This window comes from Athene cunicularia, assembly GCF_003259725.1.
Source record: "Athene cunicularia isolate RWA chromosome 1 unlocalized genomic scaffold, athCun1 chr1_part1, whole genome shotgun sequence".
NCBI classification, from domain to species: domain Eukaryota; kingdom Metazoa; phylum Chordata; class Aves; order Strigiformes; family Strigidae; genus Athene; species Athene cunicularia.
In genome coordinates, this window is record NW_020799091.1 from 94,336,852 (window position 1) to 94,479,229 (window position 142,378).

General features: G+C 41.9%; 4 protein-coding genes across 8 annotated transcripts in view; 2 read left to right on the forward strand and 2 right to left on the reverse strand.

Moving 5' to 3' along the window:
• Positions 1-9,751: 9,751 nt before the first annotated feature.
• UBASH3A (ubiquitin associated and SH3 domain containing A) lies at positions 9,752-31,876 on the reverse strand. Of its 2 annotated transcripts, none has more exons than XM_026849945.1 (14): positions 31,764-31,876; positions 28,312-28,365; positions 26,550-26,736; positions 24,346-24,544; positions 23,484-23,653; positions 22,388-22,596; positions 21,423-21,549; positions 19,355-19,454; positions 17,827-17,949; positions 16,935-17,027; positions 15,992-16,136; positions 12,069-12,181; positions 11,462-11,568; positions 9,752-10,580 (listed from the first exon to the last, which is right to left on the reverse strand). In XM_026849945.1, exons 1-14 carry the CDS (start codon positions 31,874-31,876, stop codon positions 10,443-10,445), a joined length of 1,878 nt encoding a protein of 625 aa, XP_026705746.1. In that variant the 3' UTR covers positions 9,752-10,442. The 2 variants fall into 2 exon arrangements, with proteins under 2 accessions (XP_026705746.1, XP_026705737.1); XM_026849936.1 differs by having other exon boundaries at positions 12,075-12,181; positions 19,355-19,463.
• A 1,663-nt stretch (positions 31,877-33,539) lies between these two features.
• On the forward strand, positions 33,540-70,817 carry TMPRSS3 (transmembrane serine protease 3). Of its 4 annotated transcripts, none has more exons than XR_003399403.1 (14): positions 33,540-33,667; positions 35,106-35,250; positions 37,228-37,338; positions 38,217-38,333; positions 40,126-40,249; positions 41,293-41,418; positions 42,168-42,211; positions 42,976-43,141; positions 44,658-44,827; positions 46,497-46,592; positions 47,732-47,874; positions 49,436-49,588; positions 52,498-54,691; positions 70,806-70,817. XR_003399403.1 is itself a non-coding variant. In XM_026858411.1 (13 exons), the coding sequence occupies exons 1-13, from the start codon at positions 33,650-33,652 to the stop codon at positions 52,516-52,518; spliced, it is 1,434 nt and encodes a 477-aa protein (XP_026714212.1). In that variant the 5' UTR covers positions 33,540-33,649; the 3' UTR covers positions 52,519-55,584. The 4 variants fall into 4 exon arrangements, 2 of the variants coding, with proteins under 2 accessions (XP_026714212.1, XP_026714228.1); XR_003399404.1 differs by lacking the exon at positions 70,806-70,817 and adding an exon at positions 55,127-55,584 and having other exon boundaries at positions 52,498-54,349; XM_026858411.1 differs by lacking the exon at positions 70,806-70,817 and having other exon boundaries at positions 52,498-55,584.
• Positions 70,818-78,891: 8,074 nt separating this feature from the next.
• Positions 78,892-82,587, forward strand: LOC113478914 (trefoil factor 1-like). The gene is made up of 4 exons (XM_026846447.1): positions 78,892-78,983; positions 79,976-80,122; positions 81,700-81,849; positions 82,580-82,587. Exons 1-4 carry the CDS (start codon positions 78,902-78,904, stop codon positions 82,585-82,587), a joined length of 387 nt encoding a protein of 128 aa, XP_026702248.1. The 5' UTR covers positions 78,892-78,901.
• Positions 82,588-96,111: 13,524 nt separating this feature from the next.
• Positions 96,112-142,378, reverse strand: part of ABCG1 (ATP binding cassette subfamily G member 1) — a 54,982-nt gene continuing 8,715 nt past the window's right edge. Inside the window, exons 3-15 of the mRNA XM_026863240.1 lie at positions 115,485-115,602; positions 114,634-114,766; positions 113,154-113,204; positions 109,328-109,473; positions 108,546-108,669; positions 107,370-107,484; positions 106,531-106,679; positions 106,246-106,347; positions 103,644-103,812; positions 102,806-102,906; positions 102,190-102,348; positions 100,666-100,784; positions 96,112-99,262 (exon numbers count right to left, since the gene is read on the reverse strand). Of these exons, the coding sequence (XP_026719041.1) occupies positions 99,034-99,262; positions 100,666-100,784; positions 102,190-102,348; positions 102,806-102,906; positions 103,644-103,812; positions 106,246-106,347; positions 106,531-106,679; positions 107,370-107,484; positions 108,546-108,669; positions 109,328-109,473; positions 113,154-113,204; positions 114,634-114,766; positions 115,485-115,602 (1,715 nt within the window). The 3' untranslated portion in view covers positions 96,112-99,033. The remainder of the gene's footprint in view (positions 99,263-100,665; positions 100,785-102,189; positions 102,349-102,805; positions 102,907-103,643; positions 103,813-106,245; positions 106,348-106,530; positions 106,680-107,369; positions 107,485-108,545; positions 108,670-109,327; positions 109,474-113,153; positions 113,205-114,633; positions 114,767-115,484; positions 115,603-142,378) is intronic.

The window sequence follows — 142,378 nt, forward strand, 5'->3', positions numbered from 1 at the left end:
TTCCAGTGCTATCTCTGTATCCCCTGTCACTAGACCACTGATTACAGGCCTACATTTTCCTTGCCTTTTTTTTTTTTTTTTTTTTTTTTTTTCTTGTAGCTGTAGAAGCTATTCTTGTTGCCCTAAATGGGCCAGTTTGGACTGAAACTGAATTTTGCTTTCCTAACACACAGGTGCACTGTTTTAAAATTCTTTCTTTGTAGTCTGTTTTTGCTCCCACTTTCTGTATACTGCTTTTGTGTGTGTGTGTGTGTGTGTGTTGCAGCTCAGTCCCAGATTTCTTGTTAACCATGTGGCCTTCCTTAAGCTGTTTAAAGGAGACTGTCAACTGATCAGGGTGAGAAAGTGGATCTGTAACAAATTCCCAATGCTATGCCATACTGAACACTCTCACTGACCCACAAGCTCTCAACCAGCATGCTGTCCATAGTATAAAAGAGCTCCATGCATTCAAGCTACTTCTTCACATAAAGGAAAACTCTCCTTGTTTTCCCTTTCTGTCTTTACTAAGCCCTTCGTTCATTGGAGAGCTCCACTTGTGTGAGCTGTTCCATCATGTTTCAGTTTTTCCAGGGATGTCACAGTTCTGCGTGTGCACTCAGAGCAGTTCCTAGCTCCTCCTTTTTGTTTCCCTGGATCCATTTGTTTATATATACTCAAGGTATATGTCCTTGGACACACAGCACCTGAATCACTACACACCTCACAGGGGAGGAACCCATCACCCCCAGCCCCATGAGAGGCTTGGACACCAGGATGTTGTGCCTGTCACCACTGACATGCCAAGGGTACTTTTTTTCACTGGTGCTGGAAATCAGGCTCAGTAGAGCATCAACACTGGTTTTGCACAGTCCCACGCTGTTTGGAGGAGAGTGTCTGCCTTTCCCCAGCACAAACACAAATTTCCAAAAGCTCTGCTTGTTATATTCCCATCTCCCAGCTGAATAAGCATCCCTACACAGCAGACAAGCAGTCCAGCACTCCCTAATCAGCAGTTAACTACTGAACATACAGCTCCTTTTAAATCAAGAACCTGTCAATCAGGAAGCAGCCAGCAGGAGACAACAGCTGCAGAAGGCCCCTAGAAGCTACCAGAATCAAATGACATTATATAAATAGTAAGTTAAAAGTACAGAGCAAGGCAGAGCTGCACAAAGTTTTGTACATGCACTAAATGCCACAGACAGATATTTTCTCCTCTTCTGCAGGTGAATAAAGCTGCTCTGAAACAATTTTTCCTGATAATATGTAAGAAATACATTAATTATTAACATATGTATCTGTCTGACTTTACTTGACTCTCATACTGTGGAAATGTTGGTGCAAATATTGATGAGCCTGGAGCCTGAGGTAGAGAGTTGCCAGCTAGTAGCAGTTTGGTTTTGGAGTAAAATGACTGGGTTTGGCCCAGTTGGGATAAGGGATGTTGTACTGATATTGCTGAAACAGGACTCACATTTTCTTATTATTCACCTCAGAGAAGGAAATCTATACTAAAATTTTAGGTTTTGGAAAAAGACAGAAAACGTTTTAACAAATTCATTTTTTCTACAAGTCACAATTTCAGCAAAGGAATGTCAGAAGTTTGAAAGTCAGTCATAAAAATGGATTAACAGAAAGTAAAGGAAACTAGTCATATGAAATAAATCGTCTGTTACTTCTTCTCTGCAATTTTTCTTCTATCAGAAATGTCATAGTGAGAAAATTCCCATGCAATCTTTCCCCTCCTATCTAGGTGGCATTCTGTCTGCAGTTTCTTGTCACTTCAGTGAACACTTTTAGACGTGGTTATCTTTTCTTGGTTTTGCTTTCTTTGGCAGAGAAGTGCTGCATTTCCATTATTAGTGTAGCTAGATCAAAACAAACTTGGCTTGCTAATGTTGGGGTTTTTTTTTGTCTTTTTATAAAATACTAAAAATAATTTGTTTACTTGCTAGTTTTAATATATTCTACTGCAAATTTGAGAAATAGCTGCACAACATATTTCCCAACTCACTTGCATTTTAAAGTAATCTTCAGGTCAAACTGAGTTCATTTCTGGATAATTTATAATACCTTTTCCCCTGCAGTACTGTGCTGTTTATTAGTTCATGAGTGACCTCCAGTGGTACACCTGCAAGAAAAAAAAAAAAAAAAAAAAAAAAAACTGGAATGTAACAAAGGAACACTAAGAACACCTGGAAGTCTCTCATGTGTTACAAAGTGCTCCTGAGAAGATGTCTTGCTCCCGTTGGAGATCACCAGTGCTTTTCTTGGGGGAGACATTTTATTTCACTGTATTTTCCAGAAATACCTTAAGGATAATTTGGAAACTACTTAATAGTGTTTCCTTTATTCCTATCTTGAAGAGGGAGGAACACCTGCCAAAACTTGTTGCACAAAGGTGTGCTAAGCCTCTCTCAATCCTTCTGCCTCTTTTCAGTAACGAAGAAAGACAATGTTAGATAGTACTAGGGCAGTAATTTTCCAGACCTCTTCCTAAAGGTAAAAAAATGTGCTGAATGCAAGGGTATGATGTTGGACTTAGGGCTTTGAAGCTTTCCCTCCAGCTGTTCATCCTTAGATTATCACTCTGGTGTCCAAATTACTTACTTCAAAAATGGTATTTTTTGAAAATACCAGACCATTTTAACCTATGCATCTAATATTGGTTTAGGTGCCCAGCTTTTTGCCTTTAAATCATAGAATCATAGGATTACTTGGGTTGGAAGGGACCTTTAAAGATCTTCTCATCCAACCTGCCTGCCATGGGCAGGGACATCTTTCAGTAGATCAGGTTGCTCAAAGTCCTGTCCAACCTGACTGCAGTATATCAGTGACATGTAAGTCATTATGAGTTTGAGGTTAATTTTCTCCCACATATAAAGCTGTGTATGAAAAAAAAGTGGTGCTGAGAGTATCTATGCTACATGTTTTAGAAAAGCATCATATGTGACTTGCAGAGCTACTTCTTACCCAGAGATGGGACTCTTTCCACTGTTGACATGGAAGCTGGTCACAAGACTTCATTGGAACTAAATGAGGCACTTGGGGGGGGTTCTCTCTTCTCATACCATTCTTCTCATACCAAGGTCTTGGAGTGCACCTATTTCCACCTGAAAATGCAAATTAAACCTCTCCAGAGAGATGTCCATTTTACATTCACAGATGTTAAGGCAAACACCTGTTTGAGCTTTGCATAAACCACCTGAGACCCCAGCACATGTGTAGTGTAGTTTTGCAACAACAGCATTATGTAAATATAGTAGACAGGCATAAAGGTGGAGACTTCTTGGAAAAAGTATGAATATTCATGTATTTGAGGTATATAAAGGATAAACATTTATTTTAGTGTGTTCATGTTAGGAGGAATGATCCTCCATGCACCTGGAGCCAAATAAAGAATGCCTGCCTTCTGAAACCTCAAACTAGGTCTTAGAGGGTTCTTTTGTGACTTTTGTGACTTTTACCAAATTAGAAATAATGTCAGAAATCAAATGTTAGTGGAAGAAAACAGGTTAAGGAGACATGAAATTTCTTTTATAATTGATTCGACAACTTCCCCACATGTATACCTGCTATGGTTTAACTCCAGTAGGTGGCTAAGCCCCACACAATGGGATCGTGAACAGAAATGAGCAGATTCTCCTTCCTTCAGCTTTTATTGCTGAGCACAGCATCCTATGGTCTGGGATATTCCTTTGGTCAGTTGGGTCCAGCTATCCCAGCTGTGTCTCCTCTGAACTTCTTACACACCTCCAGACTATTTGCTGACAGGGTAGGGTCAGAAGCAGAAATGGCCTTGATGCTGTACAATCACTGTTCAGCAATAGCTAAAACATCCCTGTGTTATCAACACTGTTTTGGTCACAAATCCAAAACAAAACACCCTGCAAGATACTATGAAGAAAATTAACTCCATCCCAGCCAAAACCAGTACAGTATCTCAAAAAGTGACATCCCTTGAAAAGGTCTTTGGTAACCTGCCTTGTTCAGCCTTGTAGGCCCAGCAAAGAAGTTATTTGTAATCTGCTTCTCTAAGAGACGTAAGGGACGTGACTAGACTCTGTAAAGGTATGCAGCCCTCACATCCCTGTGTTAACTCTTACATTCATCCAACACAGTGAAGTGCTTTACAGGTTCAGGATCCCAAAGTTGTAGCCACGCTGGCACAATGCTGTGCCTGAGCTAACAGGCACCATGAGTAACTAAGGTAAAAAACACCAGTGCTGCTCTGTGCCGAGAGCATCTCTCCAGGTGTGGCACGAACACAAAGACCTCTGCATGAAGTGCTGCTGAGCTGTGAGGGCAAGTGAAGTGAGAAACTACAGGGCAGATGCAGGTGTCTGTGCATTTGAACCCTGAAGAAAAACACAAAGGACCACAGAGTCTGAAGTTTTGTTGTGTGCATGAAGTGGGTAACAAAGCCATAAAAGAGATTTACATGTGCGTTCCTTAGTCTTCTGCCTGGAGTACACAGCTTGGTTCCATTCCTGCAGGCAATGTGACTCAAAGTTTGTGACTCATTTACCAACCCACACAATCACAGCGGTTTTCACTGACAGAGGTATCTCCACAAACGACTCTTTAGAGTTTTTTTAAATAGCACACTTGTTGTCATGTGCTGGAGCAGTTTCTGAACCATCCTCAAGTACAGTGATGTACCAGCTGATTTTAAACTGAGCACAACAGCACATAGTAAATTAACAAATTCCCAGTACAAGTTCTGTGAGACCACAAAACCCTATTTCTTAAATACATCTAGCTTGCAATTCTTTGTAAAGGCTGATTCTTGACCAAGATTCTTTTGAATAACTTGGTACTAGGTAAAAGGTTATACTTCACATAGGGGTATTTTTCCATTCTGTTGATTATTTATTCAGTTTTCTAGCCCCCAGGTGGCAAAGGAAACCTGGCAGAACACCTGGGAAATTATATCTTACTATCAGACAAATTTAGGGCCAACTGACAGAAAATAAGGTCATTGTATTTTAAATGTGTTCTGTCAAAATTGGATTAATGAATTTTCATAAGCAGATTTGCAACAGAAGTTCCTGCTGTGAATTAGAAAGCATACATGTATTAGAAGCATCTCTATTTGCTCTCCACATCCCACCCCTAACAGTATCTGGACATCAAAATGCTACAGATTTAGGGCCTGGCTTTCAAAACACTTAACCACAAAAACAGTTCCAGTAAGGAGGCACTTTCAGGTGGGTCAAGTTAAATGCTTTTAACAATATGGTTTATTTTTATTCTTTGCATTTGTAGAGGTAGGAGATGCTGCCTCCTGAGTAACCTCACCAAGAACTCAGGAAGCTCAGGGAGATCCCATTTGGAGATTTTGCACAGTTTTTCTCCAGGTTTTTCTTTTAACTAGGTGTTAGAATCAAGAACCCCAAAGTGCTCTCCAGACCTTTTGTGATCTCCGTTAAAAAATGGACCGCCAAATTCAATGGTTCAATAACTCCTTCCTATTCACCATAGTACAATCTTTCATTTGTTCAAAGCTTTCCTGTTCTACTCAAGTTCAAAGGGTCATGAACATTTTAATTCTTAATCACCCATTAAAGAAAGCACTAAAACGTCAAGACTAGACCCATACATACTTCTGAACTCACAATAAACAGCTGCATACAGTCTTTTCAAAACATTTTCTTCTGTTTCAGAGTATTTCAATGACAAAGCTCTTAGGAGACAGTCAAAAATCTCAACTGCTTTAATCCCTGCCTGATGATTTAAAATTGTGCAAAGTGAACAGAAATAAGTACTGTTCTGAGTCAGTAGACTTTCACATTCACCTTGCACCAGTATCAATGCTGGCACAAGGAAAAACTTCGGAAAAATCAGGACCAAAACATTCATAGCATTTTTTTCAGAAATACTTTTCAGAAGAACTGGACTCAGGCATCTCTCCAAGCAGTCCTGCCTAAAAGTAGTCCCAAACATTATTATAAATTTCTATGTTACTATTCTTTTAAAGTCTACGGAAGGAGCATTCTTGTTCAATAAAATGCTGCTTCTCCTCCCCATCCCTCAATCACACCAGATCTTATTTAGTCATGTAAATCTGAGGTTGTGTTTTCCCACAAGGTGTCACCACAGATTAACTTCACTGTAGGTCTTCATCAAAAGAATTTATATTTTAAGTTCTTCAGATATAAACAAAACATTCAAATTCTCTCGGTAGTACTAAAATCTTATATTGAAGTACATAACTTTGTAATGAAATAGCTCCAATTAAGGAAAATTGCAATGGAGTAAAGCAATGTCTATTTTTTGAAGTCACATAAAAAAATCAAGAAACTGGAAAAGAATTTCCTATTTCTTTTGGTTGCTACAAAAACAAATCCAAAGCTTCGCAGGACATTTTCTTCATTTCACCTGTGTTCAGCAATTAGTTTCATATTATGAACACACCACATTAGGAATTTTCTCTGTCTTCTAAGCACTAGATTTGACAACTAAGAATCCTTATACATTAAAGATATAATTTTAGCTCTGATCCTAAAAAGTGTTCTTTAGAGGTGAACCTGTGCTCATGTGGGGTCCCAGGAAAGCCAGAAATCTTTCAAGTCCTTCTGAGTAAAAGCGTTTGTCCTTGCCCTTTTGTTATTAAGACTGAGATACAATTTCAACGGCTTGCTATTTCTGCTGCCTCTTCTTTCTGTCCAGTTGATTTAGATGGTAGAAATACCAAAGTCTTTATAAGTTAAAGACAGTATTTTGCAACTAAGCATTTGTCCTCATCTGCTTAGCTGTGCATTGTCTGGATTAGGAACCACCACAAGTGAAATATTTAAGTTCCCTTTTTCCTGCATGCCCTGAAGTTTAATTCATTGCATTCACCAAAGTAAAATTAATTGGAGTGCATCTGTATTAAAAAAAAAAAAATCGTAGTGGGATTTTGGTTCAAGTGTCTTAGCAGTCTGCCTTTAAGTATATTTAGTTTGCAAATAGTGTTGTTCATGCTTTGTGGGTATTTGATTAGATGCTAGGATTGGGTGAACCTGTTGAATCTTTCTCCCATGCTCCCACCTGTAAGAAAATTCCTACCAGAGAGAGAGGTACTTTCCCCAGCGGTGTCCTTCTCCCCTCTCAACACCTGCCTCAAGGGCAGCCTGCATGCACTCATTTCAGATAGGAACTTGATGGACAATAACAGGATTAGAGTGCTGTAAACTGGCTTTTAGTAACATTATTAGTGTATGTAGTAGAAGTATAGTCTACAGTAGAAGTATTTCATTGCTATGTTGTACACAGTGGCAGCAGCGTAGGAAAGCTGTTCAAAGAAAGGAGATAATGCTGTTCTTACAGGTTACTTTTCACAACAGACCGACCCCAACAATAATTCTGATGCCATGGCGTGAAGGGAGGGATGCCATTTGGTATTTTATTTTGGTGTTTAAAAAAAAAAGATCCAGATTCTCAACCCAAACTGGTATTTGCAGCACAATCTAGGATTAATATATAAGAGCATTATGGGAAAAACCTACACATTATTTCTAAAAAGACAGAGAAAAGTTTCTCATGAAAAAACTTGAAATTTTATGTCACTAATTCTTTAAAAATGACCAGTCTTTTAAGTGGCTGGAACAAACTCCTGTTCTTGAAGGAAGTTTCCTTTTCCTCTTTCTTGCCAGTAAGTGCCAACTCCATACCCTGCAGGCAGGTGTGTCATGTAAGGAGTAGAGCACAAGACTCACCTGCCTCTCCTTATCTGTCTCTGGCTCCATCCCCAGGTGGGTAGTGTGCCATCATCACACCCCGGTCTCACAGGGTGTGTTCAGAGCAGCAGGCATTTTCCCTTCCTGCATGAACCTGGAGCACCACTGTTGCTCCCACCCATCCTTATCCTCACCTGGGCTTTTGATTTGCTCCAACCAACCTCCGTGCCTGGGCCACCAACCTCCATTTATGCAATACAGTTGCATAGATATGTGCCCCGTGTCTTACCGGCATTTCTTCTCACGTAGAGATGAGGGATCAGTCCCAAGGCTAGGGCAACTCAAAAGGCTGAAAGCAGATAGACTGAAACCTGGGACACAGACTGCAAAAGCTGTCTCAAAAGGCAACATTTCAAAGGTGAGGGACAGTGGTAGCATGGACCATAACAAGTACAGCTGCTACCAGGTATTAAAACAGAGCCAGGTCCCTATCCAGAGGCTGTATTTCTAGCAGAAGGTTGATACAGATACACATACTAATGTCCATGCAACCCTGGTACTTCACACCCCCAAGCCCTGGTCAGGGTTGGGACCATCTCTCACATGGGGGTTTGATTGAGCCTGGGGCAACAGATTCTCAGATGACACCTGTCCAATGGTTGAAATTGCTAGATGAAATCAGAGCAAGTCACACCAAACCCAACAACTTTTATGGAGAGGAAAGCCCTATGGGAACACGGTGAGGTAGGAGCTGACTTCTCTGCAAGCGCTGAGTTTGAACGTCCTGGGACTGACTGGAGATGTGCCATGCCCAGGGCTAGGTCCTTGTCCATCCCCTTTGTCCTGCTGTCCCCATTTCCCCCTCCATTTTCACCTGGACAGGTTCCTTGGTGAGGAAACAGGGTGTCCAAAGGGGCTGTTTTTCACCAACAGAAGGTTGAGCTTGCCCCTGCGGCAGGGCTGAGCCGAGTCCAAGGGAGGAGACAGTGTGGTGAGAGACCCTTCTGGTTGCTGTTAGCACAGCTGACCACAAGACAGACATGTTGCTACCTCCCTCATCACCTTGTTCATTCCCTACGTGTTGTTTTCTTGTGCCTTTTCTCAGCTAGACCTCTAACTCACAGCCCTCCCTGAAGACCACAGAAGGGCCTTGCCGCTGCCTTCAGGGCTCAGTGCAAAATCATCCCTCACCACAACTGCCCCTGTCAGCTGACAACAAGTGTGTGACAGGGTGAAATACGGAGGAGTAACCAAGCCACAGTCTTAGTGCTGCAGTGGCGTCCTACTGCCCTGGAGCAAGAGGCACTTGGGGTTTTTACCTTTTCCTGGGGCTGCATCCATAGCCACCCATCTCATGCGCTTGAGCTGCAACCAGTGAGGTAGTTGTATGCCCTTCCTTGCATTGCTTGCTAGCTAAAGAGCACCTGTCTTCACCCTGGGGCATTTGATTTTCACTTTAAAATTACAGTGCTGTCAGAAAAATAAGAGCTCAAGGAACTTCACCAGAGCTGGAAAGTCAGTATGAAACATTTCAGGTGCAAGGCCAAGATATGAAATCTCCACACGCACAGATAATGGCGCTTGTCACCTCTCAACCCTAAAGCCTGAATGTTGGAGGGGTTCTACTACACGTCCTGATGGCTAATGGCGTACATGCAGAGATGTGTCAAGCAGGAGCAGGGAGATGAAGAATGAAAATGAATATGAAAATGTTTTTAGTCATGCTAAGAGAGAAAGAGAATCTCCCATTTTTTCCTTTTATTGAAAGAAACACTTGTGCTTTCCCAGAGTTAGTTATCTGAGACGATAACTAGAAAGGAAAATTAGAAAGGAAAACAGACTGTGGAACAGTATGTTCCTGTTTGTACATAAAATTTTAGGGCTACATTCCCTCAATTAAACAAATCACCGAGAGAAGAACTACAGAGACCTTTTGGGCGACCCATCTGGTAGGTGTATCACCATTTATACAATTTGGCACGGAACAGCACAAAGCAAAGCTGTTGTCCTGCAACTGCCATCTCAGGAAGTGTTCAGCAGTTAGAACTGCTCACATCACAGTTTTGTCACTAGTACAGTACAGTACAGTACTAGTACCATAACAAAGGGTATCCTTCTTTGTCCCAGCAATAGTAAATCAATCAGTTCAGTTTTCTTCAAAAAGGAATAATTTAGTCTCTTTTTCAATGTGGATCACTCAGGAATTACTGAATGGGGAGCTGTTGTGATAGTAAATGGAACCCCTTTGTAGAAGAGGTAAATAAATAGTCAGTGTGGTATTTGCTCTTGCGGAACTGATGGAGTAAACAGGAAACCCAGTGGCTTTAAGTAGAGCTGGTCTCCTTGGGTAGGAAATGGATTTTTTTCAGTCCCAGTTTCTCTGCTTGTCTGAAAATATCCGAGTGCATTAAAAAAAGCAATTCTTACTGGATATATTTTGGTCTTGGAAAATGTAACATTGTCTACTTTAGTGCCTTTAGCAGTGGAATTTATAATCAGGCAGTTTGGTATTTATTAAATGTTGGTGCTCTCAGACAAGTTTAAAAGGTACTTTCTTCTCCACCAGAAGAGTTACTTCTCACTTGCACGTCAGTTCCTAGGTTCCTTCTTCTCAGCCACTGAAATAAAAACAAAATTCAGGCACCAAACCAAACATCAAGTGTTTTTCTGTGCTTTGGCAACTCAGAGAGGGTACTTCCCAATCTCTGTAAGTCTTCTGGATGAATCACTGGACTGTGGTAAACCAAAACCTGTCTTTGGCTCATTTTTGACAACTGCAAAGGCAGAGGCAGCCTTCTAATCTTCCACGATACCGTATCTCCAGTTAAATGCTGCATTTGCTCCATGAGTTAACGTCTTCACTGGTGGGTTGACCATCTGCCATTTGTTCTCCTCTTTCAGCTCTTCACAGAAACACATGCCCAGTGAAGGGATCTAGAAAAGAAGTTACCAGCAGAGTTACTAGCAGGGTCATTGCTTTGACATGAAAGAGGAGGCTTTGCTACAGAAGAGAGCAGACCCTGAGACTGTTCCAGGAGGAGAGACAAGGACATTTTGCCACTTCTGAAATGAACTAAAAAGCAGACTGGAGTCCTGTGGGGTGAAAGCTGAACTTGTGTCATCACCCCACATTCAGACTTGGGTTTGATGATCAAAATAATTCAGTCCTTGTTATCTATTGACTGAATTCTCTGGTTGGTCATACAAAAGCAGATGGTAAGGAAAATCCGAGTGAAGAATTCTGACACTGGTGATAATACACAAATAAAGTAAACAAAAAGCCTTGGAGACCAAGTCTCAAGCACAGGCCTCACTTGTGAAGCTGGCAAGAAAACCCTTCTCCACTTCATTCTATAGCTGAGCACCAAAGTTGTGAACTTACAGTGTCTCAAAAAACCCCACAGCTTCTTAAAGAGTGACTCATGGAATGTAGCTGCAGGTTACACTCACAACACCACGGGGAGGAGAGGGAGGGCTCTTAGCCCTGTTTATAAAGGAAGGAGGCTAGGTTCAGATGGAGAGGTTTCCTAATGTGACTCTTGTGTGTAGGTGTTACCTGGCATTGACTTTCCAGGAGAGTTGGATGAAAACCTTCTCCAAAGACTTAGCTGCTAGTCACATACTGTTCACTGGGAGAAAATCCTCTTGACCTCCAGTACTTTGCTAAAACTACATGAGATTCCCTTTGTAATGAGAAAGCTAATGTAATTAGTATTGGCATGCAGTTACACACGTGTCACCATGTAAGCAAGCTCCTTACTGAACATATAATAAAACAAAAAAAGCTTCCGTCTGAAAAAAAAAAATCTTCTTACCTTTCGTACCACCTGGGCAAAGTCGCTGCTGTCTCTGGCAGGGAGCCCTAGCAGAGGTCGGGTGAAAGATGCCAAGGAAGAGCCATGGCCCACAATGAGGATGACACCTGATACACCAGAAAAAACAAATAAAAGCAGTAAGGGTGCTGCAGCACTGTCAGGTTACCCATCAGCAGATAGGTATGGTGCTTTTTTGGGGCTGTTCATCTTTGCAGACCTCTATGATAATGTGGCAGGGTGTATTGTGCTGATCAGAAAGTGTGGTGTGTTGTAGGCATGCCAGTTAGTGAGAGAAAGTATTTGCTAGGAAAAGAAAAAAACGCTTTCCAGAAAACTGTGTTATCTTATGCTGAGCTACATCCCAATGCAGAAAGACCCAGCAAAGAGTATACTCTTGTGCTTTAGTACTCTACTGTCTTCTGTTCAATTTTTCATTTTTATCCCATTAATTGCATGTCTTTTCATTTAGCGTAGCCCAGGACAAGGACTAAGAGTCTACCTTAAGCTCTATGTGATACCAACAACTCATGTTAAATGTGTTTCTGTTGACAAATCTCTGCCAGTTCCTGCTACTGAACGTGTCTGTCAATATAAGAAGATTTGAAACCTTTACCTTTGCTGGGGCAAGCATTGATGATCTTTTTTATAACCACAGAGCTTCTGCTTATATATTCTTCATAACTTTCCGATGGTACCAGAGAAGAGAGTGGGAAGTTACCCCTGACAATAAAATCACAAATATATATTAATCTAGATGAATACTGGGACATTGTTAGCACTGTTGAATGACTATACCAGAGAAAAGACACTTGGTTAAAAGGATATAGGTTTATCTGCTGACTTGGCTAACATACTGCTACCTCAGCTTGCATGGAGCATTAGCTTCCCCTCCAGTAATTTCCATTAAATCTTATGGCTAAATCTCATAGCTCATAAAACACCAGATACAGGGAAAATCATGCTTTAATAAAACTTGTAGTTTACAGTGGAGATTATTTAAAGTAGGATTCATGTCTACAAAAAGCGTAAGGTTTGAGCAATTCTGTGGGCAAGGATCACTTCCCAGCAATGGACTGCAGGCTTGCGGAGCCACCCATCTCTAGCAATGCTGAGTGAGTTCAAACCAAGACAAGCCAGTGATGATGTGAATGCTTTCAATGCCTCAGTGTTAGTCTCCTTAATAAACAAAGCAAATCAAAACCATCAACAAATGAGGCATATCTGCATTAGCTGGACAAATGGATAGTGAAGACTTTCACTCCTAGAGTTAAAAAAAAAGTGTTTCCCGGGACATTAATCACAATGCACCACTCCTAAGTATCTGAGCACTTCTACCGAGACCAGGCATTCTTATTTCTTTTATATCCTGGGGTACTTCTGGCACTGAATAAATATTTCCCAAAAATGTAAGAGTCAGACCTTTGAACTGCTGCAAATCAGGGGACCCCCACAGGACTGGTAGGGCTTGGTTTGATGGACACCATGCACCCTTGACAGATCCGTTCCAAGGCTCCGCAGGAGCTTCCAGTACGCCAGCTCTGTCCAGCCCCGGGAGGCAGCAGGGAAGAGTCTGCAGGGCCCTGTTGTGCAGTGGCCAGCAGTGATAAGTGTAGGTGGCTGGGAACACCACGTTCTGGATGATGGGAGGCCCTGACAGCCTTCCCAGAGCAAGATAGGCAGCAGGACCACAGTCATTTGCTGCCTCTCAACGGGCTCCTGCTTTTGATATCTGCCCACATAGCTGATGCCTGAATCAGGGCTTCTTGGCAACAGAATAAAAAGTCCCCAAACTCACTTCCAATTTTTCATGTCATCTTCTCAATCTGTCTTCTCCAGGAATGGGAAGTGTTTACTGCTGCAGCTGGCAAACAGCCATTTGTCGTGATAAATACAGGGTGTTAACTTTTTTTTTCTACAAACAACTGCCCCCCTTGCCCCAGTGATTGTTTCCTTATTCAGTGAATAGGAAAAAGTGAAATTAGATTAATATATTGTTGTAAGTTATGGTATCACAGTGTACTTTCATGGGTGAGTCCTCAGTACATTATGTCAGCACAAATGGCAGAAGTAGTGAAAGGCTCATGCTGGATCATTAATCATAGCTAATAGTAATGCTGGCTAGATTGGACAGGTCTAGACTGGGGTACTCAAAACCAGTCTGCCTTTGGCAGAGCTGCAATTTTTTAAAAATGTGCTGTTCTGTTGGCACCTCAGTCCCTTCAGTATTAACCCTGTTATCTACCTACCAGTATTAACCAGCCATCTTGCAGCAAACTGAGCATCCCCAACACTGGTCTGGGTGGTTTCCAGGCTAAATAGCAACAAGAGTGCTCAGCCCAGGCTAAGGTCTCGGTGGTAGTGCTGTCTCCAGTGTGAGTGTTACAGGGCAAGTGAGATGAGGACCAACAAATGAAAATCCAGAGAGGAGCAGTGAACAGGGGTCCAGAAAGCACAGGCTGTGTGGGAGGATGGAAAGAGTTCAGCTCAGATGAAAGGCTGAAGAAGGACATGATAACAGTCTGCAAAATGCTGTTGTGAAGAGGAAAGAAAGGGTCTGTCCTCCATGCAAAGTATGAAAAGGGAAGAAATAAACAGATTATACTGAGACTGACAGTCTTTAACAGCAGGAACAGCAAAGGCAGAGTTTATCCTGCTTTGGGACAGGGAGCGCCTGCCAACCTTCTGTGAGAATGCGAGAGAAGAGAGAGGCAGAGTTAATCTCACCCAACCGTAGCTGCCTACAACTCAAGTGTCTGTCTAGGTCAATGGATGCAAGCCCCTTCAGAAAGCAATTCATGCTATCTTAAGTATCTAACATAGGCTAAAATGGAAAATCTGTCTTGGGAGTCCCCCTTTTTCCACCAACAAGAAGGATGCTAGCTAACCATCACAGCTAAGGCACCCAGCTCTTAGATATCTGGCCTTGGATGCAGCGACCTCAAGGTGATTACATCTCAGCACACAAAGCATGGGCAGCAAATGTTTCAGCACCACTCATGTTGTCTCTTAGTGGCACTGGAAGCAGGAGACTTTGGGTCAGGTCCACTGCTAACAGGGAATGCTGAGGGATTTAACCCAGTTGAAGATTGTCATTTGCAGTGGGTGAATACGGTAAAAACATCCCCTAGGACCTGAGGATTTTGAACCCCACACGTGATGGGAAGAAACTGGCATCGCATGTGCAAGTTTTTTGCCTGGATCTGAGTGAGCTGTGAGGGGTCTGACCTCTGCAGTTAATGTTGCTGCAGAGCTTCCCCTCTGAACTTCCCACTGCTTTGCATTTGCATACAAGTGATTTTGTACCAAAAAAAGCTAAGAAAAACAGTCTGTAAGTGATAAAACACACCAGAAAGCACTATGATCCAAGGAAATGAAGGATTTTATTCCTTCATGAAGTTTCAAATGAAGACACTTTCTTGGCTGTAAGAAATGCATTAAGAAATGAGAAATTTCCTTTCCTCCTTTCTTGTATATGTGGGAAACCCCATAGACACTCACTTTTATTAGCTGAGTAATTTCCTGGATCTAGCTGTGCACTTCTAACACAAGAGCAGCCTGGTTTGTGAGCGAGATGAGGAGCTAGATTGAATTGGAGGCTTATCATTTCCTGCCCTGCTGTGGTTTGCAAGCACTCAGAAAAGGCATCACCCCACCCCAAGCTGTGTGGGCCCCAAAAAGTCCTTGCTGAACACAGTATTAATCTTTGAGCAACTCAGAACCAAACGATTCCCCTCCCCAACAAAATCTGGCACAAACACAACTAGTAAAACACTGTTATCCTGCCTGCTCCCAAAACCAGGACGGTTGGCTTGTGTAGGGCTCACCTCTCTCTCCCCAGACCCCAGACCCTGTGTGGCTCTGCCCCAGGGTGCATGGGGGTGATCCCTTGCTTTCCCTTTCTCTTGTGGCTGTTGCCTCGGTGACACAAGCCAGTGACGTTTCAGGCATGGAGCTGTGCTCCCTGCCACCTCCCAGCCTGTGCTCACCTTCTGCCATGGGGCAGACTTCTTGCTGCTGCCCTGCTGACCCTCAGCAAAGGGCTTGCTAACATTTTCTAGGGTCACATTTCTTTGTCACTGAAAACCAGCGTGACAGGTTATTCTTCACATTTGTAAAGTGTGCTTCACATAAGGCAAAGGTAAAAGCAAACCTCCTTGTACCTGAGACTAGTGCCTGTAATGCCTGCTTGTGCATGACGAACCACGGGCCTGAGCCAGCAGATCTGAAGGCAACACCAAAGCAGTGCTGGTCCCGTACAAGTGTCAGATGTTTGTGCATGTGCTGGTGCGCCCACGTGCTACATCACACACATTGCCAAGGGTACATGTGTGCCTCTGTGTCAGAGCAGCAAAGTTGACTTTTGCCACGACAGCTGACAGCATAACTTATTTTGGGATCATGCAGACTTGAATTTGATCAGAATCACCCACTTTTTGCAATGCTCGTAATGGGTTATGACATATAAAAAGACGAGGAGATACCTCGGGGGGGAAAAAAAAATACTTCAACAGCTAGATACAGAGCAGTTACCTGTAACTTGTATCTATTTTGTAAGATGCCTCTACTAGTTCTGTCACAGTCATGAAGCTGGGAATTACTTTGCTTGCTTCCCACTTGGTCCATTCAAACAGTCCTGGTTCCACTCTGATTCTGACTTTTTGATCTAATTTAAGTCCTGCAAGAACAAGAAATATTGCTTAGGATGAGAAAGGTACACTCGAAGTGTTACATTCAGGCTACACATTCTGCCTTCTTTGCTGTAGTACTTTTGTTAATGAAAATGAATTACTTATTGTTAAGCAAAAGAGGATCGTGTTGATTAAATGAAGCCACCATCATCTTCTTGTTTGACTAATGTTGAGGCACTACAAATTATTACATTATTTTTTTATTATTATCATCATCATTATCATTATTATTTCTGGAGCTCTCTTGTGATGATCTGCAAGGTACAGAAGAAAATAGAATAAAAGATCTCAGTAATGCTGCAATCTGAATAAACTTTAGACAGGAACTGGTTTACCATTTTTATATAGCATTTTGCTCAGTGGTCCTTGGTGGGGCAACAAATTGTCCTACAGTGTTAGAAATGGAATTCTCTCTCCTGTCAAAAGACACATTATTTTGTTGATTATTCTCAAGAGAGGTTACTAAGTGGCACTAGTTCCCTGAAGAAATTCACTGCCTTCATAATTTTGACGTAAACATGGTAATAAACTGTGAACCTCTAGGAAGGGACAGGAGAGGAAGAAAGGAAGGTTAATGGGATCACACTCTGCAGACTGTACACATGTCAGCAGATTTATTACTGTCTGTATTACCAGCTACACAAAACCACCTTTTCTTCCCTGCTTAAATATAACCACAAATAACCACAAAGTCGTACATCTTAATTACTCGTCTCAGAGACCACAGAAGTTTGACGAAGACATTTCACCATGGCAAAAGCACCTGGCCGGTTTTGCTGCCTTACCCTGCAGTAGGTGTTGAGCTGTCTGTATGCAGCGGAGTGCGGGTGACGAGTACACGTAGCTGACTGTCACCTCCTGGTCCAGCAGAGCTTCCCCTGGACAGGAACAGCAAAGTGAGTCGTTCTTACATAAACTGCAATAGATGAGAAACTACTGCAAAATACTTTCTACAAAGAACAGCTTGGAGCTTTTCTGTTTCATCAGTGAGGGGTAGATGAATTGACATCCCATTTCTATCCTTTTTTTTTCCACTGTCAGCTGACGGAGCTCACTAGAAAGCTTATTCCAGTTGCAAATTTAATGTGAGAGTTGGAAAGGTAATTTCAGAAGAGTCACTCCAGATCTGCAAACAGCAGTTAGGCATTTGGCTGTCTGCATGTATAGTGAATCACCAGAGATATTTGCATCAGACTTGCATAGTCACGGTCAGCCGTGCTTGCTCAGGGAGCAGAAACAACTTCATCTGGTGAGTGAATTGAGTTGACTAACCCATACCGCCAGCCGCCAGGTACTTGTGCTGAGGTGACCACACTCTGCTGACCGTGAAGCTGCTTCCTGTGTCCAGTCCCTTCACTCCTCACTGCTCACTCAGTGACAACTGCATAAGGCATTAGTGCCTTGCAGACGAGCAGCGGGGCACAGGTAGTGTTGCAGCTTCTTTCTTTTAACTTCCTTTGATAGGAAGTTGCAGAATGGGTCTCAAAGTTGAACAACCAGCCCCACTCTCTATTTTACTATTTAATAACATCTTGCAGTGGTTGCCAGTAGAGAAGGGGTACCACAATGAGTACTGCTAAGAAGTTGTTTTGCTGCAAAGCCAGTATGAGCTTTTGCAGATGATGAAAGCCCGCTTCCAAAACCCTTACATTTGCAGTAGAACATTATCCAGCTTACCTATAAGCCTTGACTGGAAAATACCACAGCAAGATAAAGGAGGATCGTATTCAAAATGCTTCATGCTGTCTTTCCGCTTCGGCAGGGTGGAAGGGAAGTTCAGATCTGCTCTGTAGTATCTTCCTGAAACAAGGTGGGACAGTTTGCTGCAGCACGAGGGAGGCAGCAGCTGAATGTACAGGCATTTCATTATAATGGCTTTGTTTCTTCTGAATCGTTTGATGACTGGTTCTGAAAACTCAGCCCAGAGTGACATCTCGATCGACAAATGAAACAGGTCAAGGCCTGTTCTCTGGCCACAACGGCAAGTGATGAAGCAGAGCACCTGCCCAAGGAGCTAGTCTCTCTTCCCTCCACCTACAAACACCCACACTGTCTGTCCACTAGTGACTGACTAGTTCTCTCCCCAAACCTCGCCTGGAAACCATGTGAGTGAGGGGGAGCTGCCTTCAGCCGAGACCATGCCAAGGAGACAGCTAATAACTAAGTAATTTGCAGGATCATGGAACAATGCCTGAACTCATATGCCTACAGGATTATTTTAGTACTACAGACATAGTCAGTGCCTCACTGATGGAAAAACCTGGTGACTACTATTACTTTAAAGAGATCACATTTTAAGATCACAACACTGGCTTGTGAAATCAAGTCCTAACAAAATAGCACCTCTTCTGCAAGCTCTCAAGGAGCAGATGGAGGGCAGGAGGAGGAGAGGACAGGAAATCATGAAAATTCAGCTTTGTGTGGCTCAAATGAAGCAAAAATACACTCCATATTGTTATTCTTTTACCATTGCCAAAATGACAAAACCCAACATTTCCATTGAAGAAAAATGAAACCAATGAATTGATTATGCAGCCAGAAGGTACCACCGTCATTACCTAGTGTGAATTTCTCATACTTAATATAGGAGATCAACAGCATAACAATGGGGACTTTTAGCATAAAGCTCTCTCTTCTGAACTCCCATCTTCCTCTTCTCCTCCTTTCTCTTGAGACATATTTCCCTGTTCTGGGTCAGTACTCTTCACTCCAAAACATTATTTTTTTTGAGAGAGCCAAGAAATTCAGCTTTTCATTTTGGTCAGTTCTGACATCTCATTTCCATCATGGTTTGTTCTTGATCTTCTTCCCCAGGTTTGGCTAGTGACATGCCATGAATCTGGCCAACAGACCATGATTCTGACTCAAGCACAGAAAGGTGGAGGAGCCTGAGAGTTACCACCTTGTGTAGTGAGCAGTAGAGATTTTATGTTTTATATATCCATCAGTGAGACACACATCCATCAGTATCACAAGAGCTTTGCTTGTTCTGCAGAGTTTATTCACATAAACATGAAGGACTTTAGGACATTATGGACTGATTACCTGCAGGTCAAAGCAATGCTGTATCTGTCTTGCAAATGTTACTCACTTGTTTGTGTCAGTGTTTACATTTACATGTAGGAGACTGTATCTCTTGTACCCATAACTGGAGTTAATTGTTTTTGGTTCTGATTTGCTCAGATCCTCCGATTATCTTACTCACCATCTGCAGTCAAGCACTGTTGAAGCCAAGATTTGCCAAAGACCTGATCAACTCTTTCCCCATGGCGCATCACCAGCACACCTCTTCGCGGGGTGACATTCTGAGACAGATGTATAAAAAGGGTTTTTCATTACAATAATATATATAGACTGCATGAAAACTCTGCATTCCTGGATGCTGCCTGATGGAGGAAGGAGAAGCAGACCAGTCCTGGGAGGTTGGATAAAAGGCACAAAGGGGGAGAGAAAGAAGTTGCTATAATAGATACCTACCTTTAGGACAATAGTAAGCCTGACTGGCTCTCAACTGAAGGCAAATGAAGCAGATTGCTGATGTCCATGGGTACAGATTAGGTTTTAACTCTGTGTTTACACTAGTGAAAGGCAATGCTGATAACAGATCTTTTAATTCCAGTGTGGGAAGGAATTATAATTTTAATACATATCATATGGCTGATATCAACAAAAGAGTGAAACTAGCTAAGATTTAACTGGTAATGCTTTTTTCTACACCAGGACTAACACCAATATTGCCTTTTTTTTTTTTTTTTTTCCTAATGAAAACACCACTTTTACATTTTCATAACTGTGTGTCCAAGTCAACAGTGAACTCAGATCTCCTCCGAGGCCACTTTTTAACTCAGACTGCATGGAATTACAAGTAAGTTCTAAGTAGTTTGGGGTTAGTATACAATGCATGTTAAATACAGATGAGAAGATAAGGAAGAACAGGTCAAAGGCTTTAAAGCTTTTTCAACAGTAACCCATCGCAGTGTTACTGTTGTAGCACTGAGGTTAGCGATGTGTATCTTCAGCAGCAGAGAAGTGAATTCTGAAGAAGTGGTACGAAATTGATATTCATGTATTCTGCTAAGCACTATTGCATTTCTGCTATGAAGCACAAATCAACCGACACAAAATCAGAGTGTAAAAGTAAGGTTTTGTGGTCTTGCTCTTCTGCTTGGGAGGAACCCAGAGGCCAGGGAAACTCTAGACTGGAGACATGCACATCTGTAAAATGTGCTCCTCAGGTGAAGCAGTCGCTCTGCCACAGATCTGAGCTAGATAAGAGAAGCCAAGAACAATCAAGAGCCAGTGAAAGGATGTGTGACTTGCGCAGAATTTTCTGTCATACACACAGTGTCTTGGGAGGCCGCAGGATGGAAGTTCCCTGAAGGTGCCCTCAAGGTTTCTCTGATGGTAACACAGATGAACACAGGTTTATTCCCCAGCACAGCGAGAAGAGAGGCCATATGGCCAGCAAGCCCTAAGGGGATTCTGCAGCGTGTCAGTATGCCAGAAAGGACCGTCTTGGCATTCCTGACAGTCAGAGCCAATAAGGCAGTGCAAGTGCAAATGTTCTGTAGGTGAAAAAAGAGTCCTCATTTGTTTTGCTCTTCCTACCAGAAAACCAGTGGAAAACCTGGCCAAAAAAAATTGATACATAATGATTTTGAAACTAGAAAAAACATCTAATCCCATCAGTGTTGCTAACCTTTCCAGATAGTTGCTCTCTTGCTGCAGTTCTATGTAGTTATTTGCATTAGCTATGTATCTAAACATGCAAATGAAGAGGAAACATTTAAATATGCTAACATCTGGGACCATGTAAACCACTAGGGTGGCATCTGTAGAATCAGGACATAAAAGTAACAGTGAACAATGAGCCTCATTCTGTTCTAATTGCTCTGTTACAAACCCATATGAAAGTCAAGGGAAGCTGTGCCTGCATCTCACATGTCAGACTTGTCACCATACCTCTGCACATATTGCCCTGTAAGGCTGTGAACAGAGAAACCTGAGCAGAGAACTCATATATTGTGCTATTATGACAGAAATTACAGGAGTTTTATGAAAGAAGGCAAGACTAATATACATCATAGACTTTACAAAATATTTATGACGTTACACCATACAGTATGAGCATATGAGTGTGCGTATATATATGTGCATTGCAACACAACATGAAAAAGGAACATACTATTAAATTTACTATTAAATGCTTTTAATTAATAATGTAACTTGCACAAGCATATGGCATAGATAAGAAATGGAAAAAAGCCAGTTACCTGAAGAGAAAGTACATTGGTTATGCCCCTTGACATACTACGATTATGGACTTCTCCATTCAGCTTTACACCAGGTTCATTTTCAGTTTGGGTGAAGAATCTTGAAGCTGTTACAAAGACATATTCCCTGTAGAAAAAGCAGAAGCAACACACACACAAACTTATGGGCAAACACGCAAATAGAAGGGATTTTTAAGTCATGATTTTGTCTACAGGCATGTTCAAGTGAGGATTCATGTTCTATTCAATATTTTTTGCACACCTGCAAACCACTTTATCACTTTTCTCTTGATTTAGAATATGCCCAGTAAAAATGAGGTTAAAATATTATGAACTGATGGCATATATTGGGTGTAACACTGCTGAAGTGTGACCTTCAAGCAGGAGATACTACCTGGTTGCCTCCTCTCTGAGGTCTCAGCAAGAAGTGCACCTCCACTTCCCTACAGCTCTAATCTAGAAGTACCATCCGCCTCTCTGTCAGCTGCAGAGCAAAGTGCAGGAAGCCAGACAGATGCCTGCTGATACAGAGTAAATCAACAACACGAGGGTGGGCCTAAGGTGGTGGAGTAACCTTTGTGTGGTTTCATTTCAAGTAAACTTTGTAAGCTCTTGAAATGAGAAGAAAGAGAAAGCAGTGAGCTGAGCTGAAGACTCAGCCTGTCTGGCAGAACATGGTCTTTCAAAATTAATTTGGATATTCAGGTTGCTGAAGAGCAAATAGGGGTCATTCTTTGAGCAGCTGATATAATGAACTCTGGATGTCTGTGGGTGTGTGTCCTACCGCTTTTCTTTCAGAAATCTCACCATCCCACCCAGACTCCCAGGACCACCTTCACCTATGCCCACGCCACCTCCAGCTCCCACCTGGCAGCCCACAGCTCATGGTGAGGAGGAAATCTGCCACAGCTCCCCAGCAGGAATAGCGGCTGACATAAAGCAACATCCATGAAACCCCAACTTACCTGTGCTTAACCCACGTGTCTGACTCATTGGCCCTCTCAGTGTAGTTTTCAGGAAGAAAACCCCTGCAGCCGGTCCGATGGGAGGTCCCTATCACCCAGCCTTCACTCACGTCAGACTGCTGCGTCGGGTCAACGTAGATGAAGTCCCCAGTGTTGATCATGAGTTCATCGATGTTCTGGGGCTTGTACTGGAAGAGGGCCCTCAGTGTCTGGGGGGAACACACAGCAGGGTCAGGCTACTGCCCAGAGCATGCTTCTGCATGTACCGCAGCAGTTCAGGGGATGCTCATTCGACTCGCTACTGGACATACTGACTGGTACTGTTTTCCACTTTGCAACATGCTCTTTAATGGCACTTCAACAAAGAAAAAGGAAGATGCTACTGCATTTGCAGTATGTGTAAAAATAAGCACTTGTTTTTCATTAACATAATTTTCCCCCCAACTAGTACAGACTTATTAGAAAGCAAATATAGCAAAAGCATTATCAGTTATTTTTGTGATTGATTACTTGCAGGTCTCCTGAATATGACCAAAATCCAGTATGAGACTTATGACAAAGCGATGTACTGATCTGACTAAAAAGTATTGATCATCCCATAATTTAAATTTGAAAATGAGAACTGGAAAAATGTGAACTAGTTTTAACTAAGAATCTGTTAAGCAGAAAATCATCAGAGAGAACTGTGCCTTGATCACAGATATTTAATCTGTGCAGTTTCCATCATGTCTGGAACAATCGAGAAAACTAATTTTGCTGAATGGAATTTTACTGCAAAGCTGTGACCGACAAATCCTAGTAAATATTTAAGAGTCATCATTTTCTGTATCTTTTATTTTCTCATGTCATGGTAAGATTATTTTTTCCTGCTGGAGTTTGGAATTAGACCTTGCTGACATGCAGGTCAAGCATAAAGGTATCTTCTACTGATTCATGAGTACAAGTTTTCAGTCAAAAGAGGTACTTGAAATAACCATGTTTTTTGAAAGACTGTACTGTGCATGCACTGATTTTCTTAATGAAAAAAAAGGCAAGATGATTGTAGCAAAGCATCTGCCTCTGGGTTTAGGAAATTAAGCAAATCTGATGACAGTACCTGGTAATGTACAAAACGCATGTCCCGTGAGTAGAGGGCAGCTACCCACTGGCAGGTCTCCCCTGGGTTAATACATTTGGCCAATTCTTCCAAAGTCTTTTGATGATGAGGATAAAACTTGTGAGCCAAGGTAAGGTGGAGTTGCTTTAGGCAGGGCTTCACATGGCAATCTAGGAATAAAACAACCATGTCACAACATAGAAGTAAAGGTCATTTAAAGCTCTTCTTATTTTATCCTTACATGCTTTGCATGATGAAAGAAATATCACAGTAATTTGTAGTAGAATAGATCATAGTTTTGCTGAATAATGGTTTTGCAGAATGTCACGGGTTTAATCACACCAAAATAATTCACAAATCTGGACTGGATTTGCTCCCTGGTTCCATCTGGGAGAAAAAAATGAACAGGATTTGAATTCCTCTCCTAGTCTAAGATCTATTGAACTTGTTTTTCTCAGATGAAGCTATGCTGAGTCTGTGTCCTGTCAGTCTCCACTGGTGATGCAGTTTCCCTTGGATGTCACTGGAATGGGAATTAAGACCTGTTTCTCAGGGATGAAGTCACCAAGGGAATGGAGGTCTAGGAATAGGGAGTATTATATCCTTGCCCATCTTGGATATCCCAATTGATGGCCTATCAAGTTACACAGCCAACCATTTCAGCTTCTAGACAAAAGTACTGTGTCTTCAAAGTCTAAAACATGCTCCCCTAGCCACATTATTTTCAAATCCGTAAGAAGAAAGGGTGCTTGCTGGCAGTAAGACATGAGTTAAGTTTCCCTGGAAGACAGGGGAGATGTTTTTTGTACCATGACTAAGCATTTGTTCTATGACCACCGATTTTCCCTGATGTTGGTCCTACCTGCCAGGGCTGAAGCTTCTGATGAGAATGCCAGAGCAAACTCTTTGAGTATATTTGCGTGGCTGTCACCAACGAAGAAGCCAAGGTAGCTGGTGGATGTGTGTAGTGATAGGGAAATGGATGGCGGAAAGCACTGTGAGAACCTGTCACCGATTCTCTTTAAGGTGTCATACAATAATTCCACTTTCTGATCTTCACACTGAAAGAAAACAGAGGAGGAGCAGACTTTACCCACTGGCTCAACAGCCACTGTGGTAGCCTGTCTTATACAGTAATACCAGAAAACAGTGTGGGCATTAGACTTCCTGAGAAAGACAACACACCTACAAACTTGCCTGAAATTCCTGGTATAAAAATCAGTAATATTGGGCTGTTTGATCAGCACAGTATCTCGTGCTAGAATAGGAGATGAAGCCTTCTATCAGGAGGTGTATCTAGCCTGGGTAAGAAAGAACCAAAAGATTTTACCATCTGACAAGTGTGCAGTAACCTGTCTGAAACAAGTCAGAGATCATGATTTCCCTCTTCAATTCTAAGTAAGAATTAGTGTTATTACTATCCCAAAGTCCTTAGCTGAAAACACTCTTGCTAAAACTTCAAGATCTCGGATGCTGAGCAACATACCTAGCAAAATTCATCAGACATCTTTGTCATTATGATCCTTAATGCTCTAATCACAGCAAATTAGAGGATTGTACAGAGCCACGCTTCTACAAAAAAAAATGGCAATTAAGAAAATTTAAGAAGTGAAGAGACAAAGACTGAATTTGTGCTATCCAGCCAAAGACAGGGACATTAACAGTGCTCCGTTTCTGGGCTGGTTTATTCTCCTCCACAGAGCTATTTGTTCCGTTCAGCCTTTACACTGCATGAAGCTGCTAAAGAGGAAGAGCAGAAGAGAAGAAAGGAGCTCCTCCTGCTTAGACTGTCTTTCTCTTTTGAGCATTTCTCAGGCCACAGGGAGGAGGGATGCACCAAGGGGGCATTGGGCAGACTGGGTTGTGGCAGGACCGGGTCAGGTGGGATCCTACAACAGGGCAGGTGCCATGTAGCAGGTTCCTCTGAGGCCAACGAGCCCAGGAGCTGCAAAAGACGTGGGGAGCCAGGAAAGAGGAGAGGGTTGGATCAGGAGAAGGAGGTGGGAGCCAGGTCAGTGAGTCCTGCTTTCTGCCTGTGAAGTGCCCAGGTCAGATCTTGCTGGCAGCTGGGAGCAGTAGCACCAGAAGATGCATTTATCCCTGGAAATATGCTACCTGAAATGGGACTGAGATACGCAAGGTGAGAGTTGCAATTCAGTTGTCTCTTCCAGGGACAGGCCTTTAAACTTGACACCTTTCAAGAGCATGGCATTCATTATTAACTAATGATTTTGGTTCTGCAGAATTATGATTAATGGCCATGGGGTACTAGTCAATATTTTGCAACAAAATACTCTTATTTTCACTGTCTATACTTAGTGTCATGGTTTAGCATAAAAGTATGATTAACAGCATAACTTCTGTCCAACTACTCTAGCTCATGTCTGTTTCAGCACATCTCAGCCATCATGTGCCACACCATCAACATGCAAAAACTGGATTCTAGGTGGCTCCAGATTTTTCCAGACCACTGACTCTTTGGTGGTCTTTGCTGATACTAGCATATTCACCTATGTGGGAGAAGCAGCTCTTCTGGAAAGTTCTCTAGAGGGTTACCCAGCATTCAGAAGGCCACCAAAGTTGTCTACATCCTATGATAACACTGTCACTGCTGCACAGCTGGCTGAAGACAGCCACTGCTGCCCTGGCCAGGGAGGTTTAACATCTTAGATTGATGCAGCAAAGGGCACAGTCTCTGAAGCCTGCTGATAGATGCATGTGGAGAGCAGTGCTTCCTGCTGACAGGCCTATGTGCAGCCTGAACCGCACAGGGTTGCTCTAGATGGATGCTAGGCATGTATCACTCAGCTACCCTGAAGCATTTCACACTGGCCCCAGCATCCAATTTTTAGGTGTGCTGAGGTCTAAGGTGGGTAGATAAAGTGGGTGGTGGGAAGAAAGCCCCTGGTGCCTACACAGGGGCTGAACACTCAAATATTAAACAAGCAGGCCTGGACATGAGTCATGTCAGCTTGATCACCAAGAAGTTCTGGTTTAAGACAATGGCAGGCGGCCCAGTTTCACCAGTAATTGATATTTGACCCTTGCACATCTTTTGTTCCTTACCGTGAAGAAATCACAGAGAGTGATGTGTGGAAAATTCTCATGGGCTCTGTTCTTCCCGCACTGGTGCTTGCTCGCCTTCCAAAACTCTTGCAGGTGGTTATGCAAACGGCCGGTGGGACACAAGTAAAGAGCATACTCTTGAGGGATTGGGTCTTCCAAAGAGGGATCATTGCAGTGGGAGTGCAGCCTGAAATCAAGAGCAGATCACAAAGAGCAAGTGTTTGCACCGCTTACTCTTGTTTCCTGTGGTTGAAGGCATCCATAGTAGAGACCAGAAAAAGGAAATACAAGGTTGTTATTTTCTTATAAATGAAAAGCTAAAATAAGAGGTCCTTACAAATTTTCTCTCTGAAGTACTAACTAATGGAGAATGAAGTTTTTTTCTGCTTAATTTTTGTGTACTTTACATTTTATTATGTGCCTTCACTTCCTTCAATGTCTGAAAATGAAACACAACAAAAAAAAAGTGGTTTTTTAGTGTTTTTTGGGTTATTTTAACCCCTTTTTCATGACTCAGAACAGAGGAATGGAGGAGGAAAAAGAAGCAATGTGTAGAAAATGTTAAAGAATGACAAAACGAATAACTGAAGATCACAAAAATACGCAGAAAGAGCTAGACTTTATATTCAGCTGTAATAACACAAGACAAACCAGAAAATGCACAAGCAAAGATCAGAAATTTGTATCCCATGTGATGATATCCTTCACCACCTTCTTCACATGCTGTATGTTTGGCTTTGCAGCTGTTGGATAGGGACTGATTGTTGTAAAGTGTGGTAACATCCCTGACAAAAAATTGTTTGGGAAGAACATGCCATTCTCAAATGTGTCCTCAGACTTTTCACCAAAAAAAAAAAAAAAAAAGCGCAATCAAATTAAGGGGGGAAAAAAAGCACAATGCAACTCAGAAAGTGCAAGGAAAGATTGGATTTAATTTGAAGGTGGATTAAAGCAAAAAAAAATCAATTATCAACATGTGAATAACATATGAATACTCTGTGGGAGTCTTGGTACAGAGGAAAAATCTTAGGGATCATGACTAACAAGTGATTTTGACTCTAATGACACATCCGTCTGATCATCAGCCTTTCAACTTATTTTATAATGAGCCTTTCTCAAGGGAAGAAGAGGGACTGTTTGCCTTCAGCCATTGCCATTTAAGCCCATGCTATTACTGCACACATTTGTAACAGCAGTCACAGGTTTACAGATATTTTCCCTGTTTCCTTCCTCTTTCCTTTGGGACATAGAGCCCAGATTCCCCCTGGGGGCCCTGTGCCCATTGCCCTTGGTCTGAGCGCCTTCATGGACGGGTCCCTGTGCGTGCCTGCAATCCTGGCTCAGAGACCAGGAACCCCTTGCAGAGGCAGTGAGCAGATCTTGGCAGCCATGGTCATAAATAAGTAGGAGGCTTAAAACTGAGAAGTGTCTGCCCAGAGCAGCCAGTCCCATGAGTTGACTAACGTCACTGTGGCAAAAGTAGCTGCTTCTGCCAGTGACTGTCTTTTCCTCCTCAGCCTTTTTGATTTACCCTAGACCTCCTGCAAATAACCTTGCTTATCAGAATAAGTACAAATACAATTATTACTTTCATTTTTTCTTTCTTTCTAAAATGAAAAAAAAAAAAACCCAACCAAAACCAAACAACTCAGATGCAGGGCTTTTTATGGCAGGTAACTTCAACTTCATGACTTTGCACATGAACAAGGACTTTTAACCAGGTTTAATGCAAAAACACTCCTTAGAAATCAAAGGTACTTACCATTTTGCAGCGTCTTCTATTGTATTTTGTCCAGTAGCAGCCAAGGCTTTTTGCCTAGAAAAAGTGGATTAATCAGAATAACAGAAAGAAAACTCATAGAAAGTAAAGAATGAACATGCTGTGGTCACTGAGTCTCTTTTCCTGCACAGACAGGACCTTCAACAGCTAGGTTTTTCTTGTCAACATTCTGTAGCCCTCCAGACAGTTTTTTCCACTGCAGGTCTTTAATTCCTTGAAGACTGGTAACCTGTCCTCCCCACAGAATGTCCTCCTCTGTGTTCTGGAGGTGTTTCCCTAGCAGTCTTACTGAATATATGAATTTTCTTAGGGCTGAGTAAACCATCCATCCATGCACTGTAAGAGTAGGGTTGCTCGGTTCATAGGATAATGTTCTGGTTCAAGATACCCAGGCTTGTACACATAAACAAACCAAAACATACTTATTTTAGGGTTTGAAAATATTGGATTGAGCATCTCCCATAGGCCAGCATTGAGCTAGTTCTAAGTCACCAGTTCAGACCAAGATGAGGGACAATATCTCACATTTCTCTCTGTTAATGTAATTGTCATACTCTGGGATTGGATTTGATTAGCATTTGTTTTCTCACTAGAGATTTCAAAATGCCAACTATGTGCTACACATGATCAAGTCTTTGTGACTAAATGTTAGGTGATGGGTGAAGGATTATAGTGTTTAAGTAACACGTGCACCCACGAACGCCATTTCCAGCCATGTAATGCACCTACAATCTTCTCAGAAGAGACATGAAGAGGAAGTAGAGACAGTGGACACGGAGGAAAACCTGCTAAACTCCTTGGCATTTGCTCATCTCTTTCCTTCTCCCTTGAGGTCATTCCTTCTGGTCACTAGGTCCTGAGGGCATTAATTCATTTAACCTCCTCACAGTTTTATCATCCATCCATCCATCCATCCATCCATCCATCCATCCATCCATCCATCCATCCATCTCTGTGACACCTGAGCACGCACCAGCACTGCAATGAGTGCATTAAGCTGCAGAACTCAAGTTCATCCTTGGTGCTTCCTCCTAGCCTTCTGTCTTCCCTCTAGTGCAAAAACCACACATGGGCTTGTTAAAAATATTTAAATATGCTTATGTGCATGTGCAACCATGTCTGGGTCTTTAGTGGGCACTTAACATGGACAAGCATTAATGTGAGCCTTTCCACTCAAGCTTTACCTTCTACCTTTCTTCTCTGTAAAGTAAATCAACTACCATGGCCAAATCAATGAAAAACCATGGTCTAAACTAGCCCTTGTCCTCTGTGAATGAACATCACCACCCATTTTCTTTCCACACCTCTGCTGGGTCCCTCTTCTCCATCACATCAAACATGAACAACCTGAGTTTTTGTTGTTCTCCCCATGCAGCCCTTACTACCATGTCCTGTTGAAATGTCAGCATCTGCTGCTGCTGCTTGGTCAGTGACGCCAGACTTTGTCAACCGCTTGTTACGCCTCAAAGTCAGTGTTTTGCTGCCTCATGCCATTCTGCTCCTCCCACTTGGAGCGAAGCTCTGTGCAAACCACCCTGAAGCCAAATGGAGTTTGACTTCAGTTTTTATCATAGAACCTGCAAAAGACAAGCGAGACCTGAGACCATAGATGGTCAGGCTGCTCAGAACTATTTCCTTGCTCCCTTATGCTCCTCTCTGTGTCTGTTCCCACCTTTTCTCTCATCATATACTTTGGCTGTAGGATTCTTTCCAGCAGGGTTTGTAAAGCCCTTTGCATCAGGAGATCATTAGGCTGTGGCTAGACATTCTATGCTTCCAAGAAGACTGAAAGATAATGCAACTCTGTATATACCATTTTCTCTTAGAGAGTAGGACCAAACTACTGAAAATCTGTATTTAAAATAGTGTCTTTACAGTGAGAATAAATTGGTTCTTCCCTAAAGCAGAAACTGCCGACACAGTTCAGTTCTGTGTAAGCACTAGGGGAGGCCCATTTTCTTGATCTGATGCGAGGCTTGATCCTCACACATTTGGTTTTTGTTCTTTGGTGAAATGATTCTTTGGCATGCTGGTTCTACAGTATGAAAGATCTTGTAACATTTCATCCCAGCCTCAATTTTCTCAGTCCAGGACATCTCAAAAGAACAACTTTTCAGTACTTTCATGTATGGTTCAATCCAGGAACTAAAGAGACACTTGAAATTGTAATCAAAACTCTGAAGGTCTTAAAGTCAATAAAAGCAAATAAATTTTTTTTAAAAAGCTTTTGGACATTTTGTCATTTTATGTCAATTTGCATAGTACTTCTGCTGCTGATTCTTGCTTTTGACCTGGGAAGCACAAAGCCATCTCAGTAACAGAAGGAAGTGTTTCAAAGGGGATTTGAAGAACATCACATACAGGACAAAAATTAAGAAAACTAGCTACTACTTTAGGGTGACAAAACTTGTAGTATTACCAGAGAAATGATGATCCAGGTTTTCAGCTGCACAGCTAAAATTCCACTGTGCATAACTGGGAACAAGGGAGTCACAGTTCGCTTGTAAGCTGTGCTCACCGTGTCTAAAGTTGATCCACTAAAAACAGCTGTTCCTAAAAAAGCAACACAGCACTTACAAATGGAGCCTTTTCAACTTGCTTAATTTTCAGTGAAAAAGAGAGAGATATTGCTCTCCTTTATAAAATATTTTTATGAGGAGTTATTTGACATTTAAGTAAAAAAAAATTATGTTTCGAACAGTTGAAACCATAGTGTCCATACTTGCTCTTCAGAAGGTGGAAAATCCTCCCCCAGACTTCCCTGTCCAACCAGAGAGATGTTTTAAGGAGGAGTGACCATCACATTTCTTTTTTATTAATTTGGTTAGCTGCCACCAGTTAATCTCTCATCCATCAGGTTGCCTAGAATAGTGTCTCATTCTTTAGTATTACATTTTCCAGGTAGGACATGCTTTTGGAACGAGATCATAATTCAAGACAGGAAGAAAAATTGACAGACTTAATGTGGCATCTTGTTCAGGAAAGCATACTCTTTTAAAACAGATTCCAGTGACAAAATCTAGCATGAGGTCTTTGCCAGGCTTGAAAAAACTTTGGATAGAACTTACATCCACATTTAACTCCTTATAATAACAGTGATAAGCAGAAAAAAATGGAAGAGGACAAACCCCAAGAGCAAACTATGAACATCAACTTCTTAACTCATTGTGAAGTCTCTCAAAGATGTGGAAGAGCATGTGTCTTCAGATATACACACTATAAAAATTGTTATAGAGCAGGTTGTTTTTGCTATATGAGCAATATACTTCAAGAAATTCAAAGCAAGACAGGTCTGACCTCTGTATAAGGACATCACTCCCAGGAAGTAGCACATTCTCTTCATGAAAAAAGTAAGCTGCTTGCTGTCAGGATCTTATGAGAAATACCTCTTGTATCTTAAATACTGTGTAAAGGCAGCTGAACACATTACTCACGCGATATGAGCTGGGAATCCTTTGGTGAGGAGAGACTCGAGCAGTGCAGAGCTGCTTTTGCTCCTGTGCTTGTTGGACACCTTTGCATACAGCTGTGTCTCAGCCACCGCCATCTCCTCCGCTCTTCACTGACCGTGTGCTGAGTGCTGACAGAAACTGGGAGGTGGGAGGAGGGTGTGAGGGAGGGAGGGAGGAAGAAAATGAGAGAGAGAAAAAGAGGCAGCTCAAATAAAAAAAACCCTCAAACCTCTTGTGATCTTTTCTGACAAAAGCTGACATCCTGTTTTCGTAACGTCTGCATCTCTGAATTTTTGTTTTAGGGTGGCTAAAAAATTAAAATCTATCTGCAGGTATTTCTCATTTGCCCCAGCAGAACAATTTAAAGGTAAACACCAGAGTCAGGGTGGACTTGCTGGAGGGTCTGAGATGGGATCTTCTAGCCTTTAATTTTAAATTGTTTTCTGAAAGCCAAGATACCCACCTGAGCTGCTACTGCAGTGTGGGGATGATAAATGGGGATGTGCTGCACCATTTAAGAAGTTAGTCTGTAGGCCAAATTCTTTCCCTTTGGGCTCAGTTTTCATGTTCTCCTGTCCTCATCATACATGGCTCCTGCTCTGGTCTTCTCAGCCAGTCAATGAGCTGGCCAACTGTGCAAGGTCAAACCCAATGTCCCATCTAGACATCATGCCCTGAGGCTGGGCTTGGAGCAGCTCAGGGTAGCAGTGGTGAGAAGCCTGTCTTTCCCAGCGGTGCCATGGGAGCCTCTGCAGAGCTGTGCCTGCTGGTCCCTAGGGTTTCCAGCATGGCTACAGCAGGTAAAATGGTTGGAGTTTCTCTGGCCTGGGCTGTCCTCACTGACAGCTCTCTGGGGAGCCCCCTGGGGAGGACAGGACCCCATGGACTGAGACGATCACCTAAGCTGCTTGGTCTCCTGAAACAAGTCCTCTTTTTCTCCCACTTGGCTGAAGTTCCCCTTGGGGCACCTGGTCAGCTTGGGCTGCTTCTCCAACCATTTGTCTCTGAAGCCCAGTGGAGAGAGCATCAGAGCACTGTGAGCAACTCAGAAAGTGCAGCTTTCTTTATACATTTTTGTCTGCTTTCTTTCTTTTCCTTCTTCCCCCTACCCTCCCCTCTGTCATCAGTATCTCTTCTTTTTTTTTAAAAAAAAAAAAGAGCCAAATTATTACTACTCCTGAGCAGTTTATGAAGCTGAGCATATATTTTCATTTTCTAAATCCCAGAGTACAAATGAGTTGTTGCTTCAGAATCAGGAGATACAGCTTGCAAAGTATTTCCAAAATACTGTGCCATATTTAATTATAAAATTTATCCATAACTAAAGCATCAGGTCTTTTTCAAAAATCCTCTTGAAGTCTGCTCTTTGCTGCAAGCACACAGCAAAGGCTAAACCAAGCGAAGCAAGAGCCAGATGAGCCTATGGGCCTTGTGTGCTGAAGCAACGAAGCACCTGGGGCTTCTGCCTTCTGCTACCCACAGCTCTGGGCAGGCTCCTCTTTTTAGCTGCGTGAGTTTTGATAAAAGACGGGCAAGCAGGAGCCTATGCAGTTTGTGGTGCTCCCTTGTTGAGGGGTTACAGAAATGCTTGCAAATACTACAATATTACCTGATGCTCTTAGGCTAATTAAAAAGCATGCTGAATTTTTATCTTCCCCTTTCTGTAGCCATGCCATCCAGAGCTACCCGATACCCCTCACCAGGTTGAATTACCCAGGCTGCTGCCATAATGCCGTATGTGACAGATGACTGAACCAGCCACGGGCAGCTCAGTGAAAACCTTTCCAGAGCAGACTGGCTTAGCACCCTCAGAATTTCCTTTTGGTTTCTTTTGATAATGAAGAAAGAAAACAGTTTTGCTTTTAACTATGACTTCTCAGGAAGAGGTGAGTGAAGCTTTGGGAGCATGTGATATCCTCTAAATAAACAACGCATCAGTGTTTAGCTTTCGTGTAGTATACTTCACAATGCTATTTTGTATCCTGACAACTTATGCACCACTTCAATCGCTTAAAAAATTATCTAAAAATCACGTACAGCAAGCTGTCCTTTTTGCTGCCTTAAAGTTAGCAGATTCTGTATAAAATTTAATTTATGTTCTTTTTTGAAATGTACATGAAATTTTATCAAATGAAAGAGCAGAAACGTCATTGCAGTTTTTGACTGAAAGGTTAAAAGATATTCCAGCTGACTTAAAAACACAGTGTCACAGACAAAATGTATTTTTTCCCTAAAATGTGTCATTGTGAGCATTTTCTGGGACTGAATCTGCGAACACACTGCTTTTACATCTTACCAGCACCACTATCTTTAATAAACTTGGACCTATTTCACAACACTGTGAGTTCAAAAGTCTGAATCCTTTTGCCGGTGATGGTGTGCAGAAGCAGAGTCAGAAATTAACATTTCAAATCTATTTATCTTGAATCCTAGTGTGGCCTGTTTTAATTGTTTTTCACTGTGTAGAAAGCAATCAAAGGTTTTCTGGAGTAAAATGTGGTGGGCTGCTGCATGAGGATCCTGTCAGGTGCTGTGCAGGTGTCATACACTTTTTAGTTTTTCTCTTGTTTCCTATTGCAATTAAGGAGCAGGGGATGGATTCACACCCCCAGTGTGAGTTATTAAAAGTAGCTACCAGTGCTTAGACAAATTTGGGCAAAAATTAACTTCAGTAGCTTGCTGGTAAATTAATTGTAAGCTCCTCTCATGAATGTCGAGTGCATAACTTAATGTACTGCATCCAGCTTTGGAGTCCTCAGCACAGAAAAGACATGGACCTGTTGGAGCGGGTCCAGAGGAGGCCACAAAAATGATCAGAGGGATGGAATACCTCTCCTGTGAGGACAGGCTGAGAGAGTTGAGGTTGTTCAGCCTGGAGAAGAGAAGGCTGCAGGAAGACCTTATTGTGGCCTTTTGGTACTTAAAGGGAGTTTATAAGAAAGATGGGAACAAACTTTTTAGCAGGGCCTGTTGCAATAGGACCAGGGGTAATGGTTTTAGACTGAAAGAGTGTAGATTTAGACTAGATACAGGAATAATTTTTTTTTTACAATGACGATGGCGAAACACTGGAACAGGTTTCCCAGAGAGGTGGTAGATGCTTCACCCCTGGAAACATTCAAAGCCAGATTGGATGGGGCTCTGAGCAACCTGATCTAGTTGAAGTCGTCCCTACTCTGGGGGGGGGGGGGGGCGCAGGGCACACGGTGACTAGATGATCTTTAAATGTCTCTTCAAACCCGAATGATTCTCTGATTCTATGATAACATTTTACAAGGAGATTATCTTTTTGTTTGTTTGGGTTTTTTTCTCCTGTTGAGTCAGGTACAAGAGACAAATCCCACTACTGGAAGTCCTGAAATCATCTCTATTACAGAAGATGAACCGCCAGTACCAGAAATTCAGTTTTCCTTCAAAAGATTTTTCTTCATACCACAAGCAAACGTGGACCCCAGCGCAGATGGACCTGGTAGGGATACTGCACAGCTTTTTGACCTTTGGAATCTAAATGGCTATGTAGGTCTTTAGCCTTGCAAAACTATGCTTGCACACTCATTCAGAGAAAGCAGTCACCTAGAGGAAGAAGAAACACAACCTCGTTCCCCCAGCAGTGAGTTTTACCAGCATATTAACAGGTGATGACATCCTGTGTCTGCTTGCCTATGCAAGCATTTTTCACAGACAGATTATTCACACCCTTCAGCCACAAAGCAAATATTTGCCCACACTTTTCAGACACATTTTTAAATGACTTATTTGAAATTTTACAAACCTGGAAATTGGTCCATTAAAAAACTGAGTATACAATACAGCAGCCTTGGAGGAATAGCATGCATGTTTGTTACTTCCCATAGTTTTCATGGCAAAAACCCCCATGAACTTCAACAGAGGCAGGCTGATCATCAAGGATGAAGATAGAGCAATTTAATTTTCTAGTCCATTAGCTACTACAGCTGTCTAAGATTTTTGGCATACCAGGCATCATTGCCAAAACCAGTTACTCAGCTGCTGCTGAGAGAGTCTGTGTAGGCTGAGATTTACTTGTGATTCTATAAACACTGTGAGACGCTCCTCATCTTTGACTGATTGTGTCTGCCAATCTCAGATTCAGGGCTTGAAGAATGAGGGGTGAAGAGCTGCATGAATTAAAACTGAAGACAAGGTTCTGCCAGCTCCTGTATGCACTCATGACCAAGCTGTGTATGCTATTTACCCATAGTTTGTCCTTTGTATATCAGAATACATTTGAAACAAGTAAAACACTCATTATATTCAGTGGAATCTGTTGTCTTCCAGAGTGACAATACCTCTAAATTGAGGTCAGGTATGGAGGTGGTTGGTGAGCAGGACTGGTCCAGCTCATGAAATGTATTCAGAATTTACTACTGATGCATATTTTAACTTCAGATGCATCTTTTTTCCATGAAAACTCAAAACTCACCCTTGAGCCATTGCTCAATTCTCTCCTTGTTTTTACAGCAAATCTTTAAACAGATCACCTTTTCCCACAATTTTCAAGACTAGTTTGGGAGTCCTTTTTTTTTTTTTCAAATTTATCTTTCTATCATTTTTAGTTAACCTTGTTTCCAAGTCCAAAAGAACCACTGACTTTCCTTCTCCTTGTCTTGAACACCTATTTACTAACTAGTCTTGTCTTTTTCCAATATCCTTGCTCCTGTTCAAATCTTTAGGTTCCTCTTATTTGTTTCCATGCCTCTCTTACCCCAACTCTGGAGGAATGCATTGTACATGGGACTTAGCTCCCTGGTGCACAAGGCTTCCAGTCTCATCCCAGGATTTCTATTGTCCTGGACACAATGTTCAGAGCAGCATCCAGCTGGGGCTACAGCTGGAGGGAGCACTGGGACCATAGGCTCGGTACTGGCAAGAGACAGGGGTCATCACAGACAGGAACGGTTATAAGGAGGAGACTCAAACTAGTTCATTCTTTGCTGCTTCCACTGAAAGAATTTATTCATCCACCTGAGCTTTTTGAAGTCTTCAGAGAGTAAACCTGTACCCTGCATGCAGGTTTGATTACACAAACAGGTCTGAATTTCATTTTCATACTGGAACTCACATTTTCAGGAGAGGTGCTCGTATACTTCTAAAGCGTGCAGTGTGATGTAGCCCACAAGAATAAAAATTTAGAGCTCATATTCTTAATTGTGTTGAGGACAGGCCAGGTGCTCTGTAAGGGCACAATGCAGATCCCTCATGAGGCAAAGGCTGAAGGGGTGTCTGAGAGCACCAGCCAGCTACAAAGCACTTGGAACCTTCTCAGCCCCTGAGCTGGGGGAATCCGAACCCCTGTGGGTCAGCTCAGCTCAGCTCCTGAATGCAGGGGTTATTACTGCCATCTAGTTTAATATCTGATAAATCTTTCTCATTGCAAATTCAAGCTGGTTTAACTTCACAAAAGTTGTTCTCTCTGTTTGGTTTCTAGGAGATATTGAACCACCTTCGATGTGCCATGTTTTTCTCTCCCTAAAATACTTTCCATATATCTGTGGTTTCTTCCTTGCAGTAATACTAGCAGTTGCCATTGGCCTGGGTGGTGAGTACAATTAGTTATTCATTAAGTTCTCGCTTAACCATTCAAATGCTTAATTTTTCATGAGCCCTTTGCTTATAATGGAATTAAACTGCTACTGCAGCTTGTTTGCTGAACTAAAAAATCTTGTTGATGTGATGGCTTCAAATTTTATTTACATGTAGGGATAAAATAGATCTGGCACTCAAGAAAGGATTGTTGTAATCTTTACAACACTGGGAAATCTGCACCTCCAGGAAACTTTTCTCTAGTAAAACTTCACCAGTTCCTCTCGGGTGGTGAGCTAAGAGCTTGGAAACCGGGAGAGGCTTCAGGCAGCACATGCCATAATTTTGTCCTGTAATTCATTTCTCTAAGCAAGTTCATTTTCAAAGAATTAAAGAACTTTCCCCTATCACAAAAAACTTCTACAAAGGAAACAAAAACACAGCATGAGTTTAGTTGTGGCTGGAAAGTGTGACCTGCCCAGGTCTAGGAGCCATATGTGTTGATGCTAGAGGAGTGCCTTCACAGCTGCAACAGGGATAAGCTTGCAGGTGGTTGAGGCATCAGCCAAATTTTGCAGGTGTCTCCTTGCTTTGCTGCTGAGGGGCTGAGGCACCAGCCAGAAACTTGCTCTGGAGTGAAATATAAACTGGGTAGAGGGAGCTGGGAAGGAGTCAGCACAGACAGCAAGGCTGACTCATCCTACAAGTCATTACTAATGGATGAGTTTAGCAGCACCATGCAGCAACCTTCAGGTTGTATTTCAAAAGTTCCTAGAGTACAGGAGTTGTCTTTTTGTTAGCAAGACAGAAATCTGGCCAGATAATGGAAGTTAGATGTGTTAAATTAATATCCAAATGTGTTCTCATCACCCTGTTTTCTTTCATTCTTGTTAGTCCAATACAACTGCATTGGGAAGTTCCGCTGCCGATCATCCTTTAAGTGTATCCAGAAAACAGCCAGGTGCAACGGTGTCTTCAACTGTAAAGAAGGGGAGGATGAGTACGGATGTGGTAATTTATATTTGATTATAAATCCCACCTACCTCCTCCTGTAGCATCTGGCATCTTATCAAGAAATGCATGTTGTAAAGAGTTTGTGTGAGACAAGAGAGATACTGACGGTTTATCTAAATCACTACTTCAGAGGAACAATTTCTCTGAGGTATTGATTTAGAGTTTATGAGAAATCACACTGCTCTTAAGACGTATGTGAATGATTTCTGAATATTGCTAGTGCCATATCGAGCATGTTTCTCTATTAGAAGTCTAGATGTTTTTTGACTGCTAGTATTTCCTCTGCCTGCAAGTTATAACATCATTGCCTTATAGTGTGTATATACAGCACTCTCTGTAGACACTGGCACACAGTTGTACTGTGTTGGTTTTGAAGATTGCAAAAGCCCATTATGGGAGAGACCAGCACTGCCTTTTGTGAATTGAGTACCACAGAGTTTGCTTCTTCCTGTGTGAAATGCATGCCCCCATGTCTGAGTTTCTGAGTAAGGGTTTTGGGCATCAGAGGGCCATTTTAAGTGGTCCCTTCTTGTCCTGTGCTATGGAAGATGACTGTGGTGTTTGCAGCCACTGCAGAGAAAGCACTCTAATATTAGTAAAGAGAATAACTGATTTTTAGATCAGTGCATTTGTAATTCTGACTTGTGTACCTATGTGTGAGGAGGCAGCACAGCTTTCTATCTGTGCAATACAAGGAATGACAAGAACCATGAGCTTCTGGCCCAGCTAACCCCTCACAATACTTTCAACCTTTGGCATGTTTTCCCCAGGGAGGCTTCAGGCCTCTGTGGAGCCTGTGGGCAATGTGTCTGCTTTTCTTGTGTGCCTTTGCAATGCCATAACCCCAGCCTATGGGCACACTGCACCTGTCCATCAGTGACCGTGTGCGTGGCCTCCCTTCTCCCTGGGAAGACCATGTAGACGTGTCCTTTCCCAGGTCAAGGTGCCTCCTGCTCATCTGAGGCTCTGTGGACTGGCAGCAGCTTGGTGCAGGGGTGGGGAGGACATGGCGACATGCAGGACAAAGGGACCATGGGTGATGGCTCTGTACCTGGGCCTCCTGCAGTGTTTCCCCATCAGTCTCTTGGATGGAGGCAGCACAGCTTGCAGCAGTGCTGGCTCCATGGGGTGGCTCAGCCCTGTGGTCGTCAACAAGGAAGGGTTGTGCTGAGCAGAGTCAGACTGGTGCAGGGAGGGAGTTCTTGGGAGCTGAGCTCCCAAACTGTGCATCTCTCCTCTCCCCAGCCTTTACGTGCTGATCAGCTCAGACATGCCAGCATCATTTCAGCAGAGGGAAGCAGGTAGGACACTCCATGGGAGCCCGGGGCCATCTGGGTGCAAGTGCATGCACCTCTCTGACTGTGCTGTGCTGTGCTGTACAGGAGGTGCCAACCACTCTTCATCACTTATCTTGACTGTAGGTTTTCTCGGTGCCAAGCACCTGCCACTCCAACTTACTGCAGTCAGCAAGTCTTGCTTAGGCTTACTGGAGGGCAAGTGTACTGGGTCTGGCTGAGCAGTATTACAGCTAGCATCCCCTACCCATTCCATTAACATAGACTTCTTTCTCCTGGCTGTGCTAGCTCAGCATACCTTAATTTCCTTCCTTAAGGGGGGGCGGGGAAGCACAGAAAAGTTCTATCAAAGGATTCAAGTGATGAAAAAGACAAGTAGTTAAAACTCAGTGAGCGAAGAAATATAGATGTCACGGTGGTGCACTGACATTGTTGTGTACCTGTTGGTTCTTCTTCACAATTCACTCAGACTTTTCTTCTCCTGAATCTCAAAGTCAGGTTGAGTGGCAAGAAAGCAGTGCTGCAAGTGTTCACTTCTGGATCCTGGCGAACAGTCTGCTCTGATGACTGGAAAGCAGAATATGGAAATACTACCTGCAAACACCTGGGTTTCTCAAGGTATGAACACAAAATGGAAGAAAGTTTACACGGCATTTTGAACAAACTCTGAGGTTTTTAAACTTTCTAATGAAACCATGTATTAGTCTGTGCTTTAAAAGAAAAAAAGACAACAATCCACCTTTGTGAATGATATGGTTGAGAAGATTTGGAATTATGTGGGAAATAGTCCTGAATACTTGTGTACTGCAAATACCATTTATTACTGCTATAAATCCTGAATGATGGCTAAATACAATGGTTTGGTTAAATCTTCCCTATGATGTCCAGGTGCCTGAATCCTGCTTCTCTTTCTAGTGGTTAACAGCCTCTCAGAAAGGCATTAAAAAACATAAGAGCTTTTCCAATTTCTTTTACTTCCTCTGTAGGAAAATTTTATATACAATTCACGTCATGACATCTGTTAGGATTTGAGGTCCACCTCACAATTAGAGAAAAACCTGGCAAGGTGATTCTTACTGGATTGATCCCATTTCTGGAAAACACCATTTCTTTCACAAACCTTCACACAATTGGGAAAGAGTTTGAAGTTGTGACTTGCAGTGATGCTCTGTTATTTATTACAATGGCATCTTTCTGATTTGTGCACATTATAGTTAGCAGTATAAAGTTTCTTTAAATAAATTCTTGTTGCCTTTAGGCTAAAATACATCTTAATTGTTAAACAAAAAAGACAAGAAAAACTTACAAACTATTCATCCTCCCTGCTGCAAAATGTAACTCTAGAAAAAGGAGACAATGAGCTTGTTAGTGCATCAGGAAATGTGCCAGCCAGTTACAATAAAAGCTTTATTACAATATTAGAATTAAAATTTACTTTCTCTGCAAGCTAAATGTCTCTCAGCATGTGTGACTTCCACACATGATTACGGCAAAAATACATGCACATTGTAAGAAGTGTTTCTTGGGGAGGATAGGATTACTTTGTCAGAACCCGATTATTGTGGTTTCTACACTGGGTTTTCATTAGCAGAACCGCTGAATTATTTAAATAGATTACTGAAATGCTGTCTGAGGAAGCTGTGTTTATGGTTTATTTGCAGTTACGTGAGTTCAGGTTACCTGCCTGTGGCTGCAGTTGAAAAACAGTTTCAAAGACATTTTGTATCCCTTAGCCACTGGTTATCAGCTGATCAAGTGACATCTCTGCACAATGCAACAAACCTCAGGTATGCCTCAGCTTGTTCATCCTGGCAGAAAGAGAGCAATCAATAGAAGGAGAATTGTTAAAACTTGAGATTGTAGCCTATTTTTTCAGGCATGTAGTACTTTGGAAGTGGTTGGTATTGTTATGCATTATAGACCAAGGTTTAGTAGCAGTCTTGCTGGAGTATAAATTGAGAGTCGGATCCAATGCCCATTAAAATCAACAAAGGCTTTAAAATGAGCTATTTGAAAAGCCTATTTGTCCCATTTTTTTTTTTTTTTTTTTTTTTCAAATGGATAGACACCAGGCACTTATCTTTCTCCATTGTGAAGCTGTTTGTTTCAGTTTACAGATCCCTAGTTATTTCCCAGTGGGTTTATAAACCCTTCATGGTCCATTTCTTCCTCCTGACAATTGCTTATTTTCCTTAGTTACCTTTCACTGAGAAGCAAACTATGTATCCAAGGAGACTACAGATCACATGTTGAAAATTGCTGATGAGCCTCCCCTTGTGGAAGAGTGAACCAACCACTCTTCAGCAGGGCAGCATATGGTCTGCAGGCTCCTGCTGGTGTTTAGGTTCCTAATTTAAGTATTTCAGCTAAATGCTCTGAGCGGACTGGATGAGTACGTGACTTTGCACCTTTTTCAATATATGAGTTACTTATATTTACCTACACATAGCAGTACAGGGATATGACACAATATTTAAAAAAAAAAAACCCAGTATTTGTGAATTGGAACTAATACTGCACTGTCTTTTCATCTTAGAGAGGAATGCACTTCTGGCAATGTGATCATCTTAAAATGTTTGGGTAAGAATAAGGAAAAGTGAAAATAAAATCAGAAACTCTCCGTCTTCATCCACTGCATGACAAGAAATGGGAGGAATTGTGTACTTTGGGCATACTATGCCATCAGTTTATCACACCAAAGAAAAATTACATTTCTTATATAAAATTTAAAAGAATTTCAGAAGTGAGAATAGGCTGGTAAGGCAGATTGGGAGCATCAAGTAGCAGGGGCATTTTGGTGAGAATCACAGTAGGAAGTAAACATCTAAGGATTGTGAGTTGAGTCCGTGGATTGATACTGTAATTCCAAGTCTTTGACATCTCATTAGGGAAAGGGAAATCTGTCCTAACATTTCAACTTTCATCCCACACCTCTCCAAATCGGCTAGTTTTCACAGAGGGATATGAAAATTCAAAAAACAATAGCAAAATAATCACCAGGGAAGACGAGATGTTTCAGCCTGCCTGTGTGCGTCCCTGGGACCCTGTGCGTTTATGAAGGGCAGAACAGGAGGTTTTATAGCTTAGCTGAGCCCTATGTCTGCAGTGGAAAAGATGTGAGCCCCACAGCCCCCATGCCATCTGCCAGGCATGATGCTGCAGGGGTGGGAGGGAGGAGGAGCAACTTCTGGGGGCAGCCACAGCTCAAGATGTGGACCATGAGGATGGGGACAGTCCTGCTGCAGAGACATTCCAGCCTCAGCAAGGCTGGGAGTAGAGGGGCTGAAGGTGACCAAAACCATGCCTCTTTTCCTCCACGGACCGTAACCTTTGCTTTCTGGCAGCATGCGGGACGCGGGCCAGCTACGGGCCACGAATTGTGGGGGGCAACGCGGCCTCCCCCCGGCAGTGGCCCTGGCAGGTCAGCCTGCAGTTCCACGGGCACCACCTCTGTGGAGGGTCCGTCATCACCCCACGCTGGATCATCACGGCCGCCCACTGCGTCTACGAGTAAGTCCCTAAATTGTCTTTCTTGGGGTGTCCCACTGACCCGGCTTCAAATGGGTCTGTGTGTGTGGCCCCTCCAGAGGCACGCAGACACACCGTGCTTTCTTTTAAAATATGAACTGCAGTAGTGATTGGGTTATCCTTACTTCATGGTCTTGCTCCATAACATTTAAACCATTTCTATCTCTTCTTGCACGAGTGCAAGACTTTGCTGAAGACTTTATCTCCTGAAGAGAGAATCAGGTCCAAATCAGGGGCCCCAGTTTTCAGATATTCTGGGCGCTCCCAGTTTCCCAGGAAATTGGCTTAAAACAACATCTGAGTGCTAGATATTAGGTATCCTGATCTGAAATTTCTGTACATTGCATGTGAGTTAGCAGCTCAGGAGGAATTTGCACTTGGCTGCTCTGGCACTCTGGAACTCCAAAATAAATTACACAATGCTCTTCAAGTTGACAGGATCAATCCAAGGTAGTAAGTTGCACTATGCTTAGTGCCCACATACTCACTGCTCCTTTTTATGCTACTGAAGTAGTCTTTGAGTTGTAAATAGATGAAATAGATGCTAATCAGTTATTTAGACTCCTCTTCTTTGTGTAATTATAAACATAACCCTCTCATTTATGAAGAGTTGTCTGGTCCTGCAGTCCTGTTTGTTGCTAATAGTGCAGGAGAGCTCTTTTCTCTCTCACAATCTCCAGGCCACTTTCACCAAAGACATTTACACAGCTAAAATGCGATTTGTCTTATCACTTTTAGGCACCCACACCACCAGTGCCTGCTTCTGAGCAAGTCCTGTAGGATGCTTTTATACCCAGTAGAGAGAAGAGATGGAACAGACAACTCCCACTCCTAGATCCTATTTAGAGCCCTGTGTTGCCATAAAAATAATTACTTAGGAATTAAGCATTTTAGGACTTTTGTCCTGAGCTCTGTGCCCCCACAACACAGCTGGTTGTAGTGTGTTCAAAGGCTGATGGGGATGGGAGCTGGCAACACAACCCACATCCCTGGAGCCTTTCCCCAGCTAATCCACTGCTAGCCTGGTGGGGAGAAGGCAAGAGAAGAGGAGCTGCTCGTGTGCTGGAGGCTGAGAGATGTGGCTGCTCATAAACTGGGGTCAGAAGCACTTTCCAGAATGAAAGTCTCTCCCTTGAGAACGCCTTGCCACAAGTGCGGCTGAGCTAGCTGGATGGCTGAGCACGTGTGCCAGGCAGCAGCATCGACTGCTGTGGGGTCATGTAGGAGGACAGACAGGTAGGCCAATTCAGAACTCATGTATCTGTAGGAAGCTGCACAGATAATGTGCCAGTGACCCAGTGCATTACCAAGGTTAGTCACCCTTTACACATCTTTTGAAATTAGATGCCAAACATAGCCAATATTAATAGCTAACAAGTACAGCAGACCGTAGCTATTTGCCTGTAGAGTTTTATGTGGTTTGTAAGCTCAGGAGACAATTAGAAAACCTGAGGATTTTCTTGACAGATTTTCACTCTCTCCTACCTCTTTGTTTCAGCCTGTACTTGCCGAGCTCATGGAGTGTGCAGGTTGGTTTTGTGACTCAGCAAGACAGCCAGGTTCACCCATATTCAGTGGAAAAAATTATATACCATCGAAACTATAAACCCAAGACAATGGGAAATGATATAGCACTGATGAAACTGGCAGCACCGCTTGCTCTCAATGGTAATTCTTTCTGTTAGCTTTCACTTGACTTTCTCGCCTTTCTAGACAAAAGCAAGACGGGTCTTTCCTAGTACTGACAGGGAAATTTCTGTTGGTGCCCTATGCCTGACCCAGGGCAGGTGGATCCCCACTGCCTCTAAAAGCAATGAGAGATGTGCAGCGTAGATGTAGCCAGCCTGCTGCTGTGATGGTGAGGCTGTGATGGTGAGGCAGCAATCCTTGTTCAGATTACACTGGCAGAAAACCCTACCCTCAGTATCAGGAACTCCTCTGTGCTCAGTGTCCAGGCACAGAGAGCAACGGCATGGTCACAGAGCTCTGCAAAATGTTCCCAGTCTGATCTGGTATTGGCTTACTGAAGGTATTTAATAATAGGCAAACATTAACTTTATTCTTTCTAAATATTTTTCCTATCTAAAATAAACGCTCCACCTTATTTTATTTGGAGATTGTGGGGATTTTTATCATGTCCTTTCTGTGAGTGCAGGGAGATCCAGCAGGGTCTAAAGCTGAAATTCAAGCTTAAATTTCAAAGAGAAGAAAAGGCAGTTCAAACACAATGATGCTTTTAAATTAAAAACACTTTTATTTTCTCGCAGGATGCTGCCTACAGCTGACAGTCAATGAATTGAAATAATGTGTAACAATATTGTATGAACTTAAATGATCACCTGCCAATACCTCCTAATCACTGTGAGCTCTCTGCAAAGAGGAGCTGGTGCTCTCTGACACATCTAGATTGTCAGTTCCTAAATAAATTGTCTCGAAATACTTTAAACTCCCACTTTGAATGAAAATTAACCTTGATTTCGTTCTGTTTTGCATCTCAGCTACTGCTGGTTTCTTTTGCTTGGGAATAGGTCTGGAAGGCTGTTAAGAACAGGAAAGGCCCCTCAACTGAGCAAGATACCTGCTATGCCCTGGGGGCAGCCTGGGGGGCTTGGAGGCTCCATACTGGAGCTCAATGCTTTGAGCTGGGATCGTTGCGCTATGGAGAACTGAACCACTAGGAATTGCCCAGTAATACCTTGTATCTTCCCTCCCTCTGCTCAGTGCCAGCTCATCTTGACACATCACAGTTTGTCCCTGCAAGCATCAAACACTGATTATACGGCATGGCATTCTGTGCCCCAGGGCGCAGAGGCACTGAAATGCTATGAACTGATGGGTGGGAAGCAAAGAGCACCCCAGATGTCTTGTTGCCCTTACAGCAGAGCGGAGATGTGCACGTATGGCTCTTTGTACATGACGTGGCACAAAACCTGTTAGGAGGTGCCATGCAGTTGTGCTGTGGTTAACCAAGGTCATTTCTCTCCCTGAGCAGCGTGCCACGGAGTCTTTGATCTGCCCATCACCTGCCTGCATGGCTCATTTTCTGTTCGCTCATTCTTCAATTTAGTGACCTGCCAATACCTCCTTCTGTCACTTCATACTTGAAACTGATTAGTCCTGGTGCAGGTATTGTTTCAAACGTGTGGTATCGGCCATAAGACAAAAGACCTGCAGTACTGCTGGGCTATTTATGTGGGAAGCAGGCGGTGTTCATAACAAGTTGACTGCAAGATTTTACTCAAGTTTTACTGAGGCATATAATTTTTTTTTCTGAATTTTAAAAGCAATTCTCTCTCTCTCCTTTTCTTTTTTTTCTTTTTTTTTTTTTTTTTAATAGGTCACATAGAACCAATTTGTCTGCCTAATTTTGGTGAACAGTTCCCAGAAGGGAAAATGTGTTGGGTATCAGGATGGGGAGCAACTGTGGAAGGAGGTATTTTAAATGGGCTGCTGTTGGTTACACTACATGAAAACATCTCCCATACAGTAAATACAGGATTTGGTTGGAGCATTGTTCAACATTAAGTTTTCTGGGATATCTGGGGGGAAAATAAGACATATTCCTAAATTTTATGCTCATCCTGAACTGCAAAAGTGCTGTACAAACACTTATCACAAAGAATGGATGGGTACACTCTGTGAAAATGCCAAAGATGACATGTAGACAGCAAAACTGTCCACAATGTTGTACTCAGTCTCAGTCAAACAGAATGTCCTTTAAAACTTCAAGCATAGAAAGCACATGAATGCAAGTATCAACCATCCAGTTTTTTTGAGAAAGTGTGTAAGCATTTTCAGGCAAGCAGGTTGATGTAGAAATTGGATCTGTGAATAATGCCATAAAGAGAAGGGAAGAGAAGGGATTTGTGTTGGTTTTGGGTTTTTTTTCCACCATGACTCACAGGTGATGTTAATCAATAATATATACTGAATCACTTCCATGTGAAAATTCTTGAATTCTCAGGTCATTGTTTTTTATCATTCGTCTTTCATTGCATTTAACATGTTCTCATTGTTCGGAGAACAGTACGCTACCTGACCTACGGATAATAGCGAAAGGTAGGAAAAAAATGAAAGCAAGGATTACCACATAAAAAGTCAGCTATAAGTTGACAGTAGACAGTGTGCAAATACTCCCATTTGTCGAGAAGATCCATTCAGACTGAATAAAATAAAATAAATATTTATAAAATAAATGAGATGTTTGCAGATGACTTGTTGACTAACAGAGCAGGGAATAAATTTAAAACAAATTTTGGCACTAGTATTGAAGACTGTCCAACTAGCTCATTATTCTCAATAATTGTCTAGTTTGAAGTAGAAATGTACATATAATGTACAACATTATATTATGTACTGTGATAATCCACAGCTCTATAGAATTGATAGTTACTGGATGCTGTAAGTGATGAGACACTTTGTTGCCTTACTTGTATGTTGTCGTTTTAACTGTATTTCTTTCATCCTTGCTTGCCAATTCTTCATGTACTAAAACCTTTTCCGTTTATAATTAATGTTTAATTTCAAGGATAGAGAGTTTTTTCTTTGTTTTTGTTCTTGTTTTTTTAACAGGTGATACATCTGACACCATGAATTATGCAGGCGTTCCTCTGATTTCTAATGCAATTTGCAATCACAGGGATGTCTACGGTGGGATCATAACTTCTTCAATGCTTTGTGCTGGTTTCCTAAAGGGTGGGGTAGACACCTGCCAGGTATGGAAGTTTCCAAACTGCAATTGTGCTCATTAAGAACAGCAATGGAAAAACATGAGTGATAAGTTATCAGAAGGCACTCCCAGGCTTTTCTTGAGCAAACATTCACTTTTGTGCCATTTACTCTGTTTACCACGAATATCAATCACTGACTGTGCACACATTCACGTGCTACAATTCCCTTCTTATATTTCTTCTGAGGACCATATCTGCTACTTCTGAAGCCAATTTAACTTAAGACTTTTTTTTTTTTTTTTTTTTTTTTTTTTTTTTTTTTTTTTTTTTTTTTTATTGCATGTGCTACAGCATAGTGACAACTCTTTGCCCTGGCTGTGGCCTCTGCACTGCTCTGAATAGCACTGCACTGCACTGTGAGCATCTCTGGAGACTTGTAAGGTGTAGACACCCCTTGGTGAAAAGCAGCCAAAGCATATATCAATAAGAGAAACAGAAGTGTGTGATTTTTGGAAAGAGCAGATTGAGGCAGGGGAAGGAAGAAAGGGAGAGGTGTTTGAGTAACTCAGACAACTGGTAATGACTGTGGGGGAGAGGGGCTCATAGATCATAGTTCATGGATCAGAGGATCCTTCACAACACAGTGTGATGATTCAAAATCACTGTCAGTCATGACAGTGACCACCTTGTGCAGGTCTCATCCCCGTACACACTAATGTGGACTGACTTAACTAGTCACAGATGAAGAGCAAGGGCTGGGGAGGAACTTGATGTTTCCAGACTTGCTCAGTCCCAGTTATGCATGGGACAAGACAAAGCAAAGGGATTAGGTGCACAGAACTTCATTTAATCCCTTGTTTGCACAGCCCCCCTAGCAAGGTGCCTGGCACCAGCACTACACGATGCCTGGGAGAGCTGCACAAAGGCAGCATGCTCAGCATACGGCTCCAAATGACAAACTGAACCCTACACGCCAAAGAGAGGCTTGTTCCAAATTCCCTTTCTTCTGTTGTGCTGGTTCTGATGCTCATAAGGTGAGAAACTGTTTCAGTAAAATAAATTGAGAGTTTTCGTTACTTAGATGTGAGTCTACTGTGTCAAATGTGCCTAGCAAAGTGTCTGGGAAGCACCAGAAAAGCAGCGTGCCAGACTGCGTGCAGGAGCAGGCAGGAAAGGAGGCAGGGTGCAAGCTTGTTGTTGCAACCCTGGGCTCAGCTCAGCTCAATAGCTAGGAGCTTTTTGAGAGAAGCAGCTGTGAGAGACCAAGACCATGGCATGGAGACTGGCATGGAGATGAGACCATGGCATGGAGATGAGCAATGCCCTGCCTGCAGGACGGGCATGCTCCCCAGCACCCAAATGTTGTTTAACAGCAGACTTCAACATTGATTCTGTGGTACTACACTGCTAACAGGGGAAAGAAAAATATGATCTAACACACATCTCTAAGAAATCTCCAACTTCTGCTGTAACATGTGCTTTTCCCAGGACCCAGAGAACAGGAGACTTTGAATTACTGGACTATGCCTCTCCCTATACTCCCCCAAATAGACGTTCCCCTCCCTTGCTCGGACACTGACATTTGCTTTAATTCTTTGTCCTCCAGGGAGATAGCGGGGGCCCTTTAGCGTGTGAAGATATGAGTATCTGGAAGTTGGTTGGGACCACCAGCTTTGGAGTGGGCTGTGCAGAAAAGAACAAGCCGGGCGTCTACAGTCGAACAACCTCCTTCCTGGGCTGGATACACGAACAGATGGAGGTCTGGTTTTGCCATGTCTCTCCACCTCCAGTTGTTGCTTTGCTCCACCTGTGCCACACAGTGTTTAGCTCATATTTGTCGCAGCTGAGTTGTGTCATACAGACATCTGTGACCCAAGGGAGCGTTTGGGGATCAGGGCAGGTCCGTGGGCTGAGTGCAGGTGTCTTAGCAAGATGTGGGTGGGGGGAGAGAGGGGAGAGGAAGGTGGGAGTGACTGGGGAAGGAGCCTGGAGGTGCAGAGCAGGGAACATGGAGGTGTGAAAGGGCTGAGTAAGGAGATGGGGAGGCAAGGAAAGAAATGCTAGGGGACTTCACCTGAAGCTATGAGGCTGTTATAAAAAAGCCTGCAAAGTGGAAGCTAAGTAAGCCAAAGAAATTGGGGAGGGGGGGGAGACAGTGCTGGTTGGAAGGAGAGGAGAACAGAGGCAAGGAAGTGGGGGGATGCTGCAGCCACCTTCACCTGACCTGAAGGTGATCCACTCTCCAGACACCAGGTCTTCTGCTGTCAGCACCCCTCTAGCACTGCCAGAGAGATAATGGGTTCAGTCAGCTGAGCAGGAGAATTATAGTCCTTCAAGAAGACTCCCCGGCAGGGATCTGTTGCCTAAGCAGAGGCATCTAGAGCCATTTTAGAAACCCCAGGCTGTCCTGCCTGGCTCACAGGCATCCCTGCAGAAGTGCAAGGATCTGCAGCTAGCCCTGGGTTGTATTCAGCATCCCCTTGGGGGTGTCGCAGATACCCCGTGACAGCTCAGGTAGCTATGATAGAGGATCTATGAAAGATCTGAGGCCTTCCAGACCAACTGCTGGAGCTCAGGCAAGTGCACTAAGACGCCCCAAGTGGCATTAGTTAGTGAATTCATGAGGCAAATGAACCATCCTCCCCTGCCCTGCCAGGAGTCCAGACACTCAGCTCAAGGGTAGACACCTACTTAGCTTTGTAGCAAAGCCATCCTAAGCACCAAAGTGTGTGTCCTATCCTGCTCCTCGCAGACAGTGGTGCCGGTGCTGTTATTCCAGCACCCAGTTTGCTGGAATGAATGAATGAATGAATGACTGAATGAATAGCAGTGATGCTCTGACAGCACCAGCAATACAGCCCCCAGCCCTGACAGCTGCCCTTGCCACCGTGATGGCATGTGGGGAAACCACTCCTGCCCCCATCTCATTTGTGAAATACGTGAGACTTCCTCCTCAAACTGAAGTGCCAATATCAAGCATTCACAGACAAAATAAGGTTATGTGTGCAATTTCATTTCAGCCCCCTGCCTGGATACTGTATGACACATACTGTTTTCACACCCTATATTATACATGAAGATTTATGTTATCACATGCTTATCTGTTACTCCACAAAGCTAAAGAAGACAAGATAACATTTCTAAATCTTTAAGACCTCTAATATTACTTTTTTTTTCTTCGCTCCAAATATATATATATATATATATAATTGTGAGTCATTTGCAGACACAGTAGCCCAGACATTTCAGATGAAGAGTTCATATCCAATGAAAGCACAGATCTCCATCATAAAGAAGTGATCAAGGAGAAAAAAAGTACAGCTAAATCAAAAGTACATCTAAATCTTTGTTTAGCTAAATGCAAACATGTTACAGTTTTTCACAGGGACATCCTTCAGATGCAAGCATTAATTCATCAATTTATTCTCTTAGAAAGGATTTTAAACTGCAGCGTAGAAACTCAGACTCTTTTTCATGGACTCTGAAACAAACCAGAAGAAAGTAGAACTAGTGTGCCTTTGAAAATGGGACCAAGGGAATGGTTTGCACCTGGCAGATCTGTATTGTGGCATAACTGTCCTGATCTGCTCTTACCTGCTACTGCTCATCATGGACTGGTGTTATTTTGGTCTCCAGAATTTTTTGTGCTTTCTTCAAACAATTCAAAAATTGACTCTTTTAGCTAAAGCTTAGCAGAGGAGTTAGGAAAGAGATCCATTTTGATCTAAGAGATGGAAAATTGCAAGATAAGGAATTTGGCCATCAACATGCCGTTAAAAGCTTTCTTTCTGGAAATAAGCTTTATAACAGCTCACCGGTCAGGGACAATCATCTAATTTAAGGCATGATCAAAGAGGAGGCATTTGTGTTTTCTGATCTTCCATTTCTAGTTTTGAAACCTGAATAAAGTACTTCTGTCTCCCAGATTTTCAGGAAGATACAAACATTTTGCTAAAGGCTCTCTCCTGTGAATGCAAAGAAAAGTTTCTTACTGCTTTCCACTAAGCGGTGAAAATTAGCTGATGCTATTTAGCAAGTTGTTTCTCCAACACTGTGAACAGAATTTCTGCTGCCTTCATTTTGAACAGCTGTCCCACTAGGGAGGAAACAAAAAGTTTATAGCACTAAGGGGAGTGCCAGTGACCTACATACATTGTTGTCTGAGAAATATTATACTTCAACTATTAAATCTGAATAGACATGGAAAGTTCCCACCCCACCAAAAAAGGGAAAAAAGAGAAAATAGCAATGGAACAACTAAGAGAAAAAGATAAACCCCTTCAAAGCCTACTTATCTCCCTGTATGCGTGTGTCTCATGCATACAGTATCTATCACTATTACTAATATATTCCTCTATCCCCCATAACCATATTTCTTTATGTTCCTGTCTCACCTCATGCAAGACTGAGAACTAGTGAACTAAAGCAGAGAGGCTGATGGCATTTGCTGAGGTTCACAGTGCACACAATGGGAATTGGACTGCAGTTCTTTTGTCGAGGTGGTGTCTTTTTCTGAAGAGCTCCAGCTGGCAGGACTGACTCCAGCAGCCCTGTCCTTCCTTTGGTGACCCTAGTACAGTTGGGAAAAAAAGAAGTGTCTCCCTTTCAGAGTTCAGTAGGTGGCAACATGATCATTTGAATGGATGCATAACTGGTTTTGCTTCCCAGAGAGAAGAATTGCAGAGCTGAGGAGAGTGGCAGTGCGCTGGGCTTCTGAAAACCCACATCACCCTCCAGCCCCACAGAAGGACCCACCACACTCTTCTGGATACCTGCTCTAAGCTTTGCGCCTTCACAGACTACTTTTTACCCTTTCTTTTGGGTACTGGTAACTATACTTAATGAAAACTGTTGCACATTCAGCCTCTTTTGGATGGAAGAGGCAGCTGGATGCTGGATGCTGGGCATGAGTATAATATTTACTGTCAGCTACAAATTTCACATGTAGACTAAGTGCGAAGACTGATAACCAAGGATGCAATCTATCACAATAAAGTATTGCAGGCACCATGAGTAAAAGTCTAGAACAACTTTACGATCAGGTTGTTAGCTATTATTTTAGTACTTACCTTCCAAGAACCAGACTACATAAAGACTTTTTCTCCTAAAAACAATCATATATAAGGTCCATGGTCTGTTGCACAGGCAGCACCATCGTTCTTTGAAGCCATAAAGCAAGCAGGAAGCAAGCAGATGGCAATTTTGGCAAGCAGTTGGCAAGTATATTCAACTCTTGTTAGAAAAAAAATCTCTGAATTCGAGTCTTTTATCATGTGGCTTTGAACAAAGTCCCTAAAAATTGAATTCCTAGGTGTTTTCTTCTGGTAAATAGCTCTGAAATGAGCAACACACAGGTTGTAACTTTACTGAAAAATTCTGAGATAACTAAACAGTCTTAAAGGGAAGAGGAGCTTCTTTACTGCCTTTCAATAGGCTAGAGAGCCAAAGTCATCGCTCTATCTGTGATGCACCACGGAGTGCAATAGCCATTGAATACTCCCAAGCTGACATTATGTTGTACAGTTCACCAAGGCATTCACGGTCAGTCACCTTCCCTGTTTTCCTGCCCTTTCTCTGCACAGGACAATATAGATCCTGCACTCTTTGTATCTATTAGTGACACCAGTGGTGCGGACGAACTGATGACAGCCAGACATGGGACAAAATATCTGAAGTGCTGCTGTGGTTTCCTGTTTTACAAGCCTTCTTAACATAACAGCCTCATGTTGTTAGGTTGAAAAATGCCTGATTGTTTTGCACTTGCCCTTTGTAAAAATCCTGGGATGAAAGTTGTCAATTTTAGAATTGATTGACAAGGTCAGTAGGCTAAATAATGGATAATATTGTCAGAGCTTTTAATTATCAGTCAAAATTGGTCATCATATGATCAAGTGCTGCTCATCTGCTTGAAATGTGGTTTTGGATGTAGTCTGTATGCTTCTAAATCAGTATCTGCATCACTGCTGTCATCTACCACTGCTGCAGGAAATCATCAGTGGAACTGGAACTGCATTCTGACAGCAACAAGTTGTGTCCAAATCAAGAGAGAACAGCAAAACCACATGAACTGTCAACCTCCATATTGTTCTGTAGATACAAACTTTGATGTTATAGGACACTGCATCAATATCTTTCACCCTGGCTGAAGAAAATGCAGTGCAATGGAAACAGCACTTCCAAAACCAGCATGCTGTTAAAAAGAAGAGTGAAATATTATTGCAAAGACGACACAAAAAAATGGAATGAAATGGGAAATTTCAACTTGACAGAAACATGACAGAATTAAAACAAATTATGCTGAACCCTTGTGTAACTAAGACGTTTTCAGAAGAGTTTTAATGTTCACTCTTTGTTATCATAACACTTTCACAGCGCCAACATGGCTCATGTTTGAGTATTATCAGCAGTCTGAAGATGAGGGGGATGCTCTCTGAGCTCATGGAGTTGTTATTTCGTATTTCCAAAAAGACCCCTGCAAATTCCTTTTGAACTCCTTCTATTTCCATAAAAGGACTGTACAGTAAGTATTCACTGTGGTCTGCCTTTATATTAAAGAGAAATCCAATACAAAATATAAAAGCTAGTGAACTCTTCCCGACAAGAAACCACATTGACCCTCAGTACAATAACGGTCACTTCTAGCCCAATGAGCCTGCAAATCATTCTTTTGATTTCTCTTATGCCCCTTGCTGTGGTGTCTTAGGTATAGGAAGAATACAAAAGAGTCACTCTGTAAAGCTGTATTTTCCTCCCCCAATTTATGCCATTAACATGGATGCCAGGGGGTTTAAAATAAATATAATCATGATATTATCATATTTCTTTGTGTTTACCCAGATGAAGATACAGAGGGGTTTAAAGCGTGGGAAGTGGTTCTGTACAGAGCTGGGCATTGAGTTTTATTCAAAGAGAGGTGGGACTGATGAGCTGGTCACTACTGGTAGTCACTATTACAGCTGGAATGAACCGGTAGACAGAAAACTAACTTTTCAAAGAGGTTATATGACAGATTACCAAGTCTTTCCTTTTCCTTGGATTTTCTTCTCTCTATTCAATGAAAATAAATGGCTACACCGCATGTGCATGTGCCTGCCAAACCAGGTGGGGCTGAAGGTAGCTCTAGTTTAGCTAATCCTGATTAGGAGTTTCATGGTAAACACCTTTGAAGTATTTAAGATTTTTATAATAGAGGAGTGTATATCTGCTACATTATTAAAGAGGCTGATGAAACATGTTCTAGTCTGTGAACTCAGCTCACTGGTTAAAATGGTTGCTTTAACATAGGATTATGTTACAGCCATAGTATCCCTTAGAAATACAACCTGCTTATATGCACAGACTGTGGAGAAAACTTGCACCGACGTGTATAATTTCACAAGAAATGGTCAGCACATGAAGAAAAATTCCTTTGCCCTTCATCACCTGTTCCTGACATCATGACAGTTAAGTCTAGAAACTGAGACAAAGCTGGTAAGTTTGGATGAACCAGCTGTGACTTTTATTCAATATCAGAAACATTACATGGATAAATTCTCCTTTAGCCACACCGAAATTGATTTTTTTTTCACTTGAGATGTACAAATAAAAAGACGGTTCCTGAAAGATACAGAGATAAGCATAAAAACAAATGCCTGTTTGATGTCTGAGAAAGCCAAAGTGTTTTCTGAGAAGTGCTGTGCTTTGAACATGCTAACACACCCCACACCAGGAAGAAATCACTGTGCAGAGGCAAGGATGCCTCACAGCTCTGCTCGTAGAAGCTGTCTTACTGGCAAAATTCATATAAGTCTATAAATGACAATACAAGAACTGTACATTAAACTTTAAAAAAAAAAAAAAAAAGATCTGGCTCATCCAAATTTTTTGAGTCTTCAACATCCAAAGAAAGCAGGTTGAAATCTTATGTTCTAAATGTTGCACTGTAAATCTTGCTGTTGTAACAAACCTAGTTTGATCCCTGAAAGGTACACACTCTCTGATATCTCTGCACCTGTAGTACCATTTTAAGATTTGCAGATCAAATTTATTTTCTTCAACAAATAGCCCTGTGAGAAGTAGTATCACACTTGTGGGCAGCAGGAGCCTGATAGTACGTAAAGCACTGTAAGAAGTGAGCTTACTTCGGCTGTTTAACTTTAGGGAACGTACAGGGAAGTGTTTCTTATCTGAACTGAAAGAGTACACTTGATCATTGCCTTTAATCTCTGGTTTTGTGTATTTTACAAGAGCGGACGCTTCTGAGTTTATTTTATTGCTTTTGTCACATGTTTTCTTGCTGGCAGAGCTCCTGCCCCAATAGAGGACAGCAGGTTGTGTCCTCAGCATTGGCACCAGTTAGATGGGTAGGATTTTGAACAGTTTGCTTCAAAATTTGTCAGGGGAGAGGTGAAAATGCAGCCTCTGGATGGTACAAAATGGTCAGACCATTTTTCCTGATGAAAAGAAAATTGACTCCATAAGTGATTTGTTTTCCTGAAGAGCACCTTGGTAGCTGCCTGAGCAATACAAATGTGAAAAGTGCAATGGGCAAGAGGAAAAAGAATTAATGATCTCCCAAATTCTAATGCTGGAGTGAGTTTACACAAGGTAATTTCAGGCACACAAGTGGCAGCTGAGCTAGGAGCCTGTCCTCACCTCGGGCACCTACACTAGACCTCTGGTGTGAGCACGTATCGATGTGTCCCCACAGCCGGGACTGAGTAAGGCTGCACAACGAAAACAAGCTTGGCAAAATGCAACCTTAGAAGGCAAGACCAAAGCAACTACTTTAATCCTTTAGCAGAGGACTAGGTAAATGGAAATTAGCTGCAGCAAGTGGGATGCTACCCTGTGCACCCCTTTTTCAAGGACTGTTCCCTGCTGAGCCTGGTGCAGGGCCAACTGGTGGGGCTCTGGTGGCTGAGTGACCACCTGTGGCTTTCCTAAGAAAGGATTTGCTCAATTCTTGTTGCATTAAAATGACTCCCAAGGAGAGTAGTGGGAATGAAGCCTTCTTCTCTGAGGTGTTATCTTAAAATAAATATATCCCCCTGAACCTTGCCAGTGAGAAAGGGAGGGAGTGAAAACTGAGAAGGGAAGAGTCAAGAATAAGACTGTCCTAAAGCACCAGAGCATGAAGTGCTTGAGGGGGAAAACATATGCACTTAAAATTAAAATCACCAGTAAATTATAATTCCTTTCTACAGATTTCCCACTTTTTGAAGTATGTTTTGCATAGAAAGTCAAATAGAAGGGAGTTTTAGATTTTTTTTTACTAGTGTGACTGCAATATATCATTTATTTGGGCATCCTTACCCTCAGCAACATTACCTCTATCAGAAATTAATTTGAAATGCTTATGATAATATAAAGTCCACAGCAGATGGCAGCATATGTCAAAATTTTGCCTACACCTTCCATTTAAAAAAATAAATAACCTTAAAACAGTGCCTTCCTCAACCACCAGAAGTGGGTAATGCAAACGCAGTTATGGTCCCCATCGCACTCATGGCTACTTGAGGAGAGGTTAATGGGAAGATGCAGCTCCCGCAGCAGAGGGATGGAACTCCCAGGCACCTAGGATCATGATCAGACCATCTGCACACCTGCCCAGGTCTCTGGTGGGCACTGGCCCTGGCTCCCCAAACTGCATGGCTGTGATGTGTCTTAGTGCTGCTGGCTACTCATGCTATGGGATGCCCTGAAAATCATAGCCTCAGGTTTTCTCATGCTTTGATATATTTAAAAGTGAAATACTTGATATATTTAATACGTTAAAGTATTACAGCAGATTAGTAGTAAGATGTCACTGCAGAGTTGTTTCTGATCTAGAGAGATCTGTGGAGCAGTATATTATCCACATCTCCAACCACCTCCCCTCTGTGACTGAAGCTATAATTGGACAATAACAGTGAAAACGAACCTTTTCCCTACAGATTATTTTGCATCACTCACCCATGGCAGAAAGAAAAACATTTATTTAGAAATTTATCAACCTTCCATTTACTAGCACTTTTACTAGGACTAACTTACACACCACTTACAGACTTCAGGGAAAGAATATAGCTGTCACATACAAATATTTCTGTACAGGTACCCAGTGCTGACACTTACAGCCATGTGCAGGTACCTGTTAGATAACATAATTTTAAGAAATACTTAAAGCCAGTAGGAAAACAGAAGGTAAGCTTCCCCACTTCATCACACTGTGGCTGCAGCGAGAGTGAAGGGAAAGATGGTCACCTATTTAAGGTTTCCTTCACCTCCTCCAGCTTCTCCTTGTGGCAGGAGTAAGGCACAGCCATGTCAGCAGGAGGCCGTGGTCAAGATCTGTGTCCCTGCCCCTCCATGGCTCTGCATCCCCACGTCCACCCACCCCACAGTAATCGCTGCTTTTGCCTTCTCTGTAATACCACTAGATTCTCTCCACCTCTCAAGACCTTTTTGTTGCCTATCAAGCCTTTTGCGTTCTCTACCCCTCTGTATCCCTAAATACCCATCTTCTCCTCCTTTGGCTGCCCCTCATGTCCCCTGGCCACAGCATTTGGCTGAGCAGGAGGCAAGACAAGCATCAGCCAGTGGGACAGCCCAGAGGCTGATCCACTGATGGCAAACCAAAGCCTGAAACCTCCCTACTTTTCCTTCAACAGGAACAGTCATACAGATGTATTTCTTCCTCCCAGCTGAAAAAAACTTGTCAGAAGTTGGTATAACTGATTTAACAGTTTCTCTCTCAAATTCTTTAAAATATTCAACAAGCTCAGAAGATGTTAAGGGACTGGGAAGCCGGTCAGGAGGAGGCCAGATATGCTGCCTGCTTGCAAAAACCAGGAAAAAGCCCCAAGGCATGGGATAGCTTCAAGCCTTCCTTCCCTTCCAAAAGTAGTAGCTTCTCTTCTTCCTCCTCAACTCCTCATGCCCCTGGGGTGAAGACTCTAGTCACAGTCCCAGCCAGGCCTGGAGCATCCTCCTACTTTTCCTGATGTACCCACACAGACACACAAGGGTGTGTTTGGTGGAAATGGGACTCCACAGAGAAAACCAAGCCCCGGGTCAGTGGCTAGAGACAGAGCCCATCTCACTGTGTCAGGTGGCTGCGAGGACCCCCACGGGTGGAGCCCCTGCCTCCACCTGTGGGACTCAGAGACGTTGCCCTCCCTGCCAGCAGCAGGCAGAGCAAAGTAGGAGCATCCCAGTTTAAGCATTATCAAATGCAAGATCTTTATCTCTGGCAACCCTGCCTGCTGTGTAACACCATATATACTGTATGTGTGCTACACTGGCATTTTCTACCTTTCTGAATTTAAGGGCCACAGAGTCATTTTAAAAAAAGCTAGGGATCTCCTTGCATCATGCAGCGAAAACAGTTTTTTATTTACAAGTAGAGCTGCTTCTTTATGCTAACTTCCTTTTTCTGATCACACACTTGTACGCATGGGTACGTGTTCATATTTATAGATATCTTTTTTTTTCCTTTTTTTTTGGTAGCTGCTGTGCAGATCACCCTCTGGTTGCTAACAAACTGGGACTGGAGACTCAGAAATGCTGGTCCAGTTGATGAATTAATTCCCATTCATGTTGCAGTAGGACAGTAAGCAAATGCTGATCGCTGGCTCCTGTGGGACTTGAAGCACCTCATCCCTGCCTGAGATATGGGTGAGACAAGGGAGAGCAGTGACTGCTGTTTCCAGCCACTCTATGAACGCTGCTGGCATCTATTCATGAGACACCAGGGACATCCTTGTGAGACACATCCTTATGGAGACCTGCATGTCACAGGGGATTTTTCACTCGCTAGAATTGTATAGATCACACATAGACACACACACACTGAAGTGTGAAGACTGAGGCAGAGCAGGGACAGACCTGGGGCCAATCCAGACAAAGGCCAGCTCAGGGATATCCCCCAGCCCACAACACAGGCTTCCCCCAAGGAAGGGATCCCACAGCCCTGGGAGTGATGCCTGGACCCAGCTTGTGCCTGCCTGGTGTAACCCCTGCACCTATGCTGCGTGGCAGATGACAATGTCACACTTTTTACCACACAACGTCATCAGTTCTGCGATGTGGACTGAGCTGTCATCATCCTTATGGACAGCATCTGCAACTGCAATGAGTGTAATATTTTAAAGGCCTTTCTTTAGGCCATTGAAGTTCTTGGAGAGTAACAGAAACCACAGACATACGCAGGAACCTGACTTCTTCGGGACTGTTTTGCTGAGGATGTTTTTGCAGCATGAAGGAAAGAAGTGCCGCTCCACCTGACCTGTTTTCCCATTTTTTCCCAGTGTTACAGACAACCTGTGTGTGCTATCCAGCAAGGTGGTAAGAGCTGGGAGTGGAAAGGCTGCACAACTGCTCCCCCATCATTTGCCTGGGAGTACATGACTATCAGACACTGTTAAAGAAAGGAGGGGTAATAACAAGCCCCTCTGCAAATCTGTTTGCATTTGGCTCTGTACTTATGTGCCTCACTAAAGAAGAAACCCCATTTCTTGGTTTTTTCTCCCTTCAGCCCTTGCTGCCCCTGTTCATTTTGTCCCTGGCCTGAGCATTATTTAAGGGCTTCCCATTACCTGCATAATTTAAGAAGTAAATAAAAAATATTGCTGTGCACATGCATAAAAGCACTGAGTTGGTGATTCACCATGTTGAAGATAGCTTATTTAGCAACTGGCAGAATACACAGCCAGTGATATATGAAAGCTGGGCTAGAGCTGGTGAGAATGACCAATTTGATGGTCAAACCTCCCTACCACACAGACCTGATGCTGAACCCTGTTATCTTTGCCAGCCTTTGCCCAGGATCAGACGCCTGCCTGTTTATGGGACACCAAATGTGCTAACAACATGTGAATCAAGATTGACTAAAAAAAGAAAACCAGTCAAAAAGCTCCTCCTCAGGCAAATGTAAATTTAAGTGTTTGGACAAACACAACCGATATAAAATAAAAGCCGCAAAAGTGACTTTTTTCTGTGGACAAACATCCTGCCTAAAGTCTGCAGATGAAGGACAGCCATGCACAAGACGTGTCCTTTTCTGGCCCCTCACCACCTCATTGACTGTGGGGCTCAGCAGCACCCCAGAGAGTAAGCACAGGAGTTTGTATATCATCATCCAGAGGTTGTGCCAGGTGGAAGATCGAGCCATCCAAAGTTAGCCTGCACTTTTTAGGGGTGCTGCTAAATAACATCTTTCACAAGGGGTTTGCTTCATTGTCAAGAAATACTGAACATTGTGAACATTATGCTTGTAGCTATAAAGCTATGTGCAGAGGTGAAATATAATTTGGTATGGGATCATGAAAGACATGATGGACACAACAAATGAAGACACTTTGCATTTTGTTCCTGTCAGAAGGAGGGAGGGGAGAGATCAGAACACCAGTGATTTTTTTCTCTTAGCCATGGTAGCAGAGTCACATGCAGATCTGCTTTCCCAGCAGCGCTGCTTTTTGAGCAACTCAAAACTAACATTTTTCTGAATCTGATCAGGAATTACTGCAGCTTTTTTTTTTTCTTTTCTTGAGTTGGTGAAAAGCAGATGTAATTTTGGACTTAAACCATTCAGCAGCTTAAAGGGAGCAGCCCCATTCTACTAGCAGAGATTAAGGGAATGAAGCTATGTAGCTGCTTTCAAGTGGTTTATGAGTGTGCCTTTCACTCTGTTGTGTATGTAACATTAGGGGAAAAAAAAGTGGTTTTCAGAACATCCCTAAAGAATTATATTACAAAACGTCTAATCAATTTTCATTCTCCAAGTTAAATGAACTCAAAAATTAAGACAATATTAAGAAGCAAAGGAGATTTTCTAGATGTTTAGTCAATCTGGTGTTAATAATGTAAGTAAGATTTATTTAAATAGGTTTCTACAACATCATAATAGGTTTCTACAGCATCATAACCCTTGCTGTACAAAGCTCAGAAATGTTCTTTATGCAGGTACCTTCAGCTCTCCAGGCAAAGGAGGAGTATCAGAGCCACAGGATCAGTCGGAGAGTCTCTCAGGTCTTTGCAGTACGACATGTGTGGGCATTATCCTACAAAATACGAAAAAGGGATTCCTGCTGGGGATGCTAGTGTCCAGGCAGGGTGCAACAAGCTGTCATGACTCAGATCTTCTGGCTCGACCTCTCGTCCCTGGGGCCTCCTCGGTGAGGTGGCTGTAGCAGAGCATTTACAGCAGATGGCGAGGAAAAGGCCTGGCTTTGCCTCAGATGGGGCTGAAGCCAGGCACCCCACGGACCAAGCTCATTGTCGCTGTGGCACTGGAGATAAGACTTTTTTGCATGACCCCCATTTACTTTTCCCTGACACATTGCCTGCCATTTTGGTGGCATCGCTCTCGTATTCCAGCTAAGTGATACCCTGCCTCATGTTTACACCTAACCAGCTTTTAATACCTGATGTTTACAACTTGCCACCACTGTCAGCAGTGTGTTTCCACAGCGAAGCAGAGCAGTGCAGCGTCACTCCCTCAGAGGCTCCTTGAGGCGATGTTTAGAGGCATACCAGTCTGCACAGCAACATTACGGCTGTATGCACAGATAGGTGCTAGGGACTAATGTGATAAGAGAGAAACTATTACACTGTGAAGATGAGTGTATTCCATTTTGATAGCAGGACAAGATCATAACCTACTTCCCTAAGTAGCCCTTTGCTTAGAGGATTGACTTGTATTGGTCATACTTATAGTGGAAGGCAATACACCCCTGAGTTCATGGATATTTTTTGGTATGACCAGGCAGATCAAATATCAAATGCAACCCTGGAGAGGCTGCATTGATTAGTTAGGAATATATATTTATGTATGTCTGTGTTTTTCTATATTTTAATATAAGTGTATGCATATGTTTATGTGGCATATAGATATATATACATGTTGTTTATGTTATCCTTTGCTTTAGATAGACTGTAACTAATGTGGTATGCACCCAAAAGCAAGGGAAAACCATGGGTTTCTAGACATCACAGAGTCATCACAATGCTTACAACAGATGTGTTGCTTTGGCCCAATCTTCCCAGATGTGCTCTGGTGTTTCAGACCTGTCTCCAGGCAGTCAGTATCTACCAGAAGCATTGCCAGATCTCCTCAGCTTTTAACGACAGGTCTTTCTGTACATGGCTTTCTCCCAGACCTGCGCTATGCTGAGAGCTCAGCACTAGTGCATCTGCACTTTAAGATCCAAGCTGAACCTTCCAGAATGGATCCTCATGTCAACTAAACATCATACCACCTACAGCTCTGTTGCTCTCTGGTTGATAGCACAATGCCATGGGTTGAAGGAAAGCAGTATGCGGTATAGGGACATGGTTTAGCTGTGGACTTGGCAGTGTTAGGTTTATGGTTGGACTCAGTCTTAAGGGTCTTTTCCAACCCAAATGATTCTATGATCCTATGATATGTCTGGCCACCTGTCAATGTGCACAGCAGCAAGGGCTGGTATAGCTCTGACCGAACAGAGGGCCAAGGGGAGGCTGGTCCTTCCCTTCCCCTCTGCTGACGCTGGGGCCACTGACATGCAACCTTCAAGTCTTGCCAAGATGGCAGCCTGTGGTGTGGTGCAACCTCAGTGGCTGATCTACCAGGGATGCGGCATGGGAGGAGGCACCTGGGAATATCAGGGAGGCAAACACCAGTGCGTGCTGATGGCAGAGATCACCTCCTCCAAGCGAACACAACTGGGAAGGAAGAACAAGTGCTAGGAGGAACTCAGGGTTATCCAAATACTTGCCTGAGCCAAAGGGAAACAATTCTATCTTGAGGCCATTAAGTACACGAACTAACTAGAAACACTCAATTTCCTTCTCTTGCAGCAAGCTGGAGCATTGTGAGGTGCCTCAGGCATGGGTGTGCTCAGCTGGTGGTGGAGGGAGGGAGGGGAAGGGGGAAACAGAAGATGACCCTTTGGACCCCTGGTCCCCCTATTATGGGAACCATTTTTAAAAGCAGCACTGAGTCACCTGTGCACGGGAACCATGGCAGAGAAGAGTGGCGGAGGGCTGAACCGGATCGCTCGCGCCTGGGTGTTGGGTGCCCTATAGCAAACCCCCAGGTCCTGTGTAACACCAGTAGCACCCAGGAGTGTCCCAGACACCATGGGGTAGTGCAGCTGACACCAGGGGTGCGGACCAAAATGAGTCCTGATGCAAAGCTCTCAGGGACTCTGGCATGTCCAAACCCACAAGCGAGCACTACCAGGATCATTTCCCCAACACAACTCACAGAGTGGGGTTTCTGCTTAAGGAGGCCCTCCCACGGGGGTCTGCACCTAGGCAGCTGGACCAGGAGGCTCCTGTCAAAAGAAAGGCAAGTGGTTTCCCTTGCAGCGAGGAGCCAAAGCCCCTCTGGGTGGGTGAGGAGGGCTAGGGAGAGCTGGGCTGGAGGCAGCGGGACAGAGGGGGGCTCAGGACAGGCAGGGCCCCCCACTGCCAGCACCTCACAAGCAGCTAGCAGCTCTTCTGCAGGGGACCACCGCCACCGTCCCTCCTCTTCCTCCCTCTGCACAGCCGGTCCCTATGCCAGAAGAGGGAGTGCAAAGCCCACTCACAAAGCAGGCACAGCGCCTCGGATGATCAGCGCTTCCTAGGTTTAAATGTGCTCAGTTTATAAAGAAAAAACAAAGACCCCTATCTCCGATAATTAGTCCCTTCATATTTCCTGTCCTAATATTGCTGGCGAAGAAAAGGCAGGAGGAAAACACGGGGTTTGCAATTCTCAGCCTTTCCCGTGCTACCCTGAGGGCTGGTGGGGCCGGAGCATCTCTCGGAGCTGTCGCAGCTCTCCCGGGTCGGGAACGGCTACGGGCAGGCAGGGGCAGAGGCAGGGAGGGTCCAGCCACGGCACAGGGAGCAAATGGATCTGCTGACAGCCCCAGCCGCCGGGAGCCTGTGCTCCTGGCTGTGCTGGCCTGCAGGCAGCAAGGTGTTGGTGCAGGTAAAGGCTGGGGCAGCAGAGCTGGGTGCTGGGTGCAGGGTTAAATCTGCCAGATGCAAACACTGTGACCCCCTTTCTCCCCATCTCCTGCAAGGATCTTGCATTTCAGATGGGGTTTTGCTGCTATGATTTCAACTCTGGATAATTAATCCTACCCTAAAGCCTAGAGGATTTCAAAAACAGCTTTGCTAAATTTTAGGCCCAGAAGGCTTTGTAATGGAGGACGGGAAAAGAAAGACATCTGCTAGGTTTAACTGAACGGGAAGGGAGTAGTGTAAAGGACCTGCTGAAATCCACTTTCCTCCTGCTCCTTTCTCGCAGAGGGGGCTTGCTGCCTATGTCCTCTGAGCAAACTGGGCTAGGCAAGACCTGAGGCTGGCACCCAAATCTTGGGGCAGAGGGCTGATCCAGCATGTGCAGCCTTGCATCTTCAAGGAGTGAGCACCAACCCAGTATGAACAGAAGGGCTCAAGACACCCCTGCTGCCTCCTGGTTCGTGAAGGCAGGTGAAAGGTGATTGACCCTCTATGTCTGGGGCTGCTGTCGTATTTCCCTGGACACTAGTCCAGGGTGCATCAGAATAAAAACCACAAGCCCAAGCAGGAACAAGCCATCAACATTATCATAAGCCTTTTGCTGGGCTGTTTTCCCTGATGGCAAAGTGCCGTCACATTGCTGTCCCACAGCTGAGCTTCAGATGCCACGTGGTCAGAGGGGTAACCTGCAGTGCAGCCGGGAACCTGAAGCTGTCAAAACAAGTATTCGCTATGGCATGTGTACCTTTTATTTTAAAACCTCTAAAAAGGTAAAAGGATGCTAAGAGAAAAATATTTCCTTCTCCTAAACCTTCTCCTCCTTCTGCTGTGTCGTGGGAAGGTAAAGACTTCAGGACAGGAATGGCCCAAATGTCAGTGTAACAAAGTAGAGGATCTAAAGCACATCTGCTTTGTAGAGGTCTATATGCCCAGAGCCACTTTGATTTAACCAACTAAGAAGAGAAAGCAAGCAAACAAAGGAGAGAGAAATAAACAATATTTAAGGGTTTATTTTCTCCCCATCAGTCCTACAGATAGATGACTCACATTTCTCTATCACATAGAAACATAAAGATTACAGATGAAGCATATAAAGCCATTTGTCCTCATCCTGTCCTCATCTATTTTGCTATGACCACACCACAGGAATGGGTCTCTTCAAGAAGACATATAAACTTGTTTTCTCTTTTTCTTTCTGTTAAAAGGTGAAGTGAATTAGGCCAGGCCAGCAGCAGAAAGCCCCGTTGCACTAGGATGACCCACCCGATGCGAATGGGAACCAAACATTCGTGCTGAGCTGAAGCCCTGACCCTGGGGCCATCTAAAGCCAGCGAAGCTCACCTTCCTGGCTTCCTTTGTGGCCAGACAGGCTCCTTCAGAAAGGGAGAAAGCATCACTGCTGCAGTTACCCTCTGCAGGACCTCCCAGCCGTCCTGATGGCATCTCCCACTTAAAGTCTATTTGGAACCTATTTTTTTCTGGAGTGTTTTAGCTGAGGGTATCTCACCAGGGTCTCTGCTTTGCATCATCTCCAGGTCCTCATTTTCCAAGGTCCAACAATAGGGGTCATTTGTTTTGAACACAGAAAATCTCTGAGACTGGTTACAGTGTAGGAAGAAAACCTCTGACTGAAAATTTCTGACCAGCATGTTGGATCCCATAACTGGGCAGGGAATGATCTAACCAAAGTTTGTATAAAGCTACACTTAGAAATAGCAAACAAAGCATTTCATAAATAGTAGTTACTCTGAATAGTTCCCAACACAAACATCAGGGGCTGTATAGGTGGCAACAAATATGCTTAATTAAATGTTTGACAGAACTTTTTGTTACTACTAATGTAATTTCAGTAAAGTATTTTAAAGGGGCAAAAGGTCTGAGACAGGAATTTACCTCCAGTCCAGACTGGAGGAGAGAATGAGGGGAAGAACCCCAACCCCGAAGCCTTCAGGTGAAAGCACCTGGCAGGGGCTCCCAACTTTTGAGGCTTCATTCTGACTCATAGTTCCCCTCTCAGTTTCTCCCCTTGCAGGTGGCCCCCCCTTAATGAAAACAATTAAATATGCATTAGGTGAAAGTGGCTGATCCTATTGCCTAATGCGAAGGACATTTGGCAGGAAGGTAAGGGTGCCGGCCTTGTTTAGAAAGCAGGTCCTTTCTTACAGGGGCCTCATGTTCCCTACATTTCTAAAGTGCTCCTTTCTTATCGAGGAGATGAATAAAGAGGTTTTGAACCTCTCCAAACAAAGTCCAGCCAGCTGAAGACTAAAACCCAGAAACGGCATTTGTAGAACAGAGTAACAGTGGGTTCCAGCATCCAGAAACTCATCATCCAGTTTCTATGTAATTAAACCTTGCTGGCCCTCTTGTCAGCAGCGGGTGCTGTCATCGCAAAGCCCTTGGCTGCGAAGTGCTGTGTGCCTGTGCTCTGCACCCAGTAACCGGCTCAGGATGTGACACAGTGGGGGGACTCTAAGGGTGTGGGAGGGGGACATTTGCCACCAAGGAAGTGGTTTCAGTGAGGCAGGATAGGTGAAAGAGCTGAGATGCTTTCCATTACCTGCCTGGTGTGAATGTGCCTGTAAGACCTGGGCAAGAGCCTGCTCCTGCTTTGGGAAAACTGGTTTCACTTTGGGAGAAAAGCAGTCTTTGATCTCTGACAGGTGAAATGAGAAATGCCATGGACTCAGTCTGAAGCCTGTTGGGTTTGCATGAAGTTCATCAATGGCAAAACCTGCCCTCAAGTGCGCATGTTGCTTCACAGATATTCCTGCTGAAAAAGGCAACAAGAAACCTTGATGGCTATTACAACAGTCACTGAATCTTTCCAGCACTTCTTGTCTAGCCTGGATGTGGTTAATGTGCCTTTGCCTATGAGTGAGGTGCAGCTGATTGCTGTGATGTAGATACCACAGGTCCTGGGGACTAACCGGAGAAAGTCAGGGGTGGGTGGACCTCTGTACACAGCTGATCCCCGCGACATTGTCTGCACCACCTACAACAATGTTCTCCTTCAGCCCAGGGTGCAGGTCACCCCCATATCTCATGGTGTAGCCTCAGGGAGCCCTGAACTCCCCCAAAACCTATGGAGCTAGAGCTGAGCCAGGCTGTGGCATGGGCTGTCAGGAAACAGCTACCTGTTGAGTGACTGCTGGGGTGGACAAACGTCACCAGAGGTAACAGTGTGTCTGGTGCTGTGTCTCAGTATTTATTGTCACCCTTTGAGAGGGGGCTGTGGTGTTACCGGACAGAGATACCTAGTGAGATTTGCCCTTTTGGTTAACCAAAACCACAGATACAGCCCTTTGCTTTAGAAAAGGTAAAAGCCCACAGGACATCTCTGATTCTCCCACCGAATCCTCTCCCAGTGTGGCATTTGTTAGCACTGACACCAGCAGGCCCCCAGCCCTCTGTCTTCCTCAGCCTCCCTGCACACCAACATCCAGCTGTCTGAAACGGCGCCCAGTGAACTGCCTATTTCCTTTTTTTTTGCTTTCTTTTCTTATTTGTAGTCCCTTCATCATTAGTTCCCACAGGACTATCAATAGCATATTTGTCTGACACAGACAGTTTCACTGCTATAAATTCTCCACAGCCCATTGAATAGAGACTTTTTAATTAGGTTTTAGAATTTTTCCATTAGTAAAGAGACATTGCAAATTCAGGTCTCATTTCTGAAAAGCAAAATATGATAGAGAGGGAAGCTGCTTGATTTACTGCAATGTTAACATTTTCCTCCCTGTATTTATAGGCATGAATCAATTGCTGTTTTGCTACTGTGGACAGAAATGTGTTTGACAATTTACTTTATTGGGCTACATACGAGAGATTTATTCCAGTGATCCAACGTGAGAGCCTTCTTTGGTGACTATATTGTCTGTGTGACATATACAGAAAATGTGAACAATATCTTTTATCATCAAAATTTGACTGCTTTCCTATTTGCACCAAAATGGCTATATGTTCTCACTATTAAAGGGCTTTTCTGGCTTTAGCTCTCACTTTGCCTCACAGATCTGAGATAGCGCCTTATATGAAAGGGGAAAAGATTGAGTGGGTGCCACCTCCTCCACAAGTGTGAAAGAACAAAGCTGTGTTGCCTTCAGCCCTAGACACCAGCCTCCATGGTCACAAGAAGAGGGCAAGCATTCTCTTCTAGTATACTTTCAGTTACTGGTATTCCAGACTCAGGGAATTCATGAACCAGCCATGATACAGTTGATTCTTTAAAAACCTGGATGGATTTTACCTTCCAGGTACTGTTGCAAATGGCTTTTTGTTGAGCTGACAGAAAGCTGTCTTGCTTGCTGTCTGTCCCATCCCAAAACACTTTCTGATAGGGCGGAACTGTCATAGTGGTGTTTTGCCAATGCAGTCCTTGAAGGCGTCAAGTTTCTATTTCAGTCTACTCATCCTGACAAAACTTTATGTTGAAAAAATCCCAGCCAACTCTAACGAGCAATGTTTTAATCCTGCTAAGTACATTTTGATCTAGTTCTTGCACCTCAGCTCCAGTCCAGTGTGTTGCATCATCTTTTGCCAGGTTACACCGGGTAAGCAGGACGCAGCAAAGGCAGCCTCAGGTGCCATTTCATCTGCCGTGGCATCCTTCATCCCAGCTGGAGACTGACAACATGCTCATCTAGGCCTGAGCTAAAGACCTTTGTGGCTTCTGCAATGCTGTCACCTGTGGTAACATATTATGAAAAACACAGTAAAGAAAAATGTTCTTACTAAGATTTCAGAGTTTCAAGAGATGGAAATTTGTTTCCCCTTTTCTGATACTTGCCAAAACTTTACAGTTCACTCCATATGCTCACTCGCTTTAAAATCCTTAAAAGGCAGGTTTTGAAGGAATGTTATAGCTAGCCTTGTAATTTCTTTTGAAATTTCTACTTTTTCCTTTCATTATTTTTTTAAGTCCTTTGAAGAATTAAACTACCTAGAGAGATGGATTCCCCCTGAAGTAGCTCTCCCATTAATCCTCCTATACTCTTGCTAACATTACAGCTTAATATTTCTCCCCTATTTTTAACCACATTTAATTGGTACAGAAGAAACACTTCCTGGCCAGTATTTCCTCCACTCACTGTCATCAATGAGAAGAGCAATAACTGAAACTTGCTAAAAGCAGCAATTGTCTTGACTCCACTCTGCCACCACTGTAGGTAATTTTTGCTAGCGGCTTAGCTGAGCCAGGCCAGGTCTCTTTCTGCCCTCTAATTTTTTTACAGATCCTGTCACGTTGTACCTCCCTCTGAGCCTTCTCCAGTCCTCACTGTTATTTGGAGATAGCAGTTTAGGCAGTATCTTTTTGCTACATTAAGTCTTAGGCTCACTTATTATTTCCTAGGTTTCCTGATTCTTCTATTTCAGGAATTTCTCATTTGTATTTATCTCTTTAGCTATTTGTGCCAGAAATAACCTTACAGCCCTTTGCCTGCATTGCCTGGTTTTCAAAGTTTTGATCACCCACTGTTCCTGTAGTAGCAAATGAGAACTGTGGATTGGTTTTGTTTTTTTTTTTCCTCATGTGTCCTGAATAATGTTCAGTTGTTGACATATAAGGTGAAAACCAGGATTCATAATCTGCTCTAAGAAGCTGCAAGAAAACTAAAAGGGGAATATTTACCTTTATCTTGCAGGAATAATGGCTGCTAACCTCTGTGTTCTCCTATTTATGTCACCACTTGCCCTGACTCTAATGAATGAATTATGCTAAAATGATACAGCATGGGCAATATTTATCAGCTGTTCAATGCCACTGCCCTCAGCACATCAGTGTTTGGAGCTGCCAACCAGTCTCAGTGCCTCCCCGTCCTCTGTCCTCGGTGCAGGTGTTGGCTTGCTTGTACCCCTTGCTGGCTGCACTGCAGACAATGCAATTTTGCTGCAACTACAAGCATCCCTCTCTCCCCCCCACCAGTCACTGTGGGAGGCAACTGACCCAGAAACCCTTCCCACTTCACAAGCACTGCTAGATTTGGGTCTTTGTTCTGGTAATCGCAAATAATCCATGTGGATAGGTTTGCTATGGGTTTTGATGTGTTTCCACTCATCACAGCATCTTCCATTTTCCAAACTGGGACATTTTTACCAGATTTAGTATTAAAGACAAACTAGATTATCTTGGTTTTGAGCTCAAAACTTTTACCAGGTGATTAAACTCATCAATTTAGGAGAGTTTGAAAAGATGTTCCTAAAAATTGATGAAAATCAAAAGATGCAATGACAAAATGATACAATTGGCCAGACTAAGCTAAATCCATGCCCAGCCCAGTTCCCTAGGCCATGCATGGCCAGTTACAGGTGCTTACAGGAAAACCTCAAAAAGTAGAGAGAATGCAGTCATATACCATATTCTTCTCATTTACAACCCCTGCCTCATCATTTTATTGAATAGCCTTCTGGTTGTTGTATTCTGAGAAATGATGAGTAACATTAGCTAAAGTCCAGCTAGCCATGGGCAGTGATACGCTTCCAACCTCCAGTGATTTGCAGCTTAGACATTTCCTGAGATAGATGTAAAGTTTGGGGATTTAGTAGCCCCAAACAATTTTTCTTCAATGAGTTAAATTGATTGCTTTTCAGACCTGTGTGAAGTTTGGCATCCACAACATCCTGCAGAAGGGACCTCCACAGCTGAACTGCACTTTACCGACATGCTCAGCGAAGAACCATCTTCCTTCACGTGCTTCTAACCTGCCAATCAGACTTTTGTATTAGATGAGATGGTGAGCTTTTCCTCCTGTGACCTGTATGGAGCTCATAGCCTGGAGATACCTACTGATTGCAGTTGTTCCTGGTGTGGATGCTGTCCCACACCACCACCCCCATCGCGGGATGTTTTACGGGCTGGAGATAGAGAACACAGCATGAAGAAGTGGACGTACTGTGGGTTTATAAAATGACATAACAGCGTGATTTTGTGTGATTCTCTATGCCTTGCCTAGTAATTGTTAACCTGCCATCTGCTTTTCTCATGGTTGCTAAGCACTGAGCTGGTGTTTTCATAAAACTGTCTGTTATCCTCCATATGCTTATGTCACACTTACATCGCACTTGCGTGTACCCCAGGGATACTGCTCAGGGCCCATCATTTTATCTGAAAAGGTAGGATTTGTCCTTTCCCAGGTGTGTATCACTTCATATTTACAGACATGAAGAATCACCTGCCATCTTATTCTGCAGTCATTCAGTTTTGCACAATCCATCTGAGCAATTGGCTCATATCTTTACTACTACAGAAATATTGTGTCATCAACAATTTTTACCCTCTCGCCTCCTCTTCCAGATGGTTTATGAGTTTGTTAAACAGCAAAGGTCCCAGCAAAACTCTCTGCAGGATCTTTCTTGTGACCTCTGCCCACAGTGAAAACCATCCACTGGTTCACACCCTCTACTTGTTACCCTGTTTTTAATCCAGGAGAAAACTTCCCTATGTCCTGTGGCAGTTTCTAAGATCCTTACACTCTTCAAAATGTTTTATCATAGCTCATTCCTTCCATGAGCCAGAGGGCTTTTCTCAGCATCTCTTCTAATTACACTTTCTCCTTTTTAAATTGGGGCAACCGGAATGCAGGCATGGGAACTGCAGGGATTGCGTCGGTATCAAAATATGTTTGCCACTTTATACTCGGTCCCTTTCCTAATAACTACTAAAACTCATTTTGCCTTTTTGACACTTTGAATATTCATTTGGCATATCCACAATGATGCTAAGCTATGTGAGTGACAACAGCTAATTTGCAGTCCATCTTTGTGTTCATATAATTAGGTTACTCTCTTGATGCACTTTGCACCTACCCCCTTTGCCTTTCATTTGTCATTTATCAACCAGTCATTCTTGTAAGATATTTCTGCAACCGTTCAGTTACTTTTGAAAAATATGAAGAAATATTTCTGAATCATCAGCATATTAATCACCTCATTATTCACCAAATTTTCCTCATCATTTATGAATATGTTGAACAACAAATATCCTCTCCTCTTCCTCGTGATTGCTGACCTTTGTCTCCTATCTTAGAAAAAGTTATTGTTTACCTCTTTATGATTTTACTTTCCTGTGGTCAGGTTGTTTTTTTTCTGTTTTCTTTATTTGGTTTTGAAAAAAATTCTTTTTTCTTCTAGTAGCTTCCTTTACTCTTCCATTTAATTATTCTGGGTCTATACCTGTGCCTGAGGACATTCTTTTCATATATTTTTGTTTGATGGTAAATATTTACTCTGAGTCTTTCATATTGTGTCTTTAAATAGCGCCCTGCTGTTTGCAAACATTTCACCCATTTCACTCTTCTTTTAAGTTCCATTCAATAAGTGTCATTGGTTTATATTTCCCTTTTTAGAAAGTAATAGATCAGGATTTGGGCTTCTTTATTGGTTGGGGCATGGTAAACTGGAATGCATCACAACCACTATCATAAAGAGACCTTCCAATGGCCACATCTTGAACCAGATCTTCTGCATTTCTCAGGTCCAATTCAAGAGTTTCTTCCCCTTTCTGGGCCACTGCAAAACCGATGGGGTCTAGAAAAGAAACAAAAATGTATCTTTCCCTACCTTGTTGGTTACAGCCAGTGTGTCCTTTTCTCCACAGGCTATTCCCCACCTTACTTCAGGAATGATAAGCATTTTCTGGTGTTGCTCTGGTGCTCACAAAAAAAAAAAAAAAAAAAAAAAAAAAAAAAAAAAAAAAAAAAAAAAGATGAATGCTGGCAAATGCAGGTATGACAGGTTGCTTGGAGAACCCAAAGCATTAGAAAAATTAATAAGCTCGGATCTGTATTTCTAAATTGGCACTGAGTTTTGCAGCTACAACCGAAACTTTTGGCAATGTGTCGGATGTGAAATGCAGGCTTTTAGATCTGACACAGCTCTGAGCTACATATTTGATTAACTTCAGGTAATTATTTTTTCATTTTATCTTGTGCAAGGACATTGGCCACAGAAATGTGACAAAATCCCTCCTCCAACACTGTGTATGGTTTGTAGAAATGACATATTCTCTTACAAAATTCCCCTGAAGGAGTCTATACATACCTGGCTAAAGTTGGTTTTGATGCCTGTGTTAGTATATCTCAGCAGGTATGGTTATTGAAGTGGTGGATCTCAGTGGTTACTCTGAACTGTCCATTCCCAGAATTAAATTGTAGGGATTTCTCTGATTATTTTTTGGACCCAGTGTTATTTGGTAGATAGGCAGATACTATCCTGATCTAAGGGCTTTTGTGTGCTAAGTCATCTAGTTAAAATCTGTGGGAGGCTAAGGGCCCTCTCCCTCATTTACACCAGAAATGCCAGGGTTGGCTCACTGCTCCCAAGCATGAATCAACACGTCTTACACAATGGGTCATCAGAAACCTTATAGTACCTCTTATCCCTACTAATTTCTTCTTTTTAAAATTTTAATTTACAGCTCAATGCTTCTTCCTCTTTCTGCAGTTCCTTCTTCAGACCCATTCAGATTTTGGTCCCACTGAGGGTGAGTTTAGCAGCTTGGAGAGACAAGAAGTGCAGTGGGACACTGCCCGCTGCAGTAACCTACGTATGAATTAGATGTACATGAGGGTCATGGAATTACTCTCTGTACCTAATATCTTCTGACTCGGTGACTCCCCTGTTTTCCCTAGTGACACATATCTGCTCCTGTTCAGAGAGCTGATGTTTTTATGCAACAGGTTTCTCCGTAGTGTGGCTTGCAAAAGCTAGCCAGGCAACCATGTAACTGGAGCTTTGCAAAACCTTTGGCTGGACTCCAGGGGCTCACCTATATAAACGTTTAAATTTTTCCAAAAATCTCACCTGTCCCGTATTTCAGCCTGTGTTTAACAACACGCACAGTTTCAAGCTTTAGTCTCAACGTGCTATAGTTAGGTCTGTCTGTGTTTTCCCAGATGTGGTATTTTTAACGTTCCCTGAGAAGCATTGCTTGGCTAATTGTTTCTGAAATAGGGGCCTCCCTGAAAGAAAAAGGGAAAACAGCCCCAGTCTGTGCCCAACAAGGGTGACCCAAGCGAGTGGCACAGGTCGCACTGCTCTGCACGGACACCTCCAAGCTGCAGCACAGCTCCTGCTTGCTTTGCGGGAAAAAAAAAAACAACTTGGAGTATGTTTTACAACAGACAAATCTAAAAATAACATGCTTAGACACCCCCCCTACACACTCAAAATATTGACATTTAAGCTTCAAAAACATGGGGATTTCCTACATGGGCTACAGAATAACCTCTGCTAGGGAATACAATACAAATCCAACACCATGATGGTTGTTACAGACACTGAGCTGCAAATCTTACTGGGAACCTTTCCTGGTATTTTTGCTTCTGCTCAAATGCACACTCCTGCACAATCCCAACAACCTTGTTGGCCTCTTGAAATTCCCATTCCCATATGTTCAGCCCAGAAATAAATGAGTACAGGCTCAGAACAGGAAGGAACATTAGGAATTGACTGCAACATCTCTTGAAGATTTTATTACATTTTTTTCAATCTCCAGGAAACTCTAATTTACACCTGAAACTGGGGAGGACTGGAATGATTTCTGCCATTAGCCCAGTATCCCTTGCTGCAGGCAGAAAACTGCAGCTCCAAATCCAGCCCCCTATTTTATTTATCTTTATTCAATTTTCTGTAGGTTTTAAGAGGAGCAGTCGGGAAGCTCATCATTGTACCATGCCTTGCAAGGACAAGCAGCATGAAGGAATGTGCCTATTGAAAACACAATGGTCTACAGAACAGTATCTGGCAGATAGTCACAGCAGCTGCCCACTGTGCGGGTACTCTGTGTGTACACACACACACACACAGACTGTTTTGGTGCCATACACGAACCACCTGTATAACTTGCAATGGTAGAGCAGCCGCACAACATGGTCTATGAGCACCATGGGAAGTACACCCTGAAAAATACACCCTTTAAACATTGTGGTCCTACAGGCCATACCATGGGGGAGAGCAGGCACCTGTGCTGCCTGTTCACTACTCCACCTTCCATGTACCTCCAAAAATGATGAAGCAAAAAGGATATAGGAGGGCATCCGTGACTGTTGTGAAGCAAGGCAAACAGTAAGCCTAGTGATAAGGGAGGATAGTACTACTCATTGATATTGTTTCTATAAACACTCTCATAAAAAACAGTATTGCAGTGAGTGAGTGGCATGGCACCTAAGTGGTGTCAGACTATCCCTGCTCATGAGTCTCTCCTTCTGCTGAGCGCCTCTTGCACAGCTGGAAGGAGCAAAATTGCTGAAGACTCCCCCCTCCTTTGCCTCTGATTTTTTTCTCTTTTATGATGATTTATTTTAGGGAGCACTCAAAACTTGAGATTCATTTTATGGGCTTACATGCAGTGGCTCACATGCAGTTGGCCCAAGGACAGATTTCTCAGGTCAGCACTCATTTTAACAGTTACCACAAAAGGAAATTCCCTCACTTTTTTGTCCTAGACAAAAAACCCTCCCTTTAGGATGCAAAACTAAGTTGTACTGTTGGTTGTGTGTTTTTAAGTGAAAAGAAAAACATTCCCACATCCTTTAAAAGTTCTGCAATATCAGAATAAAAAGTTGCAGTTACTGACCTACAGCAAGAAGGTCTGTACCAGCCATGTTGGCTTCTCCATGTGCTTGCTGGGAAGGAAATGAGAGCACCACAGTTCATCTAAAAGCCCTGTGGGACTGGAGGAGGGTGGTGAGGGAGGACACGGAGGATGAAGAGGAGGAAGAAGCCCTCCAAGCCCCTTCTGGCCATGGGCACTCTCAGAGCCTGGGTGCCCTATGCCAAGTTACCAAAAGGTCTAGGTAGGTGCTGGTCTCAGGGAACAAAACACATTCACACGAAACCCCAGATAATTTTCAAGGCTTTGCTATATAAACATATTAAAGACCTTAAAGTAATCCGCTGGCAGAAAGCAAGAAGCTTTTCTTTCAGTGTGTTTGTTTTAAGATTCCAATCAAATGCTTTTTCCGCAGCAAAAACTCCGTCGGAGATTTGCCTTTGTGCACGCAGTTGGGAATGGGCCCAAGAGGTGGCAGATGACAGATAAGGACTTAATTAATGTCCAGTAAGAAGCAGGAGGGATGAATGTTATCAGCTGTTTCACCTGACTCACACAATGGGCCAACAACCTATTGAGAACTTGATAGAGGCTGGAAAGCAGTGCGGTCCTCCCCCTTGGGATGACTGCTTTCCTCTCATGTATGGACATTTCAGCCAATCTCATGCCCTGCACCATGAGAAGAAAGCTGAGGGAAAAATTGCCGATGTCTTCAGTGCACCAGGCATCATGATGGGCCTTTGGGAGCATGGTCAACATTGCACGTAAGGATAAAACTGGATTTTTAAGTTTTAAGTCTGATGTTTTATCCCAGTGATGGAGGTAAAAGGCATCATATGAATTGCTGAGTGCTGGAACCCAGTCCTCTTCTGCCTGCAGCTTGGTATCTTGTGAAATGAAGGATATACAAAATGTCCAGTTTACAAATCATAACATTCATTGAGTAGTGTCATCAGTATATTAAATAGGAATGGACATCAATTAAGTCCATAAAGTTAAACAGCAGGACAATGAGCTTTATTATTTTTTCCCTTATAGACCAAAATCCCTCCCACATGGTTCAAAATACTTTTCAACAAATAAATTGCCTTCAAAACACAACCATAGAAGTTAAAAGTTCTCGCTTTGAACTTTATCAAAGAAAGGAGAACAAAACAAACTCCTACATGATAATCAAAGACGTGAATGCACAATTCTGTCAAAGATTGAAGAAATGCACTGAACACCTTTTCTGGTGATGGACAGAAAGAATTCCTTGGTGGTTTTCCCATGGGAAAAGGGATGCTGCAGAGCACCAGGGGGGCTGTGGCTGGCCCTGACTGCTCTGCAGGTGCCTCTTTTGTGGAGGGTGGAGAGATTGTCCCACCGTCCCACTGCTTGTCTCCCTCTCCCTGGCACTGCTTTGTTTGTGTTCAAGTGTTGGGAAGTATCTGGAAGTTAAGAAATGTTACAGTAAATGGCAGAAAAATGTCCAAAAGAGAGATTAAAGCCTGACCAGGCAGACCAAGACCCAAGGCCCATTTTTCTGAAACAGCACAAAGGCTTCCTTAGCGGCCACCTTTGAAACAGGAGAAAATCAATAGGGAAATTAACAGATCAAATGTAGCGCTTCAGAGGTTTGGTTTTGGCAAATCATGTGCCCGTGGTGTTGGATGGATTCCAAAACAATACAATGCTCTGGGGACCTGGCAGAGGCGATGGGGCAGCCCCACGTGTGGCCCCCGGGACAGGACTTGCAGGATGGGAGGGGGTCTGCTCCAGGAGCCTGACCTTCTGCCTTGAGCAGGACAGCAACTCCAAAGTATCATCTGGGATACTTGGGTCTGACCCCTGGAAGAGCACAGTGACTGTGGGTCAGGCTGAAATCATATATAAATTCTCCTTTCCTCTCTGGAGTCTCTTCATGATGTTGTCCCTCTTGGTTTTTTTGTTTTGTTTTTCCTGATCTTTTCCTATTTCAAACTGGTGCAAACTTCCTGATGTGTGGAAATGAACCACGGCCTCAGCCGGGCTCAGTATTTCACAGACACAACTTCCACTTTCTGTGTTTACATATTTCTTCAGGTGCACAGTTTGGCCTGTGGTCTCCTGAAGCTTGGAGATGTCACACCTCCAGCCCTCCTGCCTCACCCACTTCAGAGCAAGCATAACCAAAACCTTAAGGCCGGAGAAAAGATTAGGCAGAAAAATATGTACATATTTTTCAGTATTGGCCACCATTTAAAGCCGCCCAGAGGTCTGAAATACTCTAAGGGCAATGAAATCATCTGGGGCTTCCAGAGGCCCCCAGCACCCTCTATTTAAGAGATTATGAGATCACGTAATCGATATGTATCTATAGGTATGCAATAGATACATGATCAACAGCTCACAGGAGCCTAGAAAATTATCTCAGGGATATCAAAATATGTACGGCAACATTTCCTAATTAAACAAATGAAAATGTGACCTTTGGGTGAAGCATCGGATGGAACAATGTTATCAGACCTCACCAGGCAAACACGAAGAACATATAAAACGAGCTGTTCCCAGGGAGAGTGGCACTTCTCCTCCACCTGCCTTCCAAGAGCAATGGATCTCAAAGTGATCTGTGTGCTCTCTGTCATCCTTGTCGTAGCCCTCAGCACCTTGGCAGAGGGAAAGATACCACCAAGTAAGTACATTCACCTGCTGTTGCCTTCACAGGTATGTACGTGGGCCTGATCCTACTGACTGTAACTGCAGCAAGAGCATGTCTCCAGTTTACATATCAGACAGCGAATGTCTTGCTCTGCTACTATTACCAAAATTGGAGTCTACTTTTTATTTTTTTCAGAGAAATACATGGCAAAATAAAAAAAAAAAAAAAAATGCAGGTGAACTCTTGTCTTGCTGGAATAATCAGGAACCTGCTAAAAAGGCAGAGGGACAGACGTGCCCAGGAGCTCATTAGAACAGGACTGGGACTGGAACAGGAGCTAGCTTTGTCTAAATAGCCTTCTGACATTTATTTTATGCTAGTTTGCCATGTGAATACAATTTCAGAGGAGTCTATGTCTGCCTCCTCAATAAAAGCCAAGTCATTTAGATAACCTAAGAAGTAGAAAGCAAGTAACTCAATGACAGGAGTCATGAGGGACATCTCCAGAATTTCTCAATTGCGGATGACTATTCAGTAGACTTAGAATGTTAAAAGAATAGCTGCAACTATTTGCATGTAAGCCTGTTTTTATAGTCACCTGATGAGAATGCAGAGATTTTGTATCTTTACACCTGTTCAAATATCCACTGGATCCTTAACTCTTTCTTTTGTGACATGAGATGGGCAAAGCAACAAACATTTACTAGCATGACATTTGAAGTTACAGGTTTTTACCATTTGATGTGGTCTATTTGAAGTCCACAGACCCCTCTGTGCTGGGCTGCCTTGGCTGCCAGTGAGATCAGAAAGGGGGGAGTACAAGCCTTACTGAAACAGGTGGGAGTTTATAAGCAGCTTTTAAACCTCACAAGTCCTGGTCTTAGCAAGAGACAGAAAAGGTACACCTGCGAAGATGGACAGCGTCTAGGGAAAGATCATTGTTCCCGGTGACATCTGATAAATGCACCTCTCCTAACAAGCGTGCAAACTGACATCAAGTAACTTGCTACTTTTGTCCTGAACAGCAAGATGCCAGTGTAAAATGGCCCTCAAGGAGCGGAGGAACTGCGGCTATCCGGGAATCTCAGAGGTGGAGTGCAGGAAAGCTGGGTGCTGCTTCAACGACTCAGTCCCCGGCACGCCCTGGTGCTTTGCTCCTAAACCGAAGAAAGGTAATGTCTCTGCCAGAAACACTGATTTACCTGCTGTTTGATTACGCAGAAAGGTGTACAACCAGGGAGCAGCTCTGCTTTTCTTCTTAGGCCAAGCAGGCACAAACTTCTGTTAGGAGACCACTAATAGTAAAATGCAAAAGTCAGACCTTGCTTACAGATCAGTCTTTTGTCTCATCCTCTTCACACAATGTATTTTCCCTTCCTTCAGGCTTCTAGTTATCAAAAAGCCCATGTTGATTATTTAAAGACATTTCACTGCCATTTGTGGGCTTGTCCATCAGTAGAACAAGAGATCCTCAGCACTTATTTAAATAGGTTTTCTGTGTGGCTGAGGAGGACTTTAAGCACTGCATGTCAAAGTCCTGAGTAGACGACTCCCTCTGTTATTGTTTGACAAAAGACTGCAGGCAACCTGTAACTTTTAGGTTTTTTGGTCTTTTCTCCAACCTGTTTTGATAATTGCTACTTCCTTCCTCTCCTGCTTGTTTCCCAGCACAATTTCACTTGGTGGTTCTTTTTTTCTCTCCCATTTTTGCTCCCAGTCTTCACTCAATGTAATCTCCAAAATATCCCAAGGAAAAGCCTTTTCTCCATTAGATTCTTCCTTCTAAAGTCCTGCTTCCATTTTTTGCCTTAGTTTTCTCTGAGAGGGTAGCAGCTGCTCTCCCAGTCCTTCAGGTGACTGGGTGTATATTTTACATAACAGCTGAATGTAAGTTACATTTTCTGGGCTGACTGCAGGACTCCTTCTTAGGAGAACTTCAGGACAATCTCAGCAGTTGCACAGGTGAAATGAAAGGAAGTCAGGGTGCAAAACCCATGTTACCCAATAAAAGAACTTGATATGAATCAAGACTGGTCACAGGGCTCAGAATTGCTGGAGAAAAAAAAATGCTTTTGAACACTTTGCATTTAATGAAAATCTTGAAAAATGAATGGCAGCACCTTACAGTGTCATTTTCATAGAACCGCTTTTCTGAGCAGAACTGCTTCAGGAAAGGAAAACTGGATTATCCGGGCCAGGTGGTATAACCACTTTACTTGTGATTTCACAGCAAATTGCTTGGATGAGCTGTGATTTCCTCCTAAATGATCTACCTCCTTTCTGTAACTCAGGTTGGGATGCAGAGGAGGTTGGGTTTTCCCCTCCCCTCATTAGCAAGGCTGCTCTGGGGTTAGCATTGGGTCAGGTCATGAACATACCCTGGTCTGAGGCCAGTGCCTGTGGTATCACTACAGGCGGCACATGGCTTTTCATCCCATTGCTGGATTTAGGAAAGGTAAATTGCTCTCTACCAGACACTTCTAGGGGTGAATTTTGCCCCCTTTGGCCCCCTGGGGCACAGCAGCAATTCCCCACTCCTTGGTATTTAGTTTTGCGTAACAGCCTCGGTAAGGATTTGGGTGAACCTGCTGCCAGAAATTGGTATGGAGAGGGTCATCATGGCTGTCATGTCTGCCCACTGACCTTGCCTTTGTGGCCTGCCTTTTGTTTGTGAATTATGCTGTCAGGTAAAGGGAGCATAAAGTAAAAAATACAGCCTTCTTCCTTCCTTCCTTTTTGCTTTATGCAGTTAGGAAAGTATGTCCCAACGATCCTCACGGCAGGATAAACTGCGGCTTCCCTGGCATCACGGCTCAGGAGTGTGAAAAGAAGGGGTGCTGCTTCAACACACAACCCGCCGGTGTCCCCTGGTGCTTCTACCACCGCGTGGTGGAGGAAGGTAACCTGCACAAGACATCATCCCCCATCCCGTGGAAGCTCCTGGCAGGGTCTGTGCTGTGCCCGAGCTTGGTGTGCTGTGCCAGCCTGGCATGGCAGGAGGCTGCACTCAAGGGAGCAACAGGACAGGGTCTCCCCCATTCCCGGTGTGGGTGCAGAGCTTCCACACAGGGCACAAGTGGGGAAGGGGTGGCTAAACCCTAAAAAGACCAGCTTCTTGCACAGAGGGGTGGGTGCTGCCAATGCATCTGACTTGTGGGCAGTGTGGCTGCACAGGTAGTCTGGGTTCAGGTGTGAGCTCAAGCCCTCAGCTAATATGGTGGTAGCAGTGCTGCTACCAAACTCACATCTACTTTATCACAAGAAATAAAAGGCTTTACTTTAGAAATGTGGAGTGAAATGTACAGAAATTTCTGATCTCCTACTTCTGTTTTTTTTTTTTTATTTTTTTAATCAGGATTCACAGTTCAGCACATCCAATGTTGATAACCAATGGCCTCAGCTAATTGCAACCCACCCCACAGTGTATTTTGTACTGGAAACAATTCACCACAATTTATTCTTTCTGATCTGAATTAGGAAACACATGTATGGATGGGGGAGAGTGGAAAGCAATTGCTAAAAAATTGCCTTTCTGATGTCCTTCATCTAGGCAAAACACTTCACAGCATCTTGTGTAATTCACGAAGAAATCATGTCCCTTAATCTGCTTCTTCTCTTTACCTCCCCAGAGTGCTAAAGGAGAAACTTCCATCAAGAACCTTGCGACCTTTGGACCTACTCCAACGGGAAACAACAGCTGGAGATCCCAAGTCAGACTTTATAGTTTGCAACAGCTATGATTTCTAGGTCATTTTTACATTGGATTGACTCCTTTCTGATTAAAAGTTACATGCAGCTTTTATTCTTTCAGTAGACTAGTACTGCGCAGGTTTTCACTGTAATAAAAGAACTAAGACAGTATTCATGAGTTTTCAGATGTCTTTATTTTAAAGCTATGTATTTCTCTGTTTCCCAGGAAATTCAGCATCTTAGCAACCCACTGATGTGAGGGTAGTCACTAACACTTCCGAAAGGAACATGGCACTCAGCTTTTTGTGTTAGTTACACTTCACACTTGCAAGCAACTGCTTGCATTTGTTAGCTGATAAGTGGCTTCACACGGACCACTCACCCTTCTGGATACTGAAAATATTCAGTGTTTCCCTTTATATAGCTACACCTGTGGGTTTGGGCTTTTTTTTCCCTCTCAAGACGTTGGGAGGGGTACCTTTGTTAGCTGGCCACAGAGCTGGTCTGGCTCAGACATCTCACATTCTCTGCATCACTGTGTTTCTGCTGCCGCTAATCTCTTGGTGCTGCTACCAGTGGGGCATGGAGTAGCTCAGAAAGGCAGGTACCCACCCGGTCCCCTACCTAACCCAACCCAGTCCCCGCTGCTGATGCAACATGAAGCTGAATCACCGGGCACTCTCACTGTTAATCAGCATCCTCACAAGTGGGTCCCACGGGTCAGGAAAAGTCTCTGCAACACTAAAAGCAAGACACAGGTCCCCATGGCCTTGATCTATACCTCTGATAGAGCCTGCCGTGTCTCACCAGACACAGGAGAAGCCTCTGGTCTTCAGGCAAGCATGGCTGCTTTCTCCTGGGTGTCTTTACTGCTTGTCACGGTAGCTCGAATGTTTCCCCGCTTCAGCTGAGTGAGAGAACAGTAAAGAGCCTCTAAGAGCACCATTGGGAACAAAGTGGGTAACATGAGAGGGCTGCGGAGGCAAGCCATGCTCAGGGCTTAGCAGGAAAGAACAGTTTGGGGGGGTAGGGGCTGTGATGCAAGAAGAGAGAAAGTGGAGGAGACACATGCCTCCCTAGAGATTTCTCCAAGAACACTTTTGTGATGAGTAAGTCTATTCAAGTGGGTAAAAATTAGTCATTCATAAAACTTCATTATCTTGCACTTACAATAGGCTCCATAATATGATTTGAACATGGTAGGATATTGATTGTAATATGAGCAATAAACTGACAAGTCTACTGAAGGTCTTTGAAGGTCTTTGCTGAGGAAGTTTTGGTGCTGTAGTCCAGGTGAATTTGGAAGGCCTAAGCACACTGTAGTCACAATAATACTGCACTGCAAAATCTGGTGCAGCAACTAAGTGTATTCACCAGTGATGGGGCCTTCATAGTAGTCTCCTTGGGAGAAAGAATGAAAATGCGGCCACACTGAAAAGGGTAACCCTAATTAGTGCTGTGGGAAATCATCAGCAGGGACTGAAACTAGGCTGCTAGAGTCAGTGCTCTCCCAGGGCAAAGCTCTCACTGAGCCACGCGGCTCCTCAAAAGGCTTTTCCTTCTGCAGAGGCACTTGCCAACATTCACATGACAGAATGTGAGGTATTTCAGAGGGACAGGCTTGGATGGATAACTGTTTACAGCTCTCATCTCACCCTCCCAGATCTCTCCATTGGGGCTGTGCCAGTGAGGCAGGCACAAGTCAGTGGTCCTGCTGAGCTTCCGCTGCCACAATGTACCATGGGTGTATTTGGCTTTGCAAGAAAAATTATGAACAGAAATGTCTTAGTAAGGAGGACGGTGGGTACTGTGGTGTCCTCTGCTGCAAAACCTGATTGGGAAACAGCCTGGCAAGGCACAGCAGCTGAAACTCCTAGGCTTGAGCCCCTCTGTTGAAATGGTCTGCATGTTGGTATGGAGAAAAACATTGGTGACAGTGCAGGAAAACCACGCTGACAGCAGTCAGATCCCAAAGGAATGAAACATGAAGGGCTAAACTTGCTCACTTGCTGTTCCTGGGCATGGAGTCCCATGCAAAAAACATTAACTGCCATGTGCTGTCCAGCAAGCCATTCCCAACAGCATGCTAAGCCAAGGCACTGGGTCACGCAGCTACTGTGGACATTTGAGGTTATAAATCAGAGTTAATTGCTCATAGCATGAAGAATTATGACCTAAGGATTTGTTATCAGCAGTAAGTTCTAAGGGACAATGAGGTCTCTCTATACAGACTATTATCCACACCCACACAAATGCACTTAAAAAAAACTGCCTAGAATTCTTAAAATTAACATTTCTGGTGAGAAAACCAGCTGGCAAAAACAGAATAAAAGCCACTGCTGCTGAGGATTTGAAGATGGCAGGCAGAGCCAAGGTAGAGCAAAGTAAGATCCCCAAACCAGAAGGCACATCAAAGAGGAGTGTGCAGGACCTGCAAAGATGTGGCTATAGAAGGGAGGACCTTCCTCTCCTTCAGGGTCATTCTGTGGGCTCCCCTCACCTGAGTCAGTCACCACGTGCCCCGTTCACAGCCCTCAGAGAGAAAAAGACCTCTGGGCTAGAAATCATCTGGCTAGTTCAGATGTGAATTGAACTGCCTAGAAAGGCCTCCTTCCTGCCCAGATCCAAGGGGTGTCTAGACAAGCAGTGGTACACATCTGCTCTCTTTCCTTGGGTTTTCCCATCACTGCCTCTTGATGTTGGAGAGAGGGACTGGAATGAGAGAGGTGGGGAACACCACTGCCCTGGCATAAATTCCTGACTTGTTGTTAGCTTTCCTAGCTGACCTGGTGCCAGAGGCCCAAGAAAGACCAATTACTGCATGGGAAACAGAGGTGTCCTGGCTGCGGGCAGTTGATTGCATTTTGGAGCTCATAGGCTGGCCAGCAGATAGACACAAATAAATATGCACAGTTTGTTAATTTATTTTGCATCAATAGATTGACAAGCCTCACTGGCTAACGCGATTGAAATAGCTTCACATTACTGGATTGTATAAAGTCTGTCCTTCTCTGTCCCTTCTTCATCCTTTTTTTTTTTTTTTTTTTTTTTTTTCCCCTTTTCCCCTTTTGGCTTGTATGTAACTCTATCCAGCACTAGGAAGAGAAATTAAAACAGAAACTTTAAAACTGTTTTTAGCGTTTCAGGCTTGTTATTTTACCCAAGTCATCTGTATAATGGAAAGAAATCTGAGTGCACCCATGCCTTGACTGATGGGTGGCCACACTGGGTCATTTCAGAAGTTCATCTACCCCTCTGTCAGTGACCAAAAGGGTTGTCTAGGGAGAGGTGCAGGATAGGCATATAACGAGGCTTCTCTTCTAACAAGATGCAGGATTGTCACAAATGCGAATCAGTTTTAACAAGCAAATATGAGAAGCCCAAATGAAGACTGACCCTTTCATGTCTGCAATTCTGCTTGCACATCCATGCCATTGCACAGCGAGTGCCGAATAAGCAAACAAAGTTGTAAATAATTTTCGGGGGGAAAAAAAAGTAGGTCAGCTACATGATTTTCATCAGCAAAGGTGTTACCATAACAGGAATCAATCCTCTGTGACACAAAGCATATGTGTTGATGAGGCTGTTACGCAGATAGTGAATGATGTTTAAAATCACAAATACCTAGCAGTCCTAACTGTCTGTAATCACAACAGCTGTGTGCAACCAATGCTTCTGCTTCTAATAAAGGCTAAATAGAAAATGTTTGACATTGCAGATGGATTACTGGTCTGTTTCTTCAGTGGATGAGGATATTCTGCTGCTTTTTAAAGCAATAGTATCCAAGGAAAAGATCTCAGAAAACATTAATTTTGAAGCAATGCAGGAAAGCTGTATTTGGCTGACATGGAGAATTAACAGGGCAGAAAAGTAGGACAGACAAGAAGCTCAGAGCAGATGGGTGCTAGCAACAAAGAACAAACCTGTAGCAATGTGAAAAAGGGATATAACTGAAAACACCTCCAGAAATGTGCCCACTTACTTCAGCTCCCATTCCCAAATGTCTCTGGAAAGGGTATGCTTCCTGCTACTGCTAGTACCACACAGCTCCTCTGGCAAAGCTCCCATTCAAAAGCAAGGTTTCAGACAAGGTGCTAAACCAAAGTGAAAAAGAGTACAGAAACTGAAATCTTCCTCTGTTGAGAACAGCTAAATTGCACAGTTCTGCCACAAGTCTCTAACAAGCTACTGCTTTTACCAAAGCTTGAAAACTTTATCATGATGCCATTAAACAGCTTGGAAAGCAGAAGTAAAACACAAGAAGCAAATCTGATTCCCTGTGTTAAATCCAGGCAGAAGATGATCTCAATACCCAGATTCAGTTTCCAGGAGGTTGCCCTCACTGCCAGACTGAGTCCAAAAAGGGGAATTCACTCCTCTGAGGTGCAGGTTGCAAAACCTTGCTTATGAGCAAAGTTCAGGTGAGAGTTTCAGCAGCTCTCAGGTGAGAGCTTCCCAAACAGCTCTCTGCCAGAAGCAAAAGTCCTCTTTGGGCAGAACAGTCCATTATTACTCTGCAGTCTTCTTTTTCCCCATCTGCATCTTCTTCTAAAGCATTTGAAAGCTGCCAGTGCCAGTATACAAAACAGTGAGCTGCCCAACAACCTAAGACAGCACGCAAGGGACCTGTACCAGTATACTCCACCAGGTACACAATAGGAGGATGAGACTACAAGTGTGTCCTCAGCACTAGAAGGCAATAGCCAGGTAGACTTTGCTTTAAAAAGTGTGCTGTGATGTGTAATAAATTCAAGTTCTAGAACTAACTAGTAGCACTCATGTATGCTACAGAAGAGGATGCTGTTTTGTCCAAGTGTTTGCAGTCATTCGGTGCTACTCCACCTGCTAGTGAATGCTCGAATTTCTGTGTGCCTATCAGAGGTGAGCAGGGTAAGAAAACAAAGTACTTCTCTGCTGGGGACTAGTGTACTTACCTAGCTATGATAACTTCTTGTGCCCTGTGAGCACCCTTTGTGTACCCATGGTGGTACCCAGAAATTCCCCTCAGAGAAGACACTAGACAAAAGATGGGCTCTTTCAGGGTCTTGCTCCCATGTGTCTCCAAGCTAGGTCTCCCAGGCTTCCTTCAACGTGCTAGTCTGTCTCTCAGCATAATAAAAGGTTGTTTTGGAAAACAGAAATTTTTAGGGATTTAATACTGAAATACTACAACTGAAATGAAACTCTGGATGTCTTGGATCAAAATATTTCACTGCAGCTCAGCCAAACACCTTCACTGCTGAACTTGCTGCAGAAACTCTAGGAAAATCCCAGGATTCAAAGCCCTTGAAAGTTAGTTGGGTCTGACTAAACACAAGCGTGGAGTGATGGCTGTTTGAAAGCAGGTTATCATCAGTTTGATGATTTTGGTCTGTGGTGTTTCCAGGAAGCTTCATGGAAGGTAAATTTGGTAAGTAAATCCTAGCCAGGACACATGCTTCTTCCTGCCACAAAGTAGGATTTCCCCTGCTTGTTACCCTTTTTCAGACTTGGCATTACGCCCATCCACGGGATGCTTTCACCAAGACTTAGGGTACAGAAGGAACAAAATCAAAAGCTTTACTGTAGCTTTTTTTTTCTTCCCCGACTACTTTGGGGCTACTTTCTGATTCTTACGCAGTAGAAAGACAAAAAGCACCTGCAAGACTCTTGATAGAGCCATGAAATATACTTCATATTTGACTCTACAGATGCCATGGGGATGAGCAAGGAGGTCCTAGGAACAGGTGGAGTTTTATTCAACCTGCCCAGTAGAGCAGATGAACTAGCAGCGGGACAAAAGAATGACTGTGTGCTAGGAAGAAGTGGAGGGGAAACAGTGCAACTCTGGGGGGTGTTTTTGCAGTCAGAGGCTGACAATGGACCAGCTTCATGTTTTGATATTTTCCTTTTGTAAAAGAGATCAAGTATTGACTTGCTTCTCAGCCTTCCTATGAGTATGCAGACACAGGCACAAAACTGGTGTCAGGTATCCAGCAATGCCACTGAACAAAGTGAACATTGCATAAAAAATTCACAGATCTTGAAAAAATCTTCAAGGTGCAGAAAAAGCAAAACAAATGAGGTTAAGAAATACAAACAAGTTGATGCAATTAGTGTCAATTTGACTAATCCAGCCGCTGACAGCTTTTCTGCCCTAAACAGAGCTTGCAGCACACAATTCCCTGCTAAGCCCTTTATTAAGGTTCTCCCAAGACAAGATGTCAGGGCTAGCGACTGACAGCACAACGGCTGCTCATCACTCACCAGGGCACTGCACAGATCCTTGTACCCTCCCGTGCTGAAAGAGGCGATCGTTCTTGCCACAGCAGCTTCCCTGGTTTCCAATGCCGTTCAATCTGCACTACGAAGCAAGTTTTAAATGGATAGCTATTAGAAAATGCAGCATAAAGTGTCCTTTATTTTCAAACCCTCTTTATTTTATTAATCCATTTGGAGTACGCAGTGGATGCTAACTGCATATGAGGTATATTAATTTTTGCAGCATTGCTAATGAGAAGTTTATGGTTGGTTTATTTCATAGCATCAACTGTAATAAAAAATACAGGACTCCCTCCCTGATCTATGGACAGTTGGCATGAGGAGGTATCTTTTGTATGGTATTTTTGGGACCATAATTCCTTCAGTCTAGCATTATTTGCATGTCTATAAAACGTAACATAAAAGTATGATCTCTGTTATCATTAGAAAATTGTCTTGCCTTTAGTTTTGAAAATGCAATCCTATTGTGTCCTCTGGGTAATTTATCCTTTAAGCATAACCGCTCATGTTATCTAGGACTGGACACTTAACTAACTTGTGAAAGTCCTGGCTGTTATCCTTGAACTGCGATGACCAAGGCAGGTAATTTGGTTGCTGCGGTGGTCAGGAAGGGTGGCACAAGGACAGTGAAGCTGTCTAGGCTTGACCTTAAATCCAATATACAAACAGACAGCTTAATAGCATGAAAAGCCACCCAGCCAAACAAAGTATATGGCAAAGCAAGGGACACCAACACTGAAATCCTTCTTCTGACACTGCTGTTCTTGGGGCCTTACACAAGCCGAGTTTTCTGCCCAAGAGTTTCCCTGCCAGTGCAATAGGAAGCAGCTGTCCCAATGCCTCCCAATGGACTGTATTTTGGGAGACTGTTTAGAATGGCAGAAACAGTGAGCATATCATTTCTTGGACAATGTGGATGATCAGGAGAAACATAAAAAAATTTTTTTTTAAACTAGCTGAACAGACCTTTCATGATGACAGAAATGTACAGAAAGCTGTAGAACATAGCATGAGTGTTGTGGCTGAAAGAGGAAGAGAGGTGTTTTGTAAAACAGGGAATGGACAGGTGTGACAGGCAGAATAAAACACAGTTTCTATTCATCTGGGAACAGGGAGGAGGAAATCTATACATTCCAGAGTGCTGAGCAGAGGGTAAAGAGGGAACGATCCTTTAATGTCTCCTGTAATGCAAGAGCATGGGGCCTATCTACTGACACTTGCAGATAGTACAGTCAAAATGAACAGCAGGTAAGTCTGTGGAAGAAAAATCCATCAGAGGCAAGAAAATACAAAGATAATTTCACTGGTTCAGGAAGTCTTCCAATTGTGTAGGGTTTGTCAGGGAAGCACCCCCTGATGCTTCTCATGTTCTTGCACTCTTCCCTGTGCAGTGCCATTATTCCCTGTCAAGTGCTACACAGTACAGACCTTTGCTCTGAGACGACGTGAGTGCACTTAACGTTTTTAAGAATTTTTACTGCATTATTTCTGTAACCTACCTGTATTGGGAGCTACCTGAAACCACCACAATGTACATCTGAAACAGGCAACTCGACATCCTAGCTGGCTGCCAGAACCTCAGAGCAGGCAGTGAAAATGTACCCCTACCAATGCATCTGCGACTTCCATTTGAGAAAGAACAGGGACAAAGGCATCTGTCCGAAAATAACACTTTATTTGATTTTTTTTTTCTTGTTACATTATCATAAATGTTCTCTAGTCTCAGAAAACAAAGCCCTAGTTTGGAAAATAATGCACATACAAATTTCATCTTATGGGTATTAAGTATACAGAAATATACAAAGATTTCTCTATTATTGTAATATATCATCAGAATGCCCCACATCCCACATTTTTACTCAGGTCCACTGTACCAGTAAGCATAAACTACAAAGGTAACAAGCAACCTGAAAAAGACATGGTTTATATAATTACATATTTGTGCATATATATATATATATATATCTACAACAGTGCAAATATATCACAGCGTGCAGGCAGCAATAGTCTCTAGAGAAGCATAATAAAATCGATTCATAGTAATGCAAATGCATTACAGAAACAAGAGACGACGACTTATTAGGTACACAGAATATGCAGTTTTGCACGCTGATTTAAAATGATACCTTGCATTGACTCTTGCTTTAAAAACAAAAGAACAAATGTTAAATAATTCAGTAACAGATTCAAGGGCAGTATCTCACAATGTCAACTGACTCAGATAAGGTATTTCATAAATCTTTACTCACACAGGTAACGGCCTACACTGCAGGACTTATTTGTCTTCTTTTTAGATATATCAGTGTAATCTTTTCCTTAAATTTAATTTACTTTTACCATAATTTAAGAGCAGTTTTTCTTTTTTTTTTTTTTTTTAATTGCTCAGCCTCTAATTCATGTTTGTGAAGGTTGGTACAATTATCATTGAGACCAGGCAAGCTGGTGTTTGGAAGTAATAGAAAGGAGTTTGTATAATGATTACCCTAAATGGGTTACTAAAATAAGCTACAATGGGGTCAGAAAAAAAAAGACATCACAGATGCCACTGAAGTAAAAAACCATGTCAACATTAAAAGTAGACTTCCATGTTGCCTTGCTATCTGCTTAAAAAGACATCTGAGATTTTCTTCTTGGAAGAGTAAAGCACACCCATAGATCCAGCACATTAGGTATTCGGTACCTCAAGTCTAAAAGTCATCCTTCCACCTCTAAATATCTCACACCGTTCCCAAGCAGCTCATTTTTACACCCCACATGGACAGCAATCACAAATACCTAGCAATAAGGACATAAGAACTGGTAAGCATGGGCTGAGCTGTATGGAGGCCCTCAGAAAGAAAACGGGTTGACAAAATCTTGATGTATCTTGAAGGCATAAACAATGCAGAGAAAGCAGGCTGGCAGGCTGAGCCATGGGGATTTCTTCTGCCAAAGGATACATATTTTGATTGCTTGCCCTTTGTTTTACTGTGCTGGCAATGGGTCTCAACAGAAATCTAAATCTCTTAAAGGAAGGTTCTACAGTTGACAATTGCATAAAGTTACGGTTCATTGTAAGATTTCGAAATAATAAAAACACTGAAGGTAGTTTTCTTGGTCTACAGTACCATTACTCCTTCACAAACTACGTGAAATGTGTATGGAAGCAGAAATACGCTAACATATGCACAGAATTAAAAGGAAACTTCTTATGCTTGCAGGCTCAACCTGCAACTTTTGAACATGTAATATGCAGAATGATATCCAGGGTTATAAAAACTACTCAGTGGGATACATTACAACAATCTCTTCACATATTATGAAAACAGATACAAGGAGAGGATAGCAGGACTTGACCCCTGAAGATGCTACGGCCCTTTTCCATGAATAGCAAAGCTCTTGATTAACTTCAGTGACACTCAGCACTTAATTTATGCACTCACTAGTGCTGTGTGGCAGTGTCATGGGCACGGCAATGATCAGCCTGTCACGAACTGTTATAGAGGACATGACACGGTGTCATTTTCATTTTCTGCCTAATTCTAGTTCCCAACAGCTTTTCAAATTATCATACTTTATATAAATGGCTTTCCAAACAGAACTAAAGAAAAGAAATTCCTAAGCAATTGTCCCCTGTCAGGCTGTTCTGGTAGGAAAATGGATACACACACGACCATTTTCTCAAAGGAAAAAAGAACACCACATGGGACAGTATATCTGCAGCTACCACTGAGATCTCCTCTGAAGAAATACAGACCGATTATCTACCACAGTCAACCTGTTCTGGAGGAGCCTAAGGCTAGCTACTGCCAAATCCAGTTTTCTAATATTCCTGCTTTTGGCAGGGATCTGTGCAGCCCTGTATGAATGTTAAAGGGAACAATAATCCTAACATACAGTGTCCAGGGTAAAGTCCAGATCTTTTCTAATTTACAGTAGGGCTACAGAAACAGAATAACTTCAAACACCACATCTACTTATTAAGTGTGCTATAGTACCTGTTTTAACAAGTTTCCATTTTAGCAAGGAACCACATGAACCTCCAGCTCCCAAGGCCTGAGCTCCAAAAGTCTAAGTGCCAAAGCTTTAAGATCTAAATTTCAACATACAAGGGCTCATCTTTAACTGGACACACCCAGAGCAGGTAGGCAGACTGTCTAAGGTACCTTTGGCTCCCTTGATCCTCAGTGCAAGGGTCATATACCTTCCTGAAAGCAAACCATACTTTTTGTTGCATTACTTAATTCCAAATCTTCTGTCAGTGCCCAGAACACAGGCTTAGGAAAGACCAAAAAAGAGACAGTAAGTTCAATATGAAGAACTGCCTCTTTATTTGCCTGCCTAGTCCCCATTAACTAGAGAAGGAGCTTAGGAAACCAGAAGAAATATGTAAACTACAGCCCAGTAAGTCCAAGAAGCTGAATTACACTGCTAATATTTCAATTTATCCACTTCAAGGCTGTTGCAAAAATTGGAACCACACTGACAAAATGAGCTTCCAGTCCTGTTCCAGCTGACATTGCCCTGAATCCTCCTTAGGAACAGGTGTGACTTCAAATGTGGCAACTGCTCTATTGAAACTCATCGTATGAGCCAGATTTCAAGTCACTAGGGAAAACACCTACCTCAGGGAATTATGGAAGTACCTTGGGTCCATCTGCCTGGGAGATGGCCATTTCTCTCATTACAGAGAAAAGTATATGAATAACAGACTGGGCCTCTCATTATTAGGCAGCTATGGTTCTGTGAGATAAACCATCTCCAAAAACACTGTCCAGTTGATGAAAATTAGAAAGAACTGAATTTCATTGGCTGAATCACAGTATCCATTGGTAAAAGCAGCATGCATGTAATTTCCTCTTACTCCACACCTGGATCCTAACAAGGAGGCCAATGCTGCAGCTGGCCACCTGCACCCCGAGTTCTACTCATGCGTTCAGAAGGAAGCTCTGCCTTGCTGCTACTCTTGCAGTTGGTGTCCTTTTCAACCATGTCCATACTAACTCACAGAGCTTGGCCCAAAACAAACACAGATCAAGAGATCTGGTCTGTCTTGGAAAAAATTTGAGCTTGTGTTTACATCCTTCTGAACCCAAGACAGCTGATGCACTTCAAAATCCTCGCTGAATGAGGATATACCAGAGTAGAGCCAGTGTCAGACTGGGACAGAAAATTCTGTGCTCAATCCCCACGAAGAAGACTCCAATTCAGCTGTCAAGGAGCATCAGAGCAGATCCCACAGGTATCAAAAACTCACCGCAGAACTAACCTGGCTCCAGTGAAGGAGCTGATAAACATCCCTGCAGTGCTAGAGGGCTCTCCTGCATTATGCAAGACAAACACGCATGACGCCCTCTCCCACACAATCACCAAAGAAGACTGGACCTGAAACTCGGTGAGCAAAGACAACATGGAAAAAGGTGAGGCATGCTGCAGAAAGAGGTACACATGCTGTTTGTACCCTCCTCACACACATTTTCTGAAGAGCTCTGTTTGGAAACATCATCACTGCACCTTAAGTCTCTCCCTCTGCTCTTTGTTATCGTTCCTGAAAACGACTGTCACAAAGCATCAGACAAAAGAATAAAATTATAATTCAATAAAATTTAACACTGAAATATAATTAAGATCCCTTCCTGCTTAGTTTGGAAAGTAAAAATAAATGCTGACACTCTTCAAATGTAAAGCAGTCCTAGATTGGCATTTCTGGTACAGAAAGAAAAAAAAACAGAAAGCTCATTTTTCCTTACCAAAACTATGCAGGTAACAAAAGCAATTATGCAAAACAACAGTAAATATAAAGAAATATATACACTCATCTCCACGCTTGGTTTTCATTCTCCTCTTCCCCTCAAAAGAAGTATTTTGTGATTTGAAAAGACTAAATCAAGATCACTGTAATCTCCTAGAGATTAATCCAAAGCAAATAGTTTTCAGTAAAGTCTCCAAGTCTGTTTAGACAGCCAACATCTCAAGTCTTCCTGTCCAACACAGCCCTTGCCCAGAAAAGCACTTGACCCTGGACTTTATTTTAAAGACATCAGTTGTTCCTTTGATTCACATGAGGCAATGCAAATGTGAGAAGTTATTATGATACTTAAGCAACTGGTTGGAACAGGGCTTCAAAGGATCCCATTAGAGTCAAAACCATCCATCTAGTGTTGAGTAAATAGGCCAGATAGGACTCCCACTGTGAGGGGTCATTGGGGTAGTACAGGTCAGTAAGAACCACAGTCTTCACAGAAACAAATGTTTCATGAAACATTCATTTCTGTTGACAACATAGACTTTGACACAAAAGAGTAGATCGAAATGCCAGTCAGCTGATACAACCAGTACTTGGACTCAAATGTTCATTATCTCCCATGTACATAACTAGCTCTCCCTATTCTGTGAATATATATTCCTCTCCTTTAATGAAAAACAGGTATCTTGGGCTCCAAATATTAAGAAGTGAACAGGATTTCAGCACCAGATATTCCTCTGTTACTCCATTTGATCTATAAGATGAAATTTTCTTAGTTTCTTACATGAGTAGAATCTGCTTTCCAAATATTTTAATTGTAAATAATAAAGTTCTTTTAAAAAAACTTTCAAGGTTTTTCAGATTATATGCAAGTTTCCAGAGAGAAAAACAAACAAACAAACAAATTTAAGTACCTAAAGTCCTAACTGATGCACCTAGTAACTAAAGCAAAATGTCAAAACAAGTTGAAATTAAACAGGGAGGCCAGCAGAACACTAAAGTGTTCCTGCAATCCCAACAGAAATCATACATCCAGGCTTCAAGAGAACTTGAAAAACCCTGAGCCTCTTACATAACTTTAAGCCAGATTGTGACTGGTTCAAATGGTAATAATGGCATTGATTTCAACCAGTTTATGGCTATAAATATATGGCTATATAAATTGAGGATCTGAAGTCTTCAGAATCTTGCTGGCCGCATTGTTCTTTCATGTGAAGCCTCCAGATCTCGGTGTGCTTGATTAATGCTACAGCACAAGCACACGCATGCTCAGTCCATTAACCTGGGAATGCATTTCATTCCAGCCTGTTAGAATTTATTTCCACATAAATAGAAAAAAGCCAAGCTGAGACTACGGTAAAATATTTGCAGTATATTAAAACATAATTGGGATGGACTTTAAATACTTCTGTCCCACAGTACTGACAAAAGAGATATCATTAGTTAATTTTAGAGCTAAGGAGGGAAAGAATGATTCTCTCATTTAGGTGTAGCACTGAGTTTCAAGAAAATTAATTTATTTCTTTATGGGGATACTGCAGTCTGAAAGGTGTTCCTTAGAATAGTAACTTCCAGCTAAATACTGCCAGCGATGGCTGGGAAAAGTGTATCTAGCAAAAAAAGCAGTGACAAAAAATATTCCAGAGCATGTATTTTCTTAGGAACACCTGTGGAGGATCAGACTTCTGGCTACCACAGTACAATACAAAGTTACAGTAGAGGAGGACATGTTACTGTCTAAAGAAGTAAAATAAGAAAGTCTACAAACAGAGGAATAGGCACAGATAACAGGACAGTATCCAAGGAACTCATACTGCTAAATTGGTCTAGATGGGAGAAGACAGCATTGTCATCGTGTAAGTTAACAGTGTTGAAATGTCAGAAAAATTACTTCATTTGGTACACTGCAATGGATTTTCAACGTGATATTTGGTAAATGGTGTTAGTCCAAAACATGAACACTGAAGGTACATCACACTCCCTCATACTCAGCTACCCTACAGCTGGGCCAGCAGTGTGAAACAAAAGAGCAATTTGGAAAATGTAGTCTTTCTGCTTGCAAACAGCATTTGAACCTCATGTAATATTCACAAATATTTTGAGAGTCTTGAAATAATCAAGGCACATTGTGCCAAGGGATTTCAGCTTGTGACTTACTTAAAAACTGCTCACAGTTGTGAGTATTATCTAGAACAGCCAAAATTCTTTAATTTCTCATCTCTGACAGCCATATAGGTCCATACTTGCTTGTGATTATGTCTGGAAAAGCAGCAGAGCTGTGTAAAAGCTTTTTTTTAAAAAAAAAACAGCAACAAAACTATGAAAAAACAGTTATATGTATAGATATATGTAAGGATATTTTTTTTTCTTCTACAATAAAGACTGACCTTGCTTTCACAGATCGATCTTATTTTCAGGGAAATTTCAGCCGACCTTCCTAAACATGTGACTTGACTTAGTCTTCCAGGACACATGCTTAATTCAAGTGTCCCGAGTTTAACAGATACACACAGTCTATGTCTGTACTGGTGGACTAAACAGAGCCTTGGGCACGGGCCAGGAAAAGTGGAAAACAATTGTCTTTGCTGCTAAATGGCAGAGCTGCATCCCAGCACAGCCAGAGCTTTTCCAGACAATGTCTGGGCCCTGTTAAGAAGTTAGGACAGTACAGGGACCATTCCTATTAGCCCCAGTTGTCTGAGGACTAACAGAGCTGGCCCTGGCACTATTTAGTTTACTAGTATATATGTAGCCATGGAATCTTTGAAAACAATCTGTGAATTGTGACTGCTGGTGGCCAGCATATGCACAAGGTCTCCCTTCATCTACTCTACTGTCATGAGCTGCTGAGCTCCTGAATGGTTTGCTGACACTGAGCTTCTTCCGATCTACAAGACTTCACCATCCTGATAGGAATAATGCATTTACAAAATCTGCAGGTCTGACTCGGCAGTCTGTGACACTAAGGTAAATGTGCAGTAATGGCAGAAGGTAGTGGAATTTGCACAGAAGTTCACCAAGGTGTCCAACATGAGTAGGGGCCCCCCAATTTAATTTTGGGTTGAAAATCCAAACCCATGAAAATCAGTGACAAAACTCCACATCAACTTGGAACCAAAATTTCCCCTGCCAAGCTTACAAAGGTGAGATATACAAAACAAATGTATGCTTCTTTTAATGGTTTCACTGGTGTTTAGATCAATTAGCTATTAATTCCCATGTTGCTCATGTAGACTTCGGGATGAGAACAAAACTGCTTGGCACAATCAGACCTGCAGTATTACAAGGTCATTTGTATATTTTGAGGAGAGCTCTACATGTGGTGTGTTGCAGATATAATGAACACTGTCATGTGAGGCAGTCACAAGTGTTTTAACACAATACCCCAAGCTTTGAGCTGTGGCTAGCTCTTGTACTCCATCAGGCTTTAACAATCACTCAGGCTTTAGGGATAGATTCTGCTTCCACAATTTAAGAAAAAAATGAGCCTTGGAGTGCTTTGATTTTTTTCACTCGCAGGAGGTAGATCAAACAGATATTGAGCAGAGTTAGTATTTTAAATATCACAAATATTGAGGATTTAAAAGATACTGCAAAAGAATATTTTTTCAGTCATTCAATGACAGCTTCAACATGTCTGACTGCTTGTGCTATCTATTGATGCTTCCAAATACGGACCACAGGTTTAGTGCAGATTCAGAATCTGCCTTTTCCTCCTACCATTACAGTTTTCAGATATGAGACTAGCTCGACAAGTAAAGCACCAGAATTCTAAATTTAGACAGAAACAAAAATAATTACTTGAATCACTTTAGGTTTTAAAAAGTATCCTTATTAAAAAGATATCTTTATCTTATTAGTTAATACATTTACAGACTTTTGGCCAGAAGGGGTAATTCTGTGGAAAAGAACTGCAAAATAATACATAGGAAACTGCAAAGATGAAACTCTGAATTTAAAAAGCTGAGAGAATCCTATTTTCTTTGCATTCCCCATTTTGCATCTCATTACCTTGTCAGCTATAGATGACATTATACTATTCTGGCTACCAGGACTAGTATCCTAGTGACCTTATCACAAAATCAGTTTTCATAAGGAAAGTTCCTGCAGCCAGTTTTTTTTAATACAGTTACACTGCCTCAGTATTGATATTCTGTGGTGTAAAATTCCCTTCTATTTATTCTTCCTAGTTAAAGCTAGAAAGTGTAATGAAAACATGACCCAACCCAACTGGACTGACTGGTTTAACACTATATGTCCACTATCCCATTGTGGTTCTCTATGGGCTAGGTCATAACAGCATCTAGCTGGGCACCAGAGACTGGCCTGCCACAGCGAGACAATGTCAAGTGCCCTCTATCACATGTCTAAAGATCTTCCTACTGCATCGTTTTAGCTGCTTTTCCTTTACCTCTCTGCTCGGATTTTGTATCTGAGAACAAAATAGGCAATTAGGCGGAGAGAGAAGAAGAAAATTCCAAGAACAACAAAGTCCAGGTAAAGTTTGGCATTTTCTACATCCAGTTCTCTCAGAATGGCCTCTGATTTTTGAAAATGGCAAGTGTCATCTTTGTCACAATGCAGATCTTCTCGATCCAGTCCATAGATGGAGAGAATAACTCCTTCGAACCCATATCTGAAAAGAAGAAAGATGGATTACAAGGAAAAGTCCTGATGATCTGTTTAGTGCTCCACCAACAATACAATCCCTGTGAGAGCTCAGCTGAAACACCAAGGGGTTCAATATCATTCTGACACATGTGTCTTGGGGCAAGTTCTATCCCTGTTACAATCAAGCAAATGACATGTCACTGGCATTTTACATAAGACTGAACAAGGACAGAAGTTTTGCCTTTAACTGCTTCCAGTTAGTGTATAGTGCAATTTCTCCAAAGAAAAATGTTAAAATAGAAAGCAGACTAAGTTCAGCTCATATTCAGAAATCCCCCTTTTAAAAGTGACATCATTAATTCAATTTTTAAAAAATAAGCAATGGGGACATAATTATGGTTGGAAGTCAGAAATAAAAAAAAAACTGGCATCAATCTAGAACACCTCTTACCTTCCATGTGCAATAGTTTCACTAACAATGCACAGTTCCCATGTATCCCCTGGCACTGAGTGCACTTAGCATTTGAATTTGCGAGCAGATACACTATCATGGATTCCATGAGCATGATAGTTCCCTCCAGCTTCAGGAGACCCCACACCGGCTAGATAATGGCTTAAGGCCTCATCTTGAATTCTAGCTACTAATTCAGTGGGTTCAGTCTCTTCATGTTTGATAGGTCACTGTTTAAGACCTCATTTGCCAAATGAGAGGATATTTTAGCTTGGTGTTTCTCAGTAATAGCGCAACTTGAGCATGGTAGAGAAAAGGGGGATGGGAAAACTCACCTCATTTTATTTCAGTTATAAACATTTAAGTGTCGTCCAAACTAACCCTCCACGCTAAACTCAAGAGGTTTCCTGACAGCAATCATCCCATCATAAGACAGCTGTCTCAAACAGCAAGAATGACAGACATAAATAGGATGTAAGAACCATGCCTATGGTTCTTAAAACACTGGTTTAGATTAGTGATTACACAAATCCCATGCCTCTTGTGGCAGTGCTACTGCAAAACTTAAAACCAGGTCTTTATCCAACAAGTCTACCTAGGATACAGCAGTGATTTATAGAATATTTTCTTACAAAATGAGGTGCTGGCATCAATTTCTCAGTGGGGCATACTATCCCTATTATTTCAGAAATCCACTGTTGCTAAATCCAGGAAGATTTGCATGCCATGCAATCCCACTGAATTCAAGGGGACTGACATGGACTTGTGGCTGATAATCTTCACTGAGTTCCTATTTATTTCACATCATATACAACACAAAATGCAGTGAGATAATGTGGTATGTATCATACATACATTTATACACTAAAAGGATGTGCTGTGAACAGTCTTTTTGGCACCCAAGATAACCAACCAAACAAGCAAAGGAAAACAAACAGCATTTCCAGATGGGAGGTTAATGGCCTCGCTAGCAGTACCTGACATAGGAAATGTAGGACATCCACTGGAGGTATGCTGGGATGGTATCAAAGCTGACAAAAAATCCAGAGAACAGAAGCACCGGGATGGCAGTAACTGGGCCCACAAAAGTGGCCACCTGTGAAGAGAAGGAATAGACAGTCTCTTGTCAGTCAGCCAGAGAAAAAAATTAAAATTAACTTGCTCTTTCATCTGATGTCCTGATCTCCAGTGAGGAAACCAGCCTTTAGTACAGCTGACTTTTCTTATGGCAAATCCTCTGTTTTGTGCCAAACCCAAACAGGTAGTGAGAACTAACTTTTTAGACAGTGGAGAGTGATGCTATTCAAATCTTTCTTATAATGCTATTCACCAAAATTATCACAGTTCCGAATACTAGAAAATTACTGATTTTTTGGGGATGAAATTTTTTGTGAGCAAGAGGTTGTTAGATGCTGTTAATGAACGAAAAGGGGTACTTCTCCTCTTCCTAAACCCTTCTACTAGATGATGCTGCTGCTGTGCTGGGATCTGTCCTTTGAAGGACTTGAACCCATCAACAAGTTTACAGAGCAAGATTGGCACTGTGATCCCCTTGCTTCTTTGGGCATGAGACCCCTCTTCCTAAATATTATTCTTTCTCACTCACTCCCCACTGAGGACACACAGACCTCCCTCCTAACAAACCCCGCACTGTTCATGCTTCAACCGATCCTAGAACATTGTGAAGGGGGTAAGAAACATCTCCAGCTAGGTGGCTTTAGTGGAGAAGACATCTTGACCCAGCTCCAGCCTGTCCTCCCTACATCCCCTCCAGAGCAAAGGGCCACATAAGTATCTCTGGGGAGAGCAGAAGCATGGGGATCACAACAGGGCTATGCTGGTCTCCAAAGGGTGGCACACAGAGGGAATTAAGTCTTCTACTTCAGAAATCTTGGTAGCATCAATGCATATTGATGTCAATACAATCTGTTATCACAAGCACCACAAAACAGTTCTTCTGTGGAATGGTCACCTCAGCACATCTCCTGCCAGGAAGCAGAATGGAGTGACATGGCCAGTTTCCAGTGTGATAGTCATGCCAACAGCTGCTTCTTTTCCTCTGTGCAGAAGTTAAGTTTTTGGGCAAGCCTTTTCCTCCTACCTTGTCTCCTGTAACCTTTCCGTATGTGTATGGAAGAACCCTCTCCTGAACTAGTGCTCCTCATGGCCTACCTCCACTTTGTAGATGCATAGAAATGTATCAGTCCTACAGTTTCTAGGACATGCTCAGCCTGGGGTGAACAGCAAGTGACAACCCACTCACACAGAGGCAGGTACAGACCCATTCAGATGGGGAAGGAACTTCAGAGCCTCATATCCATGCATTTATATGCCGTTTAAGTTGATGCTAACGGGAAACATCAAGTAGCTATATCAGATCAAGGCAACTTTTTGCCTGTCATCTCACAACAAAAGTCCTGGGGACACAGCAGCAGTCACAGCAAGCAGTCAGTGTTAGGAGACAGAAGGGTTCCTGTGAGACCACAAAACACCACCAGTACCTGGAGGGATGTAGAGGCTGCACCTATAAGAAGACCCAGTGACTGAGCCACTAGGGATGTCAAGGTTCCCAAAGCTGCGAAGAGGACAAATCGGAGTGCATCAGATGGCTGTGAAGTCATCCAGTACACAATGCTGCAGTAAGCCACAGGAAACATGATCTGCAAGGAGGTACACTTGGAGTTAGTCCATTAAAGCCAAATATTCACTGTTACTCTGAATAAGATGAAAACATGAGCTCCAGTTAATCCACAGCTCCCAGCCCTTCCATTACACGACAGGCATGGCTGAAGAGAATAAATACCTCTGCCACAGACTGTGATATCTATCTTACCCCTTGGGCATTAGAAAACAGATCCCATTCACTTACAGCCCTTTACAATTCCCCTTCTGCAAAATAGCAAAGATGGTCATCTGTTTATTAAAAAAATATTGGCTTTTGTGAAATCCTGCCATTTAGTCTTAGGGTGCTACTGATCTGGACCTGAAGCTTCATCACACATATATAGACAGTTTCTCCACTATTCAGATGAATAATATACCAGTACTAATCTTCTTGGCAAGTGGATTTGCCATGAACTTAAATGGTTCTTGTTTTATGAAGAGTAGAGCATATACCTGGAAAGGAACATCAGCCATGGTTTTGGCGAGATAGTAGGCTTTCAGGCTGTACCAGTAGTTCAGATGCTCTCTAAGAAATACTCCCATCTCAAGAGGAACTACAGAGAACACAAATTAGTAAATTAGGTTGTCAGTGTAATACTGTTGCACATAATAACGTAGTTTCTCCATATCTAATCCTCACTGCTGCAGTCCCATAGTGGGACTGGAACTCTGAGGCCTTTGACAGACCAGCAGTAGTTTCAGTGATTTGTAATAAAATGTCAGCCCTGAGAACTGCTCACTGTTTAGATTATGTAGCAGTCTACTTATACCATCTGAACCTCCCTTAAAGAGGCTTTTTGAATTAAAACTGGTGTCAAAACCTAAAGAACCTGGTTATTGCTTTTGGTCCTGCAGGGAAACCAAAGGAGGGAGTGGGTACTCCCAAACGAAGTATGGAAGAGTCCATATGGCAGCAGCTTGCTTCTGATACCACATGAATACCCTGATCTTATGCAGAAGTAATGACTTAGAAGTCCTAGAGAAATTATTACATCCCCTCTAAGATCAACAACAAGCTCATGATATGGTTGAGATGCACTGGCACAAGGGGAAATTCCAGTCCAGCACTGTGAACTGTCCAGGTTGAGAAACACTGGCAAAACTGGGGCGACAATCCTACCTCTATTTGCTCCTACACAGCAGTTTAGTGAGTACAAGATTTATCCCCACACTTGTCTTAGAAGTAGAAGCACAAGTCAAACATTACCTTATATGAAAAGGATACATTAAAATACCCTCCCATCTTACTGCAATCTCCTTGTATCAATATAACAGTATGACTCGTACTCACATGTAAGGACAGTTGGCATGAGTGCAGCAAACATAAGAAACAACATGGAAAAAAACAGGAAGCCGGAGTTGCTGAGGACTTTCTTAGCTTCATTGCCAATGCCCAAGTAAAGCAAGCCAATGAGCAGCCCAATGCCAATGTGTGAGGTGATACGCAAGTGTGTCAGGACCTACAAGCAAGGAAAGAGTAGTATTTCTGATCAGAAAGCCTGGGCTCAAAAACAATGGCAATATGACTGAAATCAGATATACAGACTGAAGAAAAGGAGTACTTAGGTCCAGAAGAAATTATCTAGAAATGTTAATTTCCTACTGGCAAACTGGGCTTCAGCTAAGACAAATTTACTGTAATGAGTTTCCCAGGGTCAGTCAGACACACGGCTATTACAGTACAGAAGAATTCTTCCTGTAAACACAGGCAGAAACTGCAAATGCTGTAACCTGAAATCTTACTGTCTGACAACATCATGGAGCCACTGGCCCTCATTCATCAGGAAAAGAAGAATTTCTCTCTGGCTAAAAGATAAATTTCGCAGAGCAGAAGAGAGGCAGAAAAGGTATTCCAGACTTGTACAAACCAAACAAACTTAAATCAGGCATAAACTAGCCTTCTGTGTCTCCTCTGCAATACAGCATTCCTACAAGACGTATGAAAGAACAAAAGAAATAATAAAATATAGAACAACTGCAAGCCTTTACAGTTGAGCAGGAAAAATATCTTAAAAACAACAATGCTCTTCAAGCTGTGCATCCAAAAATAAGTTACTGTTTCCCCTTGGCAGAGATGAATAGGGGACCATATGATCCACAGTTAGTGCTTGTATACCTCTGAGACATGCTCTCCAAGGGTACCAGAGACATTCTGATGAGCTAGTTGTGAAGCTGTATGTACGCTTTGGATTGCAAGAGCCCTTCCATATGAATATGTCAATGTTTTTTTGACTAAATATTTGGTACTAGACCAGATGTGCAAATTATTCCAGATCACAGGAAGGCAAAATTCAACAACTTAATTAATCCTTGAATGACAAATGCATTATAATGTAAAACAGCAAGGGAGAAGAACAAGTTATAGCAAAGAAATGTGCTGGCAAAACAATAATTGGCATAATATATATGGACTGGAAATAAGAAGATGCTTCCTAACCACTAGAATTGCATGGTTCTGTTCTATCTTCCCAACCAGAGCAGTGGGGAAGACAGCCGACTGCCTTTACTATGGCATTCAACACAGTGTTTCCCTTTCTGAAAGGGAGGGAATACTGTGGTTATCTAACAGAAGAGGCCTGGACACAATGGGCCAATAGGTTTCTTCCCAGCCTATAGTTCTATGCAGACATGTCTACACTGAAAACAGTAGTGTCCTAAGGAGACAACTGCCTGGGTGCAGGGCAAAAGCAGTGTAGCTGCAGGATCTGGAGCTCAGTGAAGCTCAGCTTTCCCTGTCACAGTGGTAACTTATTCATGCTGAGCTCCATCCATATAGTTCAATTGCTTTTGGTTTCCAAACTACCTCATATGAATCCACCATGTGCCCACCAGTATCGATACACTGTCTGGCTTTCCCCTTTTCTAAGGTCAGGTATGTCAAATTAATATATCAGTATATAGCAATGTTTATGTTGTTTTTCCCACCCCTCACGTAAAGCACTGAAAACCTTCCCACATGCAGAAAAAGCAGTAGACAAGCCTTCCTCAGATTTATGAAATTGTCAGTTTGTCATAAAGTACTTGGCTAATCAGTACCAGTTCTACTGTACACAGGTTAAGTTCCCTGGAAAGGTGTGCATGTAAGGTCTAGTTGAGGAAGCTCATCTCCTTAACTCATGTCTGTTAATGAAGGGGTGATCCTATCTAGAGGACATTTCAAAGCATTGATCAGACAATGTAAATAGTCCTATCTCTTGAATTCACAAACAACTCAGCTACTTAAGAGCTAAGAAAAACTTTCCTGAGTAAAAGAAAAGAAGTCCCACTGCATTTTGTTAATGCAAACTAGGCACCCAAAACATACATGAAAACTGCAGGGTTTGGCATTTTGAAGGCGACTGTTTATTTTTAAGAATAAAAGGTGAAAGATACTTTTTTTTTTCCTTGGGAATGAAGGGTTTCATTACGATACTTACATCATCTTGATATTAAATGTATGAAAACAGAAACGTTCCCTTTTCAGAGAAGCAGAATTTTTATTTACCAATTTCCCGTTTCAAAAATAAAGACTAAATATTAACCTTACATCACACTGAAATTATGATCTCTGCCGCCCTGAATTTCCTGGAAAAATTATTTTTGTGACACACCAGTACAACTCACTCACATTCCAGTAGGATAAATAACTGTATAAGGGACCTGCCAGCACAGAGGGGATTTAAGCTTTAGATTTTTAAGCCAGATGCTTCCGAGTTCCTCTGAAGAAAACTGTTGTTCACAATGAAGACGATACAGTTAATGGCAAGACTGAAAGATCAGTCTCCTTCCTTTGAAATTCTATGATGATCTTCATGTATGCACTGTTGGACAGGACCTTTAAGGCGTATTACACTACCTCACAACTAACTGAATAGTCCTTTTGGCTACTAAAGTTATTATAAAAGCAGTCTTACCGAATCCCTCATGATGGTGAGAAAAGTTCTTTTGAAGAGGATACAGAACTGGGTTAGGCAGCTGGCAGAGAAGCTGTGGCAGCCTTCTGTGGAGGAGGAATCCTGCGGAAACACGTAAAAGAATAAACTTCTTTCTTTGCAGTATCTCGCTTAGTTTTCATTCACAAAACCCCACTCTCATCAGCTGAATGTGTCCAGAAACCTCCTCCATTGACCAAGGATTTAAATTCTCTTCCTCCCCCTCCAGCCTCAAGCCATGTCCATTAGTTGCGATATACAAAATACCTCTTCAGAAGGCCGGTGCCAGAGGAAGGGATTCATCTCATTCTCACCACCAACATCTCTCTTGTAGTCTGTGTCACATATTCTCTCCCGTACTGCCCTCACCAGCCGGCTGTTCTGGTCTCCATATTCACCAGATGCTACTTCCATAACTACAAGAAAAATAAAGTAAGCTACGATTTACAATACTGACTAGCTACAAGCCTTATTATTAGATTCCCTTGATTCTGTAGCATTGACAGAAACAGAGTTTTGTCTAGAACAGGTTCTAAAATGCCACATGTAAATTTGCATGCACACACACAATCTAAATGTATCTTTCTATAAATCTTCAGAAGTTCTCTTCATCCTGGAAGTTAAATGAACCATTTTAGAGGAAAGGCAGTGAATATGGGAAAGTCTTGGTAATAAAAAATGACATAAGTCTTCTGCTGTGGTCCCTACTGCTTCTTTGGAATTAAGAAACAACTGGAAAAACCCTCAATGCTATTAGCTGTACAATACCACAGTGGTATTGTTCAAGACAAAAAAACTCAGGATACTGGAGCCACTTTGAAAAACCACTAAGATTAATTACTATGAAACGCTAAAGAGAATAGGCTTTACCTTTTATTTCCTGGATCTGGACTTCCACCAGAGAGAAATATTCACTAGATTTTACCACCAGATGGCATTCAAATTACTTAGAAAAAAAAATCTGAATAATTTTATTTTGAATTTTGGTACATATATGTACACACACACATATGTATATATGTACAAAATATATACACCATGGTCTCCATTACCCTGAAGGTACTAATCAAATACAAAATAAATTAAACTATTCAAATTGTCCTTACCAAAATCTGCTGGATTGTGGTAGGTTGGGCAATTCAAACCCAAATCTCTCAAGTAAGGGACTAGGTTTAATACCTTCCCACGGTAAATGCATTGACCTTGACTTAAAACATAGAGCTGAAAAACAAGGCAAATAGAAGAAAAAGAAAAAAGAAAAATGTGTGAAATAGTATCAAAGTATTTGAGACAGCTATCTATATGACAGCAATCCATGAACCTAATGACCTCTTGTCCCTATGGGAAGAATACCTTGGGAAGATTTGTCACCACTTGGAACTACTTTTGCATGGAATTACAACTAATGGAAAACAAAATGCTTAAGGTTTGAATTATCCAAACTTTCCCTCCAGGGCTTAAAGCGCATTAACACAGAAACAGACTAATTCCAGCCTTAGACACGTGCTGAAAATAGGCATGAAACTGTAGAGCCGAGCCATCTAATTTCCACACATTATGGATATTTATGTCTGGGAGACAAGGCTAGTGAATGCAGGAATGGAAGGAGCGGTGGAACAGCACAGCAATGGGAAACAGCTTGATTATTCTTACTTTTAGCCGCACTATTGACTTTAAATAAACCCCCTTGCCAGACTGGCAATCTGCAAGATTTGTTCACCTATGGTGTAGTAGGTTTTCTCTTAGTTCTCTCGGGTCTAATTTAAATTTCCTAACAACATTAAAGTCAATTTAAATCTAACCCAAACATGCATGGCCCACATCCTGTTGTCAGGTTGGAAAAAAGATCTCCAACTAACTTCATTTCAATTATTATTATTTCACATGAATAAACTCTTCTGAATTTACACCTGTGTATCTAGGATGAGAATGTGCACTAGCAACATTGCAGACATTGGCACTGAAGTTCTCTTGCTCTTAAATTACTCTAATTTACTTTACTGACAGCCCTGTGCCCAGGAGCAGTCGTGGGTGAAGGCATGACATATCACAAGTGTGATAATCATGATTTCACAAACATATCAGTCAGATTCTTCAAAAAACATTACATGTAAATAATGGAAATGAGCAGAGAATAAGAATAAAACATAATGAAAAAGTATATTTATTTATTAGATTTGGAACTACAGACTAGAATTATTAATGTTTATACTTAAAAGTGTAGCCTTGAAAGTATAACCTACCTAAACCACACATAAAGAGAAAGAGTTTGAGAATAATACCTGATCAAACAACTCAAACAGTTTAGCACTGGGCTGGTGAATTGTGCAGATGATGGACCTGCCACCCTGGGCTAAAGCCTTCATCAGAGAGACAACCTGAAAACATGATGCACTATCCAAGCCACTGAATAAAAAGAAAGAAGTTTGTTATCCACAGGTCCATAGGCACCACTCAAAACTAGCACAGGTATTTGCTACTTCGGTCTCTCACTATTATCCTTTTATAGATTTTCTCTGTAGCAGTTTAATTTTATCATATGCCAACCTTATGCTTGTATTTCTCCATCAGTCTTTTAATTAAGTTGGAAGCATGCCTGACAATGAAAAATAGAGTATTCTCAAAGCTGCCTTAAGGGACTTTTACATTTTAGGACTGCAGATTTAAATGCTCCCAACTTTAATGAACAGACACATATTCATAGTTCTCCCAGCCTCCTTCTAGACTGATCACAGAATTTGATTCTAAATATGCTACATTCATTATTAAAATTCACACTTTAAAATGCTATCTTTGCTTGAAAAAGAAAACTCATGCCACAATCTGAAAATATTTTACCGTCTCTCCTCCTTCCTGCTTGTTTGTGTCTCCCCTAAAAATTATTTACAGTCCTATAATCCAGTGGTTACAGTAAATTATTTCTTGTGGCCTTCTTCAGTACTCACAGGCAACAAAAACTGAGCCTTTTCCAAGTGCTTAGAGGTGAATAACCTTTCTGCAGCACAGTTCTACAATATAAAGCACTATTTGTCTTGTCTATCTTTAATTTTTAGCCTTGAAGTACCTGGTTGGTTCATCAAAAAACATGACAGGAGGATTGTTCACCAGCTCCAAAGCAATGGCAAGACGCTTTCTCTGGCCTCCAGAAAGACTCCCAGTCCTCGTATTGGCACATGTCAGCAAACCGAGGGCTGTCAGTATTTCCTTTACCTAGAGAAAACACAAAAATGTATAATCTAAATTTGTTAGCACAAAAGAAAAGCCTCTTTAGTGATTTTCATGGAGAATGTAAACTAGCTCATGACTTTGTTTCACCATCCATGCACTGAAGTCTTTTCCATCTAATGTAGCATTGATTGGATTCAGTGGGGCTTAACAGTCTAACATTTACTATTCTGACGCAAATTCTACTTATTTGTCCTACATTACCTATCTCAGTAAGGATACCTTGCCTGTGAAAAAGGAGTGGAAATCAGTTCTTCCATTATCAAAAGAGCTTTGCAGCATGTGAGGAGTTATTACATTGTCAAATCAAGCAGCTTCTTTCCATAGAACTTCTAGGCTGTATTTACAATGGACTATATAACAAAAATCAGTGGTTTCTATAGAGCAATGACCTGCTCTTATCTCATCTGTTCTTCACAGTCTATTTTTTAAAGTCATTGATTTTAAGTGTTTTCATTTTCCTGAGAGCCAATGCAGTTGTCACACATACTCTCAGATGTTTGGGATTTCCTCAAGGTACAGTCTCAGGAAGGGCACAGCTTGTCCCAATGTCTTTGAAGCAAAAGGAGAACAATCCCAGCCTCTACGAATCTTTCTGTTTCAGGGATTGTAGATTTGGCCTGGTAGTCCTATATGAGGAAAATAGCTCTTCAGCATCCATAAGAACATGGCCATAGAAAAGTGAATCTAAGCTACATTGTTCATGCAATTAAAAATCTACCACTTAAAATATACAAAGAAAGCCCAGACACGTAATACTTCACTGAAGTACACGAAAAGGAGCCTGTCATTTTTAAAGTAATAGTTGCTTGGATGGAGGGAGTTTTCCAGAAAGGGTGGCTAACATGGTAAAAATCGGTTAGACCAACCAGGGCCTGACCCTTCACTTGTCCTGATTTTGATTTCCCAGAGCTACCTCTGTCAGTGAGGGGGGATGGGTGAAAGAAAAAAACCCCACTGACCCTTGTTCTCACAGAGAAGAGTGCAACTACCTCCTTCCCTTTAGCTCTAGGAAGGATGCTACGGGACATGGGCAGCACAAGCTAGGTCAACTAGAAACATAAAACTGTGGTTCACTGGAGGATTTTTCACTTGTCCTGTTAAACAAGCATCTTTAATCTTGCTAACACAAGTGCATAAATTTATAAAATTTATGATCAACATCCACCTTACAGTTTACAATGATAATCATCTAGTTGAGCCACAAGTCAGTAACACTAACCAGAAAATTACTGCCCTTCTATTACGTGTTGAATAAATGCAATACAGCAAGGTTTTTCCTTAAAGAGCTGATTGTAATTACAGTGACAGTGTAAACGAGTGAATTAACTTGCTTGGCCTAATTTACTAAAATGTAAACGAATTAAGGCTTTCAAAGTACAAATAAAATTAATAGCTGTTTCTAAACAAATATATTTTCCAATTAAAAAAATCTGTGTTTACCTTATTAAAAAAAAAAAAAAAGTTTTTGAGAGAATCAATGCAATCTTAAACTATCAAACATATGTGGATTCCTGTAAGTTTCCCTCTCTGGAGCTCCTTCTGATTTTCAAGGATTCTCCGAGATTGAACAAATGCCAAATGTTCCAATTTGGAAATAAATAACACAGAAAAGACAGCCACAAAAATGGCTGCTCTACCTTTGAAGTTGCCATAGTTTTCACATTTCAGGCAAAGGGCATACTTCTCACCAGGTGGGTCAGAAGCAGTTTCACCTTCTCCTTTAAAAATCTCCGCTTAAGAGTCACATGCCAGCTACTGTCAGAGGTGTCTTTTACTAGAGTAAGTTCAACAAGTCAAGTTCAGGCCTCCATCAGATAAAACAAATGCATTAAACTGGCATCTGGGGAAGAGCAGGAGGCCTCTTGTGTTCCTGAGAGAGCAGGCACTTTTTTCATGTCCATGCTCCACTCCCACTCCTGTGTCCCTTCATCTCCTCCTTCCTCCTGCACAACTTAAGTTTCGGTTGAGTTCTGCAAGGTGACTTCTTCTAGACACCTGCATGATCTCCTCATTTGTCCTCAGTGCATGGCTGTGGGAGCACAAAATGCACCCTTATTTCAATTTACGAAAAACTATGGAAAGCCCAAAATTTGAATTTTACAGACATAAGTATAGCAAAAACATTGGGAGCTTCCTATACCGATAATAACTCCCCTTTTCACTGGTGGGACAACTGAGTTGCTAGAAGACTTGTCCAGTGTAACATACATGTCCCCAATAAAGGTAGAAGGAGCAGTTAGCTTTCTTGGAATGTGAATCTCAATGTTAGCCATGGGGCCATGCACATGAGCCCCATTAGCCCTCAGCATAACACCCACATAACAAAGGCTTCCTCCTCGAGGAGGCAGTGTATGAGAGATCATACTGTCTCCTTGGTGCTGTCTTATGCTGGACTGAAACATAGCTTGAGGCCAGCCAAAACACCTCCAAATACTTTCTGAGCTACTGATTCACTTTTCACGATGCTCTCAACAACCTGAACCATCTCTGCTTTCACCAGTGCCGTGATTTTTTGTTTATGTTTAGATCCAGACATGATCCTCCCTGGGCATATACAGTTTTGAAACACACTGTGAAGCATTGACTTATTCCTCTCCTAGGCTTTGGCATGCTCAAGTAACTCCACCCGCACACACACACACTCCTGAGCTCTGAGTGACCTTAGGAACACAAAGGCCCAGACATTTTAAGTGCAGAATAAATGGTAGAAAGGGCACATTTCCAGCCCTTTAGAGTATAACTAAGGTAACCAAATTCAGTCGAGAAAGGCGCCTCATGTACAAACTAACTTGTCCAAAGCCATTTTGTCTGGTCACACACCTCCAAGGTATTTTTTTTTTAAAGGACAGCCCTGTGTCAGAACAAATGATAGGGAAGAACCATGGCAATCAGATGGGTGAGAGAAGCTCACTTCCTAGTTCAGGTCCATATGGGTTATATGTCTCCATGGGCAAAACCACTCCAGGACTTCTCTCCCACTCAGGAAAGTCATAGGTCAGCTGCAGGCAGAAGATGCAGGACAGTGCAGTGCAGAAAATGTGCAAGAGTAAATTGTGCAACTCATGCTCAGTGTTTCAGAAAAGACAGGTCCATGTTTTAGCCTGGTTTCCTACTTGTCCAAATCTCGAATCACCCAACCCAGCTTCAAAATACATTAGTGGGCATCTTGACTGCAACCGCATTAACTTGTTCAGTGCAACAATATGCCCACCAGCATAGCCATAAAGATCAATGCTTTCAAACATGAGCACAGAAAGTTCTGCAGCAGTTACAAAAACTGCTGAGTTTTTCATTAGTCCTTGGAAAAATTAAGGCCTACACTCGCTACAGACATGACTGATTTATCTCGCTATACACAAGGTGACTGAGCCCTCAGACAGGCATGTAAGTAAATCTAAGGTGCTAAGGTACATTAAAAGGAATCCTACAAAATCTGTGAATTTATGTCAGTACATCTTTCACAATTATCTGCTCAGTCTCATACTGAAAGCAACTTTCCCAGAGACTGCAGTAAACATTCCCTCATGATACCTGTCAACTTTGAGGTTATGTTTTCTTCTGCGCAATTCAATGTTAGATAAAAATGTCTGCTTTACAGAGCTCACTTCATGGATCTCTTTGGCATCCCCAAAAATTCTCAGTTTGACAGACAGTATACATACCATTTCTCTCCTGCCTTCATCTTTCTCTTGAAGTTTCAGATGAGCAGATACCTGGAATACAATACAATGGAATTTGATTTTGAAGTGGTTTGAAGCAAAACAACTAATTATAGTGGATCTTTCAGGCACATCATCCCAATGTACCATTTAAACAACTTTATTCAAACCAGTTAGGAAAGTTTAAGTTGAACTATAATGTTCAAATCACAAGCATCATATATGTCTGTGCAGTAGGTAATATAACAGGTAGTATAATCTGACTTAAACAATCACTTAAGCATCTGACAAAAAGCATACCAGAAAGAAAGGCCATTCTGTAAGTCAAAGAGCTTGAGAGGAAGATGGGTGGGTCGTGTTTTTTGCATTGCCACTAATTTCCCAGGCAATGATTAGTTTAGAAGTCGTTTATTTGTGCTTCATCCATATTCCAAGGATAACCAAACTTTGCCATTCTCCAGGATGTGAAAAAATAAGTACATAAATAAATAATCTTGTGAAAGATGTCATTTGTTGTCCTAAGAGGCAGCTCCGCAAAACATCGTGATTAACCCTTATTAGAAGCAATTAAACTGTTAAGTAATTATTTTTGTCAGAGCCTTGATTGATTAATTTAGACAGCAAGTATCATCTGTGCCCAATTCTACAAAAATGGTCCTATGGATTCTGAGTACAACGTTTAAGCAAACAAAAGAAAATAAAAACTTCCTCATAGAGAAGAGCCTTTGCAAAAAATTAGCCATATAAAAACCACAGTGTTTTTTTCTGGCCTTAAAATTTGTGAATTGATGCTAGTATACAGTATAAGCAACCTTAGCCTTATTTTGATGATGTCCTCTTAGAGAAACTGGCTCCTTTCTCAAACTGAGCAACAGGGACTTCTAGACTGATCGTTCAAGCTGGCAATTAGCAAACTTCTTGATGCTATGAAAAAAAGTGAAAAGAATTTATATTGCCTCTTGAGCTTGGGATTATTCTGTTCCTGTTTTTTTTCCTGTGAAGAACTGGAAGAGATTTTTATACAATGCCTTCATTAGAGAAAAGGCAAAGAGAAGAAGTAGCAAAGAGACAATCCTCAAGTCAAAATGACTTTGCAGTCAGAACACTGAAGATGGGCAAAGAGGCAAGGTTACTCATCCACCACCCACGAAAAAAGACGGTCCTTTCAAAGGCTTGTTCTGTACAGAATTTCAGATTCCATTCTCTAGGAGGTCTAAACAGTAGAACCTTAGATCTTCTTCCAAATCATAATGCTTGGTCACATATTGAAAATTATAAAGCTAAAGAAGCTCAGACAATGCCTAGAAGAGTGAACCTGAAATGGAATTCAAGGCATCATCAAAGTCCAAGCACTTTCATTGAGTGGGATCAAATGGAGATAACGGCTTGTGGCGTTACCAGGAGTAAGAACATCTGCACAATACACAGAAATTTTTCCATTTTCTCCTGTCAAAATAAATAAAGAGCAAGAAACAAAGCCCACCATCATAGCTTCCTGGACTGTCAGATGAGGAAGGAGCATGTCATCTTGCATGATGTAGCATGAGACTTTGCGAAAAGAGCGCAAGTCACGAGGCTGTCCGTTGATGAGAATTTCTCCTTTCATTCCCGTCTCTCTGAAACAAACCAAGAAAATAAACAGGGGTGAATCTTGCCTTCATCTGTGCTGCCACAGGCCTTAGTATGTGGAATTCTTAGGTAATTATTGCCCACTGCAGAATAAAACTGATACACTGGACAGAAATTAATTTATTTCATGATTACAGTCTCTTTCATAAGAGGCTTCACACAATGTTGCTGAAAATTTTACTCGAAGATAGTACAAAACATGTGCTGACTCATATGTATGTCTGAAAAAATATCAAGTCATTCAAGTGATTTTTTTAATTTTTTTTTTAGGTTTCTCTATGCTTTGTATTTGGCCATACAACACGGGATTCACAAAGATGAACCACAGTCACTTCACACATTGCAGTTTGGTCAAGAAGACATCAACATTATGAAAGTGGCAACTAAAAACTCATTTTTTTCAAGTGTTTATAAAATGTGATTTAAACATAAGACACTGAGTCAGATTTGTTACACAGCTAGAAAGGAGATATTTTTTTGTGTTTTGGACTTTAAATTGCTTCCTATTTTTGGATCAGACTTGTTAACAGATAAATCCTAAGTGACCAGAACAGGAAAAATAGAAAAAATATTAAGAATCTAATTCAAAATCTGTGAAATACCTGTTTTCTACAAACACTGGGCTAATATTTCTTCTGCTGTTGTCTCCAAGGAGCCATCAGGCTAGGTGACCTTATCTTACTTGGGATTTTCATTGTTACTGACCTGTATCCTGCCAGAATGTTCATCAGCGTTGACTTCCCAGCTCCTGAGGGACCCATAATTGCAACAAGTTCTCCACTGCTAAACTTTCCTGAAATTCCTTTCAAAAGGGTCTTATAACCTGAAAGAACAAAGAAAAGCTCACTAAACCCTTCACAAACAAGTCTAGGGGGCAATGAAAGTTCATTTCCACAACAACGATGACAAACAAGCATTAGCAGGTACCTATTGAGATGTGGATGTTAAGATCAGCACACTGCAATAACTATTAAAAGCCAAATTCTGAGTGGGAGTGGCAACCTCCTCCCATTACACAAGTAATAATACATTTTTATGTATTCTGATTACAGAACCACACACTGCTTATTCACTCCAGGAAAATTTTCAAATACAGCTAAGAATCCTTGCTGCCATTTTCTAAGTGTCTTCTCAGACTATTTTACTAAGATGCTGGCGCCTGTGTTAAAATATGTTACCCCAGAGCTAACATAAATCCACTGACTTGAAGCAGACTGCTCTCCAATCGCCGCAGCTTCAATGCCAAAATTCTGCTCTCTCAACAAAACAACTTCTTGGAGAGTAACAGCCATGATCTCAAAGACAAAGCCCTATGTTTTTGTTCAGGTATGATAAGAAACACAGCAAAAGGAGACATAAAGGAAAAGACAAACCTGCTTAATTCTCTTACCATAAGGACCCTCTTATCATAGAAATCTAAAGGCTTGTCTAAACAGGGTGACTGACTACAATAACTCTGTAAAAATAATTCCTAGGTAAATACTTATTCCAAATTAAGAACATGCAGGTTTTTTCTCATTTAGATTTATCCATTCACGAGATCATGCCAGCATAATTACGCCTTCAGACAAAGCTGTTCTAGAATAACCACAACACTGAGTAAATTACCTCTGTCAGAACACCTTAATTTAAACCTAAAACTCCATGTTACTCTAGGTGTAAGCAAACTGGACTCCAATGAGAATTCCAGATTTGGACTTAGTTGCATCCATCTTGTCCTGCATGATTCCCATTTTAAGGCATGAGGACTGGGTGGGGAGGGTGGAGAGAGCCCTCCCCAGCTTTTAAACTTTTCAGGATCTCTTTCCCTTTTATTTATTTGCTTGCTTACTTTATTTTAATTACCAATGCTTTTAGTTAAAACTTTTGATAATAAAAAAGTGTTAAGTAAGGTATCAAAAAACAATCTCATATGTTGAAAATGTCTCTGTAATTAAAATAAAACCAAAACAGAAGTGTGGAAGATCCATATATATGCAGTGTTGGGATTTGGCAATCCCTTTTGCCATATTGGTGCATATGCAGGCAGCATTTATCTTCCACACGTAAACTATCCCAGTTCTGTGATTATCATTAGCATAGGTTGTAGATGAAAAGTTGAAATGTTGTAAAAAAATCATGTTGTCTGCAAGCTCCTAGAAAATGAATAGTGGATTATCTTCTGACTTCTCTTTCTTCCTAACTCCATGACTTCTTGTTTTAATTTCATCCCCACTTAGCATTCTCTTTAAATTTTATCTTCTCTCTAGACTCAGTTCACACTCTTTCAATGTCACAGAGAGCAAACTTCTGCACCAAATACATTAATGTCATGCTGCCATGGGGCCTCCCAAATCCACAGCAAATACTCCTCTCTGAGCATTACCCAGCCCAGAAGGAAAGCTGTAGCCACAAAAACTCTCTCTATAAATATTTGATCCTACTGTGTTCATGGCAAATGTTCTAGAAAATGTAACTGACCAAATATATAAAATAATAGTTTTCACAAACGCCTTTTGTTAAACAGATCAGTAATTTTTCACTCTAAAATCTTGTCCTGGACCCAAATTAAACCACTTGTTTGGAAGCCATGAGATATCATGGGTATGAAACCAGCAGTGTATTCACATTGCCTATTTATGACACAAGTCCTAAGAACAAAAGCAAATAATTTATCAAAAGGAACAGTTATTTAGAAGAGAGAAATGTGACACCCTGACAAGGTCAACAAGCTTGTCCCTCACGTCAGTGTTACCATCCAGATGAGCATTTGAAGGAAAACTGCAAGGAAAAGATCAGACTTTCAAACACAACAACATTTACTAAATGGCATCTATAGAGACAAAGTCCTTCATACTATCCCTTGTGTAGTGAGAACCAGTTACCTCTCAAGCCTGTTAAATTTGCAAGGGACTCAAACATTAGACTTTACCACCAATTATTTGCACTATGCACATACCTGCCACACACAGAAGCTAACCACAACTGGGATCTCTTTTCACACTGGTCAAAAGCTGGCCAAGTTGGCCTGTCATTAACTCCACTGAGACAGGGTTTCTTTCAGTGGTTCTCACATATAGTGCACGGGCTGAAGTACTCACTGGTGTCTGTCTCTATTCCCTGTTTGCCCCACAAAGCAGTTTAACATGACAGAAAATCACATGGCAACTCCATTACAATAATTTCTATTGTACAGGCTTGTTCTGACCCAGACTTCCAGGGTAAAGGGTTCTTGTCAGAGTTTCATAATAGTCAGCTCATCATAAGTTTCAAGATCAGGACAGTAAATATTGTACAAACTTATAGGGGACCATAAAGAATGTGTACTGCCATGAATATTGAGGGAGGTACAACCTGAATACACACTTATCATCTGAAAACATGTATCGACATACATACCGTTACGTAAAACTGAAGCCTTTACTCTCACTACGTGACTGAGATTTAACATTACATCCATTAAAGTCACTTTTCCAAACATAATTTCAAAAATTATGATCAGTTTAATTGAAGTATCTTCCCTCTCACTACCTGCACTTGTTTCTGCCCCTCTGACGGAGATTTCCATTTTAAGTATCCTGCACACAACGTTAAATCAGAGTGGGACACATCTCTCTAACTCATTAGTAAAACAGCAGAGGAACACAATTTAAGAAGAAATAGAAAAAACTATGAATATTAGATCAGGATCCCAATCACTGGCATTTAAAGTTGCTACAAACTCAAACCCATCTCTTCCTTTGACTGGAAGCACATAAGAGGCCTTTCTATTACAAAGGTTAATTTAGCAAACCCACAAAAAGATTGGACACTGTAGCAGTAGCATGGTGCCCAGTATAATCCTTTGTAAGGAATTAAAAGTCCATAAGTAACTACAGTCTTCTCTTTCAGAATATTGAGGCTAATCTTTAACAGAATCAGTTGACCTAAAACTTCTATATTGGGGCACATGTCTTTCACGAGAAACAGATTATGCATTTGGAGGGGATTGTATTCCTACAGTACAGGGACTGTTTCATATTCATCTGCTATATATTAGGAATTTCTGACCACCTTCAATCCCCATTTACCTGGCCCACCTCATTTTCCTTAGGCCACTGGTTCATGATCTGTGCAGCAAGGAGTTTTGGTACCCTGGAGTTTAATGAAAAGTGGAACCTCAAAGCGAACTCACCCCAAGATGGATGTATATTACGGGCCATTCAGTTCAAGCACCACAGCTGCTGTCTCCTTTTGGACTGGATTTACAAGACCAAGTTTAGCATCATGACTTTCAGTTATTTCTCTTAAAACTGTTTTGATTTCCAATGAAAAACATCTTGGACCCTTTCAGTTTTCCAGTGTCCCCTCCTGGAGTTACTGAGACCTCACCCTTAAAAATATATTTAGGGGCTGATGTCCATGGGAATCCAAATAGCAGTTTTCAAGAGCTACTTAAAATACAAATTTGTCAAAAGGACATTAATACACCATCACCAACCAGAACAAGCAATTTTCTCAGTCCAACCTGCTAAAAACAGAATACAAAAAGTAAGAAATAATAACAGAAACAGAAAATTTAACTGATGAAAAATTTTTTGGTCTTAATTTCACCTCACATTAAACTGCTTCTCCCAACAAGCAAAATGTGTTTTGTTTTCCTATGTTAGGATTTTCCATGGAAAGCAAACTCCAGGAACTGTGATTTTAAATCAGATTCGCAGCCAGAAACACATGACTGGCCTGAACAGACCCTCATTCAAGAGGCGGATTTCCCTCACTGCCTGGCTGCAGCACAAAGCCTAAAGCAGCTCCTTGTTTAACGAGCTGATAGAGGATGACCTCTTGTCTTTGATGAAGATGCTAGGGGAGCTCTCATTGCTCAAGTCACCAAAATTTCTGCTAATGGATTCAGCAAGGGACAAATGTGTTGATGGTTTTATCTGCTTCCTCAGGGACTTTACAAGGATTTCTGGGGAGATTTAGCTTTACCATTCTCACAAAAATTATGATTAATCTGAAAAGAAGCAAGCCACTCCCTCCTCATACTTAGAGTAGAAGCGCATGCTTCAGAATGTGTCTGAATGAGCACCGAAAAAAAACATAACCAGAATCCACTCCCACCCTTACAGTGAATTTCCTCAGGTAAATACCATCTCTAGGGTTTTGACTAAAATGCTTCATTCATTTGCATTTCATTGCTGGTAATATACTTATTTGCTATTCAGAGAAATGTTACACAGACTCCTAGAAGTTTCTAGGCATTGTAGCCTAATTCTGCATCCATCAAGAGGCACCAAGAGCCCATCTTGGGTCCTAGGTGAGCACAGCTTTCCCTGATTGCTGCCATTACAGCAGGATTTGCCCTTCCCAATATATCTGAACTGTTTCTCTTTCATCACAAATTCTTCTGAAGGTAGGAAATAGTTGTTGGTAACCTGCAAGTACCACTGGCCTAGAATTGCTCAAAGGTTTCTCAGAAAATTCACTGTAGCAAATAGTTAACATTGGAAGTTTCAACTCAAACAGCTGAAGTTTGGCAAAACTATAAACAACTGAAAACCGAGCCAAAATAAGCAGCTTTTGGCACCAAAATGTCAAAACCTGCTCTTTACACACTCCCTACCTGCAGCCATGTAGAAGTGCACCATTTATTTATTTAAAAAAAATTATACAGGGACTATATTTCTATGTTTTTTTTAGATGGGATGGGATGTATTCCTGCTCATAAATGTTCAGCTAGAAATACAGACGACACCTCTGGCACATACTATATTACTAACCTGCCTTACTTTAATACCTTCAACAAGCAACATACTTTTTAAACAACAATTTAAATTTCAGTACACAAACTTGTTCTTCTATAGTACCATCAGTCAAATTGTTCCTTAAATCATGCAGAGAAACCACAGAAATTTCTTGGCACTGTATACTGACCCTGTTCCATTACAGAAACTCCACTGTATATTCCTATTCTAAAATATATAGGCTTAATCCTCATCTCATTCCCTCATTTCAAGCAAAAACTATGCCAAAGTCCAGGGAATTCTCCAACACAAAACCTGAATAAGGGAAAGTGGAATAAAGATGTCACATCCACATGTTTCCCCTGAGGCAGGAGCAGGGAGTTCTATTATGGAAAAATTCATATGCTAACAAATTCATGACTTTGCTGCTGCCCCTGAGATCCATAATACACACACCTCGATGGCTAAAGACCATTCCCTGGATCACTTTACAGCAACACAAGTGAGAGGAAAACCAGGTTAGCCCTGTCACAGTACCACATTTAAGGGATAGTTAGTGCCTTATGCTTGAGAGAAAGCTTGCAGAACTCCATCCAGACGTGGAAATCATCCTCATGATATCTGGCAGACATTTCATTTCTAGACTCTTTAGATTTGTATCAGAAAACTGAACATCTGTGGAATGCTGGCAGCAACTCTACAGAGAAGCAGAAGATGACATACACAGAGAGATAACAGCCCAAGGCCAGATTTACACTGGAAACATTTGTAGATGTAACAGAACATTAACTAGGAAACATATTTATCATTTTTACATCAGTAAAAAGTCTTTTCCATACACCTATATGTAAATATGCCAACAAAAAATCCTCATCTGATCCTTCTCAATCCATCACCCATTTTCTGCATCTCCACTCTTGTTCTCACTCCTGAGAAGCTGCCAGCGTCATAGCAAAACATCTACATGTTTACTGGTAGAAACTGTGCCAATCTGCTTCATCTAACTGAGTTTTAATCCTGCGGGGCAGGGGTAAGCAAGGAGTGGCAGCACAGAGATTTTTGTGAAGTTCCTGGAGAAAGCTACTGCACATTGCCATCCCATGGAGTCTCTTGCTCTCCTCGTGCTTTACTTCCTCTGTCCTATCTGTGCTAAGTAAGCACCCTCCTAAACCCCAAAGCATGTATGTACGTAGAGAAGACCAGCAGGCTGGCGCTACAGAGCACTGAGGGCAGTGCCAGTAAATATCTTCCATTTATTATGCTACTTTTGGAGTGCACAGTCACGACCACATAGTCTATTTGCACATGAAAAGAGGTGCTGGATCCTCTTCTTTGCACATAAACAACATAACTGTGCACGTAAATTAGTTCCTGATGATTTACAATTCTGTTTTACAATTCAGCAATCACAGCTATCCAATTTGTGCATGTAAACACGATAGCCGTACATATGCCAGGAGATGTGCTGAGTGACCAGCAGCCATTGCAAGGTCATGGCCCAGTTTGCGGGTCTAGGCTATTCAGAGCCTAGAGTTTCAGAAGCCGCTTACAGAGACAGAAGATGATGTTGCTACTGAAGTGGGCAGTGACCTTCTGCTCTCTCTCCCCAGGACACTTTCCCATCACTTTCCCTGAGCTGGCTTTCAAGTGCACCTACACAGCCAATGAGGACAGCAAGCCCATCCACCTGGAAACCATTCCCGGGAAATTAACAACAAAGAGGGTTTGTTTCCGCTGTGTGGGCCCCAGGGCTGTCACTGCCAGGACAAGAGGGCACAGTTCCCAAGCAGGGCAGGGAGGTGGGACAGCCCTTTCAGCAGCTGAGGACCTTTCAGCAGTTTGTGTCACTCAGGAATCTGTCTCTCGAGATACCTTTTCCATTCTGAAACACAAAGAGGACTTACAGTTAAGTGAAATTACCCCTTATGCACAATTCAAACCCTTCAAACCATTTAACTCCAAACTGGATTACTTGTTTGCTTTATTTTAGTATAAAACAAAAAGTAAATGACTTCCCAATTATAAGATGAAGATACTTGGGGCTTCTCACCTGAATTAGTTAGTTCAAAGCCAGGGCATTTCCATAAATTGGCATATTGTCAGGGAGATGTTTTCTATGTATTTCTAATTCCACTATTTACCAGCCAGGGCACCATATTCCCATTCACTGATGTGAATACAGAATACTTAACTCTCAGTGGTATTGACAAAGTTTGTTAATGTTTAAGGAAGAGTTTGTAAATTCTTAGATGAGAGGGATTGTCTGTATCAACTGATAATTATTTAAATAATTTGAATTAAAAAAAACTCTTGATGGGGATTATTTAAATGGACATTTCTTTCCCAGGCTCCCCACTGAGTTCAAACAGGCTTAAGGTAAAGTGAGTTACAGGTACCACTACTTGGAAAGAAAAAGAGGCATCTTGACCTTCAGAAAACACGTGGGACAGAAACATCTTTCCTGAGTACAAAACAGAATAAAAAAATATATTGCTTTAATAACAAGAATTTTCCTAACTGTATATTGGCCTGAACTGCACCCCTCTAAAGCCTGGGGGGCAAAGTCACACTAAAAATAATAAACATGTTTAAGGTAACTGTCTGCCAAATAAAACCTATACATAAACTCACAGGTCATTTGTTCATCATTTCCACCATCATTTGTGTATCACAAGTGAATAAACATTTTTATGAGTAATTTTTCCACTTTAGCTTTAGAATCCACACATCCATATATTTCCATTCTATACACGGGTCTCTCAGGGACAAAGAACAATAGGATTTTCCATTGTCTAAGCTCTGAGCCCTGCTTTAGGACAATTAAGGGAATTTACAATTGTAATGCATTCTTGTACCTTGCCTCTGAGAAGCGACCTTCGTTATGTAAATGCCTATAAAACCACATGCCAGGCACCAAAACATCAGGATAGAGGGCAGAAAAGCCAAGTGAGTGCTTTAAGTAACCAAATCAAATTCCTTATTCCTTTGCCTCAAAGTCTTTTCCAACTCAGAAATGAGGAATCCATTTCTCTCAACCTAAAAATATATTAGTAAATGTTTCATGCTTTACAAAAAAAATAAAAGAAAGGAAGAAATCCTCTTGGGCAGAAAAGCTCTTTCTCTGTGGTGGACTAAACTGCATTTCTTAATATAGCCCACAACCAAGCCTTCTTAAACATACTGCTCTTGATCCACAGCCGATTTCCCACTTAGTGATCATGGGACGGATTATTCATAATTTAGAGGGAGAGCTTAGCCTGTGCTCACAGCAAACCTTGCAGTGTTCAATCCACCTAATATTATATATCTAAAAGTTTGATGCTTAAACTAAATTCATTGTTTAGGAACCATAAATTAACCAATTGAGAGAAACAGGCACACCTAACAAGTAATTAATTTTATCTATTTTGCTTCCCTATTCTGGGAAGAGATAAACGACCCTCTGGAAGTGCACCTTTTTCTTAACTACAGTGGGAGTTCGGGACAACTAGTTTAGACTAGGCACCAAGTCTCTAGATGATGTGACAAATCTCATCCTTTGCCAATAAAATCATGGTTGATTTCAGTATCAGTCACAAAGAAAATGGGATATCAAGGCATTTTTTAAATGTCAATTTGATCGTGGTCCCTCATTTGCTTGAACAATTGCAGTGAATAAGCACACAAATCACACACTCAAAATCTTCAAATTGGATTGGCACTCGAGATGTTCGCGTTTCCTACAAACATACCAAGAACATCCTGCCCATGTTCAGGATGTACATATGTATCAGATGTCATATTTTTACTTGATTCATAGTATTAGCAGTTACTTCACATTCTGATAACTGGGGACAGTTCAGAACTGAATTTTTGCTTCAAGCTAACTACTAGCTCAAGAACACAGTGCTGTTTTGGTAGCACTTGGTTCAAACTTAACCAGAAGATCTCAAAGTCTGAAAAATGCAAATGTCTTTGGAAGATCAGATGTTAATCAAAAGCTAAATGTCTGAGAACAAACTTTAAAGCAGTTTTAATTCTTTTTTTTTTTTTTTGTGGGGGTGCCCATGATTTGACTTCTAACAGTATACTTCCTCTGTGCTAAACGTATCAGCTAACTTCCTTCTGGGGCAAGTCAGTAAAACATACAGTAAACTGGAACCTAAAAAGAGATCATGAGCCCCCAAGCCAAGATTTATGGCACGAAATCCCTAGTTACTGCAGGCTGTATTGTATAATAAAAGAGAATGTACTGATGAGAAGATGGTAATCCAGATGGGAAACTGAGTCCTAGCAGAGGGAGAATCTTAAACCAAACTGTAGATTATAAAGGATCTGAAAAGTCCTTTAATTTCATTGTTCTGTCAGATCCCTGGACTAGATTATTAAATTTATGCAAGACACTGGATCTGACAGTCCACATTGTGCAGTCAAACAAAAAATGCCCTGACTAAGTAAAGATCTCACTCTTTTGAAACTTTGAAATAAGAGTTGTGTGCACTTTCTCTATTATGCAGGCTGTTCATCACATTATTTTAGTATCTGAATACTGCTTTTCTTCAGAATAACTAATTAGATATGACAGTCTGTTAGGCTGCAAGCTATGCAACCCACTAATTTTGAGTCTGAAGGTTTAACAGTCTATACTCACTTTGTCTGTACCTCATCTCCTGACCAGGCAATGTTTCTCTATAAACAAGATGGGGTTTATGTACACATAACCCATACCACTAAGTAACAGGAGACTTAAGTGCTTGCAGGTGGGAATGGAATTTATAGACCTTCTCGAAACATGCATTCCTCCAACCGTAGGGAGGAGCAGAACAGGAGTCAGTAGCATCATGGGCACACCTCCTTGCTCCTGAAATTATTGATTACACCTCCTCCCCATGCAGTGAGATGAATGAGTTTTGTGCCAGCTCTCTCTAAGTCTATGCTCTTTACTGCTGTGATCAGGCAGAGCTGAAGTACATAACCTGTCAATGCAACCTGAGCCAGTAACAGGCCCAGATAACTACTAGACATCCTTCTTGTTAAAGAAATATCTCACACTGGTTGATACTAGTCCCACTGGAACAGCTGCTCTGAGCCTTTCCTTGTATTCACCTTTTCTGTATAGCTCCCTTTATCTGGTCCTACAGCAAGGTTACAGCATTCTATTGAGGTTTACATGATGATTACAATTGTATATGGGTCCTGACTATTAATTTTAATCAGATATGTGCATGGCAAGATTCAGTTCTTGTCGTTTCTCTGTTGAATGTTTCTGCCTGAGAGAGTTAAAGCTGTTCAACTTCCATGCGCATGCACATGAAGCCATATGCCTGCAACTGAGGATAGAGAATGACAATTAAATGGGTCAATGAACGAAAGTAACCTTCAAATATGAATGCAAATAAATCTGTACTTGCTGCAAGACCTGATGGCTTCAGAAGCAGTATTTACATGTTGAAGCATTTGGAGATCTGGGGCATAGCTTGTACTTTGCCTGCACAAAAAATAGCTACCCTAATTTATCTTCAACCCTTAGGAAAGATGAAAGGAAAAAACCCCCATGTATGAATGACGCACAGCTTCATCTTTCTTCTCAATCTAGTGGAAATGTCTTTTCAAAGCAATACCCACAGCTTAATCCTTGTTTGATAATTGCTTCTTGCTGCTTTTTTTTTTTAATTGCTTTTGTTTCTGTTACTTAAGCGCGCAAGAAAGGTCCTTCCTGACAAAAGAAGAGCCAACACAATTTGAAATGAAAGGCTGACACATTCCCTCGAATGACAAACTGAAGTCATGAGCCTGATACATACATTTAGAGATGAAAGCTGTTTATGTATGTCAGTCAGGCAGAAAGCAATTTCTCATAATTGCAGTACCGTTATACCTCAAAGTACAAACAGTATTATTCACAGTCTTACAAACAGATAAAACCAGAACCCTCCCCAACTCCCTTCCCTTTTGAAAAAAATCTTCAAGTAGGAGATAGTCCAAAATAGCCCAGCAGCTGTTATGAACTCAACTGCCCCATCTGCCTTCACTTCGAAGTGCAGATCCAGCTGGGTCACTCTACAGTGAGGGTGACAGAAACCCTTCCTCCCTCAAAGACTACTTTGGGTCTCCTGTGTTGATGTTCAGTGTCACCACATTTTTTTACTGTTGCTTTCTCCCTTCCTCCTCCCAGCATCTCCCCACCCACATGCATGCACAGAGCAAGAAAGCAGGGAAAAAAAAAAAGTGAAAATAAAATTGGTTCTCTCCTCCTACCTACCTGTGTAAGGGCTTGAGAGGAAGGCCCTGGGGCTTTCTAGTTACACTAGAAGCAGGTGAAGTTATGTAGCACCTCCTTCCTCCAAGCTGGGCCTGATGGCAGTATCTAGTCCAAAAAGCTTGGTGTGTAAAGAAAACCTTTCCCTAATACTTCTGCATACATCTTTATCACTAACATCACAAACACAAAAATGTTGATTGAACTGGAATGTGATTAAATGTCTCCGGCAAACTGCATAGTAAAAAACCATACCTTTTCCCAGACTATTAGAAACAAGAGTCATTGTTTAAAACACAGACTTCTGTGATGATTTACATGCTCACAAGACAGCATTTTGCCTAGTCCTTATAGACATGAGCAGTCACATTTCTTGGATTTTGAAAATTGTTTTTAGTCCTGGTCACTGCAATTTAAAAGCTGCCACGGTGTTTGACCTTTAAAAAAAAAAATCACAGTTCACAAGTCAGCTTCAGTAACTCAAAAATATTATATTTGACTCGGAACAAAAAGCAGTTTTTCACAGCAGTCTTATTCAACTGTCATAGAGATGACAGTTTGTTGGAGGAACTTCTCTGGAGAACAAGCAAGTGCTGAGCACGGAAGCAATCTGACCTTCTGAACAACTCCTGCGCACCACCCTTCTCCTGCCTCTTCCCACCCTCTTAAACCAATTCTGCACTGCAAATTGCAAGAAGCTCTTCTACCTCTCCAAACTCCCACTTCTCCCACCCCAGTCTCTCCCACAAGCAGGTTCAGGAATGCTTGGAACCTGGAGGACCCTTTGAAACACACAGAGTCAAGTACCAGAGGTGTTAAAAAAAGTAAATTTTAAACTTATGCAGTGAATCTTTAATTCTACTATATAAACCCAGGAGCAGAGACACAGATAGGAACTTCAGCAACTGGCCTCCAAAACAAGAAAAGCTCAGTGAATGAGAACAGGAGTCACATTCAGAACCATAGAGGCTGAAAAAGCTCCTACAGCAGTGGGACATCCCTGTGGCCAGCCACATGAATGGCTGGAGCATGTGTTCTAGGAGACTTTTATTTTCAGAAATAGCCATACTGATTCTGCCCATTCCTCCTCAACACTCTCAAGACTTTTATGAAATAGAAACATAAGATATTTACTTTTTCTAGCACTAATCTAGTAACAGGCATAACCTATGATCCTGAATGTAAAAATAAAGGAAAACCTGATGTGTGTGCAGAAATAAACCCCGGATTACCCCCAGTTCTTGCATTTGACTTAGAACAAATGTCTTTTTCTCTCTCTTCTTGAGTATTTACAATAACAAAGTTGTCCAAATTAAAATACTTTTCGTTGTCAGCAAACTAAATATAAAATCCTCTAAACACCACTGAACTAATTATCATCTTCTGTAGCATGTCAGTGCTGAATATGTTACAAACAAAACCCACTGCACAGGGCATTGCTCCTTCTGGAATGAAAATGAGTTAGAATGACCACCTTCCAGCAGTCTGATTTCCGCTTTTTTCGCAAGTTGGAACTGGAGAAGTTGGCAGCCTTGCGAGGACATACATCCATTGAACTACCATAAACTACCAAATTTCCATCTGTTTTAAAAAGCTCTAGCTGACCTACATTTTATATTATGGATTAGCTGAAGCTTATAGAGTAGCACGAACAAAGCTGGACTCTTGCTGCTAACAATATATCCTAAGCAATTAAATATTTTATCAATAGTAAGTCCCATGTAAAGATGAGTTTTCAAGAGGAAAACTCTTTTGACATGTCACACACAAAATAGAAATAATCATTTGACAGATGCACTTAGATTGCAGTATAAGTATCATCAAATTGATTAACATTTATTTCACATACTAAAAAAATTCAAATGCACGGATTAAAATTATTTGAAGTTTTAAAAAAAGGCTAATGAACTTCAATTCACAATTTCAGGACATGCTAAAATAAGGCATCAGAATCATTCAGCATTTTGGAAATCCTGTCTTTCCTAAATTAGCTACAAAATTAGTAGTAAAGCAAGTTGGGAAGCAGTAACTCATCTCACAAAAGCAGAATTTCCCCCTCAAGATTCCATTTTGGTTCTTATTCTGAGGCAGACAGAAAACTCGACTTTGAGTTTTGGTGGTGGATTTTTTGTTTGGTTGTGGTTTTTACAAACCAGTAACAAGTCATTCCAGTGGCCAGTGGAACACACTGAGATGAGAGTGAACCAAGTCTAAGTCCTTGAGTCTGATCAAGCACTCCAAGTGAGATCTCTTACATTTTCAAGTGCCCTGGTCATCAGCTCGATTGGGTTTTCCCCTTTCTAACTAAAAGTCCTTGACCTAAGAAGTCTCCATGAAAATGCAGTCAGAAAAATACAGTGAAGAAACATGTTCCCACTCTGATGCAGTACCATTTTCCACCAAAAAGACAGTACTGAAAATCTCCAGAGGGATTTTCACTACAGGCTCATCAGGAGACCATCAGTGTTAACAGTCTTTTCACTTATATTTTCTCTCTGCATTGATACACTTCCCAGTAACACCTTGTCCTGGTTTGGACAAGTAGGTTTTTTTTTTTCCTTCTTAGTAGTTAGAATAGTGCTGTGTTTTGGATTCAGTATGGGATTTGGTATGACAAGAATGTTGATAATGCACTGATGTTTTTAGTTATTGCTAAAAAATCAGGGTCTTTTCAACTTCCCATGTCCTGCAAAGCATGCAGGTACACGAGAAGCTGTGAGGGAGCACAGACAAAGCAACAAACCCAGACTGGCCAATGGAATATTCCATAACATGTAACATCATGCTCAGTATATAGATGAGGGTTGATCGGGAAGCTCACTCTTGCTTCTGGGACTATGGTTTCAGGATTCTCTCTTCTTTCTGATCAGTAGCTGGAAACAGGCTGGGCACTGGTCAGCAGGCGGTGAGCAATCACATTGTGCATTACTTGTTTGTATTTTCTATTATTACTATTATTATTAATAATAATAATTTTTAACATTTCAATTATTAAACTGTTTTCATCTCAACTTACGAGTCTACTTACCCTTATCCCTCCAATTCTCTCCCCCATTACCCAGGGGTGGGGGAGGGTGAGCCAGCAGCTGCATGGTGTTTGGCTGCTAGCTGAGTTTAAAGTACAACACACCTGTAACTTCTTTTGACACTTTTTGTCCTTTACAATTAGGTTATTCCACTGTTCACTGTAAAGGCAAGAGCTAAGCTACGGACAGACTTAATCTGGATGTTGGCTGATCCAACTGGTCTGTTGGGACATGAAAAATCTGGTAGTGAAAGCAGTTGCTTCCTCCACAAATTGGAAGTCCATCAAAGAAATTAGCTACATTAATGGCCTGAAGACTCCAAAGTTAAGACAGCATGTTTCCATTTTTTCCTGACCAACTAAACTGACAATGACATTTCCAAAAAATGCCAGTTGGATACATTACCAGAAAATTAAACTTGACTTGTCTCCTGACATTTCTTTATTCTCTTGCTGTATAACTTCTATATGACTGGTCTACCTATCCTTAACACACTTCTGTAAGTCATTTATCTATGCTACCTATTAACACACAAGTACACACAGGAAAGAAAAAGAAGGTAAGAATCCAGGCTGTTTACATGGTTTTCCTCATAAATACTGCCACTTAAAATGAAATAATGAAGAGACACAGTTAGAACAATATCCATATCGCCTCGAAACACATACTTTGATCCTAAAAACCAAAGGAAGTCTCCGGACTCAGTTCCTATAAAACAACACAGCACCACTAAAATCCATACACAGCAGCACAGGTTTATGCTAGTTCAGTAGCTGACACAGGCTAAGGGATCAAAAGCAGGGATTCATGATGATTTGGACACATGGCAATATTGCAAGATTCAAAGACTGGAAGGTGGAAACTTCAAATGTAGAAATACTGATACATCAGGAACTCAAAATCTCAAGAGATTTATCTTAACCAGCTGCAAACCTCTACAATGTGAACATTTACATGTAAGCAAATGGGGTCTGGCTGGGATGGAGTTAATTTTCTTCAGAGCAGCCCCTACCTACAGTGCTGTGTTTTAGATTTGTGACTAAACCAGTCCTGGTAACACACTGTGTTTTGACTATTGCTGGACAATGCTTGCACAAAGTCAAGGCCTTATTTTTTTTAGAGTAGGCTGAAGTGCACAAGAAGCTGGAAGGGAACACAGACAGGACAAAATAATCCCTGACCAAAGGGATATCCCATACCATACTGTATTGTGCTCAGCAATAAAAGCTGGGGGAAAGGAGGAGGAAGCGGAGATGTTTGAGGTTACAGCGTGTCTGTCTTCCCAAGTGACCGTTCCGTAAGGTGAGGCCCTGCTTTTCTGAATGCAGCTAAATATCTGCCTGCCTATGGGCAGCAGTGAATAAACTCCTTACGTCTCTTTGCCTGTGTGCACAGCTTTGCTTCACTTATTAAACTGTCCTGATCTCAACCCATGAGTTTTCAGCTTTTGCTCTTCTGACTCTCTCCCCTATTCTGGTGGCAGGGACCAAGGGAGCAGCTGTGTGGGTGCTCAACTGCTAGCTGGGGCCACGCCACCTAGTTCCTCCTAGTAAATGTGGAAAGTAACTTGTTCAGATTGTTATGGATGAGATGAATAGTAATTTACGCTCCATTGACCATCAGTGAAATCTTTTCTCTATAAAGAGAGCCTAGGTTGTCATCTAACTTGGACATGGTCTCTTACACAGTAGAAACCTACATGGACCTAGATGAATCTGACTGTCAAGCTTGTCTCTCACTGCTACATGATGCCCAAGAAAAAATGTAGTCTACTATCTATAAGGTATTAGGGCTCATGCAATCCATGTTTTTAAAAATATCTGATATACTTAACTGTAATTTAAAATCTTATTGTGAGATGAGCAGCTTCGTTACACACAGTGATAAAGCAACTGCAGTCTGCCCAGCTACAGACAGTCCTTCTGTAGGCAGTGCATTCAGTGCCGTAACGGAGATGCACAAGTTCAAAGTTTTCACGCAGTTTGTTCTAAATGTGTATGACAGAACAATGGAAGGTAGTAACACCTGTAGCCTGCATGCAAATAGAAAAATAAGCACATCTCTAATATTGTTAGCTTTCATTTCAGTGCTAGCTAAATGCTTTTGATCATTACGTGCAAGTGGTGAATGCAACACCTGTGTCATTTTCGTCTTTGTGCCAACAGGTGATACTACATATGTTGAGAGCGGCTGGCAACAATCTGGGTACTAGCACAAGTACTTCTGAACCTTGCTCTGTCATGAGATCACAACGTTTTCAAAATACTACTATTTTTTTAAAAATCTGTATGTACATGTTAAAAATGAGTCACCACTTCACTTCCAGTGAAGACCTGAGTGAAACAAAACAAGCTGCTTTTAAAGCTCTGCTATCTGCCTCCAACAGATGAGTTTCCACTTCTGTATTTGTAACATTTGTAAGAGTTCTTGTGTATTTTACAGTTGATATTACTGTTAGCACAGTAGCCTCCACATGTCCTGGTCAGACTCATGGTCCCATGTTCTTAGTCAATTGACATCAAATATTAAGATCAGAATCTTGGAGTAGGGACAGAATCTGATCTACTCTATTCTCTACCACACTCTCCATTTATTTGCTGATGATAAATTGTCCCAATACAATGAAAGGGCTTGTTACAGTATGTTTTCCTAGAGGAACCCAAAGCACTGCTCTAAGACACTTCTATGTCAGTAAAGCAAAGGTCATACCAGGATTAGTTTCACATAGAGTGGTAAATTCAAAACTTAATCAAATCCACAGTTTGGCTTTGCCCACAAAAATCCCACCATCTGTCATGTTAGAAGAATGCTTGGGGAAAACTGCACAAGACACGCTCTTCTAGAGGGATGTTTGCTCAACCTGAACCAGAAAGTCATTTTGAAAATGATGCAGAACCAAAATCAGAGAGTCAGGCAGGAGTCCCAACACATATAAACCCAAAGAATGGGACCTATGAAATTGTGTTGCAACAGACCCAGATGCAGTATCTCCATATATTTAAACTATCCTGGGCATTTTCTGCAGTAAGGCAGAGAAACTACTGGGTAACAAGAGTCCTTGTTCAGGTAAAGGACCTTTTCTGGTAACTGGGAAGAATTCCTCGCTCCCTCCCATTCCCTCTCCATCAGGCTTATCTGGATCACAGCTCTCATTCCCTGATAAGGGCTACCTGTGCCTGTAAGAAAATAGCATGGATGATTCGAAATCAGCAGACTCTCTCGTTGGGGTCTGACCCACTGAATTCCAGCAGAGCTGTTCTGTCTCTGCCCAAGCAGCCCAGGGACAGCAAGGACAAGGGTCATCTCGTGAGGATCGTCCAAGTGTCAGTTGTTCAGGGGGGCAGAAGTCTTGTTAAAGGCAATACGCATAAGGAGAAGATGCAACTGCCTTTGGGGAGGTTTACATCTGTCACTTTTTCCATCTTGTAAAGCCGCAAAGAAAATGGTGTAGGTGGACGGCTGAAGATTGCTCTTCTCAAAGGCTTCCTCCTGAAATGGGTGCCTACGCTCTAATACTGACTAAGCTGCAGGGCTTTGCTTCTGATCTAATTAAATAATGATACTGCAATACAAAAAGAGAGGTTAATCTTGACTGTATTTTCAATCCCCTTTCCTTGTGTACAGTTGTAAACACCTTGGAAGCATTTGGACCCATTTCTTCCTATGTATTTTAGTACCAGCACTTGCACAGAACAGTTACAAGTGTGGATAATTAGGGGAGCTGGAGGAGACAGGAGAGACAATCTTTTAAAATGCACTGGGCAATTCACACAAATCCCAAGATGTATTAGTGCCAGTGTGGGTAGCAAGAAGACAATGACAACACCACAGCTCTTACCACCCCCATCCCATGCCCCTCATCCCTGTGGAGAACAGACCACGGAGCATCCCTGCTCACACCTCTGAGATGTGTCAGGTGTAAGGGGTACACAGTGTGGATCCTCTCAATGCTGACCACAGCCAGGCAACACCCTCAGCAGCCCTTTCCCTTCCCCACATCAGAGGTGCTCAGGGAAGGCAAATGAAGCCACAAGGGAACACAGACACCCACCATGTACGCAAAGCTATTTCCAGCAAATGTCCTCCATTTGTGGATCCTGGGTGCTGTTATTTGCCTTCCCTGGTGCAATCAAGGCACATTTCTAGCCTCCAAGAAAATCAGCTAGAAGAGTATCTCCACCACATTCCTGTTCTCTGCATCACTCTCACAGTGACTCTTGCAAATTGAAGCACATGTTCCCATTAGTTCACATAAAAACTTGGTATTTTCCTTCTGCACCCCAAGATACACACTCCTTCCAGACTTCTGTCACCATCAAACCAGTATTCAAACTTAACAGAAGTAGCACACATTTATCTGGCGCATAAGCATACTCTCCTTTACACCCATCAGGGAAGTGCATTGCAGTAACACTCAGCTAACAAGGAAGGAAATTCAGACAATGATGTCAGCAGTTATAAACAGGCAAAATTACCCAAACACGTATGAACTGGACCCTCCATTGATTCACATGAGAGCTCCAACCCATTCTTTCTTACAACTTCTAAAGAAAACAAGAACAAAGCACAAGCAATCTGATTACAAGAGAAATGACTGAGAGCAGAACATTGCTCAACTTATGTAATGCAATAAGTCCCTATTGAAAAGCATCAGCAAAATGCTGTCTTTTCTTTATACCATTCTTTACACCACTGGCATTCAGGTGGATAAAGGAGCTTCCATTTTACAGTCATTTTTCCTGCTATTTAGCTTGTTATGCTGTTAATCCAGTAGCAACAGACTTGAATAACTTCTAAGCAACCACTATTCTTTTGCTTTTCATTTTTTAAAAAATTCAGGTTGTTACTGCTTTTCTATAATTATATCATCTTGTCACTACAAAAGAGGAGTAATATAAACCTCTATAAAAATGTTATCTTCAAAATATTTGTTATAGTGATATACAGTCGGGTTTTGTACATAAATAAATATACCTGAGTGTATGGGCATATGTGCATATATACACATATATTTATGAAAACAGAGATAATAAGTATGCATAGATATACCCACATTTACACCTATCTATATGAATATATTAATGTGTCTCTATATATAGGTTATGCTTATTTATCTAGATATATAAAGACAATGCACATACAATATACTCATAGATTACTAAACAAAATTTAGAAATCTTGATAAGGAGCAATACATTACTCTTTGTACTCTGAAAGAGAGGCCTCTGATGCTATACTGGATGATGTCTGCTGCCATATTTCCATCACCATATAAACATGCCTTGCACTCTCTCATTTGTAATGCTCAATATCTGGACAGGAGTTGGAAACCAAGTCGGGACAGGTCTGCTTAGGTTAAAACTCTGGGTGATGGGAGGGAGTGGGAAAAAGATGGCCTTGGCTTTATTACTCTGGTACTCAAAAGTCTAGTTTGGCTCCAACAGCATACTGGTTGACCTTCAACACTGACATTTCACATGAACTGCATCAGCTTCTGTATCTTTTAGAATGCAGTTTTAGCAGTATACCATACTACGGAGTGAAAAAGTGTCTTTTAGTGTTAGGCCTTACTATTCCTTAAGCCAGCTTTATCCATTTCAGTTAATTTATATCAGGAATGAATCTGGTCAAAAATGTTCTATCATAAGACAACACTCCTAGCAGACTGTCGATACCTGTTCCTTGGGTAAATTCTATCCATTCTGCCACTGCAGTGATTTCAAGGATCATTTGGCCCTGTAATTTTAAAGTGGTATAGTATGAACGTCTGAGAGGAGTTGTAGGTTGGGTTCAAAGTTTTATTTATTGCAGAATGTGTGCCACTTTTTGCCCCAACTCACTTTGCTTGGGGAGTTTTACTACCTGTCAATAAGAATGAAATGCTGAGTGTTAAAATGCCATAGCCATGTCCTCTATGGGAAGGCTGATTTTATTTTTATTAATTTGGTTGGTTTTATATTGTGTATATAGTGTATTTAGAGTATATGGGATTCAGGAGACTGATGCTAATACTTCTGTTTGAAGGTTAATGAGTAAATATGTTAAGTGTTATTATGTGTATTCTGAAGTTTCATCTTTCTTTTGGTATCACCAGGTGTCATACTGTTACTGGACAAGACAAAATTTTTCTCTATGAACACCCAGTCTTAAAGTAATCCCAGGGTTCATGGACCTGTGACTACTTCATGTATTGTATTTCTCCTTGAGGTTTATGTCATCATGTAATGTATTTCTCCTTGAGGTTTATGTCATCTTTTTCCCAGACAAGAAATCAAATAGTCAGCCTTCTTCAGGAACGTCTGTTGAATCTCCCCTGACTGTTTTTGATAGAGCAACTCGCACACACAGTCATAATTCATCCTTTAAGACAGCAGAACCTGATTTATTATAATCAGAAGTGGCAGCAACTCAATTCCCTGTTTGCAGTTACTCACAACTTTACTGAAACTTCACATGTGAGGGCAAAAACATGTCAGTGTGAGTTCCACCTCAATGATGATCTACATCACAGTGAATCTTTCCATGTGCTTTAACAAGTCACTGGTCAGCCATATTATTTCATTTATTTTTAAATATAAAGCTTAGAAAAATCAGATCAGACAAGAAGGTCTAAAAATGATCTTTTCTCAGCTACCTATAAAAGGCCAGTTGCACTGGGCACAGAGATCATGTTGAGGTTCAGAGGACCAATGCTGCTAACCTACCCAGTGCAAATGCAACCCCTGAATCAAGATGCTCAAAGGAAAAAGACAGGACCACTGTTCCTGGAGGAAAGCCCACCAAGATGTGACAACAGGGAAACTCTCTCCCTGGAACGTCATGCAAGTGAGAGAGGACAACGGCCTGCTGGCGAATAGGACTTACCATATTATGCAGGGGCAACAAAAGTTTGGGATGGTATAAAACCAGTCATGAGGCAGCTATGGGAATCACAAAGAGTGAGAAACACTTATCACGGGATGTTTGGGACTATTGTAAAGGCAGGGAAAGAGATGGATCAAGGACTGAGGATGAACAAGCTTGAGAAAATTGATGGTAAAGGGGATTAAAGGGGTCAGACGCATGTAAACAGGCAGCTGGTCAGTACACCTGTCTGATTGAGCCCTGCCCCTGATCACCACAGTCCAACCTGTAGTTCTGCTAAGTACTATTCCCAACGATCTACCACATGAGTGCTCTCTCCACTGTGAGCCATTTGCATGAATGCTAGCAAGAATCACGTTGGACTCACCAGTGAGTGGCAGAAGTTTGTGTGTCTGCCACTGGAGTGGAAGGTGGAAAACCTGAGGGCCTGTAGGTCCAGGTACCAACAACTAGAGGACACCAGAGTCTGGACCAGTGACCAAATTGACGGCGTCCAAAACCCACCAGTGGAGAGACCTGCCTTGTGTGCATGTGCAACCCACAAGCAGCCAGTGGGTATCAACAGCAGTGAGCCACCGGTGGTGGTCAGGTTTGAGCAAGTGCTGTCTGTGTTTAGCTGGGTGCTGTAAAGGGCCTTGTGCTGGTCCATACAGCTGGATGAGTGTACTGCATGTAAGGACGTGCATGTGTTTGCCTACTGGGAATGTGTGCCCTGCCTCATTACTAACTGGACCTGTAAATACAGAACCGAAGCTGCCATGTACCACCTGGGCTGCAGCAGCAGGAGTCCTCTTGGATCCTGACACCCCACCAGATTCAACTACTGCCAGTGGTCTTGTTTTACGATCATCACAATTGGAAACTCTTGCTAACTTCTTGTGAAGTACTCGCAGTTCTGATTACAAAACAGATCTGACCCAACTGGTTTTCAGAAAGGTCTCTGATCTAGCATCTGCATGCTTATTATGTATTTACTGTCAATTTGCTCTTCTGGAGCAAATTCTCCTTCAAGCAATTCTCCAAGATTCAGGGTCAAAAACAAAACCCAAGAGAGCAACTTTTCATGGCCAGATGTGTATAGATCCACCCCTCCATATTTTTCCTTGTCTTTCTGACTCACATATCTCTGGTGGCAGCATATGACCTTCACCTCTCTGAGTGGCGGACGAAAAGAAACAGTCCCAGACAGGCACCCATAGGCTTCAGCTCTGTAAGTCTCAAATAGTTATTGTAGGTAGTTGGGCCTCCATATTCAATAAGCTGGCTGAAGTTTATAGCTTTTTGACCCAGAATAAAAACATGTTTTTCCTCTAATAGCAAATATTTACCTTCAATACCCTTCCCTTTAATTGTGTACTCATTTACCAATTTTAGCCCTGTCATTTTGGTGCTATTAGGGTTTAATTTCCAAAGCACTTGAGGTAATAACTGGATCATGACTAAAAAATTATACTAGCCATGCTCTGTTGGTGCAGCCTCATCCACTTGACTGCTTCCACAAGCACAGAACAGATGCAACAGGGCAGAATTTAACTCCATTGCTTAACAAAAGTATTTAAACCTTCAGATTATTTTTCTCAAATTTCATATTAACTAGGTGCATCACTTCATTTGAAATTTCTTTCTTCTCTTGTCTAACATAAAAGCCTACCCTCTGAAGATCAGCAAGAGACAGAGCAGAGGTCTCATTCTCATTTACCCAGGAATCTGACCACTGCATGTTCCATTTTCTCCTCTCTCCTGTAGCAGATGTACTGCAACTATAAACAACATTTGTTATTATTCTAAACATGCAAAGCAGGAAGAAATATGATTCTTACACAAAAGTTGTAGGCTGTACATACTAGATGAGAGGCAGATGGTAAATTATCTTGTAAAGCCAAGGTCTCTGCCATTTATTTTTCTTTGGAACAGATACATAACAAAAAACGAACAAACAAACAAGCAGTTAACTCAGTTCAGCTATTATGTAATTCCACATAATTCTTCCTGATCAGAATTCGGACTGCTTCATCCCTACCCCCTCTGAAGAGAATTAAGTCTTCAGAGTGCATCTGTTTCTCACCCTGAAATCAGCAAAGTCTAAATGAACTGTAAATGAGATTACAAGCCTAACAGCGACAAGAAAGTCCAATCAGGAAACACAATTACAAAGGTTCCCACAGTGCAATTCAAGACGTATTTCAGCATGCATCTCCAACCACACCATTTCCTAGACAGAATTATTTTGTCCTTATTCTGGAGACACGCGGCACTAGTTCTGTATTTTATACTACCACTTACATTCTGTATCAAATATTCAGTCTAAAAGAATGAATCTCTTTTCTAAGGGACAAGGTATCCAAAGGCCAAATTAAACTCAAACACCTGCACTAAAGCACATAATTCACAAGGGAGCTTTTTTCAAATATCTGAATCATCACCAATGGGATATTTCAACAGGCCTCCTGATAATTATTTCAGGGACAAATGAAATATATAAGAACATCTACATGTAAGAAGATAATGAGATCCAAATAGTTACTTAAAACAATCAAAATTGCTTGGCCTTCTATGTATGTGCTGTGACCCTTTTCCATCATACTTAACATCATGTTTTGGGGATGAACAAGTTAAAGAATTGGTTGAAAGGGGCAGTAATTCTTCCATATGTATTTTATTATGCTGTAATTTCTTTTCATGTATTTGAAAGTTGGTGAAAAAGTGACTACGTCTGGATGGATTTGAGGACCCCCACTCTTTCCATTTCCTAATTAACATAGGCTTTGATGTCAAGAAGATGCCTGCTACAGCTTGGTCCTGGGCTTGATGAGGAGGACTCTGATAAAGCTGTGTGTGCTTGTAAATTACCTTCATATAAGAGAACTAAATTTTCCACATGGTATAGTCTAAGTAAGGGCTGGTGGTTTTGTTGTCCTCTGTACCAACGGTGTTAAACAAAAATTGATAGCTTCTAGGTTCAAAGGTGGCACAGTAGGCAGGCAATCTAAACCACTAACATCTCAGTCTGTTACTGTCCCAAAGCTTCTGATAGAGAAAAAAAGACGTATCTTTTGCAGAAGTCTCTGATACAAGATTTGGTAATATAAATTGCCTGTCATGTCTTTTGGAAGTAATAGCTAAACGAGGAGGATCATTTTGTCATCTTACATGCATGTCATGTTCCAACAAGGTCTTTATTAAAGTTCTTAAATAAAGAAATCCAACAACAATGTAGAAACCCCATTCTCAAATAAATTAGAAAGCAGATCAAGCAACAGGAAACAAAAGATTCGGAGTCGGTGGTCAATCAATGAGGAAATCTTACCCCTGAGTCTCAGGGAATCTTTACCTGGCTATATGCTGTTCACCTTACTCCTGAGTGATTTGAAAACACAGGCAAATAGCGAGGTGACTGCATGAACACCAAAAGTCCACTTAGGTTCAGAGAGCAAGTGAATGATTTTACAAAAGAAAAATCCATCGAGAGCTAGTAAACACAAAGATACTACACATAGTTCAGGAAACCTCCAAGCTGTAAGCTGCAAGAACCCAGGGAAACAATACTACACACTTGCCTACACTTGAACTCTTCCCCAAGCATTCAGGTCTACCTGCTGTCAGAGGTAGATTTTGTATAATGGCAAGCTGACCTAAACACCCCCCCTTGCTTTTGTCAAAAACCCAGTCCTATGTTAGACATATATCCTCACACACCTCAAGAGTGTGCAAGTCACAGAGGTTCTGGAGGTAAGGCATGGCCTTTTTGGCTAATGCATTTAGGTTTTGCCTGAAGGACATTCATCGTGAGACTGAACACCCACCCTTCAGTTTGCAGTGTGTTAATTTTACATCCAAATCAGTTCATTTCCCTGTGCTAAACTATTATGTAATTTTTGCTGGGATTCTCCTTGCATGTTATTTGGAGTAAGTCTTGAGATGTTCATTTAAATACTAAGACCAAACACCATTTTCTAATAGAGGACAAAAGTAACCATCAGTTTAATGGGTACAGATGTGAACTATAATGCAGTTGAGTATTACTTGTGAGGGTCTGCCACATTTTGAGTAGTATCATGTTCTCTGAACTCTGTCTTCCCAAAGCCAGTCAGTTACCTACAGGAAGAATGATACGAGGAAGTGTGAAGCAATTAATTTCTTGCAGAATACAGAGCTGAACTCTGAGATACTAAATCCTCTGAGAACAAAAGACCGGCCTTAAGCAGGTAAGTTTAGACCCCATGGGCTTCCAGAAGGCACTTTTCAAAACGGTATGTAAATACACAAGTAAAAATGGGTTCCAACAGCATTTTTACTCTTGAGCCAGCTTCTATTCTTGGTTGCTTTTGTGATTTCTCTTTCCTTTCACTGAGGTTATGGAGAAACCTGATCAGCCATCTGATGGCTGAAGCCTTCAACTGCAAAATAACTCTTGCTTTATCTTACTTCAGTCTTATCTTCAGACTACGGACTGAATTCTACTCTGAAATATGAAAAAATTACACCCATATGATGGTGCATGCTGTCTCTACCTCCTCAACACCTCGAGCAAGACATGACTGCATATGGGCAGAGGACAGCAAAGCATTTCATCAAATCCCACTCAGTGTTATAGAAAGTTGTAGTGGAGGGCTGTCAGGGCGAGTTACAGCCAGCCCCCCAGCACATGCTTACTGTGAGATAGAAACAGCAGAGACCATAGCTCAAACTCCTGACAACTCATCATCACCACTGCCATCACCATTTCCCTGGCATATAAATTTTGAAATGTTTTAATTGGTATCTCTCTAAAACTTCCTTCCTCAGCCACAAGTTTTCATAACAGCAACTAATAAAATGTATTGTATTAAAACATTAGCTAGAATGAAAAACCGTCAGGCCACTACAATGTTTAGTTTTAATAAATAATAAGGCAAACAGAAAGAACAAAAATATGTTCTACTCACAAAGGCTCAGTGACCAAAGCTCACCAAGTCAAACTCAGACACATTTCCAAAACAAGCTTCAGGTACAAAAAAAGAAACCCAACACAATAACCTAAGACAAAACACCAAACCCCCAACAATAACAATGGGTTCTGCAGGGAGGAAAACAAATAATGCTGCAGTAAGGTCTTACTCAGCTGGGAAACAGTAGAAGGATCAGACAAAGGGGCTGATGAAGACTTGTCCCTAGTAACCTCTGTTTTATACAACCCATGCAAGAAGACTCTAGGAAGTGTTATGTACCACTTAATAAAATGCTGTGAACTGTTCCAGTAGCAGTGACTACTCAGGCTATGTTTTACCACCTTGAGACAGCTTAAGTGTTAAAAGAAAAACTGCCTGGATTTTATCAAGATTGAAACATGCATTTAGAAATCCTCTGCTAAAAATCATGTTTCATTTTCATTAATTTTGCTAAAATTTTAAGTCACTGAAAGAGAATCCAAAAAAATATTTGCTTAAAGAGCTTTTAACTAGTACTGCAGTTCCTTTCAACGAGTTTAACTTGTTTATTCTAACATATGGATCTCAATTTTAATAGTCCTGCTCTCCGAGATGAGAACACGCTCTCAGACACAGCAGGCAAAAATGGACGAAAACAATACAACCCATCTGTCACAGAAAGGCAAAAAAAACCCCAACCCAAAGCACCCAACCCACAAAACCCAAAACCTCTCTCGGAAAGAGCGCTTTGCTCTTTACTGTTCAGCATCTTTTCCTCCCATCTTAGCAACAGCGCCTGGCGCAGCCAACCAGGGCCCGGGCGGCGGGGCGGGCGCAGAGCATCACCGCCGGGTTACTG

What these genes read in the sequence shown, in the direction of transcription:
- UBASH3A (XM_026849936.1), bottom strand. Translation starts at nt 31,876, where the DNA reads ATGGCGGTGGCTGAGACACAGCTGTATGCAAAGGTGTCCAACAAGCAC. An exon ending in ACAGTGCTTGACTGCAGATG is followed by an intron (nt 17,950 to 19,354) that starts GTGAGTAAGATA and finishes ACCTTGTTTCAG; the next exon opens with GAAGATACTACAGAGCAGAT. An exon ending in TTTCCAGTCAAGGCTTATAG is followed by an intron (nt 17,028 to 17,826) that starts GTAAGCTGGATA and finishes GTTCCTGTCCAG; the next exon opens with GGGAAGCTCTGCTGGACCAG.
- TMPRSS3 (XM_026858411.1), top strand. An exon ending in CCCCAGCGCAGATGGACCTG is followed by an intron (nt 35,251 to 37,227) that starts GTAGGGATACTG and finishes TTTGGTTTCTAG; the next exon opens with GAGATATTGAACCACCTTCG. An exon ending in GGAGGATGAGTACGGATGTG is followed by an intron (nt 38,334 to 40,125) that starts GTAATTTATATT and finishes TGAATCTCAAAG; the next exon opens with TCAGGTTGAGTGGCAAGAAA.
- LOC113478914 (XM_026846447.1), top strand. Translation starts at nt 78,902, where the DNA reads ATGGATCTCAAAGTGATCTGTGTGCTCTCTGTCATCCTTGTCGTAGCC. An exon ending in AGAGGGAAAGATACCACCAA is followed by an intron (nt 78,984 to 79,975) that starts GTAAGTACATTC and finishes TGTCCTGAACAG; the next exon opens with CAAGATGCCAGTGTAAAATG. An exon ending in TGCTCCTAAACCGAAGAAAG is followed by an intron (nt 80,123 to 81,699) that starts GTAATGTCTCTG and finishes TGCTTTATGCAG; the next exon opens with TTAGGAAAGTATGTCCCAAC.